The 144,179-nt window shown below is 40.3% G+C and overlaps 2 protein-coding genes and 1 long non-coding RNA gene across 22 annotated transcripts in view; 1 reads left to right on the top strand and 2 right to left on the bottom strand.

Moving 5' to 3' along the window:
• SVIL (supervillin) overlaps positions 1-4,576 on the top strand; it is a 110,099-nt gene extending 105,523 nt beyond the window's left edge. For all 11 annotated transcript variants that reach the window (XM_017820232.1, XM_017820233.1, XM_017820227.1 and 8 more), the window contains 3 exons: positions 2,077-2,198; positions 3,025-3,180; positions 3,304-4,576. In XM_017820232.1, the coding sequence (XP_017675721.1) occupies positions 2,077-2,198; positions 3,025-3,180; positions 3,304-3,390 (365 nt within the window). In that variant the 3' untranslated portion in view covers positions 3,391-4,576. The remainder of the gene's footprint in view (positions 1-2,076; positions 2,199-3,024; positions 3,181-3,303) is intronic.
• A 38,766-nt stretch (positions 4,577-43,342) lies between these two features.
• LOC108499908 lies at positions 43,343-52,818 on the bottom strand. Its single transcript, XR_001875690.1, has 3 exons — positions 52,718-52,818; positions 51,766-51,893; positions 43,343-43,499 (listed from the first exon to the last, which is right to left on the bottom strand). It is a non-coding gene; the product is annotated as an uncharacterized LOC108499908 (long non-coding RNA).
• A 10,093-nt stretch (positions 52,819-62,911) lies between these two features.
• Positions 62,912-115,714, bottom strand: ZNF438 (zinc finger protein 438). 10 transcript variants are annotated; one of them, XM_017820243.1, is made up of 9 exons: positions 115,260-115,714; positions 113,042-113,124; positions 112,493-112,550; positions 111,645-111,681; positions 84,262-84,318; positions 80,071-80,228; positions 74,694-74,798; positions 68,600-70,448; positions 62,912-67,025 (listed from the first exon to the last, which is right to left on the bottom strand). In XM_017820243.1, the coding sequence occupies exons 7-9, from the start codon at positions 74,743-74,745 to the stop codon at positions 66,413-66,415; spliced, it is 2,514 nt and encodes an 837-aa protein (XP_017675732.1). In that variant the 5' UTR covers positions 74,746-74,798; positions 80,071-80,228; positions 84,262-84,318; positions 111,645-111,681; positions 112,493-112,550; positions 113,042-113,124; positions 115,260-115,714; the 3' UTR covers positions 62,912-66,412. The 10 variants fall into 10 exon arrangements, with proteins under 10 accessions (XP_017675732.1, XP_017675729.1, XP_017675731.1 ...); XM_017820240.1 differs by lacking the exon at positions 80,071-80,228; XM_017820242.1 differs by lacking the exon at positions 111,645-111,681.
• Between the last annotated feature and the right edge of the window lie 28,465 nt (positions 115,715-144,179).

Raw genomic sequence — 144,179 nt, 5'->3', positions numbered from 1 at the left:
TTATGTGGTCTTACTTATCAAGGTGTAAAAATTTAATTTCAGTAGTTATTAAGGCTGCTGTAATTATTTTGACTACCAGAATGTAGCTGAGTAATCAGAAGCATTAAAATACTTTTCTCTTATTTTTCCTCTCCATTTCTTTCCTCATCTATGTCCCCCTTTTCCTGCCCCTCCCCTTTTTCTTTTCCTGGTTTGCAGTGTTTGACTACATGATGGCATGAAAGAGACTGATTAGCAGCTCTGGATATCCCTTGAATATATGTAGCAGTTTCCCTTGTGCATAAATCTCCTTTAACTTGTCAAAATATCTTGAAATTTTTTCTGTAGTTTTATTTGCTAAATCAGCAGTCTGGAGAGTCAAGTTCCAGATTGCCAGGAGAGGGAAGAATCTGGTTTGCCCTTCAGTGATACTTACTGAGGAGATCAGCTTGTGCTGAGGACAGAATTCATGGAATGAAAATATTTCTCCACTTATATATAAATTCATCTTACCTATACTGGAACATTGCAAACACCACTCTCTTTTTATTCTTGGCTGAATTACTGAGAGCAGCACAACTAGAACAGATTCACATGTTTTTTAAATGCACAGATTTTTAAGTATTTTTTTTAATAGTTCATGGTAGAATGAACAAATAAACCACAGTGAAAATATGTGAAAGAGAAGGCTTAAAATCAAGTACTCAAATGATAAATCCTCTGTCTAAATTCTAATTCACATTCTAATACATTTGTTAGACTGCTCCACAGAGCTTTTACCTCTAATATGCAGTTTCATATGAACATATTCTCTCAACATCTGAGGTAAGGCCAAACCTGTAGCATTCAGATTTTGCAAACCTAAAGGAACTCCCATGTCCAGCCAGACCCTCTGTTTGCATTCAGCAAAGGTGTTGCATGAGTTCCCTGGGGTGCTCCTTAGCCATGGGGAGGGGCTGTGTTCTTTTAGACCCTCCTGCCCGACAGCCCACAGGCATCAAGTGCAGGTAGGGACTACAGTAAAAACCAGGGCCTTCTGCAATAGAGGAAGTCTTAGGGCATTAAAGATGCTCTGAGACTGAATGTAGGGAATAACAGAATTTTTTAATAAGCAGTTCTTACAGAAGATACAGCTCTCGGAAGTGAGGTCATATCATGTTACTCTGTTACTTTCACCTGTGAGCTTTGCACCATCTTCAGCTTTTCCATTGCCCATCTGGAAAAAAGATTTGTTTAGACTGAGTTGTTTGAATCTGAGTAAGATGAAGGTACAATATATTTTTTGAATTATAGTTTCTCTCAGTCCCTGGCTGCCTGTCTACCTTTTTCAATAATACTTGGAGTTTATCAGGGCTTTCGAATCCCTGGGGAATGAAATCATTCCCTTTGTTCACTAGGACGTGGCATAATGACTTTAACCACTTAAAGTCATCACTGCTGGGCAGGGTTATGTCCATGTCCTGCTACTGTGTGCACAAATACATGTTTTAAAGAAGCAGGACTGTCTTGGAAAATCATCAGTAAATACTATCCAGCCATTGCAATACCTCTGTTAACTTTCAGATCCAATTCCTTGAATTCATAATAACAAAATTATTGTGTTACACTTCAGTATCCCAAGAACAGTTTAAACATTCTCACTTAAGCCTCCAAGCTTAAGCTTTGTCGGCTGCTGGCAGGACACTTCTGCTGAGCATGCCAGAAGGTTTCATTTACCTGAATTTGGCTGATTTCAGACCATTACACTCTGCTTACTCTATTCAAACTCTGTTTTTGTAAGACAAGAAAGGCACTGGGTTAGGAGTAGCTTTTGGAGATTTTCAGCATACATGTTTTGATCTTTGTGGTCAGTTACAGTAAAATGCAGGTCTAAGAATACTGAAGAACATGTTAGAAGGTCCCATGCTAATTTTCAAGAAAAAAAACCCTGTTGAAATTTATTCTTACTGCCTTAAATTACTTCAGCTTTTCAGGAAAGAATTAAACATTCTAAGGAGGTAGCTTTGGATAGTGGGTTGCATTGCAAAATATGGTACCATTTGTAATTTCTCATTTATCTTTTTTTTTCTTTTTTTTTTTTATTTTGACTGGTTTTAGGAAAAAATGTAAAGAAGCCCCCAAAATCCTATCTAATTCATGCTGGCCTAGAGCCTCTGACATTCACTAATATGTTTCCAAGTTGGGAACACAGGGAAGACATCGCGGAGATCACAGAAATGGTAAATCTTTTCATTGCACTGGCTGTTTCCTATTGCTAGTAACTGTGTCTTGTGTTGTCAGTAACATTTGTTTGTGCTGTTTATGACAGCTTGTTTGTGCTGTCAAGCCCCAAGATCCGGAGAATGAACTTAGAAAGCACAGTTCAGGAGTCTGCGCAGGAAAAAAACCAACAACATAGCTAATGTCTGACTGGGAGCATGAATATCAGAGGCATTCCTTGTTGCTTTTTCATGTAACTTTTCATATTCTCTTTTTGTTAAAAACAGGAAGAAAGTGTTACCTGAATCATCTCTTAGAAAGAGATGTGCTAGAGTTTAGCAGAACAGCTGTTTCAATCATGCAGCAACATGCAGTTCTGGTCTGTCCACTAGATTTAAAGTGCAGGGGAGCAAAACACCCTGCAAAAGAGCAGCTGGCTCCAAAGGCTCCAGTACTGACTTCCTCACCTGGGATGTAGAGTCACAGCCAAATTACGTGTGGCTGCTTTAAAAGCTTCCAGTCAAGAGGCATCTCAAGGCAAATGACATTTTCTGTTTTGTAAGTCTTCTGCAGCCATCTTTAGTGCAAAACAGTGGGTTCATGACTAAACACAGATTTCAGCCTCAAACTGAGTACAGGACATCCTTCTGCTAAGTGCAGACATGTTTTTAGCTGTGAAATTGTTGTAGGGCAGGGCTTTTGGCCTCTGTGCACACCTGGATGTACAGCTCTGTGCTCCATGGCCCAGGCAGAGCAGGTTATCCCATGCTATCTGCAGAATTCCATGAGCACGGTTGGTGGTTTCAGCATTGTGATCCTGTTCTCCATTTTCCTTTTCTCTTCCAGGATGCGGACGTTTCTAATCAGATAATACTTGTAGAGGATGTGCTAGCCAAGCTGTGTAAAACCGTGTATCCATTAGCAGATCTTTTAGCTAGGCCTCTGCCTGAGGGAGTTGATCCACTGAAGCTTGAAATTTATCTTTCAGATGAGGACTTTGAGGTAAGAAGAGAATAGGTGCATCGTTACTCTCTGCATCTGTCTAACCATGCAGTGAAGCCATTTACCGGTTATGCTACTTAAAAGTGGTTTTGCTAATGGCATATCTTCTTGTTTTAAATGCAGGTTGCATTAGAGATGACAAGAGAGGAGTACAATGCACTGCCATCTTGGAAGCAGGTTAACCTGAAGAAGGCAAAAGGACTTTTCTAAGCTGTGTTTATGGGAGTGAGCACTAAAGGGATGTCCGTTCTCACTTTCTATGTCCTTTAGAAGAATTGTACCCTATATTTACAGAACAAATAAAAATAATCTGAAGTTATTAGTGACTACCTATCTGGAGGTGTGTAATATTATAAAAGGCCAAGAGAACTCTTTGAAAATGGAATTCAATTTTGACTTTTAAAGGCAACATGTTTAAGCTCGGCTCTCCTATGCACTTAAACAGTAGTTTCTTGAACTACTGCTTCAGGTGTCCTTTGGCTATATACAATACTTGCCATTTTTGTTTTTAAAGAAGTTCTCTTTGTAAAGTGTTATTTTGTTAGTTTGTGGATTACAAAGAATTTATATTTATATAAACACATAGAACAAGTATGTATTTAACAATGCAATATATATTCACTTTCGAGACTTTCATGTCAAAACTACAGAAAAGTAGCTGGATGGCAGTTGCTTGTACTGAATTAGCTATACCACCAATATGTATCTCCTACGCATTCTGAAAAGTTTCTCTTTGCAATAGTTTAAGAATTGTTCTCAGTGCTGCTTCAGGTGCTAAACCGAACAAAGCGTTTGTATTTATAGCATGGATTTCTTGAGAAACTATGCGAATCAACCTTTATACTTTATTATCCAAAAATGTATAGTGCCTTGTTTTTTGTGTACAGTTTATATACAAAAAAAAGATTGGTCTGCATTTTGAAGATGGCTTAGAACAGTCTCCCATGTTACTTTTATAATAGTAGAAATAAAAACATCTCAGTTTCTAATACTTGTTGTAAACATTAAAAATTCTTTTGTGATATAAGAACTGAAAGTAAAAGCTTCTGAATAAACTCCTAGCGATGCTCTGGCTTGTCATTATCTTGTACTGCTAAGTAATTGGAACCTTCCATAACGTGGTATTTTCTCAAAATATTTTAACTTTAGATGTCTGCAGGTATTGTACAGAGTTATAATTTGAGAAGCAGATAATGTAGAAAATAATCAAGGTATGAGATAAAATTATGTTGGGCAACACTTCAATGCTGAATGTTGGAACAGTCACACAACTCTTGTATCTTTTGGGTTTCCCTGTTTTATATATGAAACCAAAATTGTTATGCTGATTTTCAAACTTTGAAAAAATCTTTTCAACCTTTGTGCAATTGGGAGTAAAACTTGAGCTGAAAATGAACATTGTGTCCATTCTTTCAATAAGCACTAAAGTCAAAATCATTTTCATTCAGCTAATTACGACATTGAATAGAATCATCGGGTAAATATTTGTTATTGTTTGAAATGGTTTTTTAGGCATTTGAAATTTCTATAACAAGTTCTGTGGTTCCCCTCTGGTAGATTAGTGGGTTTCACATTTTCATTCTTGCCAGCATAAGTTTCCTTCTGCCCCATAGCTGTTCAGAGTTGCTCCTGGCCTGCAGAGGTGCTGTTGCTGCTCGACCTTTGAATGTGTGAGGTCCGGATTTCCTCAAGATCTGCAGGAAGTATTGCTCCACAGTTAATCTTGTTTTGACAGATGGGTTAATAAGTTGTAAGCAAGCCTTATAAGGAAATTAATTAAAAACTTAGAAATAAAAAACTTAGAAATACACAAGTACAATTCACCTGACCTATTACAGGTGAATTTTCAGCACTGGAATATTTCCTTTCATGTACGTGGTTTCTGTCAAGAACTGAAATGAAATAACCCAAGAAAATCACAGCAACAGTATTCAGATGCTTCTTACACAGCCTCCAGCAAAAAGGTGTTTAGATGCCAGTTCCTCAGAGGTCCTCATCTGCCTTCTGCATGGGATACACTATTAGTTTGAAAATGCAGGTCTTTATAGTGACAAGTTTATTTTTCAAGCACTGAGAGGTTTCCAAAGTCACTGCTGTATTCGTCTAAGTATTTTTGCACCCATATATTTTCCTCTTTCACCTTCTCTGGTGATAAAATCAAGCAGGAATTAGGTTTTGATTATTCATGTTCAGTCTGTTCCATGGGGGTAGCAGGTTTCTCTGTTTTGATTTTTCTACTCAACAGCTGATTTGCATAGCATGATTGACCTTGTTTTTCCCTCTGGCAGGGTAGTATCATTTGCTTTTGTGTTTTGAAAACACCATCAGTCCTTCAAGTGCTGCTGAAGGGCAACATTCACCCACCTTTAAAGCCTTTAGAATCTCAGCTAAAAGGCAAGATGAGCTAGCATGGGACCCACAGGCAGTGAAACAATTCACTGTTGTCAGTTCCTGTAAATTTTACACAATTTGCTATCTAATGTCCCAGTTCCAGGAACCACTACACAAAACCCAACTTTCTGCTCAGGTGCTTTGCTCATAACTTTGCCCAGGGAAGCTTCAAGGTTTTGCAGAAAATATTTTATTATCCATAATATACTTGTTACCTATCAAAATGCTTTTCTGAAATGTGAAGCTGGCAACAGAAAGCAAGTCAGTGTAAGGACTCAGACAGAACTAATTTCCTGCTACCTTTCCACTCCACTATGGGGATCCCATTTATGGTTGGAAATTAGAATCACAGAATATGCCGAGTTAGAAGGGACTCACAAGGATCATGGTGTCCAACTCCTGGCCCTGCACAGGACTATCCCCAAGAGTCACACTGTGTGCCTGAGAGCATTGTCCAAACGCTTCTTGAACTCTGTCAGGCTTGGTGCTGTGACCACTTCTCTGGGGAGCCTGTTCCAGTGCCCAACCACCCTCTGGGTGAAAAACCTTTTTCTGATATCCAACCTAAACCTCCCCTGGCACAGCTTCAGGCCATTCCCTTGGGTTCTGTTGCTGTTCACCACAGGAAAGGCCATTAAAATCTTCTTGAACTGTGTTTACACCCCTGCATGGGAAATGGAGCTGAAACAGATCTTGTCTGGGTAAGGGGAGTGGGTTAGTTTGTTTGCTTGCATGGGTTACCTGGTGTTATCTCCTTGTTTCAAATAGACCCCTAAGAACACTATGTCTAGGGTGAACTTGAAGGCAAAGTTTCTGGTGTAGGGAGTCTGTGCATGAAAAAGGCAGTTCTATCGACCCCACAGCTTCCAGGCCTTGAGCCATGATTTTTATCTCCTATAGTTTTGAACTGCCCCATCCTTACCCTTAAAAATGCAGTTCTTTGACTGCACAATCATTCCAGCACAAATAAGGATTTTTTTAGCAGTGAGATGGGCTGGAAACATGGATACATCAGTATGCCCCAAAACAGCAATTAAAACATTATGTCTGAAAAATCTGCTGCCTGTATGCTTCAGCCAGAAGAGGAGGGAAACTGGGAGGTGGGTAAAAGGAAAAAAACCTAATCTTTAATTGGTTGGGAGAGCTTGTTTCTGTCTATCACCATCCCACCTGTCTCCCAAACAGGTACTTGGCTGAGGAGGAGTTGTGGACCCACATGCACAACTGGTGAAAGCTGATTCTGAGCTTCTCTCAAAGCCTGTGGTGATTTCACGGATAGGGCAGTGGCAGGTTGGTGCAGTGAGTCCAAGTGTTTCACGGCCCACTGGCGTAGAGCATTAACCCTGCTTGACTGCAGTTGCAGCAAGAACAATTTGACCAGTCTCTGCTACTAACTCCCAGTCTTTGTTTCCATTTTGAATTGAGTAGTAGATGAGGAGAAATAGCTTAAGTATTGATATACTCCAAAGTGCCTGCTTTCCACTGAGGCCCCAGTTGACCTGATGCACTCTCCCAGTATGATGCTGGCAGTCAACAGCTGATGCTGCAGGGAATTCCCTTTTGGGCACCGGGTGAGGATTGTGCTCAGCCAGGCTGTACTGGCTCTGGGGACACATGGTCTCCTTTGCTTCTCACAGGGAGAATCATGGGGTTAGTCATAAAAGCATGACACGCTGCCACTGAAAGAACACTTTTAACCTTCCTCCTGAGATTGGATTTGTGAATTGATCTCCAATGGTGATGAAGGAGTTTGGAGTGCAGTGCTTGAAAGGCCAGGTTTGTTCTCCCTCCTCTGCTCTCATATTTATATGCCCTGTAGGATTAATGCTGATTCTGTGTTGTTTTCATGCAATTTGATCATAGAGTAAGAGGAGTAACTGGAAGAACAGATAATTGTGAGTAACTCACAGCAAACAGTAATACCTGCTGCTATTCAGGTGAGAGAGTAGCTAAAACAGCCCAAAGAACAGCCTGAAGAGTCAGTGCAGTTTCCTCACTCATGCTGGCTCTGTGGGTAAGTTTTGTTGAAACCTGTGACTGTGAGGTAGTGCTGTCACAGTGTTAGCTTTCCTCTGTCTAAACAACTATCCCGGTCCTATAATAATAATACAAAAAAAAAGCCATCTAAAATAATGCTATTTTTCCCTTCATGTTAGCATGTGTGCTGTACTGGTATCTTTCTTGCAGTATTTTTCTGGGCTCTGACTTCTGAATTTGGAGATGAACAAGTGCAAAACCTCTCTACAGACAGACACGGTCCAAATACACGAGTGGTAAGTATGACCAATCCCAGAACGAAAAGGATGAAGCAGCAGCTCTTCCTGCCAGCAGGCAGGAGGGCAATCCCAAGGACCATGCTGGTCAGCTGCAGCCCTACCTGTGGGAGACTGGGCTGCTCACAAATGTGGTACCTGTCCAAAGGGTGATAACTTCTCCTCTTCAAAAACAGTGTCTCTGTTTAACAAAGATGCTGGCTGCAAAGCAGTCACGTGCTCTGTGACTCACAGGTGGTCTTAAACGCTCTGTTTGGCAGCCCCAAGATCTGGTCTGTATCAAGAATATTTCACGTGGGATTTTCCGGTTTGTGAGACTCAGCGGTAGATTTGGGGAATACACAGCCATATGGGAGCATTTCACTAGCCATGCAGCTGGCAGCCCTCTCTCATGGGGAGAACAGGCCTCTTCCATGTTTCTCTGTGCTCTGAGGTTACCAAGAGCAGTGTGGGCTGGGAGCCAGTCATGTGGAAACTATTCCAAAAACTGGAGAGCCACTGAAGGAGCAACCCCAACCAGCCTGTAACGCTGCATGCTCTGGAGATGAAGCTAAGTAAATCATCATCTGTGACTGTGCTTCTCCTGAAGTGTAGCATATTTCAGAGGAATGGTGAAAAAGAGGGAGTGCCATATGCTGTACGCACCATCATCTGTCCTGAAGCTGGGCTACTTTGCCTTTGAATTCTCCCTGCCCTTTATTCTTTAGGGAATTGGTGCAATGTGCCCAGAAGCCAAGGCAGCAGGCCATGAGATCTGCAGCAGGGACTGCATGTCCACATTTTCATGTCAAATCTTGTGCTCTCCACAGGGATGTACAACCCAAGGGGCAAAGATGGGCCTATTCTATTTCTACAGCCATAGTTATATAAGGGCAGCCCCATGACAAGGTCCACATAGAGTCCTGATCCATTGACAGTTGTGCTCTTGGCAACAGAGTACCACTTTTATAAAGCTTTGTAAATCACTCCTGCTCAGTGTAGCCCTTGAACTAGCACAGAATATATTCTCACAGCAAGACCAGACTCTGGGCAAATTTCTTACATTCTGTTGCTAAAAGATATATTTATGTAAAAGAAACAGCTTCATTTTCTGCTCTCTCATTGCAGTAAGGAACTGGAGTATGTGAAGAAAGCTTTCCTTTATCTGTTCAGTTGCGGAGGTTCACAGTAAAAGCTACTGATGGTGAACCTGGGGTCCCTGGCTCTGCTACACCTGTCTGCACGCACACAGTCCCAGCCCTGCGCTGGCAAACCCTTGCAGTCGTGCGTTTCTACATGTTTGTCTCTACCAATCCAACGAAGCTGAAAGGGGCCTTGAGGGACTGCTAAAAATGTTACCTAAACCACCCCAAACTTCTGCTGACTCCTCTGAAGGGACCTGCCCATAGAATTAGTCACCAAGTTACTGAACCAGAGGAAAATCCTAGCTCACATGCACTGCTGAAAGAGTAAGGGGAGGCAGAAAAAAACAACCTGTAGTGTCACCATTTGCTATTCTATTAGCTGATACCTGTTCAGCTTCAATTTTACACTCCCCTATTCCCCTCTGTGTGTTCCAGGCTGTGCTAACCCCTACATTCATTTTTCAGTGGCAATTGCTTGGTAACACTTGTGCTTGGTACTTGTGCTTGGTAACAGAACACTGACATTTAATTCCTTTAATTCAGAAATGTGCTGTATAAACTGGTAACTGTTTGCATGTGTGGCTTTTAATCTTCTTTATGCAGCCAGTAAACATATCATAGCCTCAATATGATTGCTACTCTTGGTCGTGGTGACTGGCTGTGAAGAAAGGCATCTGCTTCCTAGGTCCCAAAATTGGATGCTGTATATAATAATGTTGTTGAAGTGGTAACACTTTATTATTAGTGCCTCTGTTAGTTCACTCAATACTTTATAAAGTGCTCACGACTTATAGACAGAAAAGTAATTGATTTGGCTTGGTTTATCTACAGGGGTCCAGGCAATATTTTATCATTTCACTTCTAAAGTTGTTTTTGAACTTTGGTCATTTATGTAAGTAGTTTACGAGTAAAATCTCTGCTGGTTCTAATGCTTTTTTTTTCCCCAACTCTGACTGCTACCCTCATTTCACTGAAGTCTTACAACTTAAATACGTGCGTGTTTTTTTAAACAATTCTAACTTCTATATTTGAGGAATATGATTGATGGTGCCTTGCTGCACAGTTGTAGAGGGTGTATTCCCTTACACACCACACTCCCCACCCCCCCCCAGTTCTTTTCAAGTGGTTTGTTAGTGACCTGGGAAATATGATTTTCTATTTCAAAAAAGATTTTCAGAATTTGGCTGCAAACCAGAAGCAGAACCATGCTGCACCATACCACACCACACCAGTGGAACAAATACTAAGAAAGGCTGAACATTTCACAAAAGGAAAACTACCAGAAACAGTCTGAGGTTTCAACTTTCTCCAGAAGCCTCTGGCTTACTTAGTATCAAAATTCCCAGCAAAACAGACTTAATTTTTGCAATGCTTTTTGTTTTAGATAGAGTCATGCATTCTGCCAACACATGACTGCTGGATGAGCAGCCTTGCAAGACAGACTCTGCAGTAACAGATGCAGCACTGAGGGCTGGAACTAACATGAAGCATAGAAGGACTGACCAAAATTACAGAGAGCATCAACATGAATGAATTTTGAGAGCCTGCATCTGAGCAACAGATGGACAAGTTGGAGTCCCTCAGGAATGACCTCTGAAAATGAGATCCTCTGGAATCACCACTTGTCTTGGTACCAGTTTGGACAGACACCACAGTAGCAGATCCACAGTTTGCACTTAAAATACGTGTAGAGACTCCATAAGGTGAGGTTTATGAGAAGCCCATATTGGTTGGACAAATAAGATACCACCTGCCCCAACACACCTCATTTGTTGATGTTCATACACCATAAAACCAAGTGCTAGAAGAGTATGTGTTTTTGTATTTTGAGTATCTTACCACATTTGCCTCATTTCTGATGAACCAGAACAGGTAGCGGTCTGTGAGAGCCTGGTAGCCATATATTTGCTTAGAGGTTCTAGTTTTATCTCTAGAATGAGATGGTCCTTATCAGACACAACCGAGTGTGGAAGTGGAGCTTCTGGAAGCACATGCGTGTGCAGCCTCCTCGCTCTGTCACCGGAGGGATCTAACCCTAACCCTATACCAAACCTTCCCTATTTTAGCCAAACTCATCGAGTTAGAAAACCCTTAAAGCAGCGTTTTCCAAAGAAGAGGGCTGAGCCGCGCTTGGGAAGGCAGACAGAGCCCAGGAAAAGCTGACTGAGGATGTGTGCTAATAAGAAAACGGTCCTGGGTAGATGGGGTGGTGACTGAGCCTTCTTGAGAGGGAAGAGACAAGGAAAAACCACTGGAAAAACGTCGGCACAGAGGGATTAAACGGGGAAAAGTCACGGCTACAGGAGAACGCACCTGCGGGCCGGGGGCGGTGGGAGCGCGGCTGCCCAGCCGGGCCCTCGCAGCGCCTCCAAGTCCTCATGTCTGTGCCGAGTTCGCTGCCGCTGCCCGGCGCCTCAGGCCGGGCTGCCTATGGCCGCCGGCCAGGGGAGCCTCCGGGGCCTCTCGGCAGCTCCTCAGCCCCACCTCGGCGCCCGCTCAATCCATCCTTCCCTCCCGCGGCCGCACTGTGGGGACGGGGCATGGCGCCCCTGGGCCGGCAGGGGCCGCTGCGCCGCCGCCCGCGGAGCGCGGCCCGAGGCGGGGCCGGGCAGGCCTCGCTCCGCCTGCCCGGGGAAAGCCGGCTCCGTCCGCCCCACAGGCTCGGATCAGTTGTGCATCTCCTCACAAGGCAGTGAGAGAGTGCCCGGAAGGTGTTACCGGTGCTGCCGGCTGCCACAGCCTGTCCAAAGGATACTCCTCCCATCCCAGCTCATGGCTGCGGGCACTGGGCTCCGTGCCTGGCTCACCCCAGTCCGGCGGGGTTGCAGAGGAGTCCCACAGCCCGGCACTGGCCGCCGTGTGCCCCTGGCGCTCCACCATGAAGGGCCATTGCCCCGCTGCACAAGCCCCCTCACCTTTTGGCGAGGCTGCCTTTAGCAGCCGCATTTCCCCCCCTGACATCCCACCGGGGTTTCAGGCCTGTCCTGACCCCTCTCCCTGTGCAGGCAGCGGTGATCCCAGCCTGGGAACAGGAGCTGTGGTTGGAATGAACCACAATCCTCCATCCAGAAGCACATGGAAAGGGAAAAACTACTTTGGCCATGAGAACTGAAGTGGTCCCTTGGGGACCATGGCCCAGGGCACAGAGGAGAGGGAGAGGACTGACTCCCTGCTGATGCTGGCACTTCAGCAGGGGCAGTTTTGAGGCTGAACATTTTCACTGACAGCTGAGTATCTGGTAGCCTGTATAAGCAAGCCTGAGTGCTGAGGTCCTGTTTCACGTGGCAGCTCTGGGAATGACTTCCTGGCAGACACGGGGGTTTTTGGCATTCCCTGCTCCTGAATAAGTGTGGGGCCACCTTTTCCCTCTCCCTTAGGACCCAGTAGTTTGGGCCAGCCTGGCTGCAGTTGTGCACGGAGCACATGTCAAATGCCAAGTGCCAGGGAGTTTGTGACGGCTGCGTGTCAGTGGGTATGGGTAAGGTAGATCTACATCGCCCTCCTCCAGCCCCATCAGCACACACACGTCTAGTGGCTCTTTCTTCCCTACGCCACCAAAGTAATTGGCACGTTGACCAGAGAAGTGGCTCGCAGCTGGCACGAATCAGCCGCGGCTCGCTGGCGCCAGCCGCTTCACTTTGAATTCGCTCGCTTGCTGTCGCCTCTTCCTTCCCCCCTTTCTTCCGAGAGCCACACAAAGAGCTGGCAGGGCCACTCGCCAACTCGGCGGGCACTGCTCACCTTGCCAAGCAGGGCCCTCTTCGTGCCCCCTCCCTGCCGCCCCCCCAGCTGCTTCACCCCCACTACCATTGTGTTCACTTGCCTTTGAAATTGGCAGGAGACATGAGCCGTGCTCAGATGATGAAAAGAGAGGAGAAGCACCTGCTCGCGTTTGGAGCTTGGGTTTAAAGAAGTGCTTGGGCTGAATACATATACCCTTATTTGTGTGCTTGGGGGCAGAAGAGCTGGAGAGGGACTTTATTCTGCTGCTGAAATATTCAGCCAGGTCACAGTGTGGCAGTTTGCAGAGAAACCACCTCTTCCACCCCCTCAACCCTCCTCCACAACTAATTTTTTAAATCACTTTATGTGCTGAATACTGAAGTGTTTTTTTATCTTGCAACAGGAACACTGTTTGGACAGGCTGAATGGACTAACCAACAGCAGTCTTCTTGCCCCTTTACACAGTGACAGTGTGTGTTGTCACCTTCATACATCGTGTCTTTTGAAAGCATTTTGGTACCACACAATTTCAACTTGTAAGACACATTTGAATGCCCAGGAGGAGACAGACAGTCTTTAACATCAAGTGAGAAGTGAAGGACATTTTTCCAGGGCATGGGAACTAACAGAGTGAGGGTGATGGAGTCATGGAGTATTGTGGGCAGTTTGCTCACCTCCAAAGCATAGATCCAAATGGATGACCAAAACCAGCTTGGATTTTCTTCTCTCGCTTGCTATGACTTTTTCATGGAGTTTATTACTTTATATGTAGAAAGGGGAGGGAGGTGGGTCTAGCACATTTTCCCTGAAGCAAAGTACTGGTTATGAGCCCTGTACACCCCAAACCAGGCAGCAGCCCAGGGCTGCCCATACACAGAGAGTTGGTAACAACACGAGGTGCAGCCTGGTGTCCCACAGACGTAGCAGTGGGTCTGACAGCAGTACTGATGTGTTCACCTGGCAGTTCATTCAACCACTGCACCTGAGCTAATAAGCTCTGGATTTGTTAGCTTGGGCACAGCATTGCACTGACATCAGGGTACCTGCACTGGTTCCCAGCCCACCAACTGGGATGCCTCTGGGCTGTTTTCCCTGATTCTGGTGCTGGGTAAGCACAGGCAATTTGAAAGCCAGGAGCTATGTCATTCGAAGTCCCCCTTTCTCACTTTCTGTAGCACTTACTAAAACTGAAGCCCTCGTAGATCCTCAGCCTTTGCTCCTGCCTCCATCTCAAGAGGAGATGGCCAGGAACGGACAAAATAAGGGAAGGCATGGAAGCAGCTATAAATGGCTTTGTCACTGTGACCACTGCAGTGCCCTGCCTGCCCACTCTTCCTTTTATCCATATTCAGCCATCAGATTGCAGAGCATCTTGCACCTGAATCTACTTCATGGCCCCACACAGGGGCTAAGGTGAGGTTTGGGGAAGCAATCACCATGACTCAGATCTATAGTCAGCAGAGCTCTACTTGTTTCAGCTGCTGGATTCCATGATGAAAGTCACCTCATTCAAAAGGAGGCAGGCATATCAAGTGGATTGTATCCAAAAGGTTTTTCCCTCACCCCACTGACTGTAAAGTAGCTCAGGGTGTATGGCTGCACTATCCAGTGAGGAGAGAGGAATCTCACCATTGGAATCTAGAAGCATTTAAGTTTTCTCTGTAACCCAGGGCTCTGCACAGCATGTCTGCCCTGAACCCTTACCATTGCATTGGGACTCCCCAGATTCCTGCCTAGAGCTGTGCAGGAGCTCAGGGTCCTCCTCCCCTCTCTGAGGGACCCCAAGGCACAGGGGTCTCTGCACAAGACACACCACACCTGGTTGCAATTAGGCTGGCAGAGGCAGCACAAGCTTGTATTTGCCCCATAACACTGTAATTGGAAATGTGGAGAGACTTGGGGTTGATGTCTGGCCTGAGGGGCTACAGAGTCCTTACCTTCCAGATCATCTCCCAGATCATCTGATGTCAGTCTGCAGGGGCAGGGGGAGAGCAGAGGGGGAAGCTGGGCAAACGACTGCTGTGTCATCTACCAGGCACTTCAGTGCTGGGTATTGAGGTTCTGGAGGTCACATAGCATCGGCCGCTCCATGGAGCTGGCCCTGCTTGCCCGGGTATCAGGCAGCTGGGTACCACGAATGCTGCATGGATTGAGTCTGACTTAGTAAATACGGTTTGCGGAATTGTGTGCAGTCTAGTGAAACCTAAGCCGTTTCCTGCTAAAGAGCCTTTTTTCAAAAAGCTGGATCAGTGAAGTTAGGAACACTCACATCAGCAGACATGATGCCTCAGTCATTGAGCAGGAAAAAGCCCTGAGGAATTGAAAAGTGCAATGATGAAAGGCCACGAACAGCTGCTGAAAGTGTTCATGAACCACGAGTAACTTAACATAAAGAACTGAAACAGAAATAAAGCCTGGTTTGATTAAATGGTTGGATTCAGGAAAGCAAGTCACATCCTGGAAAGCAGCTTATGTAGGTGTGTGATGATTCAGGCTATTTCTGGAGAGGGAAAATATGCAACACCTTGCTGCCTAAAGCACAGGCCACCCCACTCCCAAGAAAGGCCACAGACTTCCACTGACCCTTGTCATCACTCCTTCAGTCCCTGTGCTCTCAGGGAGTATTAATATTCCTCTGCCTATTCTTTGCCTCCAAAACTAAAATACACATGCACACACATGCACACACACATGTAACAATTCCCACATTGCTAAAATTCATTCACCTACCCAAAAGCAATTTCAAAGGTGAAATTCAAAGGTGATGAACCTTTCTACTCTAGATCAGATCATGCCCAGAGCTCCATTCTTAAGGGTAGCACAGTGGCCAAAATCCCTGATGGAAACTATAAGCATTTGGCATCTGAAAGAACACGTCCATTTTTGTGTCTAACCTCAAATACCTGCTTGGACATAATACCTGATTATCTTCCCTGAGAACCCAAGGGAACTTTGCAAGTCACCTTAGGAGATGGTCCTGTGACCACGTAGGTCAGCTGGGGACTGCTACTGATCTTGCCCATATAATCAGGTAGGCTGGAAAAACAAAAGCCATTTGCTAACTCACAGTTTGTCACTACTACTTGTGAGAGGTGGAATCCTGTGGCCTGAGTGATTTCTTTGCAAAATGGTGGGCAAAAAGCCTGGCTACACATCCTGGTTCATATCTGCTTTCTCTGTAATTTGGCCCAAGCAGTCAAAAGCAAAGGAGGGAGGATGTAGCAATAATATGGGGGAAGCTGAGAGGTTGAAAATATGAGCAGGAAACAACGAAATTAGACTGTGCTTGAGAAAACCAAAGTTAATACATTTGGGGAGAATAGTCTGAGAAACTACTGGTTAATAGGACAGAGAAACCTGGAAAGCAGGCACATCAGTTAGCAGCCACTGCTGCATGGTGAGCCAGGACAAGCCCATGTGATTTGGGGCTGTCCACTGAGGTACCACATCGCAGAGTGGGGTGTGCTGGGGCTGCAGCAGGGCTGTTGCAATCATTCCTGTGCACCTCAGTCCAGGGGTGATGTAGACAGGCTGGAGGCTTTCAGAGAGCACCACCACAGATGAGAGGTGGGAGGGAACAGCTGGATGAGGAAAGCCTGAAAGAATTCAGCATAAACAACTTTTCCAAATGATGACTAAAGGAGGAGGATATGATAACCCTCTGTCAGTATTTGAAGGCTATAAACACCAAGGGTGGCTCATGTGGGATAAGAGTAGATGTAACGGGATAAATGCATGAGCAGTAAAAATATGTTTTATGCGAGGACACAGGTACAAAGTAACAGAAGGTGGTAGAGTTTCCCAAACTAGGGGTGGAAGTCCAATCGTTAAACTGCTCCAGGTAGGAGAAGAAAACAAGGCCATGTGCTATTGGAGCAGTCCAGCAAAGAAGTAGATAAGGTAGGTCCTTTACCTTCGGGTCTTTTGCTGTGAGACTTGCTGTTCCATGGAAAAGAAAAACTTATACTCATTGCCTTGCTTAAAATCCCCACCAGAATCAACCTGAGAACAAAATTAGGCAACAAGACTCTTCTTCCACAGCGGTGAAGAACGTTGCTTATCATAGCCTGGAATCTTCCCTGCTTGTGCAATGGAGGAGGTGCGACATTCTGCTCTATGTAGGTTTTGTTGAGGATGGTCCAGAGGACATAAAAACGGATAGTTGGCTGCAGCCAGCTATCACCTGTGCCACTGGCAGCATGCCAGCAGTGGTGAGGTGACTTCATCTCACACTGCCTTCTTCCTGGAAGTTAACTTCAAACTAAGTCCGGGTGATAAGTGACAAAATGTTCCTCCTATCCCATGGCAGTTGATTGCCCTCTGGGAAATTAGGTGAATAGGCTTTGCACATTTCCAAAACAAATTTCCATACTGTGGTCAGTGGCATAAAAATTGAGTTTGCAGTCTTGTTCCTGCAGAGAGAAAGGTCTGGTTGGACCCCTTTTCATCCTTGGAGGGAAAGAGATCCTTATAATGAGGCTTTTCCCAGTATAGCCAGGCCATTTTATAGAAGCAGGAGATACAGATACCACTCTATTGACAAGTCCAGTCTACATGGCTCTCAGCACACCTTGGACTCTGCTGTCAGATGTAAGATGTTTCAGCGCTGCAGGCCCCTCTGGACAGCACAGTGAACAGAAAAAGTAAAAAGAAAAAGAAAAAAAAAACATTTCAGGGAAAATTTATTAATCTTAGAAACAGTGAGGGGACTTACGAGAGGAGCACAAGGGAGCATCCCTTCACCTCCCATTTGAATTGATACAGAATGTGAAGTCACGTATCCTGCCTTTCAACACCTGTCTTGGATGTCCTAGGTTACCCTTTGGGTATCATGTGTGGTCCTGTGGCCACAAAGACAACTCAGGTGCTCAATTTCACATGCCCTGAGCTGTACTGCAACGCATCTGTGTAACAGATATTGTACAAACTTCCACTGTATTTATTTACTTTCCAAATAAAGCCAATGGCCAGACACTCTGTGATTTGCATTAAGCAAGTACTTTTGTTAGGAAAAGACATTTTGAGACAGTTAAACAAATCTAGAAATAAATTTTCCATACAACATATTGTTGTCATGGGAGCGTTTGTTGACCAGGTATCCAGTGGTCAAGCTGTAATTAATTCCTGGGATTGCAGCAACAATCAAACTAGGGAAGGGGCGCTCCTGTTCCACCGCTAATTTCTCTTCACAGTAAAAGTAAGGCACAATTTTTTACCTCATGTTTATTCTGACCCTTTGCAGGCTCTGGCTTGTACAGGCATTTTAAAGGAAAAAACCAGGTCTTGGATGCAATCCTATCACCTGCCAATTGCTCTCATCACTTCAGTCAGTGTAAAGCTAGGCAGAAAAGAGCTTTTTTTTTCCCACTCTGTCTCTCTCTTCCTCTCTCACTCCCCTAAATCTGTGTAATCTAAAGAGGCTGAGGTATTCAGTGCTGCTCATACTCTGTACTGTGTCTCATTAAAATGTCAGACTCAGCACTGCACACCCAGGATGCTCATTCCTATTGACATCAATGGACAATGAAGTCAGTGGGAGCTGGGAAGTAGAAAAAGCCCCCAAACTTCTTTATGATGAGACTAGTGATCAGAGTAGCTTTAAATTCTGTTAAATTCCTCTCATGTCATTAAGCAGAGTTGTCAGGCTGTCCAGTCCAACACAAGCACGCAAACATTTCAACAAGTTTTCCCTTTTTGTGGGACTTGGGAAAGAAACGTGTGTCTGACACTCACCCGTGCTCCGCTGATAGGCCGTGCCAAGGCTTTCATGTCACTGGAGATCGGCAGAGCATGAGGAAAACGGATTTTGCTGCTGTGTTTCCAGGTTTTATAATGCATCACACAAACCATTTAATAAACACACAGTAAAGTGGAAAATAAATCATTCTAAGAGAAGCCCAAAGGGATCTGAAAGCCAAGCACAAAGCTGTCACTCAGCTTCTATGGGACAAAACCCTTCTTTCCCTTGTTTTCAGATTGCAGACTTGAGTTAGCAACTACTGCAAACTCAGTTGTTCTTCACATACTTGCTTCCAAATCCCAATATATTTTTTAATGGGAAAAACAAGACTGCTCACAGAAATAATGTGCAACCTGAAATAAAGCTTTGATCAGAGCTAAAATTACAGCTTGGAAAACTGTACTATTATTGTCTGTCACCGTCCTCACATTTAAAAGGATCCTTGTACTTTCACATTTGGCAAATACATGCCTTGCCCATGGATGAGACTTTTATATCCCCAAATATGTCCAATAATGTTTCTAGTTTAATTCTGGAAATTGTTTTAATGAGGACTGTCTCTCCTCTAATAAACCGATATAATGGAAGCTCATTAAATATAAACTAAAGGTTTCTCATGTCATAAATCATCATAATATTTTATCACGTATGAAAGAGCTGTTCAGCATTTTTAAGTATCCCATACATGAACTACTTTTCAAGGATACCACCAAGGAATTGTTTTTACACTCTGTTTTCCCCAAAGAAAAGCAGAGTGTTAAAGTTTCTACTTCGGTTCTCATTTCTGCTGCACCAGATATTTGTTAGGGAAGTCGAGGAGACCTGGTGGCGACAGGGTCCACATGGGCAGCAGTGCTTCTGCGCTGCAGACACGGGCACCAACTCCTTGAAGAATTCTAAAGGAAGTGCTAAAAGGAGGCAGTGTGGCATGAGGCATTTAATTAGCATGTTAAATACTCACATATATTTTTAAAAACAGTGCCAGCTGAGCAGGAAAGCAGCATAACACACAGTTTGAAGGAAACAATCATATTTGCAAACTTTTTTTCTTCATATGTTGATTGTTGCCTTTTGAATAGTAAAGAGAAATCTGGTTTTTTTGGAAGCAGAACATACATTGAAGTCCTTTATTAAATCAGCTGGCTGAACTGCAACTGCTGAAGGCAATAGTGAGAACTCACTTCTTCTTTTGAAAAGAATCTTCTTGTTCTGGGCATGATGTGGGCTATACGAGTTTATTACAGATGCTGAACTCTGCCCTGGAGGGTAGGGGCACACACTTCAGCATACATCATTGCAGATTTCTGGGACACTGAAAGGCTGCCAGAACAAGTTATCTTGCTTCACCTGGAACCAAGTGAAAAGGAGATTTCTTTCTTTGATTCCTCAGTGTCTCAGCCAGATGAACTTGGAAACTCAACCTACCAAATTCACACAACTTGAGAAGGTTCAGATTAAACCTATGGGACCAGACTGTGCTTTCCAGAGCCTTCTCCTGGCATTCTTCCTCTAGCAATCCCTTCCAGTTCCATTGGTCCGAGGACCAGACACAAAAAAATTAAGGAAAATGCCTCAGTTCCAGCCCTTTAGCTGCCGCCTGGTGCAAAGCTGGCCAAGCACATACACACGCATTTCTCCTGTTTGGGCCATCCTCACTCGAGGACCAAGTGGCAGTGTCCTGCACAGGCAGTGTCCTGCACAGGCAGTATCCTACAGAGGCAGCAGGAGGCAAGCAGGTATCTCACCTGACATTGGCTGTAAACAGGCATGGTCCCACTGCAGCCTCTGCTGCCCTGCAAACCTTTGTACCTGGGACATAAAGGGCTCACACTTTAAAAAAAAAACAAGAAAGACAACAAAAAAAAGCCAAAAAAGCCATCACTCCATCAAGTCTGGTTTTAGAGACACTAGGAGTTGTTTTAAATGTATGGACTAGCACTGACATCTAAAGCAAAGGTGTAGGAATTTTAAAGAGTTCCTCCCCCAGCCCTGCTCTAGTCAGAGCATCACTGCTCAGGGGAGCAGGAAGCCAGCCTCGTGGGTAGGTGTTCTGGAGGCCCATGGGAAGGGAATTAATGCTTCTTTGGGCATTATGTTCTGCTGTGCTCCCTTTCCTAGCGTTATGGAGGGACAGCCAAAAGCAAAGCTGCTGCCAGCGGAGAATAGAGGCCTGTAGTGACTGAACAAGGGGCAACAGTTTTCAACATAGATGTAGACTGGACATAAGGGTGAAACTTTTGATGATGAGGGTGATGAGACACTGGAACAGGCTGCTTAGAGAAGTTATAGATGTGCCATCCCTGGAAGTGTTCAAGGTCAGGTTCGTGAGCCTTTGAGCAACATGATCTAGTGAAAGATGTCCTTGCCCATGGCAGGAGGGTGGGACTAGCTGATCTTCAAAGGTCCTTTCAACCCAAACCATGCTGTGATTCAAAGAGACACCTGCAGCTGAGTGCCAGTGAGGGGGGAGCTGAGAATTCTGGGCACATTGCAGGATTGGGCCAGGCATATAGACAAGACTGGGCAAGGCAATCTTGACCAGGCATGTTTTGGTCATTGAGGACTGGTCATTTGGAATGAATGCACTCTAAAAACATATTAGATGTCAAGGTCCTGGCAGCTGGAAGCTGATGAAATGAGAAGGCACCTGGGGAAATCTGGGAGCAGCAAGTAAACAGGAGATTGGAGACAAAACTGAAATTTTTAAATCCTTTTCTTTTCTAGAGTTTCACAGTCTACTAGATTTGGCCTAAGCTGACATGAAAGATCTGGTGTGTTTCCTGTTACACATGAAAAATGGCATACACACCAGTAACATCAATGTTATTATAATTTTTTTTAAATTGGACTTCACACATAATTTTTACTAAAAATACATATTTTGCAATTTATAGTTCATCTTAGCCTGGTTTTCCTCATTGAGCGTGACCAGAGTTTTGGGAAGAGTGATGAGATGTTGTGCCTCCCAGGCAATGCCCATTGCTGTCCAGAGCTAAGTCAGTAGTGCCAATGTGCCACCTGCATCTTTAATAATGTCAAAGAACTTCAAAACACTGACATCTGTTCATGAAGTTTGAAGTTTAAGTGATTTCTCAGATATGCGAGTCAACACTCTCTACCTGGAACCTTGCTTGGAAAATGTTTGACATTTCTATAGCAGGCATTTGCTCACTTAGGAAAAAATTATCCAGAGAAAATAAGGGCTTTGCTGCTCAGCCAATTCTTATGCACACCACAAGTGAGCTCCCCTATCCTCTCTTTTCTCTACATTGTCATATTTCTACAAGAGAGAAATGCACCATGGCCATCAATCTGGTTGTGGACTTTTCTCTCCTACAGGAACTCTGCTTCACTGTTCATACATTGGTATATTCTGTTTTATTTTTGCTTGACAACTCACTATCAGACCAGTTTGGTTTTTTTCTTTATTTAACTAAGGATACTTCTAATTGCTCAATAATGTAACAAATCTTGTAATGGGATTTGAATTTTTGCTCAAATACCAAAATCCCTGGCAGAAGTTCAGTATTTCTTACAATTTAACCAGACCTTTTTACAGTATTTTAAAGTGTCTCATCTTTTTTTAATAGCTTTGTGTACACACTGTAGGGATTTGGCCATATAATCACATGACAACTTGGATGAAATCCAACCCAGATCAGCTGCTCTTACAAGAACAAATCAAACAGGGTTGGGGTTTTTTTTCCCTTTACTCAAAACAAGAAAGAGGGCTGGAGCTGCGTCAGCTGCCAGCGAGTTGGAGGTTAACCCCAACATGCTGAATCTGTGGCTGGGTTCATCTTTCACCACGAGGTTCATCTTTCACCACGAGCAAGAAGGGCATGTGTGTTTCAGTCATGCACACTCATACATACATGGAAAGAGCATGATGGCCGTGCATGGCTGCATAACAAAATAAACACAAACCTGCCCCATACACCAAAACAGGGCTGTTTGGTGCCATGGTGGTTATGAAGCCAGACTGGAGTAAGTGCCCTGCTCACTTAGCAACTCCAGATGTATTCAGCAACCTGTCAAATCAGGCCCTCTTGTTTAACTAAATCACAGCAGCAGCAGCACTGGCAACCTCCGTTCAGGTCTGGGGGGAGCTCCTGTCCCTGTTCTCCCCAGCACGGCTTTCCCAGCTTCAGTCCCCGTGCATCAGCACTGGGGAGCAGAGCCCAATGACACAGCATGGTCCAAACACATATTTCTTCCTTATAAAACCACGGAGCAAGACATTTGGCTTCTGTTACCAGAGTCCTAGGGCATAATTAATCCACCCTATATTGCATTTTTAATTACATCTGCACTCAAGGATCCAAGTCTTCCACAACCCCAATAATTTTAAGATGTAGGGAAAATATTACAGCCATTTTCACAGAGAGAGAGGCTGCAGCATAGAGCCTCTGAGTAAGTAGGGCAAACTTCAGAGAAAATCTTGAGCATGACTGAGAACAGAACCCAGATGTACCCAGGCTCGTGCTTCATTTTAATACAGCACTAGAATCCCTCTCACTCATGATGCCAGTATAATGGTATTTCCTCTCCTGGAATGGTGTGTTCAGCTTTGGCCAGCACCTCTCTCTCTGCAAAGTCAGATGGAGAGAGGGAGAAAAAGGAGAGAGAAGCACAACTAAGACAAGTTCCATTGTGCAGAGGACCTCCATACAAGGCAAAGAAGAGACACAGGAGCCTTCAGAGGAACGTGAGGTGCTCTGTGCCTGGCAGAGCAGCAGGCACACCAGCAAGCTGGCAGCACAGGGCTGGGCTTCACCCAATTGCAGGGTATGAGGGCTTGGCAGCAGGGAGTTTGGGCTCAGCCTGGGACTGCTTCTAATTTCTCTCTGTTCTGCAATGAACCATTTAACACTTTAAGGCTTGTCTACCGGGTAAGGGGGCACTTTGGCAGGGTGTTTTAAAGTGCAAGTTTAACATGTGCCAACTATCTTGAGCTAACTCCTCATGTCAGTCCAAGTGCAAGACAGATCACTGCGCTTGTGAGTGACTGCTCCCAAATGTGCTTTTAGATCTCTCGCAAAACAGGAAGTTTGTGCACAGTGCCATGGGTATATAGAATCATGGAGTGGTTTGGGTTGGAAGGGATCTTAGAGATCATCTAGCTCCAACCCCCTGCCACTGGCAGAGGGGCCACTCACTATCATCAGGTTGCTCAGGCCCCCATCCAATATGACTTGAAACACTTTCAGGGATGGGGCATTCACAACCTCTCTGGGTAACCTGTTCCAGTGCTTCCTCAACCTCCCAGTAAAGAATTTCTTCCTAACATCTAGTCTAAACCTGCCCTCTTTCAGTTTAAAACCATTGCCCCTTGTCCTGGCACTATCTGCCCATATAAAAAGTCCTTCTCTCTCCTTTTCATAAGCCTTCTTTAGGTACTGGCAGTTGATATAAGGTCTCCCCAAAGCCTTCCCTTCTTCAGTCTGAACAGCCCCAACTTTCTCAACCTATCTTCATAGGAGAGGTGCTTCAGCCCTCTGATCATCTTCATGGCCCTCCTCTGGACTCGCTTAAATAGTCCATGTCTTTCTTTTGTTGGGGACCCCAGACCTGGTTGCAGTATTCCAGGTACTCCAGTACCTTCAAGTACACAAGGGCAGAGTAGAGGGGGAGAATCACTTCCCTTGACCTATTGACCATGCTTCTTTTGATGCAACCCAGGTTTGGCTTTCTGGGCTCATGTCCAGCTTTTCATTCATATGTGTCATGATGAATATGCTGTGAAGTCCCACCTTAGTACTGTATAAAATGGTCCTGGCAGATGTAAGCCCTTAGGCAAGAAGAGCAAAGCTCAGCTTCATCACACCTGAAGACCCTCACATGCAGCATGGTGCTAGAAATGCAAAGTATTCTTTTTTCAAGCCTTTATACAGGCATGATCTGTGTCAAGTACCCTGGGCCTTAACTATGCAATGGTAAAATGGCATTTACTCATAGAAACAATTCGAAAACTTCAAAGACTTGAAAAATAGATTAATAAGTAGACCCATTAAGTGTGTAAGGGAAACACCACCCAGGAAGATTTGAATTAAATTAACAGAGCTTTTGAACCTGTATAAATACATCCTGGAACTCTTTCAGTTCATGCTTGCAACTTACAGAAAAGGGCATCTTGTTTAGCAAAAATCTTGGTTTTTAGAAATCCACTTGGCTCAATATTAGAGTTGGGAAGATGCATGGTTTTACTGAGGACATTATTTTTTGATTCTAGGCCTGTCTAAGAATCACTAAAAGCAAGTACACTGTGTACTGTGCTGTAAGGTATCTGAGCAAGGCTCACATCCCAGGCTTGGAGGGCGACTGCCTCCACAGTGCAGGGGAGGACCTGCAGGGCCCCTTGCCCAAACTGGCTGCAGGGCTGTATCCTCTAGCCAGCAGTGAGCCCGTGGAGGAGCAGGCAGCATACAGTCCATGCCACAACTGATTCATGAACAGTGTGTGTGACACCCTGCTCTTCTTCCTGCCTGCCTTGAAAAGTGTTGTAACCACTGCCTTCCTTCCATGAGGAATTAAATGAAGAAGCCATGCCTGACATCCCAGTGGAGGCCATGGCATGCTCTGTGCAGAGCTGTCAGACAGACCATGGTGTGATGGTGACATTGTAAAAAGCCAGCCTTTATCTAGCAGGCACAGAAACAGGCACTGCTGAAGATGTGCTGTGGCCATCAACTGGCGAGCTCTTGGACCATGGCGGACAAAACTTAAGAAATTAGTGTCTTTGCAGGACATTCCTCATTCCTCCCAAATACAAACCATGAAATGTAATCCATCAGTTCCCAGGTACTTTTTCTAAGCAGGTCTTCATTGCACCTGTGCTACTCCATTAGGATCAAATGTACATGACAATGGGGACAGTCGCTAGACAATGGATGGGATAAGTGCCTTAGGCATAAGGCCATCAGAAAGAGAAGGTTCAGCCCTCCGGGAGCAGGGCAGTTCAGGATTGTCAGCACCTGACTCTACATTTGGAGGTGGGGGAGGACAGAAGATGCATCAGAGCCCAGGGCTGCTTCAGCTCTTTCATCCCAAACACCACAAATTCCAAAGACATCCTCTCCTCCACCACATCCGGATTCTTCATTGCCTCAGGAGGTCCAGGTGACCTTGCCTGACACCAGAGCCCTTTGACTTATGCCTTCCTCTCCAAGAAGTCCTGTTTTCCACCTGGGCATGCACAGTGGTCTTAGCAATTTTTTTCTCCTTAAAGCCAGAGGCCATCTGTGAGAAAGCATCTCTTCCCACATGTGCAGGTTTTGTACTCACTTTGAAACCTGAGATATACTTAGGGTTCTGTTCCACTGCTTTGTGCACATGTTAATGTGAATGTGGGATTTCCATGCAACTTGAGATGGAGATTTTCTTTGGTAACCACATCCATGATCTGCCTTAACCCTGTAGCTTAGGGATCTCTTGGCAGCCTCTGTCACCCATTTTTAGATTGCACAGCTCTCCTCACCCATTTACACTATTGTCCTTGTGACAAGACTCCTATAAACATTTGCCAATTGTCTATAAAATCTCTTCTGTCGTGATGTCTAGGAAAAGCTTTCTGAAAACCAGTGTTTGTTGTTTAAGATGCTAGTTCTGTATCCCTGTTCCCTCAGACCTGGGCCTGCCTGTGTTGTAAACTGCCTGTGTTGTAAACTGCCTGGGCAAGACAAACACTTGTCCTTTCTTTGGCACAAGGAGGTGACGGTCTAGAATGAATGATGCTCTGTGAGACAATAATAAAAGTGATAAACAAATAATCAGACTAATGCTGGGGAGAGTGCTTACTAGAACACTGGTAGAAAAGGTCAAGCAACTCCTCTAAAAGGCAATTTATTCCAAATACCATCTTCCTTCACCCAAATCAAGTCACCAGAACTTGCACTGGTTTGACTGACCACGTTTTCTCTCATCAGAACCTCCTTCCCCTCTACCTCTTCAACTTCTGATTCCCTTCAATTCAGAGCCCACAAAAATAAATCAGTTAGAAATAAAATTTAATTTACAACATCAAAACCAGTCACATTTAGAAACAGTCCAGTTCCCTGATGCTCAAAAGCACATCACATTATAATTTATCAACCATCACATTTTTAACTACATCAGACATTTGTCATAAAATCACCATTAAATTGGTATCTAATGGCTTCTAATAAATGTCAAAACGAACTTGCAGATGCCTATTTGAAATATATTAGGAGCCATTAAACAGCAATTAATAGGAAGTTTCACAAACAATATTTTATATTAGATATGTTGTAGAGCCATGCAAGGAAGGGACAGTGACATTTTGAGTAGCTTCTGGAAATGCTCCCTTGTGCCACATATTTCTGCAATTACAGACTGCATACCTCCCTGGAGAGCAACCCCATGCTTCCTGGACATCCCTGCAGGATGAGGCCCTGGGCGCTCACAATGTGGACACTGTAAGTCACAGCTTTAAGGCACAGCATGGATGATATGTGAGGTAATGGCATTATTCCCACTCTCCCTCGTCTCCTTCTGCTCCAGAGGCAGAAAGGTGTCCCAGTCCCTTTCCAAGTTTTGCCCTCCAGGGTTCTGTGAGGTGCTGTGGCGGGTAGGGACATGGGGCAGGAGGGGAGAGCTGCCAGTGTGGGCAGAGATAAACAGGCAGTGTCATTTGCTGGAGTTTGGAGAGGATGGGTAGGGGAAGATCTCCAAGTAGGGCGGCAGAAGATTTTGGGGAGGATGAATGGAGAAGGGGATATGAACAACCATTCTCCCTCTGGAAATGTACGGTGACTGAGAAAGAGTGTTACAAAATTGGGTAGAGGGACAGCCCGAGGCCACTTAGTGTGCACAGTTTACTACTGATTTCAAGGAAAGAGCTCACACCACTGGCACTCCCCACCTTACCATCTTTTTCTCTAGTCCACGCGTTAACAAAACTCACCCTGTGTGGCTGGTGCAGTCCTGGGCTTTCTCAGAAGGGCACTCAAAGTCACCTTTGCCTTCTGGCTCAAAGCTCCAGAAGCAGCTGTGCTCTGAGAGGAACTGATGGCCCATGTTTTTCTCATGTGTCCATGCTTCTTCTGTTCTGGAGCTGTGGTTTAAAAGGTGCATATTAAGTACACATGCACATGTAAATACAATTTATATAAAATATACAGGTTGTTAAAGTTATGCCCGGGTATGAGGCCCTTAGTTTCTCTTGCAGCACGAAGATTACTTTCATTTCTATAGAATCATAGAATCATTTAGGTTGGAAAAGACCTCTAAGATCACTGAGTCCAACTGTTAATCCAGCACTGCTAAATCCACCACTAAGTGGACTGCTAAGTCTCTATACCTTGAAAATGACTAACAGATATGTAATCTCTAAAATTAACAAGAATTTCATAGTATTCACATTCCTATATCAGTTTAGAAATAGTTTAAAAAAATGAACTTAATCCCATTCCAATGTCAGGTTCTCTTTAAAGGAGCAGCTTACTTTCTCCCTGTTCTTTTTTTACTTTTTTTCTTTTTTTTTCATATTACCCCTCACAAACAAGAGGAAGGGAAGGATGGGACTAGATGTGAGCATTAGTCCTGCTGGGTCTCAGGCCAATGCAGTGAGAATTAGGTAAGCGAGAGGCTGCAGAGCCCAGTGGGGACAGCACATTGGGGCAGGGTCAGGAGCACAAGCAACAAACCAGTGCCTTACACAAGGAGGTATCAGGGGCCAATAACAGATCCATTGTGTCAGCACACAAATATGTTGTTATGCTCCACCTTCTGCCCTGTTTGTTTCTTACAGTACTATGGCTACTTTCCTCTCCCATTTACGTAGCTGAAAATTGGTCCTGACACCGAAAACCAAGAAGAGACTCCCATTCCCTCCACCCTTCCCATCACTCACACTGTAAAGGACCTGTTTATAAAACTGTGGAAGAGGGTGTGTATTTGCATATTAAATGAGATCAAGAAAATATGTAACATGTTGCAAACAGAACTAATGTCTAAACACATACATAAACCTGGGCTAACAGGTCCTGCCAAAATATTTTAACCATCTGTTTTTACTTAGCTGTTTTTGAACAAATTATATTTATTATGTTAATTTATTTTACTGTCAACAACACCAAATGACAGAGTTGCCTCTGAACAGCATCATTATATATCACATTCTGGCATAATACCAGCAGGGTTTTTTAATGCAACAGGAATAAATGCATATTAAAATGTCAATTTGTTTAAAATCTAGTTCAGGATGGTAAATACATCTCACAAATTCATCATGTTCCAACAGAAACTGTTTGCATGCAGACTGTTTAAAGATAAGGCGCTTTGGCAGGACCTGGAAAAAGAGGCAGCACAGGGGTCCTGTCTGAAGTCCCAGGTCCAGCTTTCAGGTTGATTCCAAGAGGAGGGGAGGGGAGGAACAAGGTGAGGGCTAATTCATATTTTTAGAAGTTGTGATTAAACTTCCCCACAAGTCTATCTCACAGCATCCAGGAGATCTCCCTTAGATGAAGAAAAACTGAAACTCAGATCAACAACAAAACAATATTGATCCTCATCCCAGGTCCATGTCCTATTCCCCAGAATACACTGCTCATGCCTGGGCAGGAGACTCTGTCCCCTGGGTCTTCACTGGGCTGTTGCAAGGCAGGAACACCCAGTGCCACAGGCAACTGCTGCTGCAAGCCCATATCCAGCACGTGAGTTCAGTGACGGATGCTCTGAAGGCCCCAGCATCTTCTCAAAAATCCCCCAGCAGTTAAGTTATGTGATATTTTATGGATCAGCTCCTCTCTCTTGTTTAAATAATTTTCTGCTTGTTGTCCAAAAGCAAATCCTTGTTTCAGCAGGACTTTTTGCTGACTCCCCTTCTCTGGAAGGGGCAGGGGAGTCCATCGCCCTCCTGGCTGCCTCCCTTTACCATCCATGAGTTCAAAATCATTCCTCTCCTAAATTCCAAAGTCAGTACCTGTTCTCCTAAATCAGTTTGCTCCCCAAGACCTTTTCCCATGTGGACAGTTGCTTACATCTTCCTGATGAAAACAACCTTTTCTCCAAATGACTGATGCTGAATCCCATATTCTTCTCCCATGCAGGCAGTGTGATCTCTCCTCTGGCAACCTTTCCCTTTCAGCGTAATTCATGGGATGGTGTAGGCTGCTTTTGTTGCCTCATTCCTCTCTCAGAACCATGCTTGCTGGTCTGACCTTCCCTCACACAGTGAGAGAATCCTGCTTCTCCCAGCTCTGGGCTGTGCACGCTTTTACACCACTCAGCAGGCAGGCCAGGGAAGTGGCCAGAAAACCCCAACCTATCCTAATTCATCCTTCGCAGCCATGGGAAAATAGCCTATGGCCCCATACAGCTGGAAGCAAAGATTTTTATGTGCTCCAGAAGACAACTAGAAAAATGGGAGAACTGGAGAGTCTTCTGGGTTTTAAGCCAAAAACCATAAAGAAAATGGTTCCTAAAGACTGATTTTTCCTTCTTTCTCTCTTCTGACCACATCTGACACATTGGATCATAGAATTGTTAAGGCTGGAAAAGACCTTTAAGATCATCAAGTCCAACCATCAACCTTGTGCCACCAATCACGTTCAATATTGAACCATGTCCTGAAGTGCCATATCCACACATTTTTTGAACACTGTCATGGATGATGACTCCACCACTTTCCTGGGCAGTCTTTTCCAATGCATTACAACACTTCCTGTGAAAAAAAAAATCCTAATATGTAATCTAAACCTCCCCTGGGACAACTTGAGGCCATTTCTTCTCATTCACTTGTTACCTAGGAGAAGAGACTGACCCCACCTCACTACAACCCCACCCTGTACCATCCTCACCTTCATCTGGTGCAGACCTTTGCAGCTGTCGTGATGATGGCAAGTAGTATAAATGCAGCAACTGGGACAATGTGGGACAGGCTATGGAATTTTCCCTGCTGTTTTTATGTGGATCTCAGAGAGGAGAAAAGAGAGCAAAATGAGCCAGAAGCCTTCAGAAATACCGAAGAACCAGAATAGAGCAAGATTCAAGTGGAACAAGTGGAAAAGTCCAAAATGAGATCATGAGCACAAATAATGCTCTCTGGCCATCCTGAACCATCCTGTTTGCAACAGTTTGCTCCGGGAGCTGAAGGAACTTGTGACATGTAAGCCAGGGACAATGGGACATTGTCCCTGGACATATTCAGGATATGGTGCAACATAAAATACAATCAGACCATGGTCCTGCAAAGATCCATGTGTATGCAAAACTACGCACATGAACAGTTCTGCTGAGACCTGAGAAATTACTCTGGCACAGATGGTTTAACACATGCACAAAACCTTGCAAAGCCAGAGCCTGGGAGAGGTATGGTCAAGGAAGAACTTTTCTGCCCTGAGAAGTCCTAATGCAGCATAACATTGCCTATGAGGTTGAATTAGCTGAGAAGCAACCAGTAAGGAAATACGATATTGCTTTCTGTGGTTTAAGGAGCAGACATCTTGGGATAAGATTTTGCTTAAGACAAGGAACAGGCTCCTTTTGCTTAACCTCAGCCTTTTGAGAAGTATAGCAAAGAAATACCGTGCACATAAATGTTTTGATGTCTTGCTAACAAATATTATAAGCCATGTCACCTTTGTTTAAATGCCCTTCCCTGTCATGACAAGGGCTGTTCATGCAGGATGGTAAAGGAATCCTTGTTTATAGTGTCCACAATAACACTAGATTTTGTCAAGTGCAGCAACATGTGAGAGGCAATGCCACGCAGTGCAAAGCTTGGAAGAATTCCCCCTCCCCTCTCTAAATTCTGCTTTTATGAGGAGAAAGGTTACGTGGTATATATTTCAGGAGTTGAAGTCCTGAGAAAATAAACCTCAGTCCAAGTACTCGTCCAGCATACAACAGATATTCCATAAAATGTATGGGCTGATTTCACGCATATGGCTGCTCGTTTTACAAGGGGATGATTAAGATGGTCATGGTTATGTTGGCTTTTAGTCCACAAATGCCTCAGCTGTTCTGGATTCATTTAAAATCATAATGTACCTCTGTGTGTAAAAAGCAAGCAGCCAGCACTCCTCTGCTCTCACCATCCTGTAAATCCAGCCCTTTGCCTGTGACAGTGTTTCCAACATGGTTCATTAGTCACTATTGACTTACACGGTCCATCTCTTTCTTCTCACAGTTTACCATCTCCCTCTGCTCTGGCACCAAAGAGACCCATGGAGTGGACAGGGCTGCCTAGAAGAGATGAATTTTTATTGCATTTTGCTGGCTTCCACCCCCCTTCCTGCTGCTTTTCTTGCTCTGTGATATTTCCCAACTGGCATTTCACAGCCTGCCTCCTGAGGGATGTCAGCCCACCCTGTCCTGGCCTTCTAGCCAGAGCATACTGCACTGGTCTGCTGGCACTTTCAGAGGAGTAGTTTATTAAGAAGAAGTGCTACCAATGGGAATGCAGTTCAAAAGGGCTTTTCCCCTTCCAAGACTGAAAAGTCAGCATTTGCACCTGAACCCAAAAGAGAAACGGGTCTGGCACTGTTGGGAGAACCAGCTTTTCACCCCTGCAAATGGACAAGGCTTTTGTGACATGGTCTGGGTGGTGCAGCGTTATCCCCTCCCCAGGAGTCACACAGAGAGTGATTAAACTGGCAGGCTGTGACTCACGGAACATAACCACCTTTTTCCACTTTAATCTGTTTTGGTCATCTCAGGCTTTTCAAGCACATTCTATCTGATACTTCCTGCTTCAGAGGTTTTTCTTGCTGCAGCTGCCTAGCATCCCTTCCCCTCACCCTCCTCCACATCTTGTCCTGCATTTGGTTTATCTCTTCACTTTAAAAAGAAAAGGCATTTATTGCTTCATTCACATTAAGTGATTATCATGTAACAGAAATAAACTTCTTGTTCCTATATAATCGTATATCACTCTGCAGAAGGCAGCCTTCAAACAACAGAGGTAGAAGTCTGCAATGTTTTCATCTGAAGCAATCTTTGTTTCTTAAAAAAAAACCAAAAAACAAACCCTAAAACCCCAAAGTCAGTATCTTCCCGCAACTGCAGCTGATTTCCTGTGTAAACTTAAACCATGTGATATTCCATAAAAGCTTCCAGCTCTAAATTACAGGAAATGAAAACCATCATGGAAAAGGAAAGCTTTGGACTAAATTCCCAGATCAGATATCGTTGCAACTCTATTTCAGTCTGATTACAGTTTGGATGCTTTCTAACATACCTGTTAGTCATTAAAGGAGCTGATAACAGCTGTTGAGCACAATGTCACCCAGGGCCTCTCTGCAGGACAGAGACATCTTCCACGCCCAGGGCAGTGCCCCAGAGGTGCCACAGATGAAATCATGAGCTGAGGTTGATCAAGGGAAGCATTTTCACATAGCCATTGTGAACTGAACTTTCAACTGTACCATATCGCGTGTGCTGTACACAGTAACAGTTTGCAGTTTGCTGGCCACACACCCACGCCTGCACATGTACGTGCTGATTCACCATCAAGGGCTTGGTGCTGCAGTTCTTTATTGCTCAGTAACATTTTCTGCAATAAGAAGGAAAGAGTTGTGCAAGGGAGTATGAGCTGATGCTGGTACAAAGTATATACATGACATAAGAAAAGAGAGGAACTGGTGTCATCCCATCCCACCTGAATTTGGAATATATGCGTGGTCCTTTGGGAGTGATGCTGTCTACTGCTTCTTAGAGCCTGAGTGCTGCTCTAATTCCACGGAAAGCTGAGATTACGCCATGTCATCATACTATTGTGATATGCACCATGCAGTGTGAATGTGCAGATCTCCGTGTTTTCCCCAGAGGTCCGTTGACAGAAAGCACCCACAGCCCCTCATAGCTGAGACAAGCACACCACATAGTTAACAGCCTGCTACCTTCAGGTGGACTCTCTGTAGCTCTCATTTGCTGACAAGTGGCCAAACTGAGATTTATGGGTACTTGTCCCAGTGTTCTCATCTCACAAATAACTGAAGAAAGGGGAATTCCATTCCTTCGACCAGCACATTCTCTTCATTTCTGCAGTGTCTGTGTCCTTCAAGGCACTAAATCAGCCTGGCATTGCTAAGAAATAGGGACTTCGATTAAATAAATTAATTGCAATGTACTGTACAATCTCTTAATTGATATGATAGGGGATTTTTTAGTTTGTTCAGCCAAGATTGTAATTTTCCTTTTCAACTGATGCAGTGAATACTTATCAGACTGAAAGGAAGTTGAGGTAAAATATGAATTTTAAGGACAGTTCTTGGATACACTCTCACTCATTTCTGATCTCAAATGTCACAGGAGCAAAGCATCACTTTTACTGTGGAAGGGAGTCTTACTGGGTGCCAGATCAGTGCCTGTACCCCAGTCACCATTTCAGATGTTTTAACTTTTGCTGTCACTTCCTCACACAGAGTGGCAGTCCCTAGCGCCTCTGGGTGTTAAATTCTAGCTGTCCTGTTCCTGGTATTATGAAAGCATTTTTATAAACAAGAGTATCTCAGCAACCATCAATATTTAGGCCTGCATTGATTTCTATCTTGTTACCAGAATGAGGCAGATGCTCCAGCAGGGCAGAGGGTCACATATCCAGTGCCAAAGGCACCAAGACAATTTGCACAAATTGAGGACTTCAGCCAACACTTTTTATAAGCTGTTCTTGCTGAATGTCCCAAATGAGAGGCTTCAGTGCCAGCAAAATCATTAAAGTGAACAGCTTTGCCTTGTTCCCTACCCAGCAGACATTTCTGTTAGGGTAGGTCATTAGTTATTCCTGAGGTTGTTAGGTTATCGCATTGAATCTTAATCCACCTAATTCATCCCAGTGCACTCCTATTTGTTTCTACTGCTTGCCTTTTAAAATACCATTAAATCATGTCACAGGCCGCCTCTGCACCTGCCAAGAAAGCTGCATGCGTTCTCTGATTTTCTTTGCCAGGTGAACTCTATTTAGTATATTCCTGGAGAAGACAGCTCATTGCAAATCCTCTTTCTCCTTCTCCTATTTCTCCTTCCCAAGCACACTTGCTCACACACTCTGGGGATTTTAACTTTTACATACCTAGCTCAGCTGGGCTCAAGTCAATCAGTGCTGTCCTGAGCAGATGCTGGTGGGTTTCCATTGCCTCGAGCTAGCCTGGGTGTCCCACTTTCTCTTGCTAAGTTATTGGGGCAAAGAAAGAGGGAACTGTTTGCCTTTGATAGTGTAATGCAAAAATAAGGAAATCCCAGCAAAATCTGCCCTTCTTGTGCATAAAACCCTTGGTTAAAAATTCTTAGCAGGATACTAAAAATAGAGAAACTCCACTGAGATCAGTGCACAGCTTTAAACCGAACATGTAAATTAATAAAGAAATGGCATTCTCGGTCCTATATAGCTTGTACTGAATTAGACCAGGGCTTTTACAGAACAAAGGAACCTAAAAAAACCCTTAATCTCACTTCGATGGAAAAAGGTCTCTGATCACTCCACCTGCCACTTCTCTCTGTGCCAAGAAAAACTCAAGTATACACCAAAAATGCTGAAGGAGAGTAGAGTGTTGCATTAAATTTATGTACCACTAGAGACTAGGGTTGAATGTGCTGACTGAACTTATTCTAATAACTTAGATGAGAAAAATCCATACTGCAAATCACCTTACTTAGTTTGGTTTAACAAGAACTATTTACCCAAGAAAGAAAAAAACATGAGTGCTGATTGCTTTATCTCTCACCCAAGAAATATACATGGCCAGCTCCTGATAATGTTTTCTAGCTGAAAAATACCACAGAAGCAGAAGGGGAGTAAGTTGTTAGACTGGACTAAGGATTTGCCACAGAAAACAAGCGCATTTGTTCATGTGACAAATGTTTACCATTGGTACAAGATTTGAAAGCATACAGGGAACCTGGACACCCTGGAGTTGTGCTAATGTTGTCTCAGGCATCATGGTGAACCTTACGGAGTGTGTTGAACCTTGTGCTTCTGAGTCCACATCATTGGACCAGACCTCCATGCTCTTGGGCCATACTGTATGTCCTAGTTTCAGCCAGGACCCTAATGTTGTTCAATACCACCTCACATCATTGCCAGGAGCAGGTGAAAGGGACTCTCTCTGGCTTCTAAGAAGAAGGGCACAGCTTCGATCATAAAAATGTGTGGCATTGTTCAGCATTGTTCAAGTCGCCAGTGAGCATTTTTGCATGTGAAATCACCCTCTCTTTTGTAGATTTTTGTTATTTCTATTGTTGCTGTTATGGTCTGTTTTCTGATATCATTGCTGTTTCCAGCTACTTCTCAAACCATGATCTCTGCCTTTTGTGCCTCCCATTGGAGGGGGGGAGGAGAGTGGTTCTCAGTCTTTTTAGTGGGAGAACTAAATTGGGGAATACCATTCCTAAACCATGACACTGTGCCTATTACCTTATGGCAAATTCTTGTTTGCAATTCTCACCTCATGTATACAGTTATGTGAAACTTGGTTTGCGGGAGTGGGCAAGGGGCACAGTTGGGAGATGGATGAAGTACACAAAGACAGGGGGTCGATGGGTTGCTCCAGTCACATTAATTGCCAGTGACTATAGGGTAAAAGTCACCTCCACCCTAAATTACATTAGCTGAAAAGAGCAGACCCTGATCTCACAGGGCTAGATCTTGTCCCCACACTTTGTCCAGTGAGACCCACATGTGTGGGTCTGGTCTGACCTGTGAGGTGGAAAATGAGGAGTTAGGGAACACCCTTGGCAGGACTTGGGGAATGTGGGGAAGAGAGAGAGTGAAGGGACTAAAGCTACAGCAGGTGCTCAGTACTAAAGATGGGCAAAGCTGCTTTAATTAAAAATTCAGAACTTCCAAACCTTGCTGGGAAGCCAGAGTGTCTATGAGCAGCCTTTGCTGCAGCTGTGGTCTGTAGCAGCTTGTTTAGTGTATGTGCCCATGCAGGGGTCCCTGCTGAAATTACCAGGGAGGTTTTCAATTAGCACCAATTCAGGCAAGTTACTGGGGGGCTTTCATGCTGCAGACACACCTCCCCTGGGACGCAGCATGAGACCACCCGCTCACATTGCATAAACCACAAAAAAACATTAAACTTATAGGAACTGTTCTTAGTCACTACCAACCCATACTAGATTTGAACCATCCACTGAAAGGTGAAAGGTTAATGTGAGCTAATTTTTTAAATCATTGCTGTAACATTAGGAAGAAGCTCTGGTAACCTTTGGGGGCTCCTGACTTACTGCCTGGTGTTCATTTGGCTGATCCTACAGGCTACAACCATGATAGGATAGTGTCTCAAGAGAGCAAATAAAATTCAAGAGGTACATTTTTCTTCTCAGTGCTTGCCTGCCATAACACTGAACCCTTCATTAAAAATGTGATAAGCCATGCAATATATTTTCCTGTATATTATAGCCTTTAATCTTTAATGTTAATGACAGAAATTTTACCATTAGCAGGACTGTATTTTGCTCCACACTTTAGACATTCTTTTGTAACCATGAATTCTTGCCCTCTTTCAGACAGATGGTAACTATTTCAGCTTGAATTCCTTTTTATAGTAACTTAAAGGGAATTTGAAAAAACAACTAAGCTATAACTAAAACAGAAGTTACAGCATCGCAATGTCAAACCCTTTTTTCCTAGCCATGACCACTTTTTGACTTTGCTGTTACTAGGTGTGTCCCCTGAAACTGAAGTCATTTTTGTAAATACTGCTGACGAGGAAGAATCAATCCGCCTCAATCCCCAAGTCATGTTGCCTTGATTTGTGCACGACTTAGAGGACAAATTATTGGCTGATCAGTTGGAAAATTCGAGTGTTTATGAAACACGTAAAGCCATGTTGGAGAGTGGGGCTTGGTCCAACAATTAATAATAAGGCTGGTAAAGAAGGAATCCCTGAAGTTTAATCCCTTTTACATGTTTCTCCATGTCCTTCATACACACCTTTCTAGCTTCTCTTGTAGCTTTGACCTTTGTAGCTGTTAAATGCAGATAATAGCACTGACACCTGTTGCACCAGCTTTCCAAGGAGTCCTTAAGTGTGATGCATCTACTTACAAGGTTAGTATCACATTTCACATAAAGTCAACATCCAAAAAGCACTATGGGATTGACTACATCTCTCTTCAAGATAGGAAAGTAGTCATGAAGAAATCTGTCAAATCTGAGATGGGGATCAGGGACTGGGGGCATAAGGAACATATCTCTCTTTAGGTGCAGGGTGCCAAGCATAATGGGGTCCAGTCTGCTGGCATGAGATTCCTGCGCCCATAATGATATGGAAGGAACAATGAAAGAGTTCAGTCCCCACCTTGATCCAGAAAGAGTTTCCTTTAAAAACAATCTTCCAAGCACAAGGCTTGGGCGAGTGTGATACCCTCCCTCCGTCACCAGCCCTTCCTGTAGGCTGGTCCTCGGTCCTTGGCAGTAGCCAAAGTACCTGAGGTGGCCAGGATTTGAACAGCCAGTCTGGGGAATGGCCAGGGAAAAGTGATCTGCATGACAGGCAGTGGTCTTCACAGCTCATGAGCTTCCTAGAGGTGTCCAAGCAGAGACAGTTTTTAAGGAAGAAAAAGGACATTTGGGTACTACGGCCTCCAGTGACTTCTGTTCCTTCAATTAAGGGTAAGAGAGGGGATGGAGCACCCATGCAATGACAAACATTACTGATACTATTACAAGCAAGGACAAGCGATAAACCACTGATAGTGGAGCCAGGGGGAGAAGGGTCTGCTCCTGCAGTGATCCCACTTTCCTCTTCTCTGAACACCGGCCCTGTGGCCTGAGATATTCCTGATCACCCTGATCTGCAAGAGGAGGACAAGCATTCCTCCTGCTTCAGATTATAGTTTAGTCCTATTGGCATGGAATATATCCCTGAAAATCATTACATTTTAGCACTTTCTCCAAGCACCATAGCTCCTGAGGCAACACTCCTCCATGCCAGGGCTGTAACATGAGCTTGAGCCATTGCGCACTGGGGGGAGCAGCAGGGCTGTGTGGGGAACCCAAAGCTGTGTGCATGAGGCCGAAGGGACGGGGAAACGTGTGGTTTGAGATCAACTCTTGTCTGTTCAACATGTCCCTGTGCTACTGGGAGTGCTCTCCCCAGCTGGGCACAGTAAGCTGGTCGCTGGTGGGCTGCTGGTGGTGCTTTGTCCTTCTGGTGGTGGGTTTGGGTGACAGGGACAGGACAAAGCCTCCCCTGAGCCAAGAGCAGAGGCAAAACTTGTTGAAACTCTTGAACACAAGAAGGCATAAGATCACGTCTGCTTGATGAAAGCCCAGTTGCTTTACAGCCCCTTGCCTGTGTCAGCAGGAGCAGGAGCAGGATTGCTGTGTCTAGCTGGGGGGAAATCCAGCAAAATGGAGACACTGACAGCCACACCACACCCCAGGATCAGAAGGGCTGACCCCTGCTGAGCTGCATAAACCTGAGCCCAGTGCATTTAACCCGTCAAAGCAGGGGAAGAGCTCTGGCCAGCAGGCACCACCCTAGCTGCTGAAGGCTGTTTGGCAGAGTCAGGGGCCTGAAGTGTAATGCAGCTGTCTGATGGGAGAAGAAACACCAAGGATAAAAATCCTCCTTGCCCTGAACAAACAGAAGAGTTCATCTTTCACAAGGTGGAATTATCCAAAATTAATGGAGGACATCTAGCTCTTTCGCAATACTTTTAAGTCTTCAGCAATATTTCACCTTAATGCTACTAACAACAGTGCTGGATGACAGCACTCACATTTTACTAGCTTTTCTGTCTTCAGTTCCACTTTTAATGTCCTTACCCATAGGCATGTACATACATGCTTAGCTATAGAAGTGTACCCATCCATATATGTCTACTTGCTCTTGGAGGGAATGCAAAATTAGATAGGCATGGATTATTAAGAGCCTTATTTTGAGAAATTGTTGGCATGTGTGCACATATACTCTGATTAATATATGTATTGAATTCTGGCAGGCATATTAATTTGTCACTACTTATGATTAGACACTCAAAACCAGGATGTGTCTTCTTTATTAACCAGACATTGACACTAGGAAAAAAGTATTTCAAGTGAAAAACACAGCTTCTCAGAGTATCAGGTTACACTGAGAAGTTTGTTCAGGAATTTTGAGAGTTTTTTCAAAAAATTCTTCATTTGATAGCAATCACAGCCACTTGCTCTGTCTTGGCTTTCCAGTGAGGGCATGTGAGGCACAAGGGCAGAAGGGAAGAACCATCTTCCTATGTTGGGGATATTTCTGGTTTCTGGCATTCTTTAAGGCAGAGACTCTTACCGTTCTTTCAAATTTAATGTTGTCAGTGAGTGCAAAGATCTGAATAACAAATCAAACCTTTCCTGAATTAGGCTTGGCTGAGATGGGACAGGTTTCTCACTGGGCAAAAGGGATTTCAGAGGCCTGAATATCATTACTTCCCAAAATATAAGCCCCTGCAACCTGCCAGGTTTCTGCATAGTTAGATTAATTTTCCCCCTTTTTTTTTCTATGCTAAATTTGGTCCTGAACACCATAGGTTTTCAGGTATTAATGGACCTTTTCTGCCTCTTATCTGTAATTATTACTATTGATTTTAAGACCACGAAGCTATTATTAGAAGATCAGCAGCCCCATATCCTTTTTTGAGGAAAACCTAAACTTTTCAAAATTCCATTTAAAATTCTAGCAGTGGTAATGTGCAAGGGCTGTAACTACTGAGGGTCCTGCAATACTGCTACAGCCATGGGAATCCATGTAGCCATTCAATGGGAAGATGCTTTCATTAAAGCCTTCATGAGCCTGCCCCAATAGATTAGTAATGTTTCAATCTTTGATTTTCATTAACAGGTCTATATTATGAGATTGACATCGTAAATCTTAACTGCAGCTGAGGCTCTGTTGTGATTGATAGTGTCAATGTTTTCCTGTTACTTGAACTTCCAGCTATTGTCAATGTAATTCCCGCTACTGCTTCTGGAGAATGTTATACATTACACCCAACATTGGCATCTTTTTCTGAATGTAAGTGGACTGTTTCCTGCAACTGTAATGCAGTAGCATTAAAATGTATGTGGTGATCCAGATCTAGCAGAGCAAACACTAAATCACCAATGGGCTTAATTAGCACAAGGTGAGAAACTTCTGGCCTCCAAGGAGTTGCAAGGCTTTTGTCTGGGAAGGGAAGATTCAAATGGACCCTCCTTGCCATCATCAGTTTTGTTACAATTTATTTTGTTACATAAAGTTCCTGTTTGGTGGGTTCTATCTGTGTATTTTCATGTCAATCAGTATGCACTTTGGCATGCTCAGTAAATAATAACAATAGATATTAATTATAGGCAGTTCTCATTTTATCACACCATACCTATCAAAAGCCAAAACTTTACCTCATCCTCTACTATAGTATTATAAACTAATGATTAATATTTCTAATCTTTTACTGGACAGCTATAAATAATCTCCCATTTTTGTTTCTTGGACTTTCAACAGCTTTATCTCTGCTACTAATGTCTTCTTATGTCTTCAGAAGGAATAAAGCAGAAAAAAAGAAGATAATTATTTAATCGAAGACAACTGAAATGGCAGTTTTGCTGTGCAGACAATAACAGAGTCAATGGTTCTCTCAGGACTCCTTTTTGAGAACCATAAAAACCCCGTACTTAAGAAATAAGAGTTAATACACACTTATAAGAAATGTTTTTCTATTTGAGGAAAGGAATGAAGTCTAATACATTATTGGCTGAATCTTAAAACATTTATGATGGTGGGAAGACAAGGTTTTTATTATACATTTCATCTTCACTTCTCCATTTATTCTTACAGTAAAATCAAATAATCAGTAACAGGCTGATAATTTGGTGTCAAATGGAACCTAAACCACACATGAAAATGGAAAATCATTCAAGCAAATAGGTGAACCTTTAGTGATTGAACCTTAACTAAGTAATGGACTACAGGAGGTACCAATCGGGCATTTTATCTTACTCCAAGGACTCTTTCTCTCATTTTAAAGGGCTACTGGCATAAACAGTTATGGGGAAGTCTTCATGCCATTGAAATTGCTGGACAGTAGAATTTTCAAAATTAGTTTCCCACAGGTCTTCTTCTCTATATGGGAGAGAACAGTATGATTAAAGGTATCACACAAAGGAGGTCAGATACTGCAAACACATATCTGGTTACTGTTCAGCAGCAAAAATATGAACAGTCCTGAGACAATTTATTTCAAGACTCCTTTCTCACTTTTTAATGGTGTTAACTGGAAACAACTAGGGAACTTCCAAGTGCAAATTTGGTCTGGATTGCTGGAGACTAACCAAATGGAAGGTGAATTTAGACTAAAAATAGTATAAGCAGCTTACAGGCTTATAACTACAGATGAAAGATTATATTCTGTGGGGGAGTTTTGCAGGGAACTCAGGCAAAAGTGTTCAATGTCACTGACCAGTTTGTCACTTTCCATCACAAAATATATATATACATTTTAGGACAAGAAACTTCAGCAAAGAAAAATCAAAATGTGAAAAGATGCTAGAGTATCTAATTTTCTTTTACCCTTGTACCATTTTGCAAGCACTTTTTGAGTTTTTATTCTAAAGAAATAAATAAATGCAGACTGTGCTTCTTAATAGCATTAAGAGCATCAGTCAGCTGTGCTGGCTGGATCTGGATCAAACAGTAGAGATCAAAAAGAATATAAATGTACCTGATATTCCATCATATCCAGAAATAAACTGCATGCACCAGAAGGACTAAAGCGAAGAAACATATATGTTGAGTATTTTTATTTCCAATGTTCCTTCACAGTTACTGGATTAACTCACCCTTCATCCCCTCTTTACTCATTCAGATCTTGACTCTTTTATCCTCTGCTGGCAAATTGAAGGTCTGCCTTGTGGTCAGAGGTCACTGAATTAATCACTTTAAACAAGAGATTTGCTGAGGTTTCAGAATTTCTAGTGTGACCTATTTCTCCTTTCTGTTTTCCACAGCTTTCCCCCCGTTGTTTGTAAAGGAAAAATCTGTGGAATAAGATCAAGAGTCAGAAAGTGCCAGGAAATGAGTGGTCTTGTGGCCCAGCTTACAGGAAAGTGAATGGCTCATATTCCCAAGCCAGGAGAGCTGGCTTGGTTGTTGACATCTTTCCAGTGCAGGATCTGGCCGCTGCAGTAGAAGGAGGTAGTGATGTGGGCTCTGTGGCAAAGCACTGGAGGACAAGTTTCCTCCTAGTGTTAAAATTGGCACCCTTTAGTCCCAGAGTCCTACCCAGTTACATGGTTCAACCAACTGTAAATGCACCCTTCTTAATGTTACACCAAGTATAGTTTTCAAATTATCATTATACAAGCATTGGAGTCTTTAAGATCCGGTGGTTTGCTTTGACTGGTACCAGCTCCCTAGGGAGAAAATCACCAAAACATTTTGGAAACTTCAACTGTGACCAGACAAGATGAATCAAGAGGAATATATGCCTGCTTTGCTACAGAAATTGAGCTGAGACACCTCACTAGTACAGCAGTACAGCTGGGAGGGGAGTCTAGTCTCTTCTGTGCAGACACTGCAGCAGCAGCATATGTGCACAGGGATGAGTGTGAGCTAAACTATCACCAGGCTCTTCTGTACAGCGTAAATGTGTCCCCTTTTATGCACTGTATCTATAATTTCTTTAGTTACTCTGGTGACAAAACTGCATTCCTGCATGCCTGTACTGTAAACAGTGTTCCAAATATAAAAATACTCTCTGCACCTTATCTAGAAACCAGGAAAAAGGAGAGTATATACATATACATATATATATTTGGCAGCTTTATGCCACACAGGCAAGAATACATCAGTTGTAAGAAAACCATCCTATTGCTTTTTTTCTCTGGTTGATTTTCAAGCTGAATCCAGGTCCCCAGTGGAACCACCAATAAACATGTGCTTGGGCAGTGTGGAAGGAGAAGGTTAGCAAAAGTCCTGGGGTATTGTGAGCAGAACTGTCCTCAGATGCCAAAATACATCAAGTACCTCTTTTATTGAGTTGTTCAGTCCAGAGGTTTCCCCTTTTGCAGCCATCTTCTCTCTTGTAAGATGGAGTGGGACAATTTCCATGTGCATTAATATTCCAAGGGCATCACAGAAGCAGCAAACCCTTTGAAGAGTAGAGAAGTTCTTTCTAGTTATTTCCCTTTGGAGCTGATTCCAATGTAAATCTGCATCTGAACAACTGTTCAGTGACTAATGCAAGAGTTGTACCTTGACCAGTTGCAATACTGTGCTGAAGACTTTTTATATGCTCAGTTTCCACTGAACCAAATAGGATTTAATGAAAGTGATGTAAGGTTTAGTGAAGTGAGGGTTGTGGTTGGGAGTCAGGGTTCAAGCATGTTTTTTCTTGTTTTATGTTCTATTTGGATATAGGGAATGTACTTTAAAAACCAGCATTTTTTGCTCACATGCACAGGGGAGTCAGTGTAGATGGGAAGAAAAGGGCGCTGCCTGATCAGCCCTTGCCCCATCACAGTCTTTCACCTGCTGGCATTGTTCTCAGCCATCCCACAAGCATTAACTGCCTTTAACTGGATTACTCTATTTTCTATTCCTTCGATCTTCACTACACCTTGAAATATTGCATTTAAAATGTAAAATAAAAACCCGACTAATTCCATTAACTCAAAATAGGTCTCTAATTGACCTCTTAATATGGTGTATTTAATGTGACACTGTACCATTTTCATATGTAAATTGAATGATTCTTAATAATTCAGTGCTTCTATTTTCATTCTATAGAATACATCTTCCAAAGGAGTTGGGGGAACATTGTGAATTCCTGTCATTTATCACTCTGCCACAAAAATGAAACTCCAGCTGCCACCGATATGAAAGAGTACATTTTACACCTGCTTCCCTTACCTTGCTCTTGCAGTGTACAACTCCAAAAACTTTATACATTTCTTATTAATAAACATACTGAAAACTTGAATGTGAACATACTTTTTCTTAACCTTTTCTGTAATAGGCAGGAGAAGGTGCAGACAAACAGCAATTCCTATCGCAGAATTTAGCTCATACTCACAGCTATTCCAAGGAATAAAATGTACACTGAGCAGAACTAGTTAATTTTATTCTATGTCAGGCTCGTAGGCATCATCTCCCCCTACCACCTCCCTCTCCCCAGCCAGCCCATCCCCTCCACCCCCAGGGTGACACTTCACATTTAATCTAAACCCTCTCAGATTAAGCGGGCGTGTAATTTACTCCCACAGTAAAGTCCATTGCAACTGCGGAGGTGATGTAAAGGGGAGTTGTTTAAAGGATGTTAAGCCTGCAAACCTGCATGAAAAACCCTCTTGTTGGGGCTGGCAGCAAAGCCTTTAATGTGCATTCAGTCTTGCATTCATCTGGGATCTGTGTGTGGTATTGACTGATGTTTTATTATTGTTTGGTAGATAAAAATATTTAACTTAAGAACAACTCAGTTGCAGGAAGGGCTTTATATAGTCATCATAACATGCTTCTCCCACTGCTGTGAGTGTAGGAGGCAGGGTATTTTTCTACCACTTAACGTGTGAAGTCTGACATATTTTAAGAACATTATCAAAATTCAGCTTTAGAAATCACTGTAAATCTAAAACCAAAGAAATAAATCCATAGTCTTTTGACAATTTCCCTCAGCTAAACTATTTCAATATGCTATTTTTATTTTTATTACTCTTCTGCTTTTGGCAGCACAAGTCTTTTCACCCAAATAGGGTATAATGGACCATGAAAGCGGGTTACATCCTCGGAACCCAAACGTCAGCTGCAGTTAAGGTGAACTGCTCCAGTTTAAGGCACAGCGAGTTACCTTGTGCTTCACTGGAAACCTCAGCCCCAGAGAGAGAGAGGAACCAGGAAAGGAGGAGATGGAGTGCGACAGCTCTCGGGCCACTGGTGGCTCCTCGTTCAGAATTGCTATGAAGTAATAGCTTTTTTAGAGAAATACAAGTGAAAGCATTGTTGCCAGATTTGCACTGTTTCTTCTCCTCACAGACTGTGTGTTTTATACAGCTGACAGTACATTTGTTACAGCCTACCCTCAGATGCGTGCCAGCAGGACACACTGGAGATTGTGCGTCCAGACCAGAGGATTTCTTAACCATAGGCCTCTGACATCTGCTGCACACTTGTTACACAGTTGGAACGTGAACAGAGCTTTTAATTTTGCTCTTTGATTTTTGCATTCCTGTTTTTAAATGCTGTTTGTGTAATTTATGTCTCGCAAGCCTTCAGAAGATTGGTGGAAAAGAACCTCTTTATTTGAACTCTCTGAAGTGCAATATTTCTCTTGGCTTTATTTTTCCCTCCTTCTAAGCTTATGTATTATCATCTGACAAATTGGACCTGTTCTTTTCCAACAAGTTATTTGAACACATACTTGTAGCTGCTTTTAAGAACAGTACAACTTTCAGATAATTTCATTGTTATTTTATGTGCCAGATGTGGTTTGTTTTCTGCAGCTGGAGAATTAGAAAAAATGTTGCATAACATCCATCTATTCTTTTACAAATAGAAATTAAAATCTACAGATAAAAGATAAGTGGATCCTGCAGAACCCAATACTGCCTTATTTCACTTGTCTCCTTATGCTGAAATGAGTTCAGACTTGCAGTCACCTCCCTGCCAAAATACAAGCTCGTCACTCATCTTCCCTCTCCCTGGGCTTCCCCAGATGTCCTGCTCCTCTGCATTGACTGCATTTGACTTATTAATCAATTGACTGCATGTAACTTAACATGTCCATTGACCAGAAGCACCAAAAGAAATCCCTTTTTATTCAAACCTTCAAAAAGAGTTCAGTAAGCCTTTTGGTTACTCTCCATTGACTACATCATCCACATTAGCAGATTTACTTTTGATATTCAGAGATTCATTAAAAGCTAGGATGCACCCTGAATTTTATCCATACTCTTGCAACCTCCTTTTATTTTTTTCTTCAGGAGATACTACACAGAGGAATAGCTGGTGTCTCTTAATTTATTCTAAAGTGCCCTGCATACCACCAATGAGAGCTGTGGGATGAACCCATGGAAGGATCTTTGCACAGAGAGAAGATACATTGTGGATTCTCTCTCCTTCCAAAGGAGATTAAATGCAAACACATTTAGCTCAGAGGGGATCGAACAGGGCAGCCAACGTGCATCCAGCTGAGAGCTCTGTGAGTTCTGGGTGACACTGACTTTCTTCAAAGGAAAAGATAGAAACAAACTGATTTTATGGATTCCATGAAAGTTGCCTCTGCAAATGATGATTAGAGAAATGGCAGAAAGCTAAATTTACTCCCAAGCTCCACAATAATAGCCACTCATCTTTCTTTGAGAATTGCTTGTCCATGTGTATCTGAGTGTGCACTGCTTCAAACGTTTGTGAGACAGCATTTGTCACTGTGTGTTCCCTTTGCAAAGTGTCCTGTCTCACTGGGGTAAGTTGCCATGGTCCATGTTTCACCTGAGGATGAGTGTAAATAGCTCAGAACAACATGCAAAGCCAGACAGTGCATAAATTACTGATGTGCTCACTCTGCAGAAAGCTACAAAGCAGCGTCCTTGAAACATTCCACATATTTTAACATTGTAATTAAATAGACGTTTTATGTATTCATAAGTAAGTAGTTTATGATCACTGACTCTGAAGGTGTTCTGCAGGTAGGAAAGGGAATACCCCACACCTGAGAAAACAGAAGCCTTCTTCAGGTGACAGGGCTCAACATCTTTCTGATTTGTTCTTATTTGTATAGATAGAGTTGATCAGGAATTGACAGACCAAGTCATTAGGGCTTCAAAAAGTTTAAATGTAAGCCATCTTCACTCTAGAAAAATACTTAAGTACACACTCAGCATTTTCTGTTTTCAAGGTGCCACAAATGTTAATTAACAAGTGAATCTTGCTTGCCTTAGCTAAAAAAGTCCTCCGTCAGTCTTGGATTTCCCCCCAAAAGCCAGCAGCAAAGGCCTTTATTGTAACTGCTGCAGTAGCACTGGGCACAGATCATGTCTTGACTAACGGGAAATGATGCAACAAAAAGCTTTATAGATAATGAAACCATCTGCTAAAAGCAGTGCATTGGGAGGAGGCTGGACTCTGTTACAGAAAGTTATGCATCATCATGCCCATGCTCCCAGCAGGCAGGACCTTGTAGGCAGCTCTCTGCCCACTCCAGCACAAACCCACCAGTCAACAGCAGTTTCCCCACTGCTTGCGGAAAAACTGTGTCACATGGGCCAAAAGGGATTTCACCATGTGGCCACCCTCCCTCAAAGGGCAGGCTAGCCCAGGCCTGCAGGGTGAGGGTGGAAAGCCTTGCATGCTGCTTATTTCGTTATCCCAAATCCGTTTACACAGGGATATAAAGATATGAAATGCTTCACAGCCAAGTGCCATAGGTGGTCCTTCCCTAGGGAAGCTTGGACAATTCATGGATGGAGCTGCAATGAGGGTGGCTTCTCAACCAAACAGGTTCAATGTATTTTAGCTTGTCTGGACAACATTCAAATCTCCCAAGTTCCTCAGTTTCTAAACTATATTTCGTCCAGTAATTCTGAGGCAGCCCATGGGGACAGCAAAGCAGAGGAATCAAGTCCTGAAAAGTAAAGAGAGCTGCAAGTCTACTTACCAGCTATTTTCTTGGTGGCGATGTAATGAAAGTTCTAGAAGGAATGGGGAGCACAAGAACATGGGTATCACATATGAGCAACAGAGGCCTGCCAAGGAGGATGGAGGGCACAGTCCATGGCCATACAGAACTCAAAAGTGAGGCTGGGAGCTGCAGAGATGCAGACTTAGGAAGGTGCATGACAAAGGCAAAGGCAGAATAGAGGACAATTATTTCAGGGAAACTAATTTGGCCAAGACAGGATTGACAGACTCAAAGTGAGGCAGAGAAGACAGAGGATGAAGAAACAAGTTGCACTAAATTGGATCACAGGGTAACATTCTGTAGGAAATTACTATGTTTGTGCATTTCTGTATGTCTCCTTTTACAGTTCTGTTCCAACATATCATATAGGTAAATCTTATTTTCCTAATTAAACCTGTTGGCTCTGCATCACTGTAATTGAAGGATTCTGCACTTTTCACAGCAGGAGCTCAACACCAAGTACAAATTGATATTAAAGAGGAACCGTTGTGCAAGCACATGCTGAGAGGACCTGACAGCGTGTTGTGCAGCTCAGCCACTGGCACAAAACCAGCTCTCAGCCGAGCACTGAGCATGCACACCACTTCTAATTACATGATTTCCTAATGTAAATATCTCTAGAAGAAAAATATTAATGTGACTTCGACAGGACATTTCTTCCCCTGATCTCAAAGCGCACCCCAGAAGTGGTGGTATCTAGTCACAGCTGGAACTGGACACTAAGAAATCCAACAATGCCTGTGCATCCAGATCTAGATGACTGCAAACTTTTCAGGAAGGTTAGTTGGGAAGAGGAGAGATTCAAAACACTATTGCCCATAGCATCTGCCAAGAAACGTGCTTATTGTTTTTACAGCCTCTCATTTGGGAAATCACCTTAACACCTGAATGCTGTCTCAGCACATTGTGAAAAGATTCAATTTCCTGCATTATTCCAGTTCATATCACTAACCTGCAATCGTGCTGGTCAATAAGTTCCTTGATTTTGATGTTAGCTTTCCGTATCCCACTAATTGACGCTTGAGAGACTTACAGTTAGTGGTCACTGTAGTGGAACACTGAAGAACTACAACTATTGCAATATTTTCAAATCCAAATCACTTGAAAAGAGTAAAGTTTTAAAGGAGCTGAGATAAAGCGCAGGATTAAAGGAACAGACTAATGATATTATTATAGCAGCATCTCCATTTTCATTCTGACTTGCACTTTGCAATCAAAGACAACATCTTATATGTGCTATACGACAACACTTATTTTAAAGAAAAGTTCCACTGGGCAGGCAGGCACTACATTGAATTAAAAGGTACCTCTCTCTTTCCTATAAGATTTAAAATGAAGAACCTAAGGAAAATAATTGCCTGACTGCTGAGAAATGATACATAAAGCACAACCATAAATGTGTGATATACTCTGTGTACGTATTTAAATGTTCCCTAGTTACCCCTGATTACAGCTTGCCACATCAACAAAACACCTGGTCTGGTATTTTTTCTTACACTGAAACCTCTTGGCCAAGCAGGAATTTTTATCTCAAAAGCAGCTGAAACCTTTGTTTACCATCTCATAAGACATGCTGTTAGACTCTTGTGCTGAAGATCTTTTTTAATGACGTGCTTGATGGGATTGAACGATGTATGTTCACCAGCTTTCACCTTCACTATTAATAACAGCACAGTTCCTATCTGAAACGTCTTCTATAATTGTGTAATTACACACCTCATTTATCCAATTGTTAAGCCAAGAGTCTGATTAAATATTAACAACTGCTTGGTTCTCCTACTGTCATTAGTTGGAAAGCAACCCTGTAATCTCAGGTAACACATGATGGTAATTATCCTTCACAGTTTCCCTTAGCTGAAAATCCAGCACAATCAGAGCAGATAAGGTTGCCCAGCGGAAAACACGTTACCCCTCTGTTCCTCTTACCTCAAAGCTGCCTGAGCCCTGTACCATGTGAATGGACTTCCCACAATAGAAAAGCAAACATATAGAGAGCACTGCAAAGGAGGGCACTGGCTGATTTGCCCCTCTAATCCCATCCTGCATTATGAGAGATTGCAGCCTGACTTCCAAAGTATTTTTTTTACTTTAAGACAAAGAAGGGACAGTTTGGTTTGGCCCAAACGTCCCTTCCCATAGAAAGCAAGGAGGAGAGCAGAGCAGCACGGCTTGTGACCAGAGACATGAGAGCTGGGAATGATATTCTTATATGCGGTCTTGCATCAGAGGGGCACATGCCCTGGGAACATCTCAAATTATAGGTAAACTTAGCTGAAATGCATAAACCAGGAGCAAGCTGCACTTCGGATACACTTTGCATGGGAGTATCACCAGGCCCTTTAAAATAAAATGTTGCAGAAGAGAGCATCAAAATGCTATAAACAACCCAAAGCAATGGCAAACAGATGTTTTGCTCAGGCCCCGAGAAGTCCTGTGTGCTGCTGCCCACAGCCCTCACCAGAGACCTTGGGACCTGGGGGACCCTGCGCTGGGGGGGAGGGACACAAGCAGGCATCCTCTGCTTCAGGAATCAGGACCACATCAAGGGGACATTTGAATGGGAAGCCCTAAGCCATGGGCATGGGGGAAGCACGGGGGTGGGCATTGCTGAAACCGATCCAGCAGATCCTTTTCCCAGCTGCTGCAGCAGCATTAATAGAGGAGTGCCTGGAGCACCGGGGCTTTCCCCCCATTAACATCTTATTATGATGAAAGGAGCAGTTTATACCTCCCAGAATTATTGCTTCCAGGCTGTCTGTAAACTCAGGTGAAACCTTGCATCTGGTTCAGGTTTTCAGGCTTTCTGTTGCAGTGGGGAGGACGGGACCATAATTTGTGTGTGAGGAGAGCAGGGCTGGAAGTGGGCTGACACAAGGGGGGTTTGCCACCCACCAAGCTGGGCCACCAACCCACTGCCTGACATCTGCTGTGCACAGCTCCTTGTCTCTCCTCTTCCATGGTGCAACACAACACAGCATGGCTGGTGCTGGCACACCAAGGTGTCAGGCACAGCCCTGCATGGGGCTGCAGGAGGGGAAGGGGTCAGGGTTTGCTCTGAGACCTCTTGGCATCAGGGTGGGCTACTCCAGAGCAGGGCACACAGAGGGGCTTTACAGACACGAAAAGGCCCATGAGAGAGCTCTCTCATCTGTAACATTTTGCAGTTCAGCTCAGGCTCCCAGTACAGCTCTGGCAGGTGATGAATTTGAAATAAGATTTGCAAGATCACAGTCAGAAATCAATAAACCTCATCAGCTAGGATCTAGCAGCTGTCTGAAACAACAGGTTACAGCAGATGATAAACACTTTAGGGTGGGGGAAATGCATTAAAAATAAGACCAAAATATGATCATAAAGCATGCTTTCCAGCTGCTAACCCTACAGGGGAGCAAAACCTGAGAAATAACCACATTCAGGTATATCCCTTAAAAGACAGGTAGCACAGCCTCTTCAAGGATGGATAGTATCTTCATAGGGAGGACAGGTTATGACACAAGTTACCAAATAGTTCCTTGTTTAAGTTTTAGCTGCCAGGTTTTGTGATTCATAAAACTGAATTATCAATTCCTACATTCTTTCTGAAATCCACTTTAAACCATCCATATCCACTCCTCTGCAATAATCTTTCCATGATACTTACACCAGTTGTGTAAATAAAGGCTTCAGTGAAATACTGTAGATCCTCATGACTCTCAGCTCCAGCAGGGATTTTTTTGGAAGCTGAGTAAATGCTCAAGCTCACCTTATCAGCATGCATCTTGTAGATGGGACATGGAATAGAAGATGGTCTTGTCTGGGAAACATTGGGAAACCCCCTCATGGCCTGTAGCCTATCAGCATGTGGTGGAGGCTTCCCTCTTAATCTTTTTCCTTTGCAGCCAAAGCCATAAGAAATGGAATTTAAGCCAAAAATAGTAAATACAGACAAGAAACTAAGGCAGAACACCAACAGGGATGGCCACTGAGACATGCTTGGGGAAATCAGAGTGACCTCTGTTGCCTAGGACTGGAGTGAGTATTTCCCAACTTCTCCAGCATGGGCTGGGACACAGCACTGGGACCTGGTGCTGCCAAGCCAGATAGGGGGAACACCAGCAACTTCGCTCTCACTGGAAGTGTTGCCTCAAGGCCTGTGAGGGTGAGACCCAGCAGTCTGTGAGAAGAATTAAATTTGTAATGAATTTGTAACAGCAGCCAAGTACCTGCGTGGCTGCGTTTTCTCCTGTGTGGAACAGGTTACCCACAGAGGGAAACTCCGCAGCCACCCATAGAGAGCAAGTGTGGAGCTGCAGGCTCACGTGCTAATTTCTCACTGGAGTCACAGAGAGAGTCAAGAGTGGGTGGGCAAATGAAGCCTTTTTGGCCAATGGATGAAAAGCACACAAAAACACACTTGTTTCCAGATGTCCTCGATAGCTTAGCTAGCTTAGAAAGATCATCTCAGGAAAGGAGGCACTGACAGGGCCACCATTCCTGGAGAGGTTTCTGGCTTATTACAATCTTTGCGTGTTACACTAAATAAACCACTTAAAATTACGTTGTTGCTATTTAAAGGAATTGTAACAACTGATCATCAGAAAAGATAGGCCTCTGATGAAAAGTCAAAGAGAAAACACACAAAACTAGATTTTTGCAGCACATCAGTACACTGTATTCTGTACCGCTGCAAGAAGTTCCACTGAAAATAAAACTACCTGGAGGAATAAATTTGTTCAGTTTAGGCTGACCAGAATATAAGGCTTTTTTTTCCTTCTGACCTTGCAGAGACATTTTACAAACAGCTGTTTTCCAAAACAGCATGTTGGTCTTCACTGATACTGTTACGTCATGCCAGGAGCCTGCCTGTCCTCCTGGTGATGCAGAGCATCTGAGAATGGGATTGCTGCTCTGCAGCAGAATTCCACATTTCCCCAGAAGGACATGACTTGCCATTCAGAAACCCAAACCAGCACTATATCAACAGCGCGGTAATTCCAGCCAACGGAGATGTATGATCTCGGGGAACCACCTGCAAAAGCCCACACAAAACTGCTCCCCAGAAACCTTCCGGCCTCGTAAACCTCTCACAGGCCCCTGAAGGCCATAAATTCTGCAGGGCCTCTCACAACTGTTTCAAAACACTTAATGTTTTCCTTCTGCTTTGCGGTTTCCCTGCCCACAGTGGGGATCTCTGCACCCACCTGATACTGAGCCTGGAAGAGTTTTGCTCCATATGCCAAAAACTGCTGTGGAATTGAGTTAAATTTTCTTAGCTGATGCCTATCTGGGTAAGACACTGACGCCAGTTCCTTACAACTTGATTTACTCTAAATTAAAAGGTGAAAAAAAGCAATTGAATTAAGTATTTGAATCAGATTTTTAGTTTCTAATGTCAAGCTTTAAGAAATTGGTGAAACAGTTTAATGGCATCAGCTCAACTGAAGAACTTGAGCATGACATTTCTCTCCATAAACGTAAAAAGTCTGTTTCAAAAACATCATCCCCAAACAAGGAGAAAAACCTTGTAAGAAGATGCCTTGTCTGTCACCTCAGCAGGAGTAAACACTGGATGAGTTACTGAAAACGAACTTGATTGAAAAATCAAACTTCACTCTTACAGGTAAGAAAGTGTAGGGATGTGAACAAACCCAATTAGACCGTGAAAAGAAAATTGAGAAATGGGAATATGAATGCAAAACTGAAAGTGCCCATATTCCACCTGAAAAAAAGATTTTGTTGCACAGAACCTGTCTCTTTTGCCAAACATCTATCAAATGAAGAGCATCAATATGTGAGCGAAAGCTACATTATAAAGAGGGAAATCCAAGCAATCTCAACTATTGTAGCCATTTTAGTCCATCCTCAATATTGAACTATGATTTGGAAGTATTTATGAAGTCAAAAGATAAAGAAAGACAAGAAGGTTGGTATACACTCCTCAAAGTTGTCTATCCTCAGCCTCATCTCACACCATTCCTCAGTAAGAGGAGTGACCTTTTGCAAGTGGGGCACATTGGGTGTAAACCACCTTCACCTCATTGAGGAGGTGCCATACAGAAACAGGTTGCTTAACCAAGCACTATTGTTGTGGGCAAAAACAGGCCAAGAGGAAGACAACTGTGGGTTGTGCTGAAAGAAGAGCCATCAGGAAAGACGGGTACCACTATTTTTGAATGCTCAGCATTTCAAGTTATTTTATTTAATACCTTTTATTAACCAGGTAGGAGAATCCTAATGAAATCTGTGGATCTTACAGAGTTAATTGGTACTGTAAGGGTGATGGGATTACCAAAATACTATGTAAGAGACTTTGTGGGTAGAAATATTAGAAATGTATTAAACTTGATTGCATCAACTCTACATCATGCACCTGCAGACACCCTAAGTGGAACTGTAGCTTTCACATGGGGACTGACTTTGTTTTGACATCGAAAGAGGAGAGCTATCAGCTCACAAGGTGACTAAAAGCTACCAGCGCAGTGAGGCAGTAAGGAAGGAGATCAAACTTTATGACCTGAGAAGTTTATTCCTATTGCTCTGAGCTTCATGCACAACCACACAGGCTTTCTTCTACTGGAGCTGGAACAGCCTCATAGTTCCCTGCTGCCTGCAGCCATTGTGGGAGCTGCCATAGCCCTCCTGCCCAGCAGTGGCAGAGCTCCGGGGCTGTTTGCAGGGGCAGCCAGTCTCTCCCTGAGTGCCAGCTCAGGGCACTCACACCTAACCTGGTGCACGAGAGACAACAAAACAAAACCATGTGAACCCTTGCACTGCCTCTGAAACCTGGACAAGACTGTAAGCTGTACTTGCACCTGGGCAGTGAAAGAGATGCTCTGCTCTTCCCAGCCTGCCACCATCTCCAAAACCTTTCGCCCTCTGCTGCTGGTGCCCCAGGGCTCAGGGGTGAAGGAGAGGGCTGCATGCTCCCTGCTCCTGCTTCTTAACCAAAGTGCTTTGAGGGTTGAAGTATCACAATGCAGTAAGCTGAACTTTATATCAATTATTTCAACATGAAGCCTGTACCAGATTTCACTAGCAAAGCATTTCATATGGGACAAAAAGTATTCTGTTTCCAGCAATGAGTTACGTTTTTCTTATTTGGGCACTTATGGAGTCTGTAATGGGAAGCATGGAAATAAGAGTTGGAGGCTTGGTGTGCTTGCTCTCCCCTTCCCTGGACACACGTCTCCCCAAAGGAAAAGGGATTCCACTATATGTCCAGGGGCGCACTTCAGTAAACTTTGATGCTTAGCTTTACTACCTGGTAAAAAACCACCCAGGTTTTCATTTGTTAATTTCTAATGTCTTTTAAAGTTTCTTATACAATGAATGAATAGAAGTGATTTTGCTGGAAGGGACTGCTGTATGCAGAGAGGAGCAGGCTAAAGCTAGAAGAACAACAAAAAATACCATTTGCCACCGCACACCTGAGGAAACCAAACTGCCATTACATCTTCGAGGATACTTCTCAAAGTACACTACAATCTTGCTCTATTTGAAATCCCTGAAAATACCTCCAGATCTGCTTGTCTTAATTATTTTTCCCAGACTGTCTACAAAACATCAGTCAATAATCACTGCTACAGATAGGAAAACTCTGAATACCCTGTATGTGTGAGGGAGAAAAAAAACTAAAGCAAATCATGTATTCTTTGAGTCTCTAAGAAAGAAATAATTTTGTGGTCACCCATGGCTACTCAGTTTTCAGGCAGTAATTTCTATTTGGCATTAGGTGCTGCTGTTTGCAGAGATAGAGATTTTTTTACAGGTTATAGTAAGGAAAATGACAATAAGGAAATTTTTGTGCTTTCTGCCTGAGCAGCCACCTGCTGCTACAGTCAGGAGTGCAGTGAGCCCATGTGCCCTGTAACTTCATGGGGTCTTTGAATGGGAGAGGAAACACTCCCCAGTGAATTTAACCTGAGACGAGGAACCAAATACTCTTTCCTTTTAATCCCTTGCAGTGAATTTGGCAGATATAAAATATATACACTTTTTCAGTTATCTTGCCTTCATTCTTACCAAATATCCAGTTCTGGAAATACTTTTGAACTTCTCCAGCTCCTCTCATGCTTTTATTGCCCTGGTTTGGTACCTTCTGCAAAATGCAATTTGGTGTCTGAGTTCAGACCAGTTTATTCTAACTTATATTGTAATTGTATACAGTAATTAACATCTTTCTTCATAACTAAGTAAAATTATTCCTTGAATTTCCTCTGTCTTAGTTTAGACTTCTTGTCATACTCACTCTTTGTCTAATAAACCACCAGTGAGGATATTCACTGAAGTCCACGTCAGGTTCTTGTACTGAGATTTCTTGTCTTGTTGTTTGAATTGCTGTAATCAGCACGAGGAACAGGATTTTTCTTCATACAGACACAATTTTCTCATTAATTAATTAGAAGAGATAAGATATGCTGCCCCTTAAGTCAAATTAATTCTCCCTTTTCCTCATATTCCCGCATACACTTGCCCAGTGCCACAGCTCTCAGCCAACAGGCAACTCACAGGTGCCAGGAGGGGCTGGTTGTCACTGATGTCACATCACGGGTGCCCATCCTGCAGAAGCTTGCAGAGAATACTATTAACTGCCACAGAAATTTCCAAAATATCTAAAACTTAGGCGTTCACAGGTCTGCTGGGCCCCTGCTGCAGGGCACCCCTCCACAGGCAGCTCCTCTGGCTGGAGGCAGCACCACCCCCTCTGCCCAAGCTGCCACCCAGTGCTGGCTGAACAGCAGAGGACATCAAGTCCAGAGCAGCAACAGCAGTCTGTTACCAGGGACACACAGAGTCTGGGACAGGGAACCATAAGGCACAGGTTACATACACCCTGTGCCTGGCTTACCTGGGAGCAGGCAAGCCGAGATGCACAGTGACCTTCCTGAATGAATCTCGCTCCTGAGACACATTAGCCTTTTGTGGTCTGTGAAAATGTTTCCAATACATAACATTAATACTCCACCAGTTGAATTATGGAGCAGCTCAAAGTTCTCCCACCCAATTACAGTTCTGGCCATTAGTGCAGCAAGCTATTAAAACCAAGTTAAAGAAGGAAGGTGGCCTCATTTACCATGCTGTTTTATTTCTCAGAAGCTTGGTGTTTAGAAATAAACTAATCATTTCCACTTGACAACAAGCAAAGCACTATTTGTTGTGTTGTCTGAAAGTCTTCAGAAGGATTTGGATACATTTAGAGGTTTATTAGAATAGTGACAGGGTTTGCCTGTACAGAGCAGGATGTTGGATGGCTGTGCTGAACTGATACTTATGTGTATTAAATCTAACACTGATATAACAGGGACAGAAAACTTGAAAGGTGAAAAGGTGAATGATGAAAGACTTGGGCTTCATTACAATGGCTTTTTTTTTTTTTAACTGAAGACTCCTGTTGCTGCACACTGAAGGCTCAATCGATTTGCAGACTAAGCAGTGGTTAAAGTTCTATCATTTATTCTCCACTGAAAAGCACTATCATGGCATTATGGCAAAGAGAAGAACATTGCAAACAAATGCTGCACAGAGAACCGAGCAGTGATTCCAAGTTAACTTCATACCCGAACTTCTCTTCTACCTCAGGGGGAACTTAGTCCTCCGAAATGAAAAGATCCAATGTTTTCTTCTGGTTCAAAAGTTGTTCCCAATCATATTGCAATTTCATGAGAGCAGTTGAACAGCAAGACCACTCTATTGTGAATTTTATCTGAAAGCAGTTATTTACACTCAGAGAGCCTGCATATGTTAGGGATTTTTGTTGAGTTTTTCTCAAGGGCTGTTACTCTGAGTTTACAGTTTAGTTTCTTTTCCTGTTTGTTTTTTTTTTTTTTTTTCCAGCCTGCTGTTCTTCAAAAACACTGCCACATTTCAGGGACCCTGAAAAGATTTTTACTAACAAACCCCTAAATTTTCCTCCAAGTGAGAATGAATCCTAAAAACTTCATGAGCTAGAAAGCTTTAAACAGGAACAAAACCTTATTCAATGCTGAGCAAACAATAATGTACTTCACCTCTTAAATCTAACTTTTGGATTTATCATCTTACTTCCCTTGGACACAACTGCAAAAGGGGAATTATTTTTCACGGCTGACAGTGGGAATGTGGAGCCCAGGAAGCAAAGAGCCCCGGAAACCTGACAGTCTGCTTGAACTGTGCCTGAAAAATGCAATTCATCTGAATGCTGCAGAGAGAAGGGGGAAAAAGGAATGAGTCTAATTGGTTCTGACTATAAAAGTCAGATCTGAAGTTTTCTCTAGAGATGTGCATTACAGGAAACACTATTAGTGAACCCGGATCCCTTTTAAAAGGGCTAATTTAATCAAGCACTACAATAATTTAAGAATATGACACTATAAGGAGATTTGCATATTATACTTGACAGTAAAAACCATCAAATATTTGTCATTGACACCAAATGACTCATTTGGGAGGAAGACACTAGGTATTAGAGGTAACCAAAGGGACAGGTATGGCACGCAATGCAGCTTCAGAACAGACAAGCTGCTGAGCACTAACTCAAACCCAGATCCTATCTGTGATGCACAAAATGAAAACACAAGACAAAAGCTCAAAGGATAAAGGACTCCTACCACGAAGATTTGGGAACGATTTATTAAATGAAATGAGTTTGGTGTCAGCACACCCTCTTGTGCTGCACATGATGGTCACTGCTTCCAAACTCAAACTCTTGCCTACAATGAGGAGGTTTTGCTGAGCTGTGTTCCCAGGCCGGCACAAACATCACCCAGGGCTCCCATCACTCGTGAGGTGAGCAGGTACAGAATCAGACTTTCCCTGCACTCCTCTGCCTGGATGTGGGGATGGATCCTCTAAGGGCTGAAGGCTTCTCATTTTTTTTCAATCTCTCACTGTACATAAGCACTTCATTCATCAGAAAGAAAGGGGAAAAAATCCATTCCATGTTGAAATAGACTGCCACCTGCACTGCTTCCTAATGTAAGCAAATCCCAGTGGAAAGGTTTATCACCAGACTTTTATGCTGGACCAGTAAATCACTCTCAGAAATATCGTTTAAGCCTTACATGTGGTGTTACCCAGCAGGAGTAGCATGTTTTTTAAAAGAAATTCCAACAATGAAACAATTAATCCAATTTCCTGGAAGAACTTGTGTGACCACTGTGTATTTCAGGGTTTAGATCAGCCACAGATATATTAGCAATATAATACTAACAACACTGTCACTGCATTTTAATAAAATAAAAATAACTAGAATACACTGTGCAGTGAGACACTAACATAAAAGTTAAAAATGTTCCAGAGACTTAATCCTTTTATAATCTTGTGTGTGATTGTGTGTGCATGCCTGTATAGACACTGGAAATGCTGCTCTTGAAAGACATGGGACTATTAACCTGTGAAGACACTATGGTTATCTCCTGGAGTGCCAGTATCCCATCTGTTTATCAGCCCAGCTGTCTCACAAAGTAAAAATAAAATGGTGCTTTGAGTTTAACAGGCTGCAATCAATTTAGGAAGCAGGGCTGGGCTCTGCCGGGCTGGGCTTGGGAGTCTAAAAAGTGGATTAAGAGAGTAGCACATAAAACAGCATAAACTCCCAAATTCTTCCCTGAAAAACTTGCTCTCCAAATATTAATAAAAGAGAATAAAAATAAGTGAGCTTTCTAACAGTCTATTTTCTATTTAATAGGTAGCTGCAATTTCTATTAATTACCTTGCACAATTTAAATGGCTTAAATCCTAGAGCTGGTTCCCTTTAAATAATGTCTTCTTGCAAACTTTGATTAGCTCCAGAAAAAAACCAGCAGATGACTTTAAATGGCACAAAGGTGGATTTATTGGCAAGCATTTTGGGTTTGCACTTAGGAAGGAATTGGCAGATAGCAGAAAAAGGCTGGATGGGATTCAAACTCCAAGGACTCGGAGCTGAAAAAGGATTTATTTGAATAGCAAAGTATTGCAGTGTACTTAGTGCAGCTAAAGTTATTAAAAGCTTTTAACTAAAAACACGAAGAAATTAAACTTCCAGTGAAAGGCAAGCAACTGCATTGCTTCAAAGGTATGGTCATGGGGATATTTATTGCTTTCCTCCCTCACTGTGTCACTCACTGCTCCTAGCAATAGGAAGGTGTATTGATCTTCTTGATTAGGTGTATGTTCAAAAGCCAGATTAAACCTGAAGCTGCACAAAATTACTTAGCATTCAGGAAATAAAATGCCTTATTTTTGCCCTGAATCAGCTGTAGAAAAAAAGGAGCCTATTCACTGCATGTGAAAGGCAGGGAGCCTGAAGTCTCAGAAAAAACAGAGTAGCCAAAGCAGCATGAGCTGCTTTGCGCGGGTAAAGAGGCTTGGCCATGGTCTGCAGCAACAGAACTGGGGGTTGTGCTAGGAGACATTCTCACTACTGAAGGGTTGCCAGCTGAAACTGTAACTTTATTTGGGTTTGGGGAGATTTTTTTGGTCCCAATTTTCATGCTTGCTTTACAAAAGTCATAAAATTGCTCATGACAGTGCTTGAGGTATCAGCTGCTATCCTGAAGCCTTGTTTACACTCGTGACCCCCCACTGGCGATGGACCAGCAGGACAGCAACAGAAATGGCTTCTAAAAAGCCAAACCACTGCTCTGCTCCTGGGCTGCTGCTAAGCCCTACTTCGGGCAGGAGGCTGCTCCAGCTGACCTCTGGGATCCCCTGCAACCAGTGTTTTCCTGAAACATCCTCCAAAAGGGTGTTCACAACTACTCAGTCCCTGGGTTTGGCTAACAGCAAAGATGCCAGACACAGTGCTGACTTTGCTGAACCAGGCATTTATAAATTGCATTCAGTCAGAATGGATGCTGAAAAGGTAGGGTGGCTAGGAAGGGAAAAAGGAAAAGAGGGAAAAAAGGAAAAGGGGAGGGGAGGGGACGGAAGGGAGGGGAGAGGAATCTCAGTCACAGTGTCTCTGAATTGCTGCTTTATACCATCACATCTGCATGAGACACTTTTATGGAACTTCTCTGATTCTATTATTCGATTCTAACTAGGTGATGGAACATTCTAGTCTTTTACAATGGTATCTAAATATGCCAAATCACCTTTAGCAGCTGCTTTTTCTTATACCAACACTTCCCTTTTTTTTCCTACTACTTATCAGTTTTGCATCTGAAGGAAACTGAGTAAGCCATTTTCTTATTTTGTTAAGTGCAGATGCAGCTTTTGATTTCATTTTTTCAGACTAAAGCTAAAAGATGTTTTCCTCAGAAAACTGAATGACCACATTTCAAGTCTGGCAGCAGCTGCTCTCAGCAGCCAGCACGTGGATCACCTAACTACAAGTGTGTAACTGAGATACCAAAAGAGGACATCTGCAAAGTCAGCTATGCCATTTGGAAAAGCTCGTGCCCAAAGAAGCTGAGGGTGCTCCAAACTGATATACCTTAAATTAGAGCAGAATCTGGAACAATGTAACCAGAGGGGGTGAAAGGGAGAAGTTTAAGACTCCAGGACACTTCCATCAAATGCCAGTCATACTGAAACTTAAACGTATATTCAGTAAATTGTGCCAAACTCCATCATTATTGCTTTCTCTCACATATTTCTTCCCCTTTCCTCCATTGAATTATGCTGTAAGTCCCTAAGAAAGTGTTTGAGTATCTACAGGCCTTGGAACACAATCTGTAATGGCATAACAGCAGAAATATTTAACAAAATTCAAGCCAAAGAGAAGATATGGATATTTTTTTAATTCTTACCTCCCTTGGCCACTCTAAGTAACTCTAGATAAGAACAAACTGTTTGTACATATCAGTAGAAGACCCATCATCTACAAACTTCATCTACAGTGGTGTAAATATGCAGAGAAATCCAGATATGGAATAGTTTGCTCACATATCTCTTTCCAATAGAATTTGCTTCTCGCTGATTTCACCTGTTATTCTAGACTAAAATGGGAAGTTTCTGCAAAGTAAATTCAGAATAATGTTTCTTGATTTGTCAGCAGCAGAAATCATAATTCATCATAACTCATCTCATAATTTTTAATTCTTACATAGAAAAGCCAATAAAATGAAGACAAAAAACCAAACAAAACAAAAAACCAACCAACCAAAACAAACAAACAAAAACAAAAAAGAGAAAGCACTTTCTTTCTACTCCACAGCACCAGCCATATCATATTTTAGAACACCTCTGGTACTACTACGTCAAAAAATTGCCAAACACAGCACAAGTAGAGAAGTATACTCTTCTAATTTTTCAGGATTTCTTGAAAGTTTGTCAATAAGGTATTAGGAATCCACTCAACTCTGAAAACCAAGTTATTTTTACTCTCACGTTTCTAGTTTCTACTTTGGAACTGCAGAACAGTCAGCCTCATGAAGTCACACTCCGAAGCCCAAACCTTGCATGTTTCCCCACATTGTGCATATACATCCAAGGCCACCAAGACTATTTTGAGTTCATGGATGTGTCTACTTGTACAGAAGAAAGAAGTAAACACATTTTTTCTGGAAACCTGCTTGCAGACTCAGGTCTTCTTCCATATTCCTAACCAAGGAAAATTATTGCAATTTAAAAAATGTGGAGAAAATCCTGCAATGTGACAGATCAGCTGTAAAAGCACACACTGAAATGAGGACAACCTTTAAGCCATTCGAATCTTCTTCATGAAACCAGATTTTTTTCTGTGTCATACTCAGCACACAGAGATTTTCATTTTTCAGAGCTATAAGGAATTTGACAAGTAAACCTACTACAGTTAATAGCATTTTAATCTTTATGCATAATAACCTACATTGTACAGGTTTGGTAATAATAACTGACAGCTGAATTTGAAGTATACATTTCGTTCCAAAATAGATGCGCGTGTAGGTGGATGTGTTGTAGAAATATAATATACTACGCGGCTGAGCCCAGATAAGCTGGTGATTCTCAAACATCACTATCATCTGCACAAAGTTAGGGTGAAATCTGCTCCCTTAAATACTTGTTCATCCTTCTTATGACACTTTCTTTAAAGGGCTCCATGAATAGTAGATAAAATAAGTATCTAATGAGATATGGCAGAAACTCTGATTGAGCTAAACAGCACAGATTTGAATTCTAATAAATAAATAAATGAAGTAAAACATTTACTGCCAGCAACTATGTCAAGTTAGCCATAGGAAACTGTAGCTCTGCAGCTGGAGAAGGGCAATACTCTGCAAGCCAGAAAAGCAATGGAACTCCTCCAGCTTTGATTATTTATGGTGTGATGATGAAGGAACAACTTTCCATGTGAGGAACAGCTTTAAAGTCGAACAGTGAAGCTGAAACAGAGATTTAATGAAAAATCAGAGGGGAACAAAACTACAGCTACAAAAACAATAACATTCGGTTTAACAATTTAAAAACATAATTTATGTGCAAAACCAGATGTTAACTTGTCCAGCTTCAAGGTAAACAGCAAACTGTATTCATAATAACCCTTCTGCTGAACAGCAAACACGCACTACTTAATGTTGTTGTCTATAAAGGCTCACTTCCTACCTCCAAATGTTATCAAAATGAACAAAAATGCAAAACAAACACATCTTAAACAAAGGACACATCTGTATTTAATGCAAAGCTATTTTCAAAAATCCCAACCTTTCATAATCTACTATAATCGTAATAGCCTGAAACATAAGAATGCTTTCAGGCTCAGAAAAAAGGCTTCTAATTTTAAACATTTATGAGGACACTGAGAAGAGGCTTAGAACCATGCTTTAAAACATGTTTTCAGGCTTTAAACTGCTGAAAGCTGAGACCTTTACCATTTTGCCTGGACTACAGAAAGGGAAAGGAGCACAAAAACATGATGAAAAGAACCGTACATGAAAATTTCTATTAAAAAAAATGCAACTGACTCCCTCTTCTCAAAGCCTTTCCTCCCCTCCCCACTGCACCTCCTTCTCACTGAAAGGCACTGACTCCTCTTGCCTGATGACCACGACCAAACAACTCATCTACATCACTGGCTCTGATGCACCACTGTTTTTAATAAATGCTTTTTGAAAATATTTTTAAAGGACAACTCTGCCATCACTGGTGCTGTTCCTGAACAGGAGGGACTCTGTCTCAGCACTGCATTCATGTCAGCTCATTTTAAACTATACCACGGGACATGTGATTATGCAAGAAAGGTGATTTGATGTTAATTCTAAATAAAGAACACGATCAAATCTTTTAAATGGTTTTTTTTTCCCCAACTCTTAAAATGCATGTTGAGGGAATGAACTTCCCTTTGATGTAGTATAACTATATGGGAAGGAGGCATTGTTCTCACATTTCTGTTTCAGGGAAAACATCATGCTATTTGATTTTTAAAGTTGAAGGATTTAACTTCAATTTGATTTTAAAGTTGGGGGGGTAAAAAATGCTTCTAAATGCAACACAGTCTACTAAGTTAAATATGGCTTCAGTTTGATATCAAACACTGACTTTAAAATTAACTATTCCCTTCCAAAAGTGCCCATGAAAATAAATATGAATATATTGTAGGCATTGAAAATGGGTGTGTCAAGAATAAGAACAAGTAGTATTTTACAGTAATTCAGCACAAAAAACAAATATACAAAAGCAAAGAAACAGCACAAATATGTATTAAAACAACATATAGTAGGAAGGAAGTTTTGAGAATCCACAGGGATTCTTCCACCTTACCAAGCACCTGTATAGTTCTATGAGCATTTTCTTTCTGTCTTTTATTATACTTGGCTCCTGCCCTATAGTTCATCTCCAGGGCAAAGCACCATGAAACAAGAAATTGCATTCAAAACTATTAGCTCATCAAAATTGCCTTTCTTGTTTAAAAACAAAACACATACACAAAGTATTGCAACAGCTTCTGGAATCCTATTCGGAAAGTCCAACATTTTTAGATCCCTTTTCATGTTCTCATCACCATAATTTTTGCAAAACAGTGAGAGGCAACCCAGGACATTTTAAGAATGACTCTTTCGTCATTGCAAACCCTCAATTATGGTTGACCACAGAGATGAACAGAGTAGTACTGTAGGGACAGTACTGGTGTATTTTTCAGCTTGCCCTCTAATGTGCTCTGACTTCCGCTGAACAGTGATGTAGTGATTTCTTAGACTGCCTCCTTTATTACTCCCAAAATAATTCAGTGGTACATAAGGCTTCGAGTAACAGCAGTTCAAACACCAATTTCAAACTAGATTCAATGGTTTCAATGACCTTTTTGTCAAAACTGAGCTCCAGAACTCCATCCCTTACAGCCTGACCAGACTTGCCCCCTTGGAGATGTGCTGCAATGGTCCTTACCCCTGCCTGCCCTGCTGCCAGGGATCACAGGATGCACTGCTCCTCTGCCACAGGCTGCTACAGCTTTGCTCCCTGGTAAGGGAATGGTTACCAGCTCCTGATATTGGAAGGTTAAGGTGTTGCACACAGTTCCTCCAGTACAGCAAATCTGGCAACACAAGTTGCCACAGATTTACAATTGAAGGAACAATTTCCCTTTAGAGCCAGACACTGGGTCAGCTGTAGAGGTACAGAAGTGATACACTGAGAGTGTTAAAGGCAGAGTGCTAACAGTGTTGGCAGTGATGTTGCTGTGACTGGAGGTGCAAGGAATACACTAAAAGTCCACTGTGAGACGTGCAGTCTATTGCAGAATGTCAGACTTCCCACAAGTAACCAATTCAGATCACTATTTTTAAAACAAACTTGTTCTTTTTCATAAAGCAGTCCAGCCTGGAGAGCTTCAACTTCATGGCCAGCAAATTCATCTTCAACCCAAAAAGCTACCGGCAAAAAAATGTATGTAGAGTTTTTATTTATAAAATACAAAATCTTTGCTATTTCCAGGACGGAATTTAACAACAAAAAGGTCTGCAAGCAATAAACATGGCTGAAGACACTGAAATCAAGGAAACCAGAATGAAAAGTTCTGAAATTACAGATCATAAAACCCTTGAATGCCAGCTGCATGTATGCACAAGTGACCAACAGAACTGCAGGGAAACATGTATTTACCACAAAATTTGGAAGCACGATTGGGACTGAAATTACACTTACAGTGGGTTTTGTCATTTCATTCAAGATCAAGATTGCTTCATATAAATTGATTTATTTCTGTGTGTACAGTATAATTTAACTCGAAAATCTTTTTCTTTGATGTTAACCATTAGTATTGGGTATTTGCTGCTATGAAGCTCCTTAAACACAAATATTAAGTACAGTGTTTCACAATCAGCTTCCAAGTACCCATCTGGAATGACACTGGATAAATATATTTTCTATTCACCAAAATAAAGATTAGCATAACTTTAAAAGAAAACCCAACAAACCCACCCAACAAAACTTTGAAGTGATACTTCTGTTGAGTTAGTTTAGCAAAACGGTGAAAAAATCTAAAAAATTTGCTAAGGTAGTTGATGTTGTTCATAGCATTGCAGAATTGAGCTTCAATATTCACCATTATTAGAAAATTCAACAATCCCTTCTTTTGATACTAAACTAAAAATTGTCCATAAAGTGGAAGGGTCTTCACAATTATGATGACTCTGCCAATGACTAAAAAGATCCTCTTTTTTTCCAAATAACTGTTTGCATAAAATGCAGTTATAGCCTGCTTTAGACCAAAATTCCATTTTCTTGCTTGCTGTACCAAACCCCATATTTTGCATCTCCTTGGTGGTTTCACCACTTCTTGCCTGAGTCACTTCGCCTTTTGGTAAAATATTGACATTATTTTGATGTTGAAAGTATATCTGTCTTTTCAGTTTTTGAAAAGTATAAAGCTCCTCCTCACGGGCACTGCATTTTGCTAAATGTCTTCTCTCGTTGTGCTGTTTCCAGAATTGGGTTGTATGTTTGATCAGTTCCCCTTTCGCTCCTTTATTTCCTTGCAAACCCCCTTCCTTTACTCTTCCCTGAATCTCTTCTCCATGACAGCACAGTAAGTGGAACTTCATTTCACCAAAAGACTGTGCAATAAACTGGCATTGGCCACATTTGACCTGTATTTTCACTCCTCCCGGGTTATGAAATAGGTCCTCAAGATTGCACTTATTTCCCCTGTTAAAAAGAAAGGAAATACAAACTATTTCAGTATTAGCCAGGCACAGAAGAGGGATGGCGATTTCTGTCATAAGTTCCAAGAAGAGATAACAGTCATAAAACACTTTTAATTAAAAATAAGCATTGTCTTTACAGTATCTAATTCATTTGGAAAAGAGGAAAAAAAAAAAGAAAGAAAATAATAGTAAGGTTGTTTAGGAAGCAACTGAAACCAAATGTTATTTGACACTTCTGAGTTTCAGAATTGCCTCCAAAATTAGCCTTAGTAGAAATAACCTTTTAACAACACTAGCCTTTTAATAAAAGGTTGATAACTTTTTTTAAAGTTCCTGATTCACTGAGATCAATCCAAATACTTCTAGTGCTGTGCTGGAAAAGTGAAAATGACTATTACCTGTAGTGTACTACTAAGAGAAATTCTTTGTTTACAGTGAATGTTCTAAGGTCAATTTAAGGCAAAACCACATGTCCCACCTCCCTTTCCAAGATGGAAACAATGAAACTTCAAAGTTTCTTGCTTTTTTTTTTCTAAAAGTCTGTAACATGGTTTAGAAAAGTCTGAATACCTAATTCACAATTAGACACCCCCTCTCCCTGACTCAGGACAACTCTGCAGTATAAAGGATACACAATCCCTGGTAACCTAAGCCAATCAAAACAAGATCTCCTCAGAAATCTTCTCAGAACATCTAGGAAAAGGATAATACTGTATTTATACACATTAGAGAGATTACCCAGTAAAACAGATAAAGTGAATGACTCACTTTGTGATGACTAGTAAGACTGACAGAAAAGTGCTGGTGTTTCTTAGGCTCAAGATATTAAAAATTTCTAACTGACGCCCCAGAGAGTGAAGCTATGCAAAGTAAAACGAGTAAAATTAAAATGTAGTGTTGCAGTGAGGAGTCACATTAAAGGCCTGAACGTTCTTCAGTTAAAGTAAATGCACAGTGGAACAAACAAAAAAGCCAACATTTATATTGTGTCAAGAAATTTCACCCCAAAATCACAATGCAGTGGTAAAAGAAGGTTCTATCCATCCTAATATGGTAAATATTAACTTTTCTACTTGGCTGAGCGATGGCAAAAGCAGCAGTAATCAACACACAAGATGGATTAGCTCACAACACTCCACAGAAGGAAATGGGATAATGACATTTAACAGGGAAAACAAACTATAAGCTAATAATGAAATATGAATCACTTCTTGCTTACTGCAGTTGGTTCACTTGTCTTTTAGGGAAACCCTCAAAACAGGTAGGACAGAAGACAGTGCAGATTAACAGAGTATTAACCAACTGATCCAAACAGCTCCAATGGCAATATTACTAGAATATATGCAAAATTACTTTGGATACTCAAGTGTCAGTAATGATTTATAGTCAATAAATCAGCTAAAATATACTGGATGGTCTAATGGATTGACTAGATTCAAGGACAATATTTAAACCATTAGGAATCTCACTTGGCAGGAGGGGAAGCAACAATTTTCCTAATGGTGATGTTTATGAATTTCCACTGACAACCTGAAATCCTGTTTCCACTAGCATTTAATTAGTGAAAATGCTCACCTCTCTGTAGCTTCTTCTGTCTCTTTTATATTCGTGTCTCTCTTCTTTAAAGCATCTTGCATCTGTTGCTCACTAGGAGAGGGCTCAGTGCTGATAACAACCCTGTGGACTTCTCTGAGGTGGCCAAAATACACTTTTGCATGGCCAAAAACTTTAGCACAGAATTCACAGCACACCAGTTTTTTGGGTTTGCTTTCACTGTGATGAAGCTTCATATGTGTGCTGAGCCTCCCAGAATGGATATACGCTTTCCGGCAAATCCGACAGCTGTAGGGCCGTTTCTTCATGTGTGAGTTCATGTGGTCCTGGAGATGGTGTTTGAACTGGAAGGTATGGTTACAAACAGGACATCTGTGCAGTGGCTTAGGTGTGGCTGAACATGCATTTCTACTTGAATCACTTGATTTAGCTGATGTAGCATCACTTTGCTTGTAACTCAAATATTTGCTGGCAAGTGAACCATTTAAAGGAACAGCTTGCTCTGAATGGACATGAGGTGGTGTCTCTACTGTTGCTGGAGAAGTCAGGGGTGTGAAGGTCTGCACAACTACCACCGGTTTCGGTCTAATACTACGGTATTTTTTCACTGCTTCTGCTTTTTTGTCTTCAGGTGTCTGAATATCAACCGTCTCCCTCTCTCTTCCTTCTCTAAACTTATTAATGATGCATTTCCTTCGCTTGGTCTGAAAAGCCAATAAATCATCCGAGGCTCTTCTTTTCCTGCCTCTTTTTTTAGAGGCCGCACTGTTCAATTTTTTAAGACTGTCAACATCCACTTCACTGGACGGAGAGAAGGTGTTTTCTCGAACAGTTTGTTTGGGGACTTGTGTAGATGATACAGCTAATTGCTTATCAGATGCTTTGGTTTTTGTCAAAGCTGGTGTCTTTTCACATTCAGATCTTAGTGAAGGACCAGATACATCCATAACATTAATATTCTGCTTAGATTTACAAAACAGTGAATTTTTCATCCTTGAGTAAGGCAAAATAGGAAGTTTTCCTTTTGGTGCTGATGGATTCATCTGTATTGTGCTGCCAAGAACTGCCGGTGACAAGACAGCAACAGGATTTGCAGAATTTGTGGGTTTTTCCTTTTGTTTCTCATATGTCGTGACTGACTTTCTTGTGGTTTCCGATGCTGTCTTCACAGAGCGCAGACTTAGTTTCGGGGGATTAATTGTACTTGCTGGCTTGGATAAAGAGTCTTTAACTACAGACGGTACAGAAATCTTATTGTTAGCAATTTCAGTTTTGTTCATTAAAGGAGGTCCAGATTCCACACAGTTGCTTTTATTTACTACTGTGGCAACTGCAATTTCAGATGAGTCACAGTCTGTCAGCGTTGCTTGCTCAGTTGAATCTGAACTAGAGTGAGTTTCAGGACAGTCTTCAGTTACAGTAGTCACAGGGGAAGTCTGTGATGAGACCAATGCTTTTGTAGGAATCTTCTTATGTGCACCCAAACCAGAGATTTTCGCCAATTTTTTGTCACCTAGCAATTTATTCCTTACAGACTGGTACCTAGGGATAGGCAGCTTTAGGTTTTCAGAGGGGGCCACATTTGACTGCTGGGCTTGCTGTGTTAAAGCAGGAGCAACATATGGCACAGCCAGTAGGGAAAATGTCCCCTCCTGACCAGCCACCTGCATGACAGTGTAGTTCTGAGCTGGTACCACCAGTGGTTTAGAACCTGCAGCTGAAATCGGTGTGTTTGGCTCAGGCAAAGAAGACTGAAGACAAGAAACGACTCCAGGTGTTAAAATTTTTGGTACCATTTTTGGAGCAATGGTCCTAAACTGACTTTTCTTCTGAAAACTTTGTATTATATCCGAAGGGGGTTTGTGTTTATCTGTAAAAACAACGCAACAAAGCTGTAATATGAAATATAGTATTTCTTTTTAAAAAATTACTCTCTCAAAACTAAAACTGCTTACAAAGGATACTATTACACACAAACTTACTAAAAATATTTTGGCATTTAAAAGGCCACCATGTTAAATTTATTACTGAAAAAGTTGCGTGGACAAAACAAAAGCATTGCCTGAAGTAATGTGCTTGAACACAGATATGCAAAAAAACCCCAAAACCCTCTTAAATGAATGTTTCATTCTAGGTTAGAAGCTACATGGCATTTCAGAACAAATACCCCCATAAGCCTCTTCAGCCCTGGAAAAGCTGGACTAGCATGCTGGCAATACTCAGTTGGAAGAACAGGGACAGGACACAGAACTTTTCTGAGCACCTACTCTGTTCATATCTCTCAAACAGAATCATGCTATCTTTCAAAATTTCTGTAATGGTTAGAATTTGTGGGTTTTATCAGATAAAGACCACAGTTTGCCTGATGAAGTCTTAAAAAATAACTGCTATAAACCACGTAAATAATATATAATAAAATCAAAGAAGACTTGAAAGAAGATGTACTATTGTTAAATATCCAATCACAAATATTGCTTATGTGCCATTAGTGCTTAATAGAACTACTGTAGTAAGTTATTCAAACATTTTCTTGAAAGATGCCAACAATCTTGACCATTGAAAATTCAGCTACAAAGATCCCAAGCAGTAAGGCACCTTGGGAAGGCAAAAATCACTTTGAGGGAGGAATCACATTAGAACAGAATACATAAAAGTAAATGCTGGAACCTTGTAATATTGCAGTAAGGTAATTCCATAGGAAAATTTCTGTTCCCTGTCATTTTAAAGACTCGTATTAAAAATGCATTTATATATGGTTCTGGACTTAAAAAGGTAACTGTGAATTACTAAAAAACACTGGCAACTCCAGAAAGTTTATCATCTTAACTCTGGATGCTCTTCTCAGACGTCACACACTTTGCAACATGCACTGAAAGTTACAGACATATCCCGTTTCATGACCAGAACTCCTGGACAGATATACATGCATGTTCATGGTATGCACATGTGCAGTAAATCCACTGCCGTCAGGACACAGAGGATTCACTGAACAATCAAATATAAACTGTATAGTTCATACACAGTGGGTCTGATGCTTATCAAAACTCTTCGATCCACAGCAGATTCATAGAGCAATAACTACACAGGGCATAAGCCTTTGATCCTTTTATTGCCATCTACAGTATCAAACCCCAAGTCCATTATGTACCTTCTTTATTCTCCAATTAAGTGAAACTACTGGGCACCACCAAAACTTTCTGCTCAATGTCTGTAGAGATATTCTATATTTCTAGACATTCTGTGCAGACTGGGTTACTGTACCTATGGAAATCCTACACAAATATAGAGATCCCTGTACACAGGGATAAGTCCAGGCCTACAGAGTTTGTGAAACCTGGAAAAAAATGAAACCTGGCACAGTTAAAATTGTTTCCCCACAGCTCTTTTTATTCTCTTTTTTTTTTTTTTTTACAATCTACAGTCACTAAGTATATAGAAAACTTTACATCTTCAGCTGCTAAGATTGCTATTACTATTCAGATGATTATTTGATTCCTGCAGGGTATCTTCTTGTTGCTGCTTTTGAGTGAACACTTTTAAGAACCTCTGAGAAGAACAATAAAATGATGCAAACTATTGCAATCACTAACCAAACTAGCCCTGAACTTCAATGGTAGTTACAGGTCAAATAGTATAGCTTAAATACAGTAGATGACAGAACAAATGTCCTTTCCTTTTAGGGACAGAGTCAGCTCTTATTTTTCCAGATTACACTTGCCATACGCTTATAATAAAGACTTTCTCCAAACCAGCAGCTATTCAGCTTGCCAATATATTCCACATGAAGCTGTTTCCATTCTCTCTCCCATTTGGCTTGTTCCTCTCTCTTTGTATTTCAAAATTTCATTCATTGATTTACACAAAATTTTTAGGAAGGCCAGCACACCTGTGCTACTCGATGTTACAGGGCATCTGCTCCCCAACCAATGGTAACAGGAAAAGGCAGATGTTTTGTTCTGGACATGCCACTTCTACAAAGGTGCCCAAAGGCAGTCAAAGCACCACAAAATAAAGGTTAATTTGAGGTTAGGAGGAAATATTCGTAGAAATAATGCACGGTACTAGCTTTAAAAAGAACCACATGTTTCTCAAATGCATTGACTTGCTTACTGTAAAATTAATCAGTAAAATCACTTTTCTATAAAGAGGGTATCTCCACATATTTTCTCAGTATTCCACAAGAAACTAATGCTCTAGAAGCCAAGACCTTCATGAATATCAACCACAAAATACTCTTTAAAACAAGGTCTGTTTAGATCAATGTCCTTCTTATGCAGCTAACACAATACTAAGCATCAACGTAACTGTTTGAGAAGGGGTTTTTATATACCTTTTTTCCAACTGGTGTAATTTTATCACAAGACATCTTCCAGGCAAGCTGTTTGCTATCAGCCTTCAATATAACTTTTTTTTTCCCAAAAAAATTTATATTAGACAGTTTAGTGCAGAATATTCATCACAGTGCTTTGAGTAAGCAAAGGATACTCAATTCTTTGAGTTCGTTTCCCTCTCATCCAACACAGCTACTGTAGTTAAGCTGCTTAGCCAGTGCCTAAATATAGGGAAGGGCTAGATGCAGACTAGCTGTAGGATATCCTTCAGACTTGTTTAAGATTTTGCGAGCAGACTGGGAAAGCTAATTGGAAGAACTGGTGGAAGACTATTTAACATCTTGGATCATGACAAAGCAGCCAGTTAATTCACAGACTGAAGGTTCTACTGACCCCACCCAGAGCGTGCGAGTATCGTCAGCGACCAAAATTATGCTTGCCATTTACAGCTGGTGAAAAGTTTCAACAATTTCCTTTGCACAAAGACAGCCCTACAGTAATTCATGTCTTCACCACACTGGAGGACTTGGATATTGTCTGGTTGTCTGGCTAGTGGAAAGGCTGCTTGGAAACTTCATATGCGTTTTTCAGGGACATTCCACGTCTCCCAAAGTTTTTCTGTCTCTGATTCAAAGGACTCACTTTGACTTGACAGCTGTGACCTGAGGAAAGGCCTTTGTGCCTATGCAATCCCATGGTGTCATGCACCTAAGAAGGGGAAGTTTCAGTTAAGGGAGGCTCTGCAATGGCATTTGTGAAGATGGCCTTTGGTTTTGGACAACATTCTTTCTTCAAGTCAGTCTACAGGTCCTTCACTGAAAGGCAATGATTTTTATACTTTCTCTAGAATGAAAAGATTAGCATTAATATCGGAAGGACATGAAGCTTATTTTTAATTGCTGTGTCCTCAGTCTTTCAGATGGGTGTGGATTTGGGGCAACAGGTACACACTTTTAAATAATTAAGCACAAGGCTAAATCAAATGCAATTCAACCCATTTACTTTAAAAGTCTCTGTTAAAAGATTAATGGTTACTATGATAGGACCTGCAAGTATCAAATCACTCAGAAACCTGCAGCATGTCATAACCTTTCATCCCTTCTAAATAACCTTAAACTTGTATAGGAGTGGACAGTGACACACCAATAGAAAAATCAATGACGCATCCAATTCTCTGATATAGCCATGCAGGGAAGAGTCTGCCAGAGGAAAGGGAGTCTTCCATGGGGCTGCTCTTCCTCGGTGGTTCCCCTTCCTTCCTAAGTAATCCAAGTCTAGTCTACTCCAGTCTGATCTGCCTTACTTCTGTCCTTTCTTCAGTTTGTTTTCTCTGTAAAGCACGTAACATTGCTGAACTCAGACACTCTAGAAAGCATCAGAAGAAATTTAATTTTCACCACTATCTGGTCTATTTTAAACATAACCACCAAAATGCCACAAACCACTGGGTAACAGTGTTAATTTTTTTTAATAATCCTTGTAGGTCCACCTCAGTTGTGCAGGTATGCATTTAATTTGTGTATGAATCGACAAATGAAAGGCAAATAACACAAAAAAAGATCACCTTGTTTTAAAGGAAAAGACAAAATATAGATAAAGAAGGTTATTGAAATATTTTATTAAATGCACATTTCTATTGCTGAGTCTTTTGCTGACTTTGAAAGGAAGAATCTGTTCTATGGGAAAGAAAAAAATTCACAACTTTCTAACAGACAACACTAGATCTTTTTCTGCCAATGACAGTTAATCATTCATTTTGCCAAATCTCCATACACACTAAATACCTGTGGATACTGTCTTTCCAGCACAAGTTTCTTGCTTTTGCTGACCCAGCATACTTTGTTGGACACAATGTTTCTCTGCAGGATTAGCATGCAAAAAACCACCACCTGCAAAAGTGCTTCAGTCAGTTATAAATAGATTCCAGGACAAAAAAAAAGAACCAAACAACCCCCAAAACCAACAAACCCCAGAAAAAGACAATATAAAATGACAATATAAAACATTAACTTCCAGTCAATGCATTAGAAAAGCTACTGCTTCTTGCTCTTTGCCATTTTTCTCTCCTCAAAATATGTTCTAAAATCCAATATATTACATGCCAAATACAAGGTGATAGCTTAATAATTGAGTAAAGCTGGTTAACGTGGCAAACAGATGGGATGGTTTAGTTTCAGTGTCATGGCAGACAGTCAACAGCAGCAAAATAAAAAGCTCAGAAAAGTGAAGGTTCAGTAGCTTTAGTGAGGGTTTTAAATACAGGGGTTAAATTCTATGCTAATTTACATTGCCATAAATAATTTCTATGCTAATTGCCATAATTCCATATAAATCAATGGAACTGTAGATATTCTAGAAAACAGAATTTGGCCTTCTATGTTCAAAACTAGTTTTTCCACACACCTATACAAAAATAAGATTGGTAATAAAGCCTATAAACCATGAATGTCCAACTCCATACATTACAGCAATTAATTTGCAGTTCTTTCTACCTTTTCTAATAATAACTACTTGGGTGGAATGCTCTGTTCTGGGTATTTGCATCAGATAATTTTCTAAAATTAATTTCAACAGGAAATGCCAGCCATTGCCAGGTATGTCTGCATTTAAAAAAAATAAATTAAAGAAAAGAATCTAGTAACACATCTGTGCATTAGGTAAAGACCTTGATATGTGACACAGCAATGTCTCTCTGGTCTGTGAAAAGCTGCCAACATTTGGCAAAGTTGTAAGCTCTGGGCACGTGTTCAATAGATACTTTAAGCAGCTAATTTTTCCAATGATTACATTCTATTGAATGTGCCTCTGCTTCAAGCTGGGCTGGATTTTCCCTGAGCTATAGCTTTAGGTCCAAACACCGAAGCTGGAACAAGGAAATGGCCTCTCCTTATCTCTGAACTGCAGAACTGACAGTGTGGAAGAGAAACACGGATATACACAGGGCAAGCAAAAAAGGACAAGAGGACTAGAAATGAGACCTGAAAAGTGTCCAGGACAAAGAGTCAGGGTGGGATATGGGAATCACACACCGACTTAAGACAGGTAACCAACATTACTATTACATGTGATTTGGAAAGGAGAAGCATTCAAGCCAAAGGGAGAATCACATTTCTTACCTTTTTAGTACTTGATTTTTCAAAGAGTAATATAATTATGTTTGCATAAGAGCACTTTTGTGCAATTTAAACTAGTTTAGAAAAATAAACAATATAACAGTACTCTAATGTGAGATTGGAAAATCACAGTACATCATTCACACAAACACTAAGCTATAGAATGTGCAAATACACTTAGAAAATTTATTCTTGTAAACTACAGGAGGAACAAGATCACTGTTAAAATTCTAGACGGGAATATTAGACCTCTTTGAAGCAACAGATAATTAATTCTGATTTGAGCATAAATGCAATTTGCTAGTTGTGCACTGAGTATTTTATAATTTAGAAAGGTTTTCTCTATTTTACGGTCTGTGCAAGTTTATTATCTTGAGGGATTAGGATTATAGTGCATTTCAAGAAACTCTGTGAGCAGTGGGATGCTTCCTGGATTCCTTAAATGGTCACCAAAAGACTCCTCTTAGCAGAACACATTACAATAACAAAGGTACACAATAAAAAATTTTTTTTTACATTAACTGGACTCCATTGAAGCAGATGTTCCACATTAAAATTTCTAGTGACATTTTTTTAGTGTGGGAATAAGGTAAAACTATTTTTGGCATAAACTGTCACCTTGCAGAGATAAGTCATACAGTAATCCATGACCATGGGTACATAGTTCATATTTCACAGAATCACAGAATCACGCCAAGTTGGAAGGGACCCACAAGGATCATTTAGGGACGTTCTTCAGTTTCCTGCCTAATTCAGTCTTCTGGTTTTGCTAGAAACATCCTTAATGCACTATTGATCATATAATGACATAAGCCAAAGTTTGCACAGATCTAACACAACTTATGAAAAAAAAAGATTACACCACTTTATCAATTTCCAGAATTGCTTTTCTCTGTTGTTTGAAAGTATACGTAGCATTTGCTTCATTATTGTGCTGTCATCTATCTAGACTTCTGTGAGGCCTTTGATATGTTCCTCCTCAACATCCTGTTCTCTGATTTGGAGAAGTACAGATTTGATAGATGGTCTATGGAATGGATAAGGAAGGGGCTGGCCGGTTGCAGTCAGAGGGTAGTGATGAACAGCTCAATGTCCCTATGGAGATCAGGGATAAGTGGTGTCCCTTAGGGGTCTGTACTGGGACTGGTGCTGTTTAATATCTTCATCAATGACAGAGACAATGGGATTGGATTGAGTGCACCCTCAGCAAGTTTGCAGGCAAAACCAAGCTGAGCGGTGCAGTTGACACGCCTGAAGGAGGGGATGCCTGAGGGACCCAAACAAGATCAATAAGGTGGCCCACAGGAATCTCATGAGTTCCTGCACATGATCAGGACAGTCCCTGGTATCAATACGGGCTGGGGGATAAAGTGATTCAAAGCAGCTCTGCTGAGAACTTGGGGGTACTTGTGGATGCAAAACTGAATATGAGCTGGTAATGAGCACTCGCAGTCCAGAAAGCCCATCGTGTCCTGGGCCACATCAAAAGCAGCGTGGGCAGGAGGTCAAGGGGGATTCTTCCCCTCCACTCCGCTCTTGTGAGACCCCACATGTATCCTGCTCTGGGGTCCTCGGCACATGAAACACATGGACCTGTTGGAGCAGGCTCAGAAGAGGGTCACAAAAATCATTAGAAGGATGGAACACCTCTTCTATGAGGAAAGGCTGAGAGAGATGGGGTTGTTTAGCCTGGAGGAAGCTCCAAAAGACCTTATTGCGGTTTTTTAGTACTTGAAGGGGGCTTAAGACAAAGACAGTGAGAGACTCTCTTACTGTGCCTGTAGAAACAGGACAAAGCACAGTGGTTTTAAACTAAAAGAAGGCAGATTCAGACTAGATACAAGAAAGCAATTTTTACTATGATCTGCCAATCAATCTCACCAGCATCTTGCTTTCAGTATCTCTGCCCTCAGAGGAAAGTGCAACATAAAACAATACCCATACAAAAGGAGACTTGTTAAACGAAAGTTAATACATCAAGATATCAATGCATTTAGTCACTACATTATCAGCATTAGCAACAATAATACGCAAGGAGGTAATTTTTGATTTCTAATAGATTTAGATTTCATAGATCTCTGCACTGTCCCGATGCAAGTAACTTTTAAAATATGTATGAAATACTACTTCTATAGGGACTAACAAGTGGCCAACAGCTTTGAGGTAACCTTTTTGAGTTGTAACATCAGATGTATTAGCCACACAGGTAAATCAATATTCAAAAATAACATCCTATATAAAATGTGGGCAATGCAAGGCTTAACGCAACCTCCTATTAAAAAAGCCTTTTTTGTGCTACTGTATAAAGGAACAAAGTCTTTAAAGTCCTTCCTAAGAGACAGAACATATATACATAAGAGGTTTTTAGACACTTTTGCTATGGATTTAGAATACATTTATTAGCAGATCTACATGCTCTCTTAACACCTCTCATGCAGTGTTTGTGAACTTTAAAAGCTTTCCAATTTTTTTGAAGGGACAGTCTTTCAAGTTATAAGCTACTCATTTCTTATTAAGGTCAACAAAATTAATAGGTCTTAAGCAGATCAAAATATTTTCATATCAAGAAAACTGACATAAAGAGAGCTAGACATAAAGCATCTGTAATTACTAATAACTTTTTCCACCTTTACAGCTGAAATCACACACAGACTTTTCCCACTATGGCACTAAGAGAACTTAGGAATGAGGTTTATGTAGATAAATCTATGGGCTCAAAATGGTGTCTGGCCTCTGCGACCACACAAATCGCTATTAAATTTAATTTCTATTTAAGCCTGGAACTTCTGTCTAAGAGACATTGTTTGATACATCATTAAAGACTGTGTTTCAGCTTCTATATGCCTCTGCTAGTTTCAGCAACCAAATACGTCAACTTTCAAGTGGGCATTATCTAGAAACCATGCTGCCCTGAGAGAATGCAATAGAGAAGAATGCAAATCTGGTGGTTATCTTTTTTGGTTTTGGTTTTGTCCAGTCATTCTGTTCCATAGAGGACACAATCCCCTAAGACTTGCAAAGCAAGGTTGCAGTGATGCAGCCACTTGGGGGAACTAATTGTTCAGAAAATAGCTGAAAGGATGTGATAGAAGCACTGGTCATAAACTCGTAATTCATAACCCTCCAATAGCGTTGCAAATATAAATTAGGTACTTTAGAAGGTGGGGATAAACACTTGTAATTGGATTTTTAAAAATTATTTCCTGGGAGAGTTGCCAGTTGAAATTTCTTTTAGTGAGCATCAGGAAAGATATGGACCTAAACAGTAATTCATCCACTGTAAAGTCAATGTCAGTGTAAAGTCACTTCTAAAGGGTGTGTTGATCAAATCAACCTGGACGGTATCTCGATATGCCTAATGTAAGTGGTAATTAATAGACTTATTTTTTCTTAAGTGCAGGAAACAATAATGACCAAGTCTGCTAAAAAAATGATGGCAGAATTCTTCAGAAACTATGCAGTACAAAAAGGTCAAGTAGAAACATTTTATGAATAAATCATAAAATCTTTTCTCATTAGATTTTTGCTCTCCTTTCAAAGAAGAGAACCTATCTACATCTCTACCCTCCTTAGGACAGAAAACACATATGTCTTATTGCAGTAAGAAAATTATGCTTCTTACTCCCCAAATTAATTTTTTTGCAAATACTGATGTGCAATTAGAGAGCACAACAGAAGAGCAGAAGTGTTATTCCTTCCATAGAGCACCACTTTTTGGTTTTTGGTGAAAATCAGAGCACTTCTTTCTAAAGAAAGACTGTATGCAAGAGAAAACAATTAATTTGCCAGTTTGGCTCAATAGAGCAAATATATTTTACCTGAGGTATTAAAAACCCATAGTACGAACCTCAGAAAGTGCTCTCTCATTCAAGATGAGCAGAGAATCAGAAGACTGTCTGGCTTGGCCTGGCCTGTTTTGAGTCCTCTGTTATGAACTATACACAGTTTATCACTCCCCAAAGAAAGGGCCAGAACAATTGTTGAACTTCAAGGATAGATGGTATTTCCTGAGGGATTTTGTAAATAGCTCATTTCTCTTGAAAATTACCTAAGTGGTGTAAGTTTTGAATGGGGAATCTCTGTCCAAGGTTTCTGTTTGCTCTAGCTGTGCCCCCTTTTCTTTCTCCATGACCCAGATGGCTTCAGAAAAAGACTCTCCAGCTCTGGCTGAGGTATGCAAAACATTGCCACCTGTAGTTAATTCCACTGAAGATTAAAACAAAAATAAACATTAGAGAATCTCTACAGTACTTCAAATAGGTACGTATATTTTTTTGAAATACAGACATGGTCCTGTATAGCACAGGAAAATTAAAACATCTTCTCAAATACATCTCCTGGCTAGGCAGACATCAGTTTTCAGAACATATAAAATTATCACTTGCTGCTGAACCCAAACATAGCTAGGTCTTACTGACAGTAGCATGTAGCAAAAAACAATTTAAATTACAGTATCTGATTGGTTTTCCTCCCCCTGTGCATAATTACAATTATTTGCAAAGCTTATTGGCATTGCTAAGCTTGCTAGTCACTTTGCTGTTTAAAGGCAGCACTGGTTCTCTAAACAAAGTAGTAGATGTGCTGTAAAGGAACTACCGAATACACTGCTGAGAGGTGATATTGTGTCAGCAAACACTGGCAACGGTGGCAGCACACGAGGGAATGGAAACAGGAACGCAGTCAACAGGAATGTAGGCCAAAGATTATATCCTTAGCTTGATGTGTGCCGAAATATCAGTCCATTTCTAATTAAATTCACGTGTGTCCGGCGGGTGCTGGCAGACAAAGGAGCCCCTCGGTGCCGAGTCCAGCAGGGGGAGTTGGGCGCCCATGGCCGCAGCCTCCGGCCACCGCCGCGCCGGGCGAGTCCTGCTGCCGCCGGGAAGCCACTGCGGGCACCTCCCGTTCCCCAAGCGCCAGCTCGGTTTGGATCTGCAACTCGCGTCGACTACCCTACGGTACTTTTCAAACAGCAGACAGGCTAAACTATTTCTCTAATGGTTTTGTAACGCTAAATATGGCTCGTCCTGAAAAATTCACGAAGTCACGGAATCTTGTACAGCACCGCACACAACCTCCAAACAACTCTGGGATGAGTTCAGTTAGTATTTCAAAGCATTCTACCGCTGCAAACTTTTCAGTCAATTCCATGTTTTCTATAACTTGAGAACATCCTGAAGCAAAGCAGTTGAGCTTGCCTGTTTAAAAGTAATTACTCCTATTAGACTATTCAGTATCTTCTATAACTGCAGTACAATTATTGTGCAGGAGATTAAAAAAAAAATCCTTTAGTGATTTTGTGTTAATCCAGTTGATGTCCTAAATGGTATGTCCATGTTACTAGAAGCACCAGTATTTATAATAGATGTTCTTCTTTTGGCAGACATATGAAAGCAAAGCACTGTTACCAATATATTTTCCCATCCCAAGGAATACCCCGGAATCTTTGTGAAACTTTCTCGCTTTCATCACTGCTCAGCTCATCACACAAACCATCTGCATAAATAAAGATGTAAGCATCTGCTGTATGGCAAATGGTCTCAGGGGCAGATGTTTTTATCCTTGCATTCATGTCACTGGCTTGGATACATTATTTGAACAGATGTACACAATCTGAAAGTGTCGTGTCCCACAGTGAAATGTCTCCAACTGCTTTCTATCAAAGTACATAAATGCTATTTGCACCTGCATTTATGTTAATGATATAAAGGCAGCAGGGGTTCCAGCAACGTGAGAGCTGGTGCTAAGAAACACATTTACATGGCTAATTGAAGTTTGAGATCTCCCAGCACCAAATGACCATACTAACATGGATACAAAATGACTGAACTATACATTAACTTTAAAAAAAAGCCTATGGATTTAAAAAAAAATTAAAATAAACATACTCAAGGAGAAAAACTATTACTTCAGCTGGTGATATCCTTCTCCAATGTATACTTAAAAAAGACAAAAAGTATTAAATAAATTCCTAGGTAAATCAAGATAGCCTTATATTTTGCAAAAGATACACAATTATTTCATGTCAGAGTCATTTAAAAAAACATTTCATAAATCTGACAAGGCCAAAGGTTTTTCAGTTCACTGAGGCACACTGGTATTTTATGTCATTATTGAGCATTGTAAAAAAACCCCATCACTTGCTCTGGTAAATATTTAACATGAGTGTGAATGACAGAATATGATGCTTCAATGATAATTTCATAATTCCTAGGAAAAAAAAATAAAATCTGAGAAGTTAGATATTTATCATTATTCAGAAAAGTGCATATATATTTGAACATGGAGTTATGATTGCTTGTTATATAAGAGATAATCACCTTTCTTCCCAAATCTTCGTTCGCGAAGCCTCGCCATGAATCACCTTTCTTATAAAATATTTTAAATTGAGAAAAATACAGATGTCCTGAAGGAGTACAGATCCAATTACAGAACTCCTGCTCTTACATGACAAATCGCAGCAGTGAAGGGTTTATGCTGTCACTCAAAGAACTTGCACTAATCATTACTTCCATACTTAAATGAAAAATAACAAGCACTTTTGAAGTATGGAAACACTGACAAAAATGCTATAATGCATGTAACTGATGGATAGGTTCTACTGTGAATATCATTTATTTTCAAACCTTTTATTTGTAAGGAACACACCAATGTTAGACATGTACATAAACCATTATAAATTGCTAATAGCCTCCATATTTTCAAAGTGCCAAATTTGAGAAACAAGTGGTGTTTGATGCAAAGACAAAAAAGCATGAAAGTAAAAGAGTAAAAAAAATATAGATACTAATATATTTGTAGAATATCATCGTTTCACACTGATATAGTTCTGGGTCATGATCTAGCTATGACTTCTAAAATGAATGCTCACTTCCAAAGTCTACCATTCACTCCGGGTGCAAGTTGATAACACTGGATAATACTGACTGGAATGGATTTTGGTTTAGGGGGAAAAAAAAGCCTTCGAAAAAACCTCAAAGCAAATGATTAATCAGTTTCAAGTTTCAAACGGCTTCACAGTCTATATTCTCCTCCTATTATTCAGAAATGGCTTTAACATAAGACTGTAACCAGGGTCAAATTCCTGTTACTTAAAGGAAAAATTAAATTAAGGCTTTTAAGTGTTCAAATGAAGTACTTCAGTCACGAGCATACAGATGTAGAGCACACTGAGGGGTGGACAGCTTTACCCAACAGTAAGTACTATCTCCCTTGAAAGAATAGTCCCATTAGACACAGAACTCATCAACTAACATCAATTTGCATGACATGCTTCAGGAACCACTTCCTCAGAATTATTACAGCATCGTAAAAATACTCAGTCTTCACAAAACAGGTAAAGTATAAACTTACATGACACTAAAAGCTCGAGGCTTCAAGTTAAGTAATATATAGTGCTTTTCTTAATTAACATAAGTACTAACAATGGAAACTTAACTGACAACCAGCAATGGTTCTGAAAGATCCATTAGAGCAGATGTCATATCCATCAAACATTCACTCACATTTAAGAAGCATCATTAAAAATGACACTCATGTTAAAAATCATATTTAAATGTCAGCATTGTGACAGATCAAAAGGGAAAGGAAACTGAAGTTACAGCTACACATTTAGAGGCTTGGGAATACACAGTTCAGAAATAAGATCCTTACTAATAATGGAAGGAAAAAAATCAAGACACAAACCCTACTGAAAACTATATAAAACAAAAGTCGACTTTTGAAGAGACAAAACATGGAACAAAGAGTTAAACACAAAAAATGTTAGTAAGGATAGGAGTGCTGGAGAAAAGGCATTCAAAATAAAAAAAAAAAAGGTCTAAGTTAATGTTTATTTTCTTGTTTCTCCTAGTCTTGTAGCACAATTTGGAGATAGATTTGACCCCATATTATATGGGGATCGAATATAGCAATGATTTTCAAATATATGAGAATTTAAAAAAATGTAATAAAACTTGAACACAATTCTGCTGAATCAAACAAGAAGCAGATTTATGCTTTTCAAGTTTCACCTACAGGTGGTAACAGTAATTAGCAATGCCCTAAAGAAGAAAATAATTCTAGATATTGCAATTGTTTAAAGTGATAAACGCTGCAGTATAACGGTTTTTTTTTTAAAACCATACTACAGTAGAATAGTAGACAAGAGTCATACAGCAATTACTAAGGATGAAATTTCTTCCACATTTTGAATCACAAGCATCTAATTTCCAAAAGAAGTATAGAAAGCATACTATACCTGCAGAAATTGTTAACGGATTCTGCATTATATCCTTTAATGGTTACGGCAACGTTCCTGGAAAGAAATACAGATACTCAGAGGCTCTGATAATTTTTCAGAAACTAACCAAAAAATTAATAGGACGATGGCAACAGTTTCCAGACTTGTATTTCAGAACGGATATCAGTATGTCCATATCTCATGCAAAATCACCACCAGAGAGTTTTAAACCAAGCATTTCTTTGGGCTCTTATATGCACTCTCCATATTTCAATACTGTGCACTACTAACTTAGGCTTCTTGTAATTAAAACCTCCTGTTAAAGCCAGGAAAGAGGGAATGTAATGAATTCCAATGGGACAATGCATTCTTAAGAATCACACACAATGTACGGTCATTTTCCTTTAAACACCTGTTGGACCTGTTGGAGAGGCTCCCAGAGGAGAACCACTAAGTTGATCACAGGGCCGGAACACCTCTCCTATGAAGACAGGCTGAGAGAGCTGGGGATCTGAAGAAAAGAAGGCTCCAGAGAGACCTTAAAGCACCTTCCAGTACCTAAAGACAGCCTGCAGGAAAGCTGGAGAGGGACTTTTTACAAGGGCACATACAGATAGGACAAGGGGTAACGGCTTTAAAGTGAAAGACGGTAGGTTTAGATTAGATATTAGGAAGAAATTTTTTACTATAAGGGTGGTGAGGCACTGGAACAGGTTTCCCAGGGAAGCTGTGAATGCCCCATCCCTGGAAGCATTTAAGGCCAAGCTGGACACAGCTTTGAGCAGCCTGGTCTAGTGAAAGGTGTCCCTGACCATGGCAGGAGGTTTGGAACTAGATGGCCCTTAAGGTCCCTTCCAACCCAAACCATTCTGTGATTCTATGTGACTGCATGGATCCCACAGAACTGACTGATCCGCAGAATCTTCTGTGGATACTACAGTGAAGATATTAATTTGTTCTTGTGAACCAAATATTACGCTGCCATCCTGCATGAATCTGATGTTGGTACTTAGAACAAGATCTGATGCACTACATTTGACAAAATGGCATTACATCAAATGGCCACCCATGGCTAACTTAAGAATTAGCTATTTCTCTCCAGTGCAGTCAAATGCGTTCTTCAAGCTTTGGTGAAGTGTGATTCAACAGTCAGGTAAGAAAGACATAGTAGAATATAGTGACAATATAAAACTGTGTTATTATCCACTTAGATTTTCTTTTTTGTAAAACAGCCTAGCTTTTGGAATGGCTGCATCATAGTTTGGGGTTCAAATGACCACCACTAACGTGTAAGAAGTCACAAAGGGTATAAAGCTCTTGTTCTACTGATGCAGTTGGAGGCTTTGGGAAGGTAAAAGACATGTCTATTGACTAACATAACAACTTCTTGGGGGTTTACCCAGATCCAGGCTTTCATACCAGTGCACATCTACAACATTCCCACAAACAAATCCAGCCGCACAGATGCGGAGATTGCTTACTCTCCCAGTCAATTTAATAGCCAAGAGAATCTTATGTAAAGAACATGCCAAACATGTACCCAAGACCCACACAAAATACCAAAAATTGGTCTTGATTAAATACAGAAATAGTTAGGACAAATTCTGATGCACTTCCCAAACAAAATAAGTCTTGAATATATTTCTGTACCATCATGCAATTGACTCTCGAACAGCCACGGTGAGGTTCTGGGAAGGAGATGGTTCTGTAGGTAGCAGCGAAGTAAAAAAGAGGCAAAGCCAATTCCATCTTCAGGAGTTCAACACCAAAGAATAAAAGAACATTAAGTGTGGCTGCTGTGAGGAGACCTCTCAGTGAAGCTCTTTGGTACCTGTACCTACTCTGCTGAACCATATGTACTTAGTAGCTCTGGTACATCAACCAGCACCTCCTGGCAGAGGTTTGCTGATGAGTACCAGCAGGTCCCAGGCTCCCCCAAAGAGCCTCTGTCCGTGGTACTTAACCCTGAGCTGTCAGACCCAACACACAAAACCGTCAGATCATCCAAATGTAGCTTAACACTATGGGAACATATAGACAACTCCCTTAACATACAAGAATGGAACAGACCACTTTGATGTAATTTTGGAATGGCAAAACACTTCTAGAAACTAGTGTTGGGTTACAACTTCTGTGTCACCTACACTGTGACACATCCTTTTTTAAGACTGTATTGATCAATAACATCTCTTAAGAGAATCAAAGTCAGTCAAAGCTTTCCTTACGCTTTAGTATTTCCAGCACTTCAAAATGTACTGAAGTGGTTAAAGAGACATATATTCTTGTAAAAACAATGTAAGAAATGATGTTCAAATGAAGATTCTCAAAATTATTATTCTGAAGTCACACTTTTTAGGTTTTCATGGTCCTTCCCTGTGGATGGGAGGATTATATTATGTAAGAGGGCCCCACCTGTTTTACAGTCTTACACTCAGAACAAATTTTAGGTCACCAACTAATAATTCAGGATATCCGACTGCTTTTACTGAATACTGAGGAGGCAAAAGTTCTTACAGTTTTCCCTGGTTATATTCGAGTCCAATACTGGCTCTTTCCAAATACCGGAGATGACATCGATTATTTCTATCTTATATTCTCATAAATTCTTCTCCACCTGAGAGCCTATCCCAATGACAAAACTTTTAAAATTCTATATAATCTTAAAATTTGTTTTAATTACTTTGTAACCCTAGCATAGGACAGTAAGTAAAATCATTCAAGCCACAGTACTCCAGAACTCAAAACAGTTCTCTAGAAATCTGCTGCTGACTACTCAGAGATGAAAAGAAATCTATTACAAGAATTTCAAGTGAAGTGGAGTTGAACAGAATTAGAAAGTAAAATCTATCTTAATGACATAAAATAAGCTCCATCATGCCTATACTATTCCTTATGTTACCACAGAATGAAAGGATAAATTAATTTTCAATCAGAAGAGGCAAAAATAGCAAATAAACTGGAAAAAAATCCTGCACTGTAACTTGGTCTCTAACAACCAAAGAAAGCAGAGCATATACATGTAATAATTTAAAAGCAATTTTCACAGGACGATACTAACAGGTCTTTTATATGAAACAGGTGTCCTGATAGACACACTGAATCTGAATATCAGTTGAACCCAATTAACCTAATTTGATGCTTGTCCATACTAAGACATTTATCTTAGGTGTTACACAAAATCCTTTAGGATATTACACAGAAAGCGATAAATAGGCTGTAAAGGTTATGACATTAATTTTACTGACATTCTCATGCTTTAAGCAGACATCAAAACTAAAAACCTCGTCCTCTGGGGAAGAAGAACTATCTGAAAGTAATTATAGGACTTATTATCATAACAGTATTAAACTAAACCACTATGACCCTAACCGAATTTATTTTTGGTACCTTTTGTTAAAAGAACAAAGCTTCTCAATGATGACTGCGCCTTCTAACGCAGTGAACATTAGTTCAGGTACCGGAAGAAAGCATTAAATCAAATCTTATAATTTCATACTAAGCTTAATTATGAATTTTAATTTAAAACTAAGCATGCAAAGAACTGTTAGTCAAATATTATGTAATTTAATTTCTGAAGGAAAACACTCAGCTAAAAGGAAAAATTAAATACTTAGAACAGTTAAGAAAAGACATTCTCCTGACAGAAGCCCGTGAAATGCCCATTTGTGTTTCAAAAGCAAATTTATTCACTTCATTTTTCACACCTGTTCTTTCACATACTGTGCCACCTTGTAAATGAGTGCCATGCAAATATTATTTCCCTTAATTTAGAAACTTTTCAACTGAAACCAGGTTTCCCTAGAAGCATGAAAGTATTGAATCAACATAGCTTCCAGGAAAGTTAGCAAAATCCACTGGTATATAAAGGCCAAGTTAGACTTGAAATAAAAGATTAACACACTGAAGCTATGTGAAAATACTGAGGAAGATAAAAATGACAGACACAAAGACTGACTAGTGTAACACACAAAAGCATTTGTTCAAGCAAGTATATTTGCCAAAAGCCTGCAGTGCTTGGCTACTTTATAAAATCAAGCACAAGGCATTAAGCCAATTTGTTTAAAAAATGAAAACCCCTCCAAAATCCCAAGCCCAAATAACCAAGCAATAGCTTATTTGCACTTCCAAAAACCTGCAAAAATATTCTGCATTTCAGTATCCTCATCTTCAGTCTCAAATGTCTGATTTATTCAAACTTTTCTATTTTACATTGTATTTTTACACCAGGATTTCATCCTGTATCAGTAGATCCTTGTCTTCCTGTTCTACACCCAAAAAGATATGGATGTAGTCACAAAGAATGGCTTTCTTACAAGTGAAATTATAGAGTGCTTATGATTCCATACTTAGATAATTAACCAGGGGGAAACGTGTGTCCATGGCAGAATTCTTTTGGCTGAGCCCATTAGATGACTTCAGCAGAACCACAAAAAGAAACAGAACAGCACAAACCCAGCAGACCCTAAAACTCGGGCTATTTTTAAACTTTTGGTCATCCTGTGAGATGGACCAGTCCGAGTGCATTTCCTGAAGTTCAAGCCTTGCATGGACTGAATGCCACAGTGGCAATCCTGGACAAAAATGCTTCCCTTCATACTCTGTTGGGTGAAGTGGGGAAGGGTTGGCTGGCATGCCTACCCCATGCCCATCTGTCAGAGTGGAACTGTGCCTACACGACAGGTTCTATGCTACTTTCGGTAACATGTTGCTGAGAATAAAAGCTTATTTATGAAACAACGTAGGGCAACTTCAATGTTCAGCTTAAAATAGCAAGCAAATGAAAAATGATTGCTTTCCTTGAGATTAGTCTTTCAAAATCAACTTCTAAGGTTTTTCAATTGTATGAATAAAAACTAGCACATACACTGCAAGAAATGAGGCTTTTCCACACATTTTCTACTATTGCATCCAACCCAGTATACAGTCTCAGTAATTCCTATTTTACAACTATATCTCCAAGAGAGCAAATTCAAGGACCTGTGAAAAAATGTATAGGAGTGAAATTTCTCAAAAGGATGCTGGGAGAAGAGAAGGCTAAAGAAGGAGCAATATTGATTCTTCATTCTATGAAATGTATGTGTATTAAACAAATTGCAGTTGAACAGTTTTTACAACTATAAATAACTCCAACTATTTTCCACTTAAGAAAACAACTTCTTTCTGAAAAACTAAAAAAGAGCAAGGAACAGCACAACCACTATTATGCCTAATATAAGACAATGCAGTGAATGCCAAAAAATACCATTATTTTTTCCAAATTTCCAATTTAAAAGGAAATATTATCATTTTATGTTTTCCTTAGTAAATATCTTCTCAGTAGTGGTGCTTTAAATGTCACAAACTGGAGACCTGCATAAGTTCCACATCTGTATTAGACATCTTTGCCATTACTCTGCATTAAAAGGTCAAAGCTTCTGATTTAAAATATAGTCTTGCATATTACTGTTGTGAAAGTAACTGTGAAATGATGAATCAATATAAATTGCTACATTTTGTTCTTGATTCTGAGGGCAGCTAGAAACAATAGTTCTGGAAAACACAAACTAATTTCATTTTTATTACATACTGCAAGAAATCTATGCTGTCCATAGTTCTTACAATTTCAAATTAACTTAGTGTTTTTTAAAAAAAACCCTAGAAACAAAAACGTCTAGCATTCTTATTTGGTAATGACTAATCTAGAATTTACTTTAAAATTCAAACTGTGCAATTCCTTCTACTCCTGTTCCTCCCCCTGCCACGCTGTCCTGGTCCTTAATCAAGCATTAATTCATTGCTTGGGTCCAAATTGGTTTGAAGCTCTGCCGGGATTCTCAACAATGCAGTTTCACAAGACACAATCTATGTACCTTACACTTCTGTAAGGAATATGTTATGTCATTTTAGTGGAATTGCAGTACACCATTATGGTTTTCAGTTTGCAATGCCTGATTAAATTGGGAGACTTGTTGACTTTTGTTCATAATTAATTACTGCTTTAGTCTAATAAGAACAGACTACATAATCTATCTTCCACTATGTATCTGCTGCAGTACATTAGCTTTCTTTCAGAAGACAAACGGATATCATTCAGATAAACAATATCACAAATACTAAACAGCAATTTCAGCGGAGTTAAAATAAAACTTCATAGAAGTAGACAAACATCTACAATTGTGTACACAGCTACTCACACAATCACTCAGGTTGGCAGGGACCGCCCAAGGTCATCCTGTCCAACTTCCCTGCCCAAAACAGGGTCAACGCTGGGCTTACAGCTTTGTCCAGATGGGTCTTGAAAACCTTAACAATTGCCTTTCAGAAATCAAATTATATGTGATTATATTTTCAGGATAGCCTGAAAATCACAGAAAAACTAGGTCTACATATATAGGACAGATTGCTCTGATCCCTGTTGCAACGCTCCTACAGATTAGCTAATCCTTCAGATTAGCTAAACCCCCCATGTTTCATGTTATGCTGAAGGATTAAAGAGGATTTCAAAGACTTGCAGAGAACAAAGACATTTTGTAATAAATTGCCATATATACCTTTTATTTACCTGTTCTTACACTACAGAAAAACAGGTTATTTCAAAGAGTAGGATGAGGTTAATGTACAAAGGCACCAACCAAATAACTAAAGATGACTAAAGGAAAGACAAAAAAAACCCAAAACACATTACTTGTATATTACTTGGGTTTTTTCATCTTCCTCAATTTTGACATTTGAGGAATAAGCTATTACATGTAGTGTAACAGCAACTTCCAGTGAAAATCTTAGGATTCCGTTAATTAGTAATTTAGACTACAGAAATAACCAGTCAGGACTGCAACGCTGAAAGGACAGCAAGTTTTGTTTTCTTAATTTGGTAGTCCTAACACATTTTGGAGATACTTGATACCTCAGAACTTAATCACATGTACTCAAAATGTATTTGAATGTGTTAGATAACACAGTCATTAATAATTTAATGATTAAGACACCTGTACAATTTGACTGATTTAAGTTTGAAACATGGCACTGAATTCTTTACAGAATCACACCTGGCCCTTAAATTCTGGAAAGACTAAACAACAAACAATCAATCTCTTCTTCTATTTTGACTAAAATATTTCAGGTTATTAGACTCTAACCTGAATCCCTCTGATAAAACTTCCTGTGCCATTCAGGAAGGATTTTGTACAGGGTTTCATCATTTTCATATAGTCTGGGTATGTCATTAATGTTCTACTTGGAAGAAAGGTAATCAACAGCTGACAAAAAGCAAAAAAACCACTCCAAGCTTTGCAAGGTGAATTGTTTTTGCAGTTCTGACTAAAATAATGGAATTATTTATGATTTTATACCTGCAAACTTGAGCATAGTGCCAAATTTTGCCATGGTACCAAGTAAGTAAAGTGAGCATCATCTACAGCTGTTTCTATTAGAATTTTCATTATAGAGTTTCTTAAAAGGTCATCAAGAAAGATACACTGTGACATTTATAAAGTTTGTGCAAATATCCTCCATAATTTATAAAATGCAGTGTCTATTTTGTAACTTCAGTGTATCTTATTCAATGTACTTTTCTCTATAGGCCTCCAGATCCAAGAAAACAAGCATTCAAGAACTGAAAAATAAAAATTTTAAAAAAATAAAACAATCTTACTATCACTATGACTATGCTCGATGAAGCAATACATGAGCTAGGCCAACATAGTATGTATTTCCAAGATGTTAAAATCCAAATTGCCTACCAAGTAACAACTTTCTCTTAAAAGTTCCCCTCAAAAGGACTCATCTGTAACACACACACACACAAGCTTCAAAGACAGAAGTTAAAGAAACAAAGAACAGAAGAATGGTATTGGTGCCAAAAAACTCCAAACACTGCCACATGCCTAAGTATTCAAAGCATACTAAATTCTAAGGCCTAACTTCTCTCTACCAAAAAAAGCTCTTAATGTGAATTATACACTGAAATATTTAGTTACTTATATTGAAGGAAAAAGTCTATTTTCTGCATTTGAACTCAAAATAACCTCTAAATGAAGAAGTAGAATTCATTTGAGCATGTGCAACCGTTGTGAGGCACAGCTGGTCCTCGCAGAGATCCCTGTAGTAAAAAATATACCAGGTAACTGATCAGATGTTGTACTAAGAACTGCTCTGACTGGTTTGGGGCTGCATGGATTCTGCCTGGAAACTTTGCCTCTAATGCTGCTAGCCCAGACTGTTTCACAGCTAAGGATATCTTTTTTCTGGATAGTTTAGTGCCCAGTACACTTCAAGAACACATACGCTTTTAAAACCATAGAAGTAAATAGTTGGATTTTTTTAATGATGTTGAACATTAAAAACATTGCCCAACTACAAATTATATCCTATGTTTCCCAAACATGATCGTACTCACTAGAAAGGAATATGTATTTAACAGGTCACACCTAAAAAACCCATAAAAATCTAATGACTGGCTTAAGCAACTTCAATGTTATATCGAAGTCAATCTTATATTGACTTCCACCTTTACTGCCTCCTAAGCATCTAATAAACTATTCTGCACTGGAAGAATCATCGAAGAGTAAGTTTACAAATTAGAACATAATCTCACTGAAGCACCCTCATAAAACTCAGAGTTCCAAATTTAGCACAAAAATTAAAAGGTCACATTTTATATAAGTTCTCTCATAGTAGGTGCCTTAGGTGTTAAAGAATACTGCATAAATTTTATACTTGTAGATAGAAAGAATTCCCGACACACAACTGACACAGTCAAAATTATCTTGCACAACTAAGGGCAGTTCAACTCCCACAGCTGAAGAAGTGAACTACACAGCTGTAGAGCCCTTGTGAGAGCTGCAGCAAGAGAAGTGACAGCCCAATTGTGCGCTGAGCACACCCAGCAGAGGCAGCATCTGCCCTCCCTGCTGCTGCTGTGTCCAGTCTGTGTCCAGACTATTTCATACAGACCCCGGCAAAGAAGTTCAGCTGTTGGTCGGCATTCTTTGCTCCGTCATATCCCTCTCATTTTCTGGGAAAGGACTGTCACCACTTCAATGGATTCTCCTGCATGGAATGCCCCAATTCCCCGGTTGGGAGCTCCTGGAGGTCTGACCCAACAGACAAAGCAACTGGTCAGTGAAAGTGACCAATATATCGCTTATTGTAAGAACAATCAGGACATAACAGAGTATATTTTCTAGTCAATCTGATATAAACACATTTTTTAATACTAACAGTAAAATTTAGTAGGCAAAAGTATTCCATAGGCTTATCTAGTTTTGGTGACGATGGATTACCATCAAGAAGCACACAAAATATCAGCAGTTGTTCAAACTGGTACACCGTTCACCATGCAATATGCAGGACATTTACAAGATAAAGTGTATGTTCATATTCTATGATTTACTTAAATGATTCCTTTTTACAGGGATTTATTACTGTCTTGCAGCACAATGTTACTGATGAAACATACATACTTATTACAAAAACCTTCACACAGTTAAACATACAAAAAAGGAATAAATCAAAGTCTAATCTGTCCTAGTCCATTGCCTTCACTCACTTAGCTTATGTTGTCCTCATTGTGCAAATAGTCCTTGCCAGTATAATTTTCATTTTTGTATCCATCACCCTGTTTGTTGTTTGAAAAACGTTAAAGGCACAGAGCTTCAAAGACTATCAGACATATTTAATGAAGTGTCCTCAAAACATGTTCACAGAGAAAAAATGTGAAATAAACATGTCAAAATTATTCCTGGACACTGTCCAGCAACCAGCTGTGGTGTGCAGACTATGCTAACCCTGGGAACATTCTTCTTTCTCTATGGGCCTCCAGCTTTGTCTTCTGTTCCTACGGATATTTGTATTCCTAATGCATGCAGTTAAATCTCAAACTAAGCAAGACCAAACTGAATTAGTACTTCAAGAGAAAAACAATTAAGCATGACCAAGCTTTTAGAGCAACTAAGTTTTTTAGGTTTGACACACCTTTTCATTAATTGCCCATAAAAACCATGCTGTGGGACACCTACACTGCTTGAGTCACGTCAAGCCTTCAAATCCTAATGTTAAAGTGCTGCTCACTTAGGGTAATGAAATAACCAAACATCTATTTTTTGAATAGGGGCACTATGTCCCACACTAGGGCCAAATCCAAACTTTGCTAGTCGTGTTCAGTGTCTCTAGATTTCAGCAGAATTTTAATTATTTAAGACACTGCTCAAGCATGCACAGAGAGAAATAAGAAAGGCAAAGGTCACCTGGAGTTGTAAATAACAAGGGACGGGAAAGGTGACAAGAGTTCTGCAAGTACACTGGCAACAAAAGAAAGGCTAAGGAAAAAGTGGGCCAAATGCTTAGCAAAGAAGGGGAAAGAAGCCATGGAAAAGGTTGAGGTACTAAAATAGAATCATAAAATATAATATTACCAACAGTAGATAAAGATGCAGTTATACAAATCCATAGGATCAGAAGGATGTATCCCTGACGGCTCAGAGAGCTGGTCAGTGTCACTACAAGGATACACTCTATAAACTTTTTAAAGTCATGGCATCAAGGGAGATTACCAAAGACTGGAAACTGGCACATAGCACACCCATCCTCAAGAAAGGCAAGAAAGAGAATTTGGGAAACTACAGGCCAGTCAGTCTAATCTCGGTTCACAGAAAGGAGTAACCCCATGCAGCTGTACAAGGTAGGGTCTGGTTTGCCCATCCTGATCAGCATTAATTATGCAACTCTCCTTTAAATCTTCACTGGTGGCGTAATACTACTGGACTTTTCAAGGTGCACATATTATACATTCTAAATTTGGGCACATTAGTTCCCCTTCTCCTCCAGCCTTCCAGAATTTCTCCACTGTTCCACGATTTGTTAAAACTCAAAATGAATAATTCATATGGCTTCTAAGCTTTTTTTCTTTTTTAGTATCTGTAGGTGTCAGTGCAGCAGATTTAAAAACATTTAACATTAATAGGTGCTGGTACAGTGATAATACATTTTTCCCATCACTAATGATGGAGGTGGTGAGATATAAAAGCATCATCCAGCCTCTTTCTGAATACAGAACATAATATTTATTGAATATTTATGCCTTTTTCTGCACAGCAGAAATTTATCATCCTTGCCTGTTATTGGACTTCTATCATTACTGAGCTTTTGTATCCTTCAAGAACACCCTCTATATTTAAAGAGCTCCATTGTACTCTACTGCCCACAGATTTTTATTAATAACTTTACCTCCTTAACCACCTGTCTCCAAGCCATATAGTGCTTGCCATCATCAGCTCCTCATTCTTTAAAACTGTATTGCTAACTTCACTCCCCTTCTTACCTTGTTTTAACCAAACAAATCATGTTTCCTAAGAGAAGAATTGCTCTGGGAGTAACTAAATGAGCAAGCAGTTATCAAGTTAGTCACATTCTTATGCTCTTTGCTTTTTAAGTTTGCTCTTCTTTTAAAGATTAAAGTAGGAGATACATGCATGCAGAACTTGTTCTTGGCTCTCAACACAAGAAGTTAGCTCACAGTTCCTAACACATCTGCACTATTTATTCTACAGGCATCAGAAAGAAAAACCTGTACAGAACTCAGCAGAATAATGTGGCTTTTATTTGATAGAAAACTGTCATGTACGTAAGTACGTATGTATATGTATACATACGTGTATATATATATACATATGTGTGTGTATATATTTGTGTGTATATATATATAAAGAAGTATCTTAGAAGCTTCAGAAATTGATCAGTGGCCAATTGATTTATCGGCACAAGCTTCCAATACCTGCAACAGGCTGAATTCCCATAATTTTCCTTTATTGAATACAAAAGGAGCTTTAAGAAACTACTCATGTTTCTAGGATCTGAATTACATTTACAAAAAGCCTCTAATATATTTTTTTCAGATAAAAAACCCTGGCACAGTAATACTCGTCTTCTGAATGGTAAGAACTGTTCAAGGAGGCAGTACAGAATGTTTAATGTACAAGACCACAGAAAAGTCTATACAGTTTTGATGAGAAGCTAGTTTTCACAGAGGTCCTCTAGTAAACACTCATTAAACATGTTTTAACATATAAGTTATTTGAGTCTGCTATCATTTTCATTACACAGCTGTGATTTGGGCTTTTTAAATTTATCATTTTGCTTTATCTCAAAAACTAGTGCTAAATAGCAGAAATACATAAGCCTGGACAAAGAACACAGTACCCTGAAAGATTTAGATAAGACTTTTAATATGGAAAGAACATTACCAAATGCATTTCTGTAAAAATAAAAATCAATCCTTCCCTTGCAGTAAAGCAGAAAACCCTTCATATTATTTCTACCATATTCACTTTCTCTCTGTAAAGTCCATTCACCTTTCACTAATAGTGAAATAACATAAGATCTGTGCTGTAAACTTTGCCGTTTTGAGATGTGTGCTGGGTGCATGCCAACAACCCGCATCATCTTTTGTATCAAACATTCATTCATCCAGCTCTACCACTTTTTTATAGAGCACTGGCAGAGAGGAGTGGAGAGAAAACATAATGGTGATAACTGCCAAAGACATTCTGCACTTTCCTTCTAAGGTATTTCTGATCTGTGTGAATTCACTTGCTGCATGCAGGCCTCATGACCTATAGCATGTAAATGTCAATGACCATGATACAAGTCAGAACTGAATTAACCTTAAAAAAGAAACATGAAATGGTGATGACACAGTTCCCTTCCAACCCCCAGTCCTTTGATTAATCTGAGAAAAAAAAAAAAAGCTTTTCCATTGATGCCAGTTATCTTTAAAGATAAATAGGTAACTCATTTTTTCAATATTTCTGGTTACATACATATACAATTTGAAAGTATTTGCAAAGCTGCCCACTGCAATAGCTGCAACACCTATAGCATTTAAAGGTCATGAAAATCCACAGACTGGAAACCAAATTCATTTTATACAGATGGAAGAATTAAGCTTTAAGGTTTTGCAATGCAAAGTTTCAGACAGGATTTTTAAAAGAAACCTCCAATAAGTAACAAATTTAGGCAACATATATACACTTAACAGATCACATAGACAGCATAGAACTGCTTCAGGCATCAGATCAGATGACGAGAATAGAACTCTTCTCATACAGCAGAAACACAGGTATAATAAGGATACAGCGTATTCTGTTTCCTAACATGTTTCAAACTGTTAAATACCTTATAAGGTTCTCTGCTTTCACGACTGTTCATCTAAAACCATACAGTTAAAGAGCCCTAAAAATATAGACAGAACTTCCAAAAATTCTGAGGGATACTGCATCTCAAATGTTAAAAATGTCATGATACTTCATTTTCTCTTGGCACAGAAAAAAAATGCCAATGCCTCTATTGCTACATTTAATCTTTTCTTCATTTGTTGAATAGTAGTCTCTGAATGTGGTAAACTGGGCAGTGAAATTCAACATTAGCAAAGGCTATCGGTATCTTTTGTTCCTGTATTTATCTGTGGATCACAGAAAACGTTTTAACTAGCCAGTAAGACTGCAAACAAGCTATTCCCATCACTGAAGATGCATGCTTTCTTTAAATGATCAGAAGCAACAGACACCTCGGACCTTGCTTGCACTACTGTAAACACCAATAAACTGCAGAGAGCAGGGGTGTTCAGTTTTTCTCCCTTAAAAAAATCACCGTCTATTTTATTTAGTAAAAGTCCAGTGAATAAATACAAGCTGGATGCATGCTTAGTGAACTTTGAAAAGAGACACTTTCAAAAATATGTTAACCATCTAGAAACAAAAAAATAGAACTGTTAAGCATTAGGTGTACTTGGGAAAATTATCACCCCAGTACCCCAATCATCGTGTTTCTTATTCTACAACAAAACAATGCCTCCTGAAATCCACTTATTAATACAAACACATACACCAGTTTCAGTTATTTCAGAAAAAAACAACAAAATTCTTTTTCTCAATGGGTATGATTCAGAACTCAAATGAGTTTGTGCAGATCACCAGGTCCAAGACAACAGCTCACTAACTAACTTATTAAAGTGGTAGGGATTCTCACCTAATCTGAAATTACTGGTTCCAGTGCCAAGCCTTTAACACACAGTTACTTTTGTCAGTTGACGATTATCTAATTTTAAGCTACAGAAATCATGCCCATTTCGGTTTTTAAACAAAAGATGGTAGTTTTACCCAGAATACCTATTATTTATCCTTACAAGAACGGCTCAGACCAAGAAATTCTGAGTGGGCAGTGTAGTAGAAGAGGAATTTTTGTCTCAAGTAGCAACTATACAGTCTGAACTGTTCTATTTCTCTTTTCAGCCTGGAGAAGACCAAAGGGAGACCTCACTGAAATCTAGAGCTTCCTCACAAGGGGAAGCGGAGGGAAGGCACTGATCTCTTCTATGTGGTCATCAGTGACAGGACCCGAGGGAATGGCCTGAAGCTGTGCCAGGGGAGGCTTAGGTTGGATATCAGAAAAAGGTTCTTCACCCAGAGGGTGGTTGGGCACTGGAACAGGCTCCCTGGGGAAGGGGTCACAGCACCAAGCCTGACAGAGCTCAAGAAGTGTTTGGACAATGCTCTCAGGCTCATGGTGTGATTCTTGGGGTTGCCCTGTGCAGGGCCACTATTTGGACTTCAATGATCCTTGTGTGTCCCTTCCAACTCAGGATATTCTGTGATTCTGTGACTCTTTTTGTGCGTCAGTGGTAAACAACATAATTCTATCAGAGTGCTAATCAACATTTTAGCAGTACTTAAGACTCTGCTATATACAGTTCAAGTAACTCAAAAAAGCCATGAGTTCATGGAGATAAAAACTGTACTTAAAAATCGAGTCAAGAGGCACTCTGTGACCAAACAGCCAGTGAACACTGAAAGTGAGAAACCACCACATTTAAGAACAAAGTGCCTGTAGTTCTACAAAATGTGCTATTACACCGGATGTGTGTTAAATTTGTTTACATATTACTTCTTATAGCCAGTTTTAAACTGAGGCACTTAATCTTTCCTTAGATAAGTGAAATGAACTAATTAGTATCAAACCTAGACATATTTGTGCATTTTGTCACAACAGTAATTTACACATCTTCTCTAAAAGAGAACTTGTACAACTCCGAATATAAAAATACGGTTGACTACATTATCTGAAAGCTTAAAAGCTCACCTAATTCAAATTATTCCTTATTTCTATACCAGCTTGTTAAAAGTGAACAGTTTCTTTCTCTGCATTAAGGTTAGGTCCAATTCTTCCCTGCTTCACAGCTACATGCATCGCCTTGCCTTTAGTATAATAGAGACATCTAAGTCCAAAAGAGTTCTAAGTTAAGCCATTGGAAGATCAACCCGCACACACACAAGATCAACAGAACCAGCTTACATCCTGTAACATGATTCCTACACAAAAAGCAACAGGTAATTTGCATAGACCCTGAGACCAGATTTTTCACAAAAGAAAGTTCATTACCATTCAGAGTACTTCCCACTGCAAAGGTGAAATTTATAATGGAAAGTCTGGTCAGTTACATTCTAAGCACTTTACAAAGTAAATTCAAAACAGGTTACCTTTAATTACAATATAACATGTAATTCTTCTCTGTCTTCATTTGAGCAGAAGCAAAATTAATCAGATAAAGAAAAAGGCAAGATGATCTATAAATCCTATTAGATGGAAAACAGGCTTCAATACAGTTTTCCTCTCAACTAAGTCTAAATTCATCAGTGTTTCATTAATAAAAAGTCAAAAGTAAGTGGTTTTAAACAAAAGCTTTAACGAAAGCACCACCCTGCTGCAATTTGTTGCACAGGAAGCCTATCATGCTTGCAATACATTCAACACATACCCAAGTGGATGTGCTCAGATAAACTCTCTTCATATGAAGTTTCCTACAAAATCTCAGATACTCGGAGATCACATGCAGGCCACAATAAAATGATTATTCAAATTATCAGCAGTATCTTCTTCTGTCCAGTTATACTCACTTGGTGCTTCATGTTTTTTTTTCACACGGTACTTTATGCCAGGATTGGACTTTTGTGTGTTGAATAATATTCCAGTAAGAACACCTGGGTTCAAAAACAAAAATAGGCATATCTGACAGCCATGTTCCCAATTACATGATGGAGTATGCAATTAAGAACTGGGCAGCATTCTGACTGCATTCCTATTATAACTAAGCCATCAAATTGAGAATACTTCCTGAAAAGATTAAAAAGACATTTTCATTAAAATATATTCTTCCTATCCTTCACTAGCATAGCAGCACAGTTAACAACAGCCACACCAACTGCTCTAACTTCTATTTATATAGTAAAGCGCAGGCATCAGTATGCATGACAATTAAACTAAGAAAAGGGCTCAAACTGCTACAGTTTATTACCTACAATCTGTTTTCTTCCAGGTATAAGTGTATAAGCCTCCTGAGCTCAAAGTTATGCATTCACAAGACTTCAGTCAATGAGTTACTGGGAAGACTTTTTCTGAGTATCAGTGTCACAAGTTCAGTAATACAGCTGAACAAAATAGAATTACTTGCAGCCTGAGAATTTCACAAAGCAGTCAATTAAATGCACAAGGTAATAAGACTAGGATTATGACCAAAACAATTATCTGTAAAAGGATAATGAGATCGCTCTTGAATGAAGCCCAAATCAAAATTTGGGCTGCTTCTTGAATTAACAGTACACAGAACCTCTCCAACTACTTCTTCTGACATAGGCAGTACCAAAAATACACCCACCAATGTCAACGTATCAGCACATTACAACTCCTCACACCCTAAAAACCCCTGCCACCACAAATTGCATCTTTCTTGGCACTGCGAGAAAACGGCATAAAGGTCATGGAAAACAAACTTCACTCGCATTCTTACAGGTGTCTCCTCCACATGAAAGCTGAAGAGCAGCTGAGTGGTGACACACAGGACCTTTCAGTGCCCTTGCAGAACAGAACACTTCAGTTCCCACACCTCTGAAGTCAATATTTTTCAGTAGTATACAGTCACTTCTATTTAAAAACAAAATAATACCTTGGGTTTACTGTTTATACCCCGAAACTGCAAATCAGAAGAAATACAGGATAATTAAACTATGTGGGAAAGACAGACTTGAGTAAGATCCTGTCTTTCTCTTTTTTTTTTTAGATACTTAAAAGAAAAAAGAATCCTGAAGGCTCAGCTAAGTAGTTCCACATTCAAACAAGCTTAAAAAGATTTGCCAATTATATGGTCAAAAGTAAGAAGCTACAGTCAAAATCTGTCTTTTTTATATCTTAACCTATTTTCCAAATGTATTAAGAAAAAATAATCTTTCATGTGAACTCATAGTCATTCAACCAAGATTCAGCAAATTCTAAACCCACACACTTGATTTGTCATCTATTTTGGCTGCTAAATCTGACTCTAAAAGAGTGATGTGTTACCTTATTATTATTTTTTAAAAGATTTCTCTTGGGATTGCACAGCAAAGGAATGAGTATATAGCCTATCTTACACAGGAAGGAGAGATTTTTATCCTTAAAAACAGGAGGTTCGCCCACATGATCACCTGGGACAAACTTGGCCAGTGCAAGCAAGCTAGAAGGTTATAGGAGCCTGGGAATGTTTAACATCAAGAAAGTAATTACAGCCCAGCAAGATCAGAAGGAATTACACAGGAAATGTGAACAGTAACCCTTTCATGCCAAAAAAAATCACGAAAAAGTGAGCTCTCAGCTGCTAAACTATGAGGCTGTACAAACCAATTGCAAAACGCAGGAATGGAAAAAACACTACATATTACTAGGCTATAAATTCCCAACGATGTGATAAAGCTACACCTCCACAAAAAGAACAAAACCCCTGGTCTTTCTTCTTGCCATGTATATGCAGTATAATTAAAGCCCAAAAGAAACATGAAAAAGTTGCAAACACCACACAAGAATGGTCAGTTGTCTCTTCCAGACTTTTTAACTTTATGCTGACCAAACAGACTCCTCTCTAGAAGATGGTCAAACATCTTGTTCTTATTTAGTCACGGGAAACATCCTTCCAAAATATATAGTGCATTATTCAAGCAAGAATGCTAACTCTCTCAGTTACCTATTCCATGAAAATGAATCTCCCAAATTCTGAAATAAACCCCATAGCTCAGCAGAATGGGCTCAAGCTACCCTATGTATTTGTTGGTGAAGCAATTTCTGTTCTCTAGGGACATGGAGGAATTTGAGTAATCTGACTGGACTTCAATTTAGTTCCAAAGCCTTCAAGTGTCATTTTGCAAAGTGAACAATGATCATATACACATGCTCTTCACACACAACTGGGAACCATTTTAGTAATAAATGAGACTTTTTTTAAGCTCCTCACTGAGGAAAACTGCATTACTTTATATCTACCAAGACATAATGCTGTACATAACCCCAATAAGACAAGAGATGAGCAATAAAGAAATCAAGCACTAGTGTTTTTATTAATTTATTGATGAAAAATACCATGAATATACTCTCATTAAACAAAAATAAGCTCCTCTAAAAAGTTGGTGTATGTCTGATCTACCGAAAAACGAGATAGAAAGATACTTTTACAATTAAAAATCAGTAAATTATCTTATTTAAGCACCATGCTTCTTTAGTTGTTCTTAAAATTACAAATCAGAACAGCATCACCACATATTGCATTGCCAAAACCAGTAGACCATACTAGTGCTTTAGCTTCTTTTCTTTCACCTTGTCACTCAGGTGTTCCCCTCTACCTTCCTTTACTAGCAAAGTCTTCCTTTTCTCAACTCTTCTGTTGGATTCTGTTTTGTTTCCTTTTCCTTGCCTTCACATCTAAGGTGTGTGAGCCTTTGCCATCATTAAAGCCACATGCACAACCAGCTCCTGCATGACTGAAGTCTACTCAGCTACCTGCTCACTGGAATCTCTAAATAAATAAAATTGAGGGAGGAAAAAAAAAAATACAGAATCAGGACATGACAATTTCAAGCACGGGCATGCAAACAGGGCAGTTATGGTGTGGTAAAGAAGTAACAACCAAGAAGGCCAAAAAGGCATTGCTTTTATTATGGCCTGCACAAGTAACTAACTACCATTCTTCAGGAGATAAAACTGAAACTAAGCAATTATAGTTTCTATTATTTTACTGAGATGGAGGCTGAAAAGAGACATGCACCATGACCTTGTTCTGGAGACAACGAGAAGGTTCCATTTTCTCCTGCACTAAACTTAATCCCACTTCTAAGGGTTGGTGACTTGCAAAAACAAACTGAACTAACTCTCCCAGTCAATACACGTTCTTCAGAGATTAAAGTCACTTCTCCTAAATTTGTCTGTCTCCACAGCAGATTAAAGATTCAGCAGTACAATATCCATACAAGATGTCAGCCAAAAAACCCCACAACAGTAGATAAGCCACTAAATTTTTGATGGCTATAAATGCAATACAAATCCACCCACAGCATATAACAATGTTTGTTGATTGGTTAGAGAAATATTTCAATATTGCTGCAAGATATTCTGTCTTCAAAGGACTAGTACATGTAAAGTATAAATACTCCAGTGATACTGCTATGGCTTTTTCAGTTTAATGTGCTTAAAACCACAGCCTTTTTTCAGCAAGGTGAACTGACACAAGTTTGTTAGAAGCCAAGAGATCGTTAGAAGCCAAGAGTTGGCTACAAGGACTATGCCCATGCAGATGAATTGGTGGTAACAGTGACCAGGAGGTGTTTCCTGTACCTCCCAAGTGCAGGTAACATGTCAGAAACTGAGCATTCCATTCAATACATGAATTAGTAACTGATTCATCTGCTGGACCCTGAAGCAGCACTGTGGCTCACAACAGTGTGCACAGCTAACATAGGATTCCTTTGCAAATCAACAACGCTTTCCACCTGACCACATCTGCTCTTTGCAAAACCTCTTTAGACTTTACATGTGAAAATTAGTAGGATTTGAACTCAATGATCCCTGTGGGTTCCTTTCAACTCGGGATATTCTATGATTCTAGCATACCAGTACGAGTAAGGTTTCTTAATTGAGAGGTTACTAGCATTCACCTTATTTCCAGAAAGAAATATAATAACTTTAAAAAACTGAAAGTAAAAAATTTCATATTCTAGCCTTTTCATTTTTATAATGAAAAAGTAAATTCCAAAGATACTAGCTTTGAAAATTAGTACGCTTCTAAGTACAGATATTTGTATATGACTAGAATTCAACAGAAATTTAAAACTTCCTCTTTTGGGGACATCTATAGTCAGTCAACTTAGCATGTGTGTTAATGTTCCCACCCAGTGTCTTCCTCACTGCAAGGATATACATTAAACATTTCCTCCTTCCCCATACAGAGCAGCTTTCTAAAGATAATTGCCAAAGACTGAATTATCAGGTAACTTGCCTGAATCACAGGCAAGTATTGGAGAGAGAGGTCACTAAAGAAAACCTGAAACTCTTCTTTGTAAATATCCTCCAAGAAAGCAAGCACAGTTATTCTCTGTCAACCAGTACTAACCTATAAAAATAACTTAAGTTTATCTATTACCTTCCGATCATTAATAAACATTTTGGAAATGGTCTTTCTAGTGTTTCACATATGAAACGTTATAAAGAGACAATTCAAGTAAATTGTTTCCATTATTGAACAGCACACACTTTAAAACATAATCCCACTTAGACAAAAAAAGGCTTACACTGTCCAAGATTATTATATCTCCCATCACCGAAATTCCCCAGGGTTAAATAACACCCAGGATACTTAGCCTGTCCCATTCCCTGATTAAACAGGACAGTTGCAATAGTGTGTAGGTACAGTCTACTACACACGTTATACTTATTTTTTTACTTTTTGTTTTCTAGGGTAAAGATGTTTTGCTAATTACTAGATACTACCATCAAGACATTATTCTGTTTCCTTGGCTTGCATTTTTGGTGGTCCAATTAAAGCCCATTATTCCACAACTTTTGTAATCAATATTTTGTAGTTCTTCATCTTTTTGCTTTTTTCTGAAACGAATAGCTTCCTGGAACAGGAAGAGACTTATGCAGAACAAACCAATTCTATAGTCAGGAGTTTCCATCAATGTAGTTAGCATTATTCTTAGTCTAAGGAGTGTTTCTGCTTCCCAAAAGCTGCTTGGTTAAATCTTTCAAAGGTATCTGTGTTTCTCTAAGTGTAGATAAATTTTAAAATTGAAAAAGAAAAATAAGAGTTTGCTCTACTTTAATCTTGAGCATGAAAAAGGGTTTTTTGTCTCAAAATTGAAAAGAAATTTTACTTTCCAAGGAACATTGATATTATATACCAAGTATTTTAAGATTTTTAGATGCAGAAACACCTTCAAAAAAGTTTCAAAACTTTTACAGTGCATTAGATCAATTACACCTTAGTGCATTAGATCAATTATATCTTAATAATATCTTCCACCAGCTCTCCTCACAATACACAGATATCTTCAGAGCATGCTAGTACATAAATAGAGGTTTAATACTTGCATGAAATCACGACAAAAAAAATAAAACTAGTATTACCTTTATCTAGCCTAAATGGACTCTACAGTTAGCTTCTTTTAAGAAAAACCTTACCATGTAAAAGAAATCTCACAAATTACTTAAATTATCTAGAATATAGTCTTTAATTACAAAATTCATAACCATTTTTCTAGTACTTTTTTATGTGGTCAGGAAGCCTTTCCAACACCGCAGTAAACAAATTAATTTGACAGCCAGGTGAAAAATACCTACAAGAAATTAAGTATATGACAAAACATAAATGATGCTAATCAAACACATCAAACTCTCACAGTTCCAGCATCTCACCTTAAGCAGAAGAAGATGCCCTAAACTGGTCAGAGGTAGAAAATCCTGCACTGGATTGGACTAACTCATCATTTGAATAACCCTCCCAGCAACTATTGATCAAACCTGGCTTCCTTTACATTTAGGAAATCAAAAAGGTTTCACTCAATCCTCTTGGGAGCAGCTCTGGCCACAATTATATCCAGTCCTGTCACTTCAAAGTCACTGAAATTAGCTACCTAACCAAGAACTCAACATGCTACAGCCAACAGGGAAGATAGTTTGTCCTGTTTTCTTTCAGCAGTGCCTTTACACTGTTCATTAGCACAAGAGATGGAAGATTTGTTCTCAAATCTGAATAGCACACTCCACTCCTACTTTGTAAGAGGAGAACAGAGCACGTACATTACATACCTTACACATATGATGCTTTTGTCAATTCACACTATTATACTAATTGCTTCTTTTAAAAAAAGCCAGACTTTACATTCTTAGGAAGTGCACAGTAGCATATATTCCTTCTATTTCAAATCCCATCTCCCCAGAAAATGATAAAAGCTACTACTGGAGTTAGACAAAAGTGTAGATTCACCACTAAAATACAAGACCCAAAGAAGGAATCAACATGGTTTACTAAAACACTAATACAAGATTAATGACAATCTTCTCAAGGAAAAGCAGATTTATTACTGCAGATTATTGTACTTGTAATTATTGTAAGTAAAACCTTTTCATCACAGGAAAAAGAAATTCCTCCAAAAAATATTAAGTACATCTTTCTACATGTAAGACAACAGAGAACTGGCACAATTTTCAAATACAGCAACCTGCAATCAAAATTACATAAATGTAAATATGATGCAAATTACATCATATTTATGTTTCTATAAACTATACTGTGGCAATATATACTCTCGTAGTGCAAGTAGATGGTGAATGAAAAAAAAAGATGTGAGAAAGATAAACAAACAAGTAATCATTCTACTAACTAACAAACTACACCAGGTGTTTCAGAAATGGCCCTTTAATCAAAGCAAAGAAGACTTTTTTTTAAAAAAAGCCTCCACTGACTTTTGGAGCATTCTGCTCATTACAGAAGTGAAAAGAAATAATCCCAAGCAACAAACTTTCCAAGATCCCACGTACATCTGGCACCCACCTGCTTATGTAAAGACTGGCATAATGTAGTGGTGGCTTTTAAATGCATATTTTTCAAATAGTGACAATCCCCAAGCAGCAAAGCTTACTTTTCAGATGTGCCAAGCCTAAATGTTTAAAAGTTGACCATTATTTTAGGCTTATCATCCCTGACAGAGTACCTCTCAGTTACTGAAGTCTGTCTGCCCTGACAGGGGAATTCCATTTCTAAGATTCATACAGAGAAAACGTTTCAGTGTAAATCGTGGCTATTCTAAGCCAGGAAAATGTCCCACAGATCGCTAAGTTACCATCTTTCAGGCAAGTTCTCCATAATTAAGGTATCAATTATAATTTCACAGGCATATTTTATTTTATAAATAAACTCTGTTTCCATAATTTGAGCTGTGGGAAAGAATGTCTGCGTCAATGCAGCAACCCTTACAGCACAGCAAGTTTTGAACTGAATGCCAGCTCTAAATGTTATAATATGGATTCTAGCATGGAAAAAATAGGAGGAAGACTTCTCCCTCACCCTCAAATTCCCACAAGCTTTCTGAACTTTTTTATTCATGTCACGGCACCTCCCTGACATCTGCTCTTTGCTGCTCTAGAGCCAAATACAACAAATTTAAGTCAATCTGCTGCTAAACACACCAAAAGTAAAAACTGCAGCCTCTATTATACAGAGAGAAAAGGGCATTTCAGTGGGAATGAGCAAAAGCCAATTCTGCAGTCTTTTCCTGCTGAACACCGCTTTTGATGCTTTTATCACAGAGTTTTATAATTGAGTTTGATAGAGACTGAAAGCAAACAGTTTCTAGGACCTGAACCATGCCAAGAGAAAAGACTGGCAGAGCGACAAGCATGCTCATTTAATTAAGATACCCCCACTGCTATTTTTATGACTTTTTACATACTTGCTGGGAGTTGGCTGGGTGACACAGAAGGCCAGCGTTAGCTCATCTCACCCTCCCTAAATATTCCATCACTCTAGGTACAGAACAAACTTGTGTACTGACTTGGATTAAATTACTGCAGGAACACCTACTTAATGCATGAGCCCAGGCAACAGAAAAATCAAAGCTGAACAGAACAGCGTCTCACTAGTGGCAAGTCACAAAAGCAACTGCCCTACATAAGTTCTTTCCAAGTTAACGAGGATCCTGATGTTAATCCCCAAAACCCCTTCTTCAATGTCCCCATCTACCACAAAAATAAAGTAAATCAGTGGATACCACCAAGGGAACTAGACATAGCTCCTAGTGGGTATCTCATCTAGATATAACCTAATTCGGGGAATGAGAGCAAACAAATTAGTGAGATACCATAACCTTTTCTCCCATAAACAAACTAGGGATAGACTTAATTGCTTTACTCCCACCATCAATACATAGTTTTTAGATGAGCTTTATTAAAAATCATGATGGAAATAATCTTGCAACTAAGAAAAGATGGGGATTATATTCCTTCAGGAGAAAAGGTAACCTGAGCCTGTGTAAATATTCTTGCACTCTAGCTTATCCAATTTCTATTACAATTTTCCTAAATTAAAATTACCCCTAGACTGCAGAGCTCACTGTCTTATCAATTTATTAAGAAATATATCCTTTCTCAAGTTTCTTTCTCAGTTTGCACCCTAATTTCACAGAATGTCCCCTTACTCTTATAGCATGAATCAACAAAACAAAAGCTTCTGAATTTCTTCTTTCAAACCATTCATCATTCTGTGTATTTGTGTTATACTTCTCCATATTCACTGCCTTTCAAAGGGTAAACAATTTTTTTTCCCAATTTCTCTTTATAAAAGCAACCTGTCAAGACATCATTTGGGGCCAGGTAGTCTTTGCTTTTCTTCCTTGTATCTCACCCATTAAGGTCTGCAAATCATTGTCATATACCAATCAGGATACCTTCCCAAAAACAAAATCACTGGTTTACAGGAGAACATAAACACACACTAAGCAAAGGTAACTAACCAGGACTTTTCAGCTTTAGGCATTCAATGAGGCACCAAATACATCTGGCACAAGAGTGAGTTTGTAAAGTAATACAGCAGACCTGCCCTTTAAAGAATTAAGACTGTAAAAAAAAGATAACTCATAATATATGGAAGACAAGAACATTCTACATCCTGCTTACTCTACCAGAACTACAGAAAACATAAACATCTCTGAATTAACTTACTGAAATACCACAAAATATAACAGATTGGCCCTTAGAAGGTACATATCCAGGCAAAAACAGAAAAAGGCTTCCAAGAACGTGGTGCATTCAAAGATTTGAAATCACTACAGCCTATCGTTACTTTTCTCTGGAAGTTAAAAAAACGAGAGAATCTAAAGTTTATGACTTTTTTTTCTTGATGCTGAACAGTATTGTAAAGTTTACTTAATATTGCTATTTAGGGAAGAACATAGTATGGTGATTGATTCAACTCTCTGTTCTTAAACACTCTGCTAAAAGAACAAACTACTTGTGAAAATAACAACAAACAGCTGAAGGCATTTGGGTGGTCTCCATTTGAGTCCTGTAATACAGAACAGTTCCTTCTTTCTAAATCCAATACCAACTTAAGTTCCTTCTTCAGTAAAGCCTCAAAATCTGTTGATGACAAAAGCAACACAACCCACTGAACATCCATATTATTAATTTAGGACATTTTACTAGTAGGCCGGTAACTTCTTAAGTTCTTGATTCATCATACCCAGGTCATGCTTACATACACAACAGGTTTCCACAGACTGATCATTTGTCATTCTCTTACAGTATCTTGGGTGTTCATATAGTTTTACCTTTAGGACAGTGTATATAATTAGCAGTTGATGCTGGATATTTCAACTTTACAGCCTTGCTTCCTGAAATCATGGATCTACCTTATTTCTTCACCAGCAGCTCTACTTTTATTGAGCTGAGCAAGAGCAGGAACCGCCAGAAGCTCATGTTTTGGTGTACTTCTTTGAAAGGGCAGACTGATATAAATCTGAGATTACATGCACTCACAAACAATTGGCAGACTATAGCCTCACTTAGGGGAGGCCAAGCAGTCAAGGATGGCCAAAAAACCCACCAAAATTAAGTTCTACATCATTCAACAGAAGACTGAAGTGTGCTCAAAACTACAAAAATGAGTAACAGGAACATCCTTATTTTCTCTGGTTCATCCAAAATAACCATAAACATATATATAAGAGAAGCAAAGTGGCAAAGAAGCACAAGTACAACAGAAATTACATCGGTCTAAGCTGTAATTTGTCACCATGCAACATTTTCAGAGAGTTGGCCCTAGGGAAAAATCCTTAGAAGAACAGATAGAGTCCCTTGCAATTGTCCCTTACAACAGCTGAATAATGCACCAAAAAGTAAGAAAACACACCCTTAAGCGGTTTTTTTGTTTGGTTTCTGCTTTTGAGTCACATAAAACCATTAAATACTTCCTACAGACATTTCAATGTTCATTTACTGGTACCATAATGCTTCACGTGGGAGACTGAGTATGGAAACATTGCTCTGACTGATCCGCAACCCAAACTCAACCAAACAGCAAAAGTTCTCCTAGTAAGTCTGACAGAAGTAGTTTATTTCCCCCACAACTCCCTCACCTATCAAACAAATTTTCCAAGCTGTTTTTTCCATCCCTTTTGCACCTGCTCCTCCTGGCAAATACCCAAGTGAGCCAAAGAACACTCCCGCCTCCCCAGTGACTTGCTGTGACAGAGGCTCTTCAGCAAGGCTGAGACAGTGCTGCTTTAAAGCATCTCATCACATGACTTCTTGGCATTAACCATGATACTTTCTCTAAACCAACAATCTTGGGCTTAGATTTTCTGAAAAACATTAAAGAGCTATGCCACAGACAAACAACACAACACATACACATGAATTCATATCTTATATCAGCCTCTAAAAGTCACTATAATCTTTATATGATGCCATGAAAAAAAAAATCAGCATTCTGTAAAAAAACAAAAAACAAACAAACAAACAAAAAAAAAAAACACACAAAAACCCCCAAAAACTTAACCACAAATAAAGTGACCACAAGGCATTACAATTCTGAAAGATGCACTGAGCTACTTATTACATTCCCTCCTTTCCATTTATGCTACAATTCAAGATACACTGACTGCTCACTACTAAGCCTGCTCTGGTATCAGGACACCAGCCAGCCTCCCTTCAGGCAAGGCTTTCAGTACTGCATGGCCTTCAAAAAGATACAAGAAAAACCAACAATAAAGGGAATAGTTTGCTGTTTAGGTGAGGAAATTATTTTTTCCTAAAATGGTAAAAGACTCAAGTGGCAAACCAAAGATAGTCTCTCCTTAATTTATGCACTTTCATATACGTGTCCAATACACGGTACAGTTCTACCACAGTTAGGTTTATGGTGTTTTGATTACATTCTTGATATTAATTAGAAAGAATTATCAGATTACAACATATTGCTACACAAACCATGATAGCATTTCCTACAACATTTAATTACACTATAAATACCCATGAAATCAGTCCTTTAAAAAAAGTAATGCTTGAATATTACTTACACTATGTTTCATCAGCTTATAAAGGACCAATCCATACCTGCAAATACTGCACTATAATATAGTAAGTTAAAGACACATTTAATTAGAAAATAGCACATGAAGAATAGCATGGTTTCTACCCAGCTGTTCTTTGTTTTCATGAAAGGTGACAACACCAACAGTAATACAGAGCAAATACAAAGACAACAGCATTCTTCAAATGCCATTTTAAGCTGACAGTAAGAATCTCTTTGTTACACCAGCAAAAGAAAGAACGAAATAAAAAAACCCATAGCTTTTTATTTTCAAAATTAAAAAAATATTTAAATCTATATTATATATTATTTTTAACGGTTACATTGTGAAGAAGACTGAAATTCATTCAACTTTGATAACAAGAACATGTAAATATACTTCATGAGAAAGGGCTCAACTATTACTCGAGCATCACTATTCTCTTATTTGCCAATGTTAGCCTTGTAAAAATATATGTTCATGTTTTAAATTTTGTTTTAAAAAAAATCTTTTTAAATAAATGCATGTTCTGGATCTCTGTAAGCAAATTATAATGACAACATGAAGCACTAGGTCCAAGCAAATAAGGACAATGTCTTAACTTCACTGCAGATGAGGATGAGGATCAAAACATCATTTCCTGCTGCTGAACCACTAATATGGAAACTATGAAAACAAGTTTCATTGGAGTACAAACCCAATGGAGTACATCCTCAACGATGCTAAAGAATTTAAAATGAACAAACAAACAGCAATTCAAGCACAATGACAAAAATCATCTTTTTGTTCAGATAGACACAGGATCAAAAATTAAAATACTCTGCAAGGATATTAACTGTATTCTTTCAACATACCCGTGTTATGCATCCTGCTGCTCCTACAGCCAATGAAACATTTCATCCATCTTAATTCCTATTTCAAGGAAATAAAAAATGAAAACAACAACAGAAAGTTCCAATATCTCAGAAAATGTGTTTAGCAAAGGACAGAAAATCATATTAAATAAAACAGACAAACGTTTTAGAAAGTGGTATATAAACAAGAATTCTACTAAAACATATTTACTTTCAACAAAACAGCAAATCCTCTGAGGTGTACCATATATTAACAGTATATCATATTAGAAATTGCAATAATAAATATTTGAATAAACATTGCTAAAATAACCAATAAATTTTGCACATTTCTGATTTTACCATGTATTTTTAAAACTCTTAAGTTTCTATAATTCTAACTGCAGTAATATTTTCTGTCAACTTCAGATCAAAGCTCTACATTCAACATTTGGCCATTTCACTTTGACCTGACAACATCGCCTCATTAGGTGCAAATAAATACATAAAACCATCACCAGTTTCATAGACATTTAAAACATTAAACCACTTCCAAAAATCATGTATTACCTCTGCACATACAATTCTTCGAAACAGCTCAAGTCACCAATGAAGAACACTTTTTTCCATCTAATACAACATAATCCTTGAACCTGTACATCAAAAACATATGTATGACAGTCACTACGTGTATCTAAGGTTTCATGTGAGAAAGTCAGAAATACCTCACCATATGCTGTCACTGTCATTGCTAATTCTGATATTTTCACAGATGAGATGTAGGAAACATAGGAAACCAGTTTTCCTTCATGAACTGCTTTGAAAAACATTTTAATTACAAAAGCTAAAAACACTTGAATCCTACAATAGTGCTGGTTTTCTTCTGACCCTCCAGTTATCAGTACCCAAGAATATTTTTAATTAAATGCTAACAACATCAGATCATCACAAAAAATATTTTAAACTTATAATATAATTGTCATAAGCTTTTTTCCTTCCTTTTCCTTTCTGACTTTTGACAAATTGTAAGTTGGAAAGAATCCAATTCTTCTTGCTACTGAAGCAGAAAAAAATATGCACTCATCCCCGAAATACATATATTTTGCTTTGTATAAAAACAGCTTCTAAAAAGATTAACTTAAACTAGTACTAAAAATAACTATCTACGATAAGGTTATAAAAATAAACCCAAAACAAAACAAAAAAACAGCTTAGTATTTTGGTTGCTGAACAGTTCTGTGGGAAGAAAAAACTGCACACAAACTACTGTGATCCAAGGGAACTGTGCACTTATCCTATGTTATCCTCCTCTTTCCTTCTTATTAATGAATAACAGGAAAGATCACTTTTAATGGTATATTACAGGTTCAAATAAATACGTACAAGCAAATTCAAGACTAATTAGTTTAACTACACAGCATTTAAGGGCTAGACTGTTGACTGATACTTCAGTACACATTAAAAAGTTTCAACAAGATAAGAGTTAACTTGGAGAAGAAGAAAGGAATTGAGCACAGGATGTATCATGTCAATTTTAATTCAGGTGTAGAACTAGGTAAACCTTTTAATAAAGCATGACTGCGGGGCAAAAGAAATTTAAACAACCCAATCTTACATATTATTTCATATCTGCCACACTGCAGACATTACCATGGTCTTTCCAAAACTCTCTTATGCTGCTTTCAAGCGCTTCCCTCCTTAAGCTATCTATGCCAGACACATCAGAGCATTTGGAACCTGTGATATGTTCCTTATGTCATTAGCAATATAAAAAATTCTAATGGATTCATAAGCTGGCAGGCCTCAGCCCCAGTTACACACAAACACTACACTCATTTGCTGCATCCATTTCTGCAACTACAGGACAAAAGCCCTTTGGCTCTCAGTTCCTCCCAAACCGTGAGGAGCCTGAGAGGACTGCACATCGTATTTGTACTTTTATGGAAGCAGCAGCAAGGTTATGAAACATCGCTCAGGTCTCGGAGTCGAGAGCTCGGCACACAGCTCTGACTCACGCTGGGGCTGCACAGCAGCCAAACGCTGCCACAGAACCTGGAGGAAGCTACGGCCACCCCTCACAGATGACGCGCTTTATGACCACCGCTAAAAAAAAACGTGAGCTGGACAAGTAACTTTCGAGACTTGTAGGAACCTGTAATATACAGCCCTTCTGCAGGTCTTTATTGTAACATCAGAACTGGTAACTGCATTCATACCCTATCGCAGGGGTGACAGCCCCTAGAACCGGGCTGGCACTACCAGGGCAGTGCTGTGACACACCCCCAGGGCAGGGCTGTAACAATTCCCCAAGTTGGGCTCTGACACCCCCGAAAGCTGGGCTTCGACACCCCCGCGGGGCAGGGCTGGGACATCCCTGGGGCAGGGCTCGTGTGCCCGCGCTGGCCCTGAGCTCCCACAGCCGCCCCGTCCGAGCGCCGCAGGCCCCGCACCGCCGCTGCCGCGCTCCGGGGACGGGAACTGGGCGGGCCCCGCACGCATCTCGGCGGCCCGGGGGACACCGCCGAGCTCCTCCCGCCGCCCGGAGCCCCGGCTGAGCTGCCGGACCCGCTCTGCCGTGACGGGGCGAGGGCAGGGCCTCCTGGACGACGGACCCCTCGTGCTCGCCGGAGGAAAGGCGCCCGCCCCGCCCGGAGCCTCTGCCCCGCCGCCTCCTGCTCCCCGGCCCCAGGGGCCCCGGGCGGGGCACAGAGCGGGGGCAGCCGCGCCCCGGCGCCGCCCGCCCCCAGCCCGGGCCGTGGCCCCTCCGCCGCGGGGGGAAGGAACTTACACCGCGCCTTCGTGCCCGGTCCCGCCTCCGCGGCGCGGCCGCCGCGTCACCCCCGCGGGAGGGCGCAGGCGCGGGGCCGCCGGGCGGGGGCTGTGCTGCGCTTGGCCTTGAGCGCTGCTGCCTCGGGGCTCAGGTACCGCGGTGCTTCCACGGATACCGCTGTGCTGAGGGAGCCCTTCCCTTCCCCTCCCAGCCGGCCGCTCGTGCGGGGGCACCCGCGCTGCCAACCGACTCCAAAACTGAGCGTTGTCGTGCTGTGGTTGGGGGCGCTGGGATGGGAGTTTCCAGGGGGCAGGTTAGAGAAGGAGTCTCTGGGAAGTACAGGAATTGTTCCGGAAAGTGAACCTAAGGGCCTTGAAAGCACTGGACTTCTGCAAAGCCTTTGACACCGTCTCCCACAGCATTCTCCTGAAAAAGCTGGCAGCTCATGGCTTGGACAGGGGCACTCTGTGCTGGGTTAGGAACTGGCTGGAGGGCCGGGCCCAGAGAGTGGTGGTGAACGGGGCTGCATCCAGTTGGTGGCCGGTCACTAGTGGTGTCCCCCAGGGATCAGTGTTGGGCCCAGTCCTGTTTAATATCTTTACTGATGATTTAGATGAGGGGATTGAGTCCATCATCAGCAAATTTGCAGATTACACCAAGCTGGGGGGGAGTGTTGATCAGCTGGAAGACAGGAGGGCTCTGCAGAGGGACCTGGACAGGCTGGAGAGTTGGGCTGATTCCAGCGGGATGAGGTTCAACAAGGCTGAGTGCTGAGTCGTGCACTTTGGCCACAACAAGTCCCTGCAGTGCCACAGGCTGGGGGACAGAGTGGCTGGAGAGCAGCCAGGCAGAAAGGGACCTGGGAGTTTGGATTGACAGGAAGCTGAACATGAGCCAGCAGTGTGCCCAGGTGGCCAAGAAGGCCAATGACATCCTGGCCTGGATCAGGAACAGTGTGACCAACAGGTCCAGGGAAGTGATTCTTCCCCTGTACTCAGTGCTGATGAGGCCACACCTCGAGTACTGTGTCCAGTTCTGGGCCCCCCAGCTCAGGAAGGACATTGAGGTGCTGGAGCAGGTCCAGCAAAGAGCAACAAGATTGGTGAAGGGACTCGAGCACAAGTCCTATGAGGAGAGGAAGAGGGAGCTGGGGTTGTTTAGCCTGGGCTCAGGGGAGACCTCATCACTCTCTACAACTACCTGAAAGGAGGTTGTAGCCAGGTGGGGGTTGGTCTGTTCTCCCAGGCAACTATCAGTAAGACAAGAGGGCATGGTCTTAAGCTGTGCCAGGGGAGGTTTAGATTAGATATTAGGAAGAAATTCTTTACAGAGAGGGTAATCAGGCATTGGAATGGGCTACCCAGGGAAGTGGTGGTTTCTCTGTCCCTGGAGGTTTTTAAGATGAGACTGGATGTGGCACTTAGTGCCATGGTCTGGTAACCACAGCGGTAGTGGATCAAGGGTTGGACTTGATGATCTCAGAGATCCCTTTCAACCCACAGACTGATTCTATGATTCTATGGTTGGGTCAGAGACAAGTGCATGTGAGCCAGCAGAGTGCCCAGGTGGCCAAGAAGGCCAGTGGCATCCTGGCCTGTGTCAGAAACAGTGTGACCAACAGGACCAGGGCAGTGATCACCCCCCTCAGTGACCCACTTAATGGATGAAGGAAAAGCTGTGGATGTGTCTACCTGGACTTCAGTAAGGCCTTTGACACAGTTTCCCACATCATTCTGGAGAAACTGGCTGCTCAAGGTTTGGCCAGGTGTGCTTTTCACTGAGTAGAAAACTCTCTGGATGGCAAGGCCCAGGGAGTGTTCATGAGTGGAGTTGCATCCAGCTGGTGGCTGGTCACTGGTGCTGTTCCCCAGGGCTCAGAATTGGGGCCAGTTCTGTTTAATACTAATCTTTATCAACCATGTGAATGAGGAGATCAAGGGCATCTTCAGTCAGCCTTAGACATACCAAGTTGGATGGGAGTGTTGATCTGCTGGAGGCTGGAAAGACTGCAAAAGCATCTGGACAGGCTGAATCAATGGGCTGAGGGCAATGATATGAGGTTCAACAAGGCAAAGTGCCTGGCCCTGCACTTGGGTCATGACAACCCCATGCAGTGCTCCAGATTCGGGGATGAGCAGCTGGAAAGCACCTTGGAGGAAGAGGACCTGGAGGTGTTGGTTGACAGCAGCTGAACATGAGCCAGCAGAGTGCCCAGGTGTGCATCCATCTCTTTTGCCAAGTAATGAGCAACAGGATGGTTGCATCAGCGGAGGTTTAGATTGGATATTAGGAAAAAATTTGTTCACTGACAGGGTTGTCAAGAACTGGAACAGGCTGCCCAGGGCAATGATGGAGTCACCATCCCTGGAGGTATTTAAAAGATGTGTAGACACGGCACTTAGGGACATGGTTTAGCGGTGGACTTGGCAGTCCTGGGTTAGCAGTTGGACTCAATGATCTTAAGGGTCTTTTCCAATCTAAATGTAATTCTGTGAAAAGCAAAATGCAAGTGTGACAGAAATAGGATAATATGGGATTTAAGGGAAGAATGAAGGGAGAAGTGATTTGGGCAGGAGAGGGGTGACAAGGTGCAGAAGAAAGACAGGAAGTGTAGGATATGTAGATGAGAAAAGAGAAAGGAAACAACATTCAGGGAAAAAAACCTGAATCTTTTTTCTTTTCCTTCTCCTGACTATTTCTTCTATCACAGAGATGGTCCTTGTGGGGAAGAAGAGGACTTCTGTCTTCATCACTTCAAGGATTATTGGGTGTTAGGGCCACCTCCTTCTCCATTTTCATCCTGTGATGCAGGACTGTCTCCATCTTCCCAACTCTTTTTGTGTGTGCTGTGTCAGGACACCTGCATCTCCTGTGAGCCTGCACTTGGCACAGCTTTGTGTCATATCCCTTTTCTGGAAAAAGTGGGTAACAGGAGGCTCTTTTTGAACTCAGGTTTCATGAAAATAAATGTGAATTAGAATTAGTGATTCCGAACATAAACAATTTTGTGAAAACAGTAACGACATCTTGGCAAATGAAATTTGTGGTGATAAAACAGGCAGACTGGCTCAAAGTCATTTCAGAACCAAGGTACATTATGATACGATACTTTCCCTCAGTCATGTGTTCCACTTGGAAGCTCTGTACCTGAAATAACTGCTCCAGTGCTTCAGAATACTTCATTTAAAAGTCATTGACAGTTTCAACATGAACTGAAGTTTAAAAATAAACATACTTATTCTTCACTTTTTTGTACCTACTAAAGTTTAAGTGGTTTGCAATTACAGAACTTACAAAATACAGTGAATTTGAAGGTGAGTTCTCCAAATGATCTTAAAAAATTATAATTCCTTTTGAAGTCATACAAGTCTTAACTGTTGCTTAAGCAAAACTATATTCTGTATGTGTACTGCCTTTGTGAACCACAAATGTGGCTTAATTAGCATGCAATGATTCTTGATATATTACATGCCACTTGGAGAGACAGAAAATACTCATTCTGATGTGCAAATGTGTTTGTGCCTTTACCATATATTAGTTTTCATTTTAAAATAATATAAAATACTACAATGGATTTATATAAGTTTCCATTAAGCTGGTTTCGGTATTCACAAAAAAGATCAGTCATTGCTAATAGGGAGTGTATTAGTTTTCCTCAAGCCTCACATCATGATAAACTGTAGAAACTTTGTACCAGTGGTAATTAATGTCAGTCTGGAATAGCAAATTTTAAAACAATACTGGGAAAAAATCCATCGTGACTTGTTGAAGAAAATATTTTTGTGGAGTAGCCCCTCACTATCCAAAGTTATGATATACTGAAGTACTCTTTCTGGAATATTTTTCAGAACAGTGTATCAGTGATCTGAATTCTGTTTACAGATTTCTGTGAAGAAGTTTTACTTAAAAGCGAAGTAATAGAATAAGTTTGTGCTTAGAATTGAAAGTAAACAGAACTTAGTAACCAATGAGCAATTAATACCATAGGAAAAAAAATGAAAGCTGTGATATCTGATGAAGATATTACTTTCTCTTTTTACAGCCTACAGTGGATGAAGAGCTACTGTTTTAAAGATTACATTGGTAATGATTTAGAAGAGTCAGAACAAACTGAAGAGTATACCTACATTATTAGGAACTTTATGATGTACAGTATTAATATGCATTACTTAGTATTTTAGAGTAATAAACTGGCTAAAAAAAAAAAGCCAGAATTGCAAAGCCCACATTATTTTTGTTTCTTTGTTTAGCAGTGTGGTATATTTTCAGAATTAAATCAATAGAGGGGTTTGCACAGCAGGGCTTTTGCCATACATCAGCACAAGTGGAAAAGGCAGTACATGGTAATAAAGGGGTGAACCTCTGTCTTCTGTGGTGCTGTGAACTGGAGCCTTTATGGGGGGAACAGCATCAACAGACAAGTGTAATACTTCCCACTTTCCCATAATCTGTGAAGTTTTAGAACAGTTATTGCTAGACTGCTATTCTCTCTGGCACTTTAGTGTACATGGAGGAATTTTACATCACATTTAGAGAAAATCCGCCTACATGCAGTAAGGTATTACTGCATAGTCCTAGTTTGCTTTAGACCAGGCAGAGATTCATTTAGGTTAGTGTTGGTTTAGATACTTAAATCTGAAGTACTTCAGCAGCCTTTGAGAAATACCATTGCTTTTTAAAGATGATGAAGGTATTTAAATTCACTGCACTAGAGCACCGATTCAAAGGGGAACGTGGGCAACACCAAACACAAGCTTTGAAAAACCTCTTAGTACCAGACTTCTGCTTCCTACAGATTAGGCCTCCTGCTGACTGTTTGTACCTGTTGAATATATGTTTCAGCTTTAATGTCTGCACCTCAGTTCACCTACCTTTGAAACAGCAGTGGTAATTCTGACTTAAATATTGTGAAGATACATTAATAAATATGAGCAAAACTCTTTGAAGTTGAAAAATATAATGAGATTTAAGTACATTCCTTTTCGTCATGATTAACCTGTCAAACCTTTAAATGCTGAAACATTGCTCTTGGGGGAAAAGAAAGGAGAAATGCCAATTAAGATAATAAAGAAGCCAAGATCCAGATCAAATAAAGATCCAGAACAAGCAAATAAAATAAATGTGGGGAAAAAATCCAAGGGACAGAGCAGATTTAAAAAATACAGCTTAGAAAACTGATAAGAAAATCTGAAACAAATACTGTTGGCAATTGGAAGGGCAGTTAGTATGCTAGTAAGAAACATCTTTGCATAAGATTGGGAGTGAATGCATACTAAGACAATGCGCCAGAGAAGTCTGGGCAGCAGTTTATCTCCCGAAGTCTCAAATGGATCAACGGTGCTCTGTAAGTTCCTGTTTCTTCTCTGACTGTAAAAGGAGCCTATGGCAACTACCTCAAATACATGAATCTCAACTCTTCAGAGTTCAGGTACCTCCAGTGTTAGGGGATGGCCGAATGGAGGTTTTCAGGTGATAATTTTGATCTTATCTTGAAGCAGACTGAACAAGAAGACTGAAATTGGGCAGAGATCCATAAGTGGGACAAGACAGACTTGCAGGAGTAGGTCGAAAGAGGGAGGATCAAATTTAGGGACAGCAAGCAGAATAATCTTACACAAAAGAACACATCCTATTCTAAATCCTGGAATGGATCCAAGATGCTTAATTTTAATATTTCCCCTTACAATAATGTATATTTGCAGATTAAAGGTCAAAAGTGTATAGCTTCATTTGCACAGAAGGTGAGAATCTATCACTGCTGGTGGTCAGCCCAGAAGTCAAAACAACTGCCCTCTGTATGGTGGATCACACACCTGGCCATAAATAAAGTAATTGCTCATTTTGTGAATCTCTTGTTCTGGTTTGATTGGGGTTTTTTTAAAAGGTAAACACATGTATCTAGGAACTGTATGTTCATCAAGAGCACGAAAGCCAAAATAATGCTGGTTGGTATTGCCTAACTTCTCAGGATGTGATTTCTCAACCTTCTAATATTCTTTCAACATAGCTTTTGTGCTGTGATATGTGGAAGGCCAGAATTTATGTCCTTTATTATTGCATCATAGAAGAGACTGGGAGCATTTTTTGAGTATTTATTATCCTTCTTTTGAGGTGACACTTTCAAAAGCTTCTAAGAAATCATAAAGTAAGAAAAATCGCTCTTTGAACTGATTTTGTACCAGCTTAGGATGACTGATTTTTCAAAGACAGCAATAGATTTCAGCAACATGAAAGCCTTGATTGGTGATGCCAAATAAAAATTATTTTTAAAAACCCACAAGCTGCTTGTTCTGAAGTTTTCATTTTATGCCCAACAAGTTGATCTCTGTCCTTCAAGGTAATAAAATACTATGGCAAGCCAAGAACACATAGTTCTTTTCTCTTTTTTTATTTTCCTTAATGAGAAGCCAAGGAAACACAGGGCTGAGAACCTGCAGGCTTGCAAGCAAGAAGAGCAAACTCCCTTCTTTCAGCAGCACAAAATATGTTTTACTACTTACGTGGACTAAAAAGCCTCTACAAAGACCTATAGCATTGGGAAGCATTAAAAAAAGCTGAATTTTTGAAAATGGAAATATAAGATAAGTGCATAAATAAAATCTTTTTTAAATGAGAGGATAGAAAAAAACCCCTATTATACTTTAAAAGATGGGGAAAATAAGCTTTTGCAAACAGAATAAAGAGGGGGAAGAGAAACTGAACATAAGCACAAGATTAAATGGGAAGGACAGAAATGAGTGATTCAGAAGTAATGAAGATAGTTTCATATTCGTTTGGAAAGAAACGTCCATGAAGGTTGGACAACTTAGAAGTAACAAAAGGTTTATAAAAATAGCTGTTCCTAAAAAGCAGTAAAGGAAACATTTGAAAAATGCGCCGAGTTGTAAGTCCATCAGCCAGCCCAGCTGTATGCATCCTAGGGGATAAAAGGTATTTGCTATGAACCTTCCTGTAGCGCTGTCAATGAAACCTGAAAAGAGGGACAAACACTAGAAGACTGAAAAAAATCAAATATTACCTCTTCTTTCTAAGAAAGCATAGAATGCCCTTTGTAACTGCAATCCAGGAGATTATAATTGACCACTATGTATCTGTTTCTAGAAATGCTGTGTAGCAAGAGGATGCTGTGTTTCAGAGACAAGGATGTAATTATTTTTACTTAGAACTTTGGATTAGTTCATGAAGGTGCTATGCTGACAATGAAAAGATGGTTCATAAAAATAAATCTTTGAATGAAGACTACAGCTCACAGAGAGACCTTTCGAGGCAGTGACTAGAGCAGGAACCCTGCACAGACAGTCCTTCTTGTCACACCTGATGATCTGTAGCATGGATACACCTGTTGCCTTTCTAGATGGTTTATTCCATGTTCTCATAAAAACCTTTTTTTGTGTGTGTACTTTGCAATATGTCTGTGCTGTAATACAAGGAAATGCTTCTCTGTGTTTCAGTTTCATAATGCAGAAGACTTGCTCATTGGGTCTTCACTTGCAGATGATTGTCCCAGGATACAGTTTGCACAGGACATTCAGGGAGTGCAAAGGTGGCGTTCATGCAGCATTATCTAGCAGAGCTGCAGAGTTGAGGGTGAGCAGATTGCTCTTGAATCACAAGATAGACCATTGGTTTTAATGAAAATTGTGATCTGGACTGCTTTTAAGTCATCCAGTAGGTCTCTGCAAAATGTATGGGGGATGTGTGGGAGACTGGACTGCAAGGAATTTTTATCATTTCAATCTCAAGAAATTTAAAATAGTTCTTTAATACCTCTAACAGCAGTTCTTACTTGCTATTTTTTTCTTTCATTTCAAAGAAATAATTTGAATACTTTATCTGTGTGACACCCAGTGAGCAAGAAAACTATATTCTCCTTTTCCAGTTAGGCACTGAGGTAAGGAAGCCTTAATGTTATTGCAAGGTTTCTTGGAGGACCTCAGCTAGTTTGTTCTGCCCACACTGCTAAATAAGATGGAGGTTCCTGTTAGAAGCAAACCTTATAGGAAAAGGATCCTGATGTGGAAAAGCTGAGTGTCACTGACCTATTGGCAGTCTTCTCTGGAAAGTTTGTGGGTTTTTTTCTTGTCTGCTCTATATAATATATATTTAAAGTTGTGTTTGTTGTTGTTTTCTTTTACCATTACTGGCAATCTGTAATTCCTACATCCCTTGTCTTTAGTGTAGTTCACGACACAAGAGAGTTATAAATATATCTAAATTTATTTGGTTGACTTCTGTGTTTATACAGTTCCCACTGAAGTGAGGTCACTGAACTAGAGAACTGACTCTCCGACTGGTTCTCAAACCCCTGTAGCATCTTGCTGTCATTCTTGGCACGTGAAGCATGACCTCTTGTCCCACAGTGGCCAGGCATATTACCAAGAGGTTTTATCATAGTCACTTACTCCACATTTAATTAGTAATATTTTTTTTTCACAGCAGTGCATCTACATGGCAGTTTTATTTTTCATTTCCATGAATAACTCTACAGTGTACAGATGGAAGTGAGAAATTAAAGGTCCTTGTAAACAGTTGCGTTTCTGGAAAAATATAACATGGAATAAAAACCTGAAAATTACAGTCAGATTTTATGTACTCCTATTCCCCAAATGAATTAAAAAAATCATGGGAACCACCTTTGGTCACTATGAAGTATCATGTGCTGAAACCTCATCACATCGACACATCACCAGCTAAGTTTAGAGTAAACTTCTGGATGCAATCAAGTGACCCATGGCCTTGGCAAAGATCTAACTTGAAGTCTCATGGGGAAATAATTTCTGGCTCTTAATTTAAGACAAGGCCAAAGGAATTGAGCCCTGCAATTCCTGCAGTTAAAACCCAGAAATCCCATTTTGATTTGAATAGTCAGCTTCTCTGTTGCTAGCAGGTATGTGTGTAAGAGTTAGTGAGGCACAGATCTCCTGCTATTTTGCCCTTAATGTGGAAAAATCAATCACTCTCTTTAAGCGGCAGACTTCAGATAAAACATGCAGTGCTCAGTGGTTGTGAAAAGGCTCTCTTTTTCCAAGACTTTGATAAGAAGAGGAAGTTAAACAGAATTTTAACCTTTTTTGTGAGTACTTTTGAAGTAACTGAGGACCTGATTTTCATTTGCATCAAGGCTTCTGCATTAAGCTTAAAGAATCTTAAATGGCCATAAGCTGTAATTAAGAGCTAGTCCCCTGTCTCTTCTAGCTTAAGGTATGTAGCGACTCTGAATCTTTAATGTCTATAGATGCAGCTCCAGGGGAGAACCTCTGATGTCCAAAGATTCAACTCTAGGGAATAGTGACAGCCTGGCAACAGCCCAGAAATACAATTAAATAAAAGTCTGTCCTCTAAAGCCCCCAGAAAATCAGTATGTTTAAAAGCATTAAAAATTTATTGTTATTCTTTATACTTGCTATTTTCAGGATTTGTATCATACATATTATATAAATAAAATAATTTAAAATTATTATAGTTTTTAATCAGTGGTGAAGAAGCCTAAAAATCTTCATAGCTTGTTATCTGAGTATTTTACATAGTCGATACATTTACTTTTATTTTATTTTTCATATGTATTATTTGTACATAGTGTTAGTGAATAAGGCCCACCAAGGAGAAGCTATAACTGTACTTTAAATTAGCAAATCCAGCTCATCAGCCAGCTACTGCCACCTAAAATATGGCACAGTTTATGCCCAATAATCCCCCACAATGGCATGATTTTATCTCACTGTTCTCCCCTACCTTCTTATGGCTGCAAAACCAGTAAGAACATCATTTTCTTTGAGTCTCTTCTTTCAGGTGTAGATTAAGTTTCTCAGTGGATTCCTCTGTTACTACCAGGGCACTGGCAGATAGGGGAAAAAAAAACAACAGACCAAACCAGATGAAAAGCAGTGTTGCAAATATCTCATTTCTGCAGGCAGTCAAGTTAAGGAAAAAAGGTTATAAAGCCTGTGTCAATCCAGCTCTTGGCCATAAGCAGTGTTGCAGTGAGAGGAAGGAAAAGACCAGTAATACTGAGCTGTGATTCTTCAGTGCAAATCCTGTGCCAAAACATCTGTGTCCTGAACAGAAAGAAATGGAACCATTTTGGTAATTTGTCTCCTGGGTTAAGGGTAAAATGTGTCACAGAAAGGATGCAGGATATCCTGGGAAATTTTTACTAATTATAGTCCACATAGTAATGATAACACGAATGAAGGTGGATTTAGTATATTCGTTGAATTACTTAGCAGATGTTAGAGAGAAGAAAGGAGATGCCTGATGTCAGAAACCTCGTGATATCTCTGGTACAGAGGACAGCAGAGGAGTTACACAGACCCTCGTCATTATGGGATAGATGTACCTAAGGTGTAAGAAGGATCCATTCAGTTTGAAAGCTACAGGGATGTTTTCCATGCCAAGGGCTTTTTGGAACATGAAGTCTCCTATGACTTCTTTCCCCCACACCAGGTTCCAGAGCAGCAGGGCCTGTCCATATAAAAAGTGAGGAGACCACTTTTGTTTGGCACAAGAAATCTAGCAAGTATTTTCCAGCTTGTGAAGTAAAGCTAAAGAAAGGTGTTAGTCTTATACAAGTATACAAGTCTACAACATAAAAACTTAATATCTGTAGTACATACTTTATTATTATATTTATTAAAAATATCATATTGATATAAGGAATAAAAGTTTTTAAAAAAAGGTAGTCCCAGGGTCACAAATTGTGGAAGGCAGGAGAGTATTCCAAAGAAGTCCTGAAATATGCTTTTCTTGTAATACTGTTCCCGCATATCTGCTAGGAGATACTGGATACTGGAATAGATGAAACTTTGGTCAGGAAAACATTTTATTAGTCCATTTGTTCATACTTCAGTTGCTAATATTTAAGTTAGATGTTTCATACTATAGTCAAAGGAATAATTCAGTAAGGCCCTCTGTGGTAGCAATGACAATGTATACCACGCTGTTTATTTTCTTTATAAAAAGCAACAAGTATATTTTAATTCATGAGCGTGCATATTACATAATTTAAGTTACCTAAAACTGGGAGTCGGAGCATCATATCTAGAGATAAAATGAAATGGGTTTATAGTTACATATCTGAAAGACAGGCTGAGTGTGAAGTTGTCAAAGTTTGATTTACACTTGGAAGGAGAAAGTATATGTTTTGCTATTACCAGGTTTATCCCAAATGCCACACAAAAAGGTCATTTAAAGCATCACTAATTAATTGATAACAAACCTTTTATTGTAGTCCTGTAGAGATGATACGGGTAAATCTGAGAAGAAACCAGAGGTTCTGATGTATATGAATGTCTGTTTAATATTTTTGTGATTTATATCCTTTAGGCTTGAAAACATCGTCAGAATTATGTTGCAATAAAATTTTTTTTAAAAAAGCAACAAACTAACTCTAGGATCAGGAGGCAAAAGCTGAAGTTTAGTAGCTGTCACTAATGATTCCAGATGGGATGCTTTCATGCATAGCCTCCTAGGCCAAATGAAGGTGCATAATGAAAAATGTCACTGAACTGAGAATGTTAATTTTTCAGAAGATGTTGTTGAGTTGGTAGTTGTCTTTTTTTAATATATTTAGCTAGGAACGGATACCAAAGCATGTTCTAAGTTATGTATAAATAACTACATCTTTCCCCATGCAGAGAGATCATGTCTCTGAATTTGCATTGGTAAAATTCAGGATACCAGAATATACACAGTACAGGAACAGAATATGGGAGAAGGGTTGCTTTCATTTTCAACACAAAAGCTTTTCCTTCTACAGAAGAGAGAATAAAATGAAGTTTTTTGGAGGTACTCTTAATTTGAATAGGCTGAATAATAAAGTTTATAGAATTAGAAGCCTTTTTTACAAAGCAATAGAGAGGAAAGATGCAAAAGGTAGTGACGTGCCTTGTGGGACATCAGTGAGAAATTCATGGATATGGCTGCTTGGGGTTATTCCATTGGATTAGTTTATTCACTCATTGAAATTGCAGTAATTAAAGCAGTTAAACAGAAGTGTACCCATACCACCTTTTCTTTCCACAGGCAAGGTGCTCTTCTTGTTAATCATATAGTCTCTACAGCTCTACATCTATATATTAGTAAATTCTTGAATATTCCATGAAGCTATTCCAGAATTGGTTTTTTTAATGGTGAATTATAGGATGCCTACCAGAAGCTTCGAGGAATTCGGAAACTGGACTTGAAAGTAACAACTCCCATGATTCTTGTGCTGGCCTCTACTGATTTTGCCAGCACCACTTTTGACCTGCTGACAGGCAGCGTAGGGTTGCTGCTGAGTGCCCTGAGCGTGTCTGTCAGAGTATACACACATTGGCAGGTGGGCAGGCAGATTTATTTGGCAATGCGGTTTCATAGGGCTTCTGGGGACATGGGAATATTCTTAACAGAGAAAGAGAAGAAAGGTGAAGACCAAAAAGCTGTTTTTCTGGAATCACTGCACACAATATGAGACGTGCTTGTAGACTCAGCCAGCTAGCAGGGCTCCTGGGATAGGTGGTGAAGCAAAACTCAGATGTCTGGGCCTCCTAGCAGATTGTCAGAAAAGCAAAGGACACTTCCTAGAAATCTGTATCCTCAAAGTCACCTAAGAATTGCAGCACTGGAGCAGCAGTGGGAAAGTTGTCCCCAGTGCAGAAGATATAGGTTGCTCTTGCTCTTTGGGAAGCTGGCTGCCCCCACTTACTGCCTGCTAGTAGTTAACCAGGTTGGGGCTGGCAGATCAGCTTCTGGGCTTGTTGCCATGGAAGATTGAGATGTTTCTTTGAGCAGTGCTGCTCTACCAGGTGTATACACAGGAGGAACTGGCATATCTTCAGAAAGCAGAGGAGAGGTATTTGTGTCCACTGATTTTTGGGAGCACCTTTTCTGCTTCATTTGCCTTCTCAGTGTTCGTGTTCAGTGACTCCTAGATGGAACTAAATATACCACTTGGGAAGGGCAGGATGGACCTCTGCAGTAGTCCGTGCACATGGATGAAAGGGCATTAATGATTACTGCCTTGCATCTATGCCTAAATTTACCTCAGACAGCAATAGAGGTTAAAAAAAAAAAAAGGTATTCCTACGTAGCTGGCAGAGATGCTACTTAAAAACATTACTGCCAACCCTTTCAAGAGCTAAAAAGGAGTAGGAAACTTGCTTGGTGATATTCTCTGTGAGAAAAGTAACACAAGAAAAGGCAGGAAGTTCCTTGAAGAGGATTTTGGAAATAAAGTATAAGGATGGCATGTAACTATACAGGCTGGCAGAGGTGGTGGCAACAGAAGCTGCTCCCTAGTAGACTGGACACTTCAGAGAACGTCACTGTAGTCTTCCTTTCTCCTTATTCATCTGTAAATAAAAACATTTAGTTACACCTCTTCCACTTGAATGAAAAAAAATCTTAAGACAAAATCTGATTCCAATCCCATATATGTAAAACAAGATTAACTTGGTTGACTTTAATGGCAGCAGCTGGGGCATACTTTGCTGAAATTCATCAACAATTAGATCACTTGGCTTAGGTCAAATGTATAAATAACAAAGGTATTTCCAGTGCTTTCTCTGTAAGGTGACTTCATTTGGCTGTCCTTGGAGTCAGTCTTTGCTCTGAGTTCAAAAAGACCTGGATTTCACCCAGGGGTGTTCCATCAGCATAAATTTGGCCTAAATGATACCAGAATAAGCTCTACCAGCTTAGTGAACCATGCGAGCATCCCTTCAATGGCAGGTTTGGGGCTGTCAGTACACCTGTCCAGTACTCTGCTAAGGCTGAAAGGGAACACATTTTGCCAGTGATGGGAAAACAAGAAAAGAGAAAAATATTTGCAATTCCAAAAGAACTAAATGGAAAAGCATTGCTTAGAAACACAGCCTTGCATAAATATCCTTTGTCTGTGGATCAGGGCTAACTGGTACTGTACTCTTTGATGTGGGATTTTATTTTCAGACCACTGCAGACACAGATTTTTTTCAAAGCAACAACTGTACTATTTACTGCATGCCACAGCTATTTTTAGAAATAATTGCCACAAAATATAGTTTTAAAAGTACTTTCATGTAAAATCCACAAACTTCTAAGTCTCCTTACCAAATAGTACATATTTCTATAAAAAAATAAGCTCTATTTAATTTTTCTCAAATAATAACATCGAGTTGTTACATAATTCTTTACCTCAGTAGATATCAGTGCTCCATTCTTTTCCTGTATGTTAAAGGGAGGGAACAAGAGTTTGCTTTGATTCTGCACTACCTTGTCTTTATGTATTATACTTATCATGCAAAATAGATGCAGGCTACTATCAGGTACTTGAGCAGCTTTCTACACACAGTTTAAAACTGGTTTGCACAGACAGCTGCATATGAAACAATGTGTGGGAGAACCAGGGCCCCACACTCAACTGAAGACGTTAGTGGACTCTGGGCCATACTCCCATATGACGTAAGTCAACGCTATTCTGTTCTTAATGGAGTAAATTTTCTCTAGATAAGGATGTGGCCATAGGGGTGCTCAAACTGGTAAAAAGAAATTTCATGTGGAAACTAGAATGGGGAAAATAGTCTAATATCCAACTTTTTATTTGATTATACTGAAAATTCATTGTCTCCATTAAATGTAATTTTAATTAATTAAAGGCATAAAACAGCTGATTTAAAAAAAAATAATTACTGTGTCTCGTTTCCTACTCATGAGCATCCCTTCTTCTGAATCCTGGGATAGAAAACTATCTTTCCATAGAAAGTTTTGCATGAGACATGCTTACCAACTCTGGTGGCAAACCTGCCTTAGTCTCTACACTTGAACAAAATATACACTTCTTAGTCTTTGTTTTGGCCATAAAGAAAAAAAGGAATTATTCATTTAGACATACAACATCATTTTTGACCCTCATCTAACTGGAATCCCTGCTCATTCAATACCCTTAGACGTGTGCATATAAATGGGCAAATTTATACCAGTGCCAATGTGAGCAACGCTGCATTACCCAGGTGAATAGCTATGCCGATTTGCAGCAGTTGGAAGGACAGACTTTGAGGTCAAGCGTTTCGGCGTCTGCCTGTCTGGGATGCCCAGAAATACAGGTTTTCTAATCTGCTTTTCATGTTGAAGTATGGGCAGGCCACTGAGTGTAAGAAAGTCCCCTGATTTTGGTCTTCAGCACAGTTGTATCCAAACCAGTGATAAAACACAGAGAACTGGAACTAAGTCAGATACCTCTCCCTTTGGTTAATCTAAGTTGTAGTGCAGATAGACCTTGCAAAGGGTGGAAAGAACTCCAGCATCTTGTCTTCTTTCGTCTCATATTGTGCAGCTGTCCTTGTCACCTTTTTTTTTTTTTTGAGATAAATACACGCAAATATATGTGCATATTATCTACAATGTTATTTTATATAACTGAAGATTTACCTGCTATTTATATAAGCGCACAGAGAATTTTCTAGTAGAAAATTTAAGATGACAACTGAAAAGCTACTTCTAGGAGAAATACATATTTTCAAAGATGTGAAAGCACTATCCGTTAAGGAGCAAAGCTCTAAGCAATGTATGTCATTTTGTCCCAGACTCCTTTCCTTTTGTACTCCCTCCTTTGCCTTTATTGATGCTGCTGCGCTATAAAAAAACAGTGCTCTAGGGTAGACCTCAGAGCCCCAGTTCCTACCAACCTCTTCCTTCCTTATTCTCAGTAGCAGAAGCTACTGCAAGGTTACTTTGTGATCAAGAAAAGAAGTTTGTATAATGCCCCAACTCTGCAGCGTTCAACTGTTCCTCATTTTTCCAGATTAGGGCCTTAATTAAGTCCAAATGTTTTTCATTTTCTCCCTTATGGTCCCTGCTCTGAAACCTGATGCTGGCCATGGATGCTGTCCTCTTGTGACCTTTTCTCTTCCTGTTCCTGCTGCTGGCTGGCTTTTAAATTGTGAGCCATTGTAAGAGGGTGACAGTTACACACTTTCTGGTCTCCACACACACCTGGGGGGCTGTTTACTCTGTTATTGAAGTCAGAACCAGCCAGGAATCCACTTTGCTTTTCCCCTTCTCTGTGAGGCAGAAGTGAGGCAGAAGAGAACAAATTTTTAGCTGCTGGATAAAGCAGTTCATACCATACACCTTAGTCACCCGCAGTATAAACTCTTAATACAGTGCAGCAGTAATTTGTCACATCACATAAAATGTATAAACAAGATTTCTTAAGAGAAACCATTGATTTCAATGTGATTATTTTTAGGGAGCTATCTTGCAAGTTGGGCCTCAAAATGTTCAGCCCAGAGGAAAGAAGAACAGAAAGGCAGAAATTTTAACTGACTTATTTCAAAGTTAACTGTAAAAATGAAGTGCAAATTTTGCCAATACAGTAAGTCAGTAGAGCTGTACTGAAGACGAGACTAAAATTAAATCAGCTAAGAATCTGGCCCAAGAGAATAAGGAAAGAGAAACTAAAGAAAACAAAAAGGGCTTGGTCCTTTTCTTATGGCGTGAGTAGCCCCAGTTACTGGAACTACACTGAGGTAAAATTGGTTTATGTAGCAGAAAAATCAAATCATATGTCAATTGCAATTGCATGACTGATGGTAAACATAAAAATTAAGCATGAAACCCATGGTCAGAGACAAAACTATTGCAATGGGAAAAATATGGCAGTAGTATCCTGCAGAGCATTTGCATTACAAGTCAGTTAGTTTTTATGTCTTCGGGAAATAAAAGAGAGAATTTCTAACACTTACATTTTATCTGTAATACAGAGCAACAGCATGTCTTGCCTCTCAAATAAAACTTTGTATCACTAACCTCATTTCTCTATATGAGGTGTAATAGGATTTGTAGAAATCACGCAGATGTGTCCACAACAATTCCAAGTACCAGAAGATAAATGATGTACAGAAAAGGTAATTGTTTATTTTTTCTGTGCAGGGTTTGTTCATTGTTCTCCTCAGGGAGACAGATGTGCAGACAGTATGTGCTGAGTGAAATGAGTACCCCTTACTCTTTGGCACCTTTAAAATTATTAGAATTAAATCTATACTTTGCTAAGTGAAATGTTTCAATTTAATCAAACTGTGCTGTCATGACCATACTTACATTAAGAGTTTAAGAGCCCTACTTTGCCCTCAGCTAATCCCTCACATATGAGGTTTTCATGGTTAAATTGTCTCCTGTGTAAGTAATCAAGTACATATGAACTCTGCTGCTAGGGAAATTGAGCACAAGTCAAAAGTCTCTAAGAATGAACTACTAAGAACAGTGTGGCTAAAGAAAAGACAGGGAGCTGGCCTCAGTCATCAGGTCCCCCTGATGCTCCTTCTTACCTTGCAGCATACTCCAGTGAAAATCTCAAAGATTAACAAAATCTGCTCCTGTAACAAGAATATGTATTCAATCTGTGTGCTTCTCCTTCCCTCTTCTAATCATTCTCATCATCATATTTTGAAGATGGAACACCCATCATCTTCAAATAATGCTGGTCCATGGCATAAGATGAAAGACTAAAGGACAGCATCACTGTGTAAGAGTTTCCAAGTGGCAGGAAAATGTGCCCAGCAGGAGCAAAAAGAGCAATAACAGAACTTCCAGTTCAGAAGACTTTTTTTGTAGGATCACTGGAAAATGTGATCAAAAATCAGGGAAAGCAAGTGGGACAGTTCCAAATTTTAAGGAGGATAGAGGTATACTAGCCAAAACAGAACCATCATGAATTTTAACACTAAAAATTCACAGAAAGAAAGGGACAAAGAAGTAAGATTTAGGCCTCTATGTATGTATGAGCATACAAACACACAAACACAGCATGTAAACAAATGGCAAAGTTGATTGATAAATGGAGCACAATTCCATAAAAACTAGTTTTATGGCTGGAAAGATAGTCAAGAGGTCATGTAGCCCACTGCTTTATCCACTAATGGGAACTATTTATAGGTGAATTTTGAAGGTTGTCTATCTTTTCTAAAAACCTCCATTGATGTCCCTACTACATTGATACTACTACATTGATTTTCTAAAAACCTCTGTGATGTCCCTACTCACGAACAGTATAATCTATCTGTCTACTACTTTCCCGTTAGAAAGTTTTAACTAATGCTGAAATCAAAATTTTTGTTATAAGCTAGTCCTGTGGTGGTTTAGAAGAAAAAAATCCAAGCACCCAAACAAACAAAAAAAAAGAAAAACAAACAAGCAAAAAACACCCAAAAGCCAAAACACAGATCACTGTTATTTTTTATGCAATTTTTTATCTATTTGAGAATAGTTATCATGTTCCATTGTAGCTCCTTTCCCCTCTGTTTTTTCACTGTGTTGTTTAGGCTGTGCAAATGTGATTCTCCCAGGCTCTCCTCCCCAGGTTTTCTTTCCTATCATTAATCATTCCTGTTGGTTTTGTTGGATTGTTCTGATTTAGTTCCTATGCTTTTTGAAGGGCATTGGTTAAAACTGGGTATGGTGCTCACTAGAGCAGGTGAAAACCTTTCTGTGCCTCATGTTTACATAGTCCACTATTGGGAGTTTGCCTTTTTAAAACAGCCTGACTGTGTGGAGTCCTGCTCAGCCCATGGCCCACTACAACTCCAGATTTCTTTGAAAAGCTAACAGGTAGTCAGGTGCCTGCACAACCCTTATTTGTTCAGGTGATCACTCTTGAACAAGTGCAGCTTCTTAAATTTGTCCCTATTTGTTTTCATTCTGTTTTTTGCTGGTCATTTCTTCAGTAATTCTACAGGATAATTTTAAATTCCAATTCCATTGTGCATTCCATCTGCCATCACTCCAGCTTCATTTCATCTGGAAAATTATTAAATATATTGCATCATTCAGGTCCTCAAGAAGGACATCAAGTAGAAAATGCTCCAGAACAGATTCCTGTGGAAGTCTTCCAGAAATATACCTGTACTGCAACAGAGAACTCCTGAGAGATTTTTTTTCTGGATAAAGTTTTCTAAACAAGGTTTTATACTGTCCACAAATGGAGCTTAGCAAGCAGGTGCAACTGGTCTGAAAGCACCTTACCTCATCTAAGAATTCCTTAATCTATTCTCTGTTCTAAGCCCTAAGATAGTCTTAATTCAGCTAGACACCTGGTTAGAGCTTATCATTTGAGTAAAAACTGATACAAAATTATCTACTTCAGCTTTCTTGGCTTTATAGCTTTCCTCCATTTTTAATCACTTTTTCTGGATCACCTTCATTACTACTGAACTTGTTGACGTCATGTCTCTTGCTCTTCGCATCTAATTTTGGATCAGGAAAAAACAGAATGAGAAAAAACAAAACACAAATTTTGGTCTTTCATAATCAGGCTAATTTTTTTCAGTGCCCTGAACAATCTTACTTGGTTTCATTTTACTTTCTTTGGTCATCTATTACCAATAGTTTAACCAGTTTGGTCTCTTTTTACAGTGTCTATAGTTTCTCTGATGTGGAATAATATATACTACTGTTCTTAGAAACATTCCTTTGAGGAGTTTACAGCTGGTTTTTATTCCTATGTTCACTTAGCTACCTGTTTTCAAATAGTTTATCGAAACCTCCACACTTCTAGTCCATCATCTTTTTTTACTCTTCTTCATTTCCTTTCCAAGGATCATATACCCTGTGACTCCAAGGTTACTCTTACATATGTAATCTTTCACACTCTCACATCATTCTTTACTGCTTAGCATCACATCTGCAAAAGTCTTCTTTCTAACTCCTTACTCCACTTTTTTAAACAAGAATTGCCAGTAATTCCAGGAACTCACTGGACATTGGCGTCCTGTTGCATTCTTTCACCAGGGAATACCTGGACTGTTAAAATCCCTCATTAATGTAATATCCTGTTCTTTGGCTGATTCTGCTTTTTGGACACAAAAAGCCTCAAGTCTTCCTTGTTTAATATTTTGCAATCCCTGCAATCAAAGCCTTTATGTTCTTTTCCCCTTTTACTTTCTCAGAGATTGTAACTTCCTCCACATTCTCAACACACCTATGTACCCTTGAATGCAGAGCAGTGTGTCTTGTTTTGTCCAATCTTTCCTGACCTTCCTGAGCAAGCTAATGTTTTGTTTATTAATATTCCAGTCATGCCACCACCTCAGCTCAGTTTGTGAGTATACTGAGGAAGGCAGTAACCATTAATGAGTTAAAAAAGTCTTACTGCCATTAAGAAGATGCATTTGTTGGAAAGCCTGAGGACTTAAAAAACTGAAAAAGAATTAGAGGAAGTCTTCTGAGGAAAAAGGAGACTCTCAGAAGCACAGGACTGAGCAGAGAGAGTGCAGCATGACAACAGTTCACACCACTCACCTTGAGGCAGGAGATAAAATGAGACTGGATAAGTGTTCTGAGGGATCTGAGAAACCACGAGTGGCTGTGCTTATTGGACACCACAGCAGGGAACAACAGAAGCATTCGCTTATATAAAGAGAACCCAAAAAATGAAATAAGTATGTTAAGAAAGGAATATTTTCCACTACCTACAAGGAGAGAAATCTTTGGAGACATGGCTTTTGCCAAATATTTTCCTATGCCTGATGCATCAGCAGGATTCTGGCAGGTGTCCTTAGGAAAACAGAGCACATGTTTGTGCACCTACTGCACCTCCTCTGGGAGACACTGTTTCTGCAGATGGCTATTGGGGTTGTGTTTGGCACCTACAGTATTTCACAGTAAAACAAGGGAAAAAAACAGTGGTGATGGAGAGGGTATTAAAGTATTAGGTAATATTCTTACCTGGGGAAGACAGTAGAAGAGCATGACCAAAAGCTCTGAGCAGTCAGAGGTTTACCAAAATGCCAGCAGTAAATACTGTTTAGCAGAAATAACACATCTGGAAGAAACATTAGGATAAGGGTGGGTCATTATACGGCCATTTCCACCACATTTGCTTCAATAGGCAAGAAAGTTGAAGACTGCACTCCCCAGCTGTCCCTGCCAGGCTGGGAAGTGTTGACTGCTCAAGCTGTCCAACTCCAAACCCCCAGGTTGCTCCTGGACAGAGACATCCTGTGCCTGTGGCCACAGTGACTTGTGGCAGGCAGCCCATGGTGGCTTACCAGGACCTGTGGCAGCTTGGTTAGCAGATGGATATTATTAGGCAGTAGCTTTGGCTGGAGCATAGTTCTGGTCCAGCACATGCAAAGCCAGAGACCAGTAACTTAGATATAATAGGTACAAAGTGTCACTGCACTCATGTGGAGTAGGAGACTTCAGCCTGAAATCAGGGGTTAAAAGTAACCTCATTCTGTAGAAATTGGAGGTTGTTTGACTGATCATAAGCCACTATCTCTAAGAACCTAGTAAACTTTCTATAAGGATTTGAAACTTATTTTAACAGCTACAGATACCTGATTTAGAATCAAATGCAAATCTTGGAAAGATTTATAGCTGCAAATATATTTTCTATAGTATGAAAAATAAGAGTGCAAAAACCAGAAGTAAATTGCTCCTAGGTCAGTCTGATAAAACAAAACAGTGCATCCTTGGACAAAATGATTGCCAGAAGCTCAAGTGTATATTAGGCAGAGCACCACTATAATTTTTTGCACTATTCTGTACATAATCAGAACTGATCTCTGTTGGTGAAAAGGTACTTGGCTAGGTAGACCTCTGATCTGGCAGTTATTTGTTCCTCTGAACTAGTGATGAGAACAGGGTGTACAGAAAGTAGTGAAATCCATGAGAAATGTTGTGGCATGTACAGCTTATTTCCTCACCCTGCTAAGATGGAGTTCTTGTTCTTTGGAAGTATTTCATTTAAAGGCACCGAGCAGTGATTCCAACAGCACCACAAAAAATGTGCTTAAAAGGATACGTGAAAGTCAACCAAGGGACTGAAAAATCTAAGAGAAGGGCCAGGGATGTTTTATATTGGCCTTAAATAAACAGTGCCATTGTGGGAAGTTAAATATGGTAGCATCTGCCAAAAATACAATTCAAGCAAAAGAGCCTATGTTGGTAGCAAAAGAAATATCTCCCCTCTCTCCTCTCCTGGCATGAAGCAGTAATAGGTTTGTTTATGTTGGCTATATAAACTTCATTGCTCCAAGAGAATTATTCTTAATTCCTGAAATAGCCTCATTTGAAGATATTAGAATAAAAATGGCTATCTTGTGTAGTAACTGCTTCAGTGCAGCTGAGTTTTCTCCATTATCAGACATTATGCTCGAGCTGACATTAGATTTGGAGGGATGACTGATGCAGAACTAGGACTGAGTCAAGTCATATTTTTGAGATAGTCTCAAACAGGCAGAGACCCCATGGAGGTGTGAAATCTGAGTCCCAAAATATAATATAAACAAAACAAAAACGTTTACAACCAACCTGAGAATATGAGACCTAGGGAGCATGATTTGTCCCTCAACTGAGTAAACACAGTAGCTGCATTTTACAGCTCCAAATTCAAGAGGTCATTCCTGCCTGAAAAAGTATCAGCATGTGCTTAATGTCCATTGAAAACCACTGTAATCTGAGCCTCTACCAGTCCAATAGGCAGGTCACAGAAGAAAAATATCTTCAAAACCACAGAGATTTGCATGCAGAAAGACAACGCTCTCCTGTCTAGAGAGCCACAAAGGGCAGAAGAGGTACAAAGACTTTCCCTAATGCAACTGCAACTGAACAGTGGCTGGGAATCTGCTTCTTACATAAAGCAAAATTGCACAAACCACAGTTTCTCCTCTCTGGGAACTAAGAGAGCAGTTGAGCTAACCTCCTGCGTGCAGCCGAGTGAGCCATTTTCTGCAAGGAGAACATTACATTTAATCCAGCAGGGAGGTCCCCATTCAGGTCTCTTCCGAATGCTGCCTTTCAGTTTAATGTTTAATGATTCAAGCTGCCCTCATGCCTTTATGAATATAATATGAAAGGGCTGGAAAAACAACTGTTTGCCTCTGAGATTCATTGCCATCAGATAAAACTGTGATATTTATGTGGTGTGTGATACTAAAGAAAATTACTCTACTGGGGCATAGCTGGCAGGAACCATGAAAGAGATGCTTAATTTCTGGAACTGCTGTGAAAGACTGAGGAAATTTGTTATTTCAATACCATAATAAACAATATGTACATTTAATTTTTATTCCATAAAATACTGTGTACCAACATTCAGTCAATAAAACCTTTTGCTTTGTGTTTTTTTTCCCCAAAGATTTTATTCAGGTCACACCTTGGAAATGAACAATGAGAACATAAAATAATAAACTTTTACATTAAGTTACTCAAGAACTCAGTAGACTGAGTCCATGTGGAGAAAAATGCAAAGGATCTTCTTTTCCTCACTTAATCATGCTGGTTACATTTTTCTATTGTTCTGACTTGGAGATACACAGAAAGCAAACAATATTTATAGCATAAAAAAAATTTCACTTGCCATCCTTTATACTTTCAAATGGAAAATCTGAGACTGCCACAGACTGAGATTTTTTTCATGTAAATATGTATTGTTATGTTTCAAGTGTTTGTCAGACCAGGAGAGTATAAAAAATTGAATTTGACAGTTAATTTCTAATCACCTCCTTTATCATCCATTGCAATGCGGTAATAAATCTACTTCACCTCTCCCTAGGACTCTTTTTATTCAGGTCACTCCGTTTCCGTGGCTGTTGTTTTCATACCTCAACGTCCTTTTCTAGGCTCTAATGTATACTTCAGGATCCATCATCAGAACTCCATGGTCTTGTGAAGCCCACAAACACCTAACATTTACAAATATTACATTAACAAAGGTCAAGCAGTCTATAATTAGATTTTTCCTCAATGTATTTAGTGCATTTGGTGATGTATACCCTCTTACCATGTCATCTTCTGTCTTGATTCACACAAGAAAATGGTTAGCAACTAATAAAATAAGTTGGTGAAACCTTATCTGAAATGCTGTGTCCAGCAATAGCCCCCTGGGCCAAAGACGACCTGGGAACAAGGGCAGCAAAGTTGTGGTAGGGAATGGAAAGTCTGCTTTGCATAAGGAGGCCAGAAGAGCTTGACACATTTAGTGTAGCAAAACAAAAACCGATACGGAATGTCACTGCTCTCTATAAATACACCAGGAGGTTAAACATCAAGGAAGGAAAAGATCTTTTGAAGATAAAGTACAGTGTTGGCACAAGTACAAATGGGCATAAACTGCCAATGAATGCATTTTTAACTGGAAACTGAAGGACATTATGTAGCCAGTTGAGCACTAAATGCTGAAGAGAGCAGACTTCCAACGTGAGTATGGGGGCACAAGAGGGGTTGTAAGATGGAGTGCGAGGGAACAGCTGATGAAAGGCATTGTGTGATGTGGCCTGGGGCTAGTGGGAGACTGGGCTCCAAGACACAGGGGGTCCCTTCCAGCCCTCTGTTCCTTTGTTTTAATTTTCCTCAAAGGTATTTGCAGAATCTCTCTGCATAGTGATGTCTCACAGCTGGTAAAGGATATGGCTTAGAGAAGAAAAAGAAATAAGCAACATGTTTTAGCTTGCCAGATGTATGTTATTACTTTATTCCCAATTTACAGGAAATGAACAATCATTTAGTACTGACAGGTACATACTGGAACTTACTATCTTTCTTTTAAAACTTAAAATAATGTCCTACAGAAGTTTAGCATTAACCTTAAAACAGACTTCACATTTTTGCCAAGGTTACTGTGATATCTTGTGAAACCTATGGGATAAAACGGAAGAAGAAGTAGGCAGCAGGCAGAAACAATATAAATTGCTGCCAGAATGGCTGAAATGTTAGCAAGCTTAAAAAAAAAATCATCCAAAGCTCTTCTGCTCACAGAGATACCTCAGTGAAAGGTCCCTTGGGAGCTCCAGAAGGTTAGGTAGGTCTGATTTTCATTGGGGTGTAACCCAAATTACCTTCTTAATAGACAATTAGACAAGAAAAAAGTAATGGTAAAAGCAGCAAGTGTCTCACTGAATCAAAGGACTACAGTTTGTTAACTGCACTAAGTGAAGTGGATTACAGCTATATAAGGGTAGGTCATTTTCAGGTCTAAGACAAGGTCAGTGTTTTGCATTTGTTTACCAGGATGATTCAGTTTGGCTTTTTACGTAACCTTTTAGTGTTTGCTTCTGAAGAGGTGAAGGTTAGGTATGATAGCAACTAAAGAAAAACTCAGGCCAATACTTTCTAATGTTGTTAGAGAGTTCAGCATGCCTTTCTTTAAACACAGATAAGGCTGGGCTCTCAGAAGCAGGCAAGTATCCAGGTCCATCAGCAGCCAGTTTGTCTAAAGGAGGAATCTGAGTGGCATCTGAGAGACAGCAGGCTGCTGCTCTGACTGTTCCCACTTTCTCCTTTTCCACTGAGCAAATAAATGCCAGAAGTGACATTGGAAAATCTTGGTTTTCCCAGCCACCTCTTGAACTCATAAGTCAGGATGATTTCTAAACAGCAAATAGAATCAGAACCATTCAAGTTGAAAGGGTCTTCCAGAGATCACCTTGCCTAACCTACTCTTCAAAGTGGGGTTAACCTGTCCAGCTGAGTTTTGAGTATCTCTAGGGACAGTTATCACAATCTCTCTGGGCAAATATTCTCACTGGGATTTTTACTCCCATATGTCCAATTGGAATTTCCCAATCTTACATTTGTCTTACCTCTTATCTCTCTGCTGTGCAGCTTCAGGAAGAATCAGTTCCATTTTCTCTACAACCATTCCCTAGGTAACTGAAAAGAACGGTAAGATTTCTCCTTCTCTTCCCCAGGCTCAGCAAAGCCAGTTCTTTCAGTCATCCCTTGTTGCCTCATGCTCCCTCCCCTTGAGCATCTTGCTGGCCGCCCTCTGGATTCTGTCATGTACCAATGTCTCTCTTGTACCAGGCAATCCCATACTGGACTCATTATTTCATACAAGGTCTCATGATTGTCAAGGGGAGAATAGTCACTTTCTTTGACCCATTGACTTTACCCTCCCTAATACAGGCCAGTATGCAGACGGACCTTTGTTCCCACAGGACACACTACTGACATGTTTAACATGTTATTCACCAAGGCTGTCTTTTCACCAAGCTCCTTTCCTGGCGAGTCACCATCAGTCCAGCTGACTCCAGCCTGTTCTGCTGCACAGGGGTAATTCAGCCCAGGTGCAGCATTTGCTCTTTCCTTTGTTGAACTTTAAGAGTCTTCTCATGACCCATTTTTCCAGCTTGTCAGTGTCCTCCTGAATGGCAGCTCTACCCTCCAGCCTATTGACCACTCTCCCCAAATTGATACCATCTGTAAATCTGTTGAAAGTGCATTATGAATTGTTGTCTAAGTGACTAAGAAAGACATTAAACCACATCAGGCCCACTGTTAAATCCAGAAAACTACTCAACTGGTTACCAGTTAGACTGAACCACTGGTTGATTTTCTTTAAGCCTGAGGATCCAGCCAGTTTACAACAAATCTTCAAGTCCAGCCAAGGATGCTATGGGAAATAATCTTTGAAGTATTGCAAAACTCAAAGGAAATGCCATCCATAGTATTCCCCTCATGAGTCAGTCATCTCATCACAGAAGACAACCAGACTGTTTCAGCACAATTTGCCCTTAAACAATGTAATTTATTTTTCATTCTGTATTTCATATTTATGTTCCAAGATTACCACTTTTTCCAGCATCCTCCCTCCAACACTATATATTACTTCCAGTGTATCACTAACACAACTAGGTTTTATTATTGAGGCAGGATCAGCTACCCAAGACTTATAGATCTTGGTCACCAAAACCTGAAAATCCTGATCTTGAAAATGATCCTGATCTTGGCTCATGAATCTGTTGAAACACCTTTAAAAAGAAGGCTAAGCAGAGGCCCCAGACCTTCCTTTATTCATTCATTTTGGGTGAGCCAGACTTAAAAGATACAAGTAGGAAAGCTAACTTCACTTTTCACTTTCCATCTCTGCATTTTTCCCCTGTGTGTACTTACATTTGTTTCACTAGAATCTATAAAGTCTATTTTCCTCTTTTTATGTTGTGTTAGGAAGGATATAAATGGACTAGCACTCCTTTTTTGAGCTTATGCACATTCTCATTTTCTTGTAAGGATTTTTTTTTAATGGATATTCACGTGACTTTGACCAAACTGAAGTCTTGCAAGTAATATAAGGCTGAACTACCTGCAGGTAATTTTTAGTACCCTCAGAAGAACGCAGTTAACTTCAACTCATCTCCAGTCTGAGTTGGTGCTTTTTGAAGTAGGTCTTCATGGGGTGAACAGGAAGACTATGAGGGTTTTATTATAGTTGGCTTCCTTTACTGCATTAGCGTTTATATTTTCCCTGTAGAAATCCCCAAATTGAAAATATAGAGGTGTCAGCTAGCACCACTTTAGTTAAGGTTGTGTCAACATTTCCTATAAACGTTGTTTTTCTAGGGTTTATAACTAGACCGTAAAAATGTGCTCAGCACAGAAACTTGGCACAGAAGATTTCAGCCTGGGAGAGAATTTTCACAATTAAAAATTAAAAAGTCCACTCAGCTGTTTTTAACTAATATCCGTGTAATTAAATGGAAATTAGTTGATTTAAAGATACATTTTTTCAGCATAATTCAAATCAAGCTTTTATTTAAAAGAATAAGTTCACCAAGGGATTATTTCATTTATGTTGTCTTGTTGCACTCAGTAATTTTGAAAAAGTCAAAATTACTGAGATACTGCATACTGGGAAATAGTGACTACATCTGCTAGTTTGTGTAAAGCTCTTTGGTACACATAAGAAAATATTTTTAATAGGCGGGGCTAATAGTGCATAATATGACGTTTGCCCAATATTTCCTGTTGTAAAATCACATTTTGAGACTTTGTCAAGTTTTAATCATTTGGGCTGATGTTTTATATTCCAGGTGTATGCCTAAGGCTGAATTTTTGGAAAATTTTTTATCAAAACAGTTTAGCAGATTCTGGGAACAGGAATTGAGAAAACATTTTGTTTTGTTCATATTACCAAAAAAATGATAACAAACTTTTTTTCCAAAAAAAGCCTAATTTCTAAGGGATTTGTAGCAGTGACTCAAAATGCAGGAGTGGAGGCAAAGTGACCTTTTCAGCTGGGAAATGTCCATTGGTGTTTTTAAAGAAGTGTCTCATTTAGGTCCAGTTAGAAAATTTTAAAATAAAACGTACTTTGCCCATGCTAAGTAGAGACTTTTTTTTTTTTTTTTAGAAGCTAGTATCTCCATCCATCCCATCTTTAAGGCACACAGGCAAGTTTCTCAGGGCTGCTGGAGTGGCTTATAAAAGATACTGTTGGTCTACAGGGAGTGACTGCGCATACTCTGTTCCCTCACAGCTCCTGCCGGAGACAAAGCTAATACATGCACCGTCTTCACCCTGGGCTGAACGTACTCCATCCAAAGTCAAAGAAAGAGGATTCCTCCAATAATGGTCAGGGATGGGAACTCTCAGAAACATCCTAGCCAGCACTGAGGCAGTAGAAACAAGAAATTCTTCAGAGCAGCTGGAAAGGAGGCAAAAAATTGACTAATGGAAAACAACAAACAGCTGGTGGGACTAAGAAATAAAAACTGATTATGAGTGGGAATTCACTGACCAAAGAGGGAGGGACATGACAGTGGTGGGGTCTGGACTCCTCAGTTAAGAAGACTGAGGGTGACAGTACTGTGGTGGCTGTTGTGGGAGAACTGGGCAAGAAAAAAGTATTCTTTCTTGATAAGTCCTTTGTTCTTGTTAATTCTTCCCTCATGCAACATCCCTGTCATCTTCTCTGAGACTTTCCTTTCAGGTGTCAAAGCATGTCCGCTGCCCTGACTCAATGGTGAAAGAGTGGGGAGAGAATTGTGCTGATCCAAGTTGTGCATGTGGGTTGTGCCCTGCCCATCTTATGAACCCTACTCCATGTATAGCATCCAAGGTCATGGTGTTGAGAGTAGAGAGGACCATACCCCAAATGAGTTGGCTTCACTCCAAACCTGGATACACCAGTTTTAGTATGTAGCACTTAGCAGACACAGTTTCCCTTGCCTTCCTGAAACAGGAGCTGATCCTACAGCCTGAAAG

This window comes from Lepidothrix coronata, unplaced genomic scaffold, assembly GCF_001604755.1.
Source record: "Lepidothrix coronata isolate B3197 unplaced genomic scaffold, Lepidothrix_coronata-1.0 Scaffold80, whole genome shotgun sequence".
Lineage (NCBI taxonomy): Eukaryota > Metazoa > Chordata > Aves > Passeriformes > Pipridae > Lepidothrix > Lepidothrix coronata.
This window is presented reverse-complemented; position numbering and strand designations above follow the sequence as displayed.

Excerpts from the sequence above, each read along its gene's own strand:
- ZNF438 (XM_017820240.1), bottom strand. The coding sequence starts at position 84,289 with ATGCAGAATCCGTTAACAATTTCTGCAG. Across the intron at positions 74,799-84,261 it reads TCCGTTAACAATTTCTGCAG|GTGGTGGTTTTTTGCATGCT; the intron begins GTATAGTATGCT and ends GCACTTTTGCAG. Across the intron at positions 67,026-68,599 it reads ACAGAAGAAGCTACAGAGAG|GGGAAATAAGTGCAATCTTG; the intron begins GTGAGCATTTTC and ends TCTTTTTAACAG.